The sequence below is a fragment of the Theobroma cacao genome, chromosome 6, assembly GCF_053813885.1.
Source record: "Theobroma cacao isolate CCN51 chromosome 6, ASM5381388v1, whole genome shotgun sequence".
In the NCBI taxonomy this organism is placed as follows: domain Eukaryota; kingdom Viridiplantae; phylum Streptophyta; class Magnoliopsida; order Malvales; family Malvaceae; genus Theobroma; species Theobroma cacao.
The window spans coordinates 6,251,003-6,395,181 of record NC_142644.1 but is presented as its reverse complement, the minus strand read 5'-3'; the positions used below and the strand labels follow the sequence as shown (position 1 = coordinate 6,395,181).

The 144,179-nt window shown below is 33.6% G+C and overlaps 2 protein-coding genes and 3 long non-coding RNA genes across 8 annotated transcripts; 2 read left to right on the top strand and 3 right to left on the bottom strand.

Annotated features, from left to right (window-relative positions):
• Positions 1-16,597: 16,597 nt before the first annotated feature.
• On the bottom strand, positions 16,598-23,471 carry LOC18595540 (protein STRUBBELIG-RECEPTOR FAMILY 5-like). The gene is made up of 16 exons (XM_018129862.2): positions 23,387-23,471; positions 22,740-22,872; positions 22,528-22,599; positions 22,343-22,408; positions 21,797-21,868; positions 21,639-21,710; positions 20,669-20,740; positions 20,508-20,573; positions 20,322-20,387; positions 19,918-20,237; positions 19,199-19,470; positions 18,795-19,066; positions 17,806-17,926; positions 17,098-17,234; positions 16,851-17,007; positions 16,598-16,723 (listed from the first exon to the last, which is right to left on the bottom strand). Exons 1-16 carry the CDS (start codon positions 23,469-23,471, stop codon positions 16,598-16,600), a joined length of 2,109 nt encoding a protein of 702 aa, XP_017985351.2.
• Positions 23,472-47,286: 23,815 nt separating this feature from the next.
• On the bottom strand, positions 47,287-52,009 carry LOC18595539 (uncharacterized). Its single transcript, XM_007023541.3, has 6 exons — positions 51,642-52,009; positions 50,848-50,992; positions 50,065-50,325; positions 48,998-49,079; positions 48,550-48,746; positions 47,287-47,857 (listed from the first exon to the last, which is right to left on the bottom strand). The coding sequence occupies exons 1-6, from the start codon at positions 51,908-51,910 to the stop codon at positions 47,585-47,587; spliced, it is 1,227 nt and encodes a 408-aa protein (XP_007023603.3). The 5' UTR covers positions 51,911-52,009; the 3' UTR covers positions 47,287-47,584.
• Positions 52,010-73,094: 21,085 nt separating this feature from the next.
• Positions 73,095-126,694, bottom strand: LOC148762023 (uncharacterized). 4 transcript variants are annotated; one of them, XR_016027131.1, is made up of 4 exons: positions 85,285-85,467; positions 84,557-84,630; positions 83,623-83,686; positions 73,095-73,385 (listed from the first exon to the last, which is right to left on the bottom strand). It is a non-coding gene; the product is annotated as an uncharacterized LOC148762023 (long non-coding RNA). The 4 variants fall into 4 exon arrangements; XR_016027133.1 differs by lacking the exons at positions 83,623-83,686; positions 84,557-84,630; positions 85,285-85,467 and adding exons at positions 77,364-77,437; positions 78,092-78,274; XR_016027132.1 differs by lacking the exons at positions 73,095-73,385; positions 84,557-84,630; positions 85,285-85,467 and adding exons at positions 125,057-125,140; positions 126,600-126,694 and having other exon boundaries at positions 83,396-83,686.
• On the top strand, positions 74,791-76,679 carry LOC148762024 (uncharacterized). The gene is made up of 3 exons (XR_016027129.1): positions 74,791-74,907; positions 75,562-75,647; positions 76,485-76,679. It is a non-coding gene; the product is annotated as an uncharacterized LOC148762024 (long non-coding RNA).
• Positions 126,695-134,012: 7,318 nt separating the features above from the next.
• Positions 134,013-135,839, top strand: LOC148762022 (uncharacterized). Its single transcript, XR_016026958.1, has 3 exons — positions 134,013-134,129; positions 134,783-134,868; positions 135,699-135,839. It is a non-coding gene; the product is annotated as an uncharacterized LOC148762022 (long non-coding RNA).
• The last annotated feature ends 8,340 nt before the right edge of the window (positions 135,840-144,179 follow it).

Genomic DNA, 144,179 nt, shown 5'->3' with positions numbered 1-144,179 from the left:
GATGGCTGATCAAAATGGGTTAGGAGAGAGAAAGTTGTTAGATTAATTTGATTTTAAGTTATGTTAGTGTTTTTAGTTAGTTTAGCATATTTAAGAACAAAACAACAAGAAAAGAATTTATTTTCCTCCATTACCATTATTGGCCGAATTTTCTAGGAGAATATTGGCTACTGATCTTGATGTTTATTTAAGGAATTATGATAAATAATGATGAATTATGAGCCTAGAAAAATAATGGGAATTTTCGGAGCAAAAATATGAATTTTTACCCATTAGGGGTATTTTCATAATTTGCTATCAAGACTGATAAATTAAATCCCATTCACAGACACTAAGGTAATTTAAGTATAATTGGAGTGTAGAAAGTGAGAAAAATTGATTTGGAGTTAAATTTGAGATAATAGGCCGAATTAGGTCAGCACCGCATTTAAGCGGTAATCGGATAAGTTGTATATCATATCATGCATATATACTGAGCCTGAATTGATTTTACAATGGTCAAGCGTTGATGTGGTGAATTATGTATTATACATTGTGGATAGGTAGTGAGCAAAGTACACTGGTAAAAGTACAGAGATTGTGCTTGGAGATTGGGATTAGGAGTACATTGACTCCTAGAACTATGAGTGAACTTATTATCGTCTTAATTATCTAGAGTAGTTTTATACAATTGTGTGATTTTATGGAAAATGGGTTTAAATGGTAAATTGCTATGTTTAAAGAGAAATTGTGATTTTATAAAATGATTTTATAAATTTTCTAGAAAAATCAAATACTGATTTTGAAAATAGAGTAATTGGAGATTGTTTGCTTGTGTTGTAAAGTTATGGTTTTAAATTTAATGGCTTATGACAATATATGAGCATGAATGGCTAAACTGATTTTTGTGTTAAATTATTTGTACTGAGTATTCATCCTTGAGAGGCTAGGTTGCGATAAATTGCCATGTCATGCTAGAATGAATTTTATTGATTGGTGGAGTATATATTAATTATTCACTACAGAGGGAGTTCCGTGGACCAGCCTATTAGAGGGGCACGGTAAACTCTATTATATTCTTACCTCGAATGGAGAGGCGCGTAGGGTATCTCCTGGGGTAAAGCTTAGGGTTCACTTCACGCCAAACCACCACGTGAAAGGGAACTCAACCAACGCCAAGGAACGACTGTATTTTTCTCAAACTAAAAATATATTTTAAGTGTATACAAAAATTTTAACAGCCTTGGCGGACTCGGTTGGATGCCCTGTGCAAGGTATCACCGAGTATGAGTTTTGGCACGAGCCAAAGTTTTAAGAAATTCATAAGCCAAGTTGATTACTCGATTTATATGGATTGATTTTATTTGGTTGAAATGAGTTGAAAGGTAATGAAATTACAATATGATGACTTATTTTAATTGTCTCCATTTACTCGACTTTAGATAGTTTAGATAGTATCTGTTTACTCACTGAGATTTTATAGTCTCACCGCCCTCATTTCCTCACATTTTAGGCTCGGGGAATTCCATAGTTAGCTGACTTTGACAAAGACCTTCATTTGGACTCGAATCGGTAAAAACTGTAGGTTTCCAGCTTCCGATGCATTTTGGTTAGATGTGGGCCCACGTGTCACTGTAAAAGAAATTTTATGCTTTGGTTATTTGTTTTATAGTATATATGAATATAATTAACTTTTACGCTATAAGAATTTTGTACCAATAGTTTTATGAAAATTATTTTACAAGAAAATAGTTTATTTTATTGAATATTTTTATTATATTCAAATGGTCAAATTTTCACTTCAAATGAACCTTTTAGATACTTAATTTGTTTTTAAATCATTAAATATATATTTTTTGCTTACCTAATTCATTTTTAGCAAGTTTCAAAATTTTTGACAAAAATGACGAAAATGCCCCTGTGAGCCAAAAAACAATATGTTATGTTCTGATTTGGAAATGATTTGTAATCCTTCAAATTTTGATATTTGATAACTATTGCTCACCGGGGAAGTGCGAAAGTTGATACAAGAGCCTTGCGAGGTTTCGATCGACATTCGGGGTGAAGAATGTTTGTCGAGGCCTCGCAGCGGTTGTCACGGGCCCGATAGGGAGTTTCGGGTCGTGACACATGGTTTCCATACGTGCCATAAATTCACTCATGCCTTCCGCCATCACATTTGTCATTTCTTCACGTATTTCCCATGTATTTTCTCACGTATCTTATTCAAGTTTTGTGCAAGATTTTCCACTTTTTCTTCCAATGCATTTGCAGGACTGTTAAAGTTTGAGTTGATAGGGCCACACCCAGACTCAGATGTTGCTACATTGGATTGTGTTGTAGTAAGTAAAGCTATAGCAGGGACACGAGTGCCAAACCGATACACATGAGTCCATCATCACTTTGGTGTTGCGCATGCCACGTCATATGTTCAGCAGTTTTACATGACATATAAAGCCTTTGAAGCCTCGGTATAAGTGGCAAGTAACGCAAAATCTTGTAAGGAATTTTCTTCTGCCTTCTCACACTTGAATTCCTCTATTTATACCGAAGATGTCCACATGCCTGACAATGCTCAAACGTAGCAAATCGCTCATAAAATAACATGCAATTGTTTTTGCAAGCATCAATTTTTATATATCCCAAACCAAGCTTTGCTACCTTCTTCTTCATCCTATAAAAGTAGATAGGTAACTTCTCATCAGATGGCAACATATTCTTTATTATCTCTAATAGTCGATCAAAACATGATTCACTCAAATTGTACTTCGCCTTAACATTTAAAAGTTGTGACACAGCTGAAAGCGTTGTGTGCTTTATGCAACCTACCCACAAAAGTTCATCTGCATTGCTTAATAAAGAGTAAAAGGTAGATGCATTTGGATTGGGATCTTGTTCCACAAAGCTCGACTCATTTTTAGAACCATGGTTGAAAGCAACTTCGATACGCATAGCATCCCTAACCATTCTAGTATATGGATTTTCTATTTCATCTTCATATGTAGGTTCTCGAAAAGTAGCATCTTCCTCAAATCTAAGGGATGGTTCAACTCTAGATCTACTTCTCGATGATTGTCCAACATCATCTTCCCCATGTAAACTCCAAATTGTGTAAGCCCCAATAAAATCCTAGTTTAGTATGTGTTCTGTGACTTTATCTTTATCTAAGAACTTGTTATTACTACATCGTGTGCAAGGACATCTAATTTTATTCTTCCACATAAATGTAGTCTTCGAACATGCAAAATTAATAAATTCAGTAACTCCATTTACAAATTCAGCTGTAATGAATCCATTCTATAATCGACGGTACATCCAAGAGCGATCTCCCGACATTCTGTAATCCTAAGTGTCATAGAATATCATTATCAACACTAATTTGTACTAATGGTAACAAAACAATTTGTTAAACCCTACATTTCAATATGTATTTTATATAAATATATTCAAAATTACATTGTAAGATGCAAAGTAGCCCTTATAGTATAAATTATTGCATACATGAATTATCAAAAAACCTAGGCAGATGGTTTATATTTATTTGCACATTAAATTGCTTTAATTAGAGATTCACACCTGCATCTTAAAATTGGTGACTGTACATTAAGTTTGAATTGAAATTATATATACATGATGTCTACTCTTTCTTTTAAATATCATTAACCCATGTAGTTTCCAATTTATTACAATTTTTAAAAAATATCAAAATTTTCTATTATTTTATACTGTTATGACAATTTTATTTTGAAATTTAAAATTGGGCTACAAAGTCAAGTGTTATATTATAAGACTTAAAGTGGAAATTATAATTAGAGCCTTAATTTTATTTAGGCTTAAGGTAAAATATGTTAATTGCTTTTGATCCCAATCGGCTAATAAGATATTAGGCTAGTCGGCTAGATGATTCAAATTGCATTAAAATATAATAAACATCATATTTATTTATATTTATAAATTATTGATAAAAGTTTTAACTAAATTTAATGCAAATCAAATAATATGTCAAATACCAACATTTAAATATGTCAAACGTTTAGGCTTGTAATAGCAAATCAAATAATTAAAATAGGGGTGGTCAGTTCTCAAATACCAATATTTAATTGCTTATCTATACATCTTAGTCACCTGAAAAAATTAAACCAAAACCCAATCTTGTTTTGAAGCAGACTAAACACTGCTTTTATGCTTCCAAAGCCGACCTTAGCCTTTGACTGAAATTAAAGCAATGAAATGTTTAGGCTTGTAACCCTAAATCAAATAATTAAAACACAATAACATCATTAAAAATACCTAGGGCGCATCAATTGATAAACAAATATTGATAAAAATCAAATAAACAAGATATAAAAAATTAACCCCTAGGGTTGGATTAGAGGAAGGGATCGGACGGCGAGTAAGGCAGCACCAAGGGGACTAAGGCGACGGGGACATATTCATTCGAAGAGTGTTTGGGTCATGACGGCAAAGGTTCAAACCAGAGAATATGGCAGTAGGACGACAGGGCCAAAGGCGACGGAGAAAGACCAATTGCTGTTAAAATAGGACGACGCTGGAACCAGAGTCAGGCCATCGGCAACGGGACAGCACCGGGAACACCGTGGAAGTCGGGCAAAGGTTTTAGAGATAGGGGAGAGTGTCGCGAGTAGAGAGAGAAAATGGCAATTCAAAAGTCGGGTTTGGGGAGAAATTTGTGACTTTATAGCTAGGGTTTTATGGATCAAAACTACGTTGTTTTGACGTAGGGTTAAAGGGACCGAATTTTGGCAGAACGGCGATGTATTGGGCCAAAGGCAACTAATATTCATTTTGGTTTAATACCCAATTAAGTTTGGGAGATAAGTTTTAAGTATGGGCTGGTGGAAGAAATGGTTATCTTTTAACTTTTTTAACTTCTGGGCAAAGGTTCAAGTCTTGACAATATCAGTACTTTTAGATTTATTTTATTTTCGTTCAAAAAGTTTTTTTTTTTAATATTACTCAATATAAGTAATAGTCAAATATGACTAAATTTTTTATATACATATATAATGATCACAACTTATAGGTTATACATTGATATGTATTAACCAAATTTGTATAATTAATTATCAATATGATTTTTATAAAGTATGATTTTTATCCTATTACATTAATAATTATAATCATCTAAATGAAATTTACTATAATCTTACATAAATTATATAGTAATATATATATATATGTAGACCTTTATTTAATATATCTCATATAATAAAATGATATTTTTTAAGCACAAATATTAATAAGTTTATTATAAAACTTCAATCTTAATTTACATATATTAGCTAATTACAATTAAAACGTAAATAATGTAATATATATTTTTTTATATGATTTTTATATCTTATCATGGTTTTTTATAAAATATAAAATTTTACATAGTTATTTTTTAAAATTTTGGAATTATATAACATTACCCTAAGTTGGTACTATATTTCAATATTGTATGATTCATTAAAGTTAAAAAAATTATACAAAATTACTCAAAGGAAAACATATTTAAACTTTAAAAAAAATTTACTTCAATAACTATGTATTTCGTTTTTGTAATATCTAATTTTAAAAAAATAATTAAAAAAATTTATAAAAATTTTAAATTTTATAATTAGAAAAATTATGATTATTTCCAACGGAATTTTCCGTTGGAAAGTTTAAAAAGTTATAAAAGTTTTGATGCATTCAAAAGTTACTTTCCAACGAAAAATTCCGTTGGAAAGTTACTTTTTTCTATGCATCATTGACTCTTTAACTTTTTCAACGGAATTTTCTGTTGAAAAAGTTAAAGATTACATAAGAAATGTTTAGGGTTCCAACAGAAATTTTCAATGAAAAATTTCATTGGAAATCCGTTGGAAATAATTAACAATTAGACATGTGTTCTGAAGATGAAATTTTCAATGGATTTTCAACGAAAAATTTCGTTGGAAACTGTTAAGATTACACCTTTTTTTTTTTTAAGTTTAAAGTTCCAACGGATTTTCAACGAAAAATTCCGTTGAAAATATTAAACATACCATGTGTGTGTTGTACAAGCCAAAATTCCAACAGAAATTTCCACAGAAATCTGTTGGAAATCTGTCGGAACTAGTAGATAAAAATTTTAGTTAAATTCTATTGGAAATCCGTTGCAAATTTCCAACAGAATTTTTTCCGTTGGAAATACAATGATTTTTTGTAGTGTCATAAATATGTAAAAGTAAAAGTTCAAAAAGCATTTCAAATTATATATATATTTTTGAAATTATGAATATTTATTTTTTTAAAATTTCCAACTTTTAAATTTCTTTATTAATGATTAATAACATTTGGTTCACTAATAATGTATAACAATGCGTCAACTATTAATCAATAATCAAATTGATCTTTGCAAGTGAATCTTACCCACCAAGACAAGAGAAGGCATTTCCTAATCTTTGCCTTAAACAAGATTCTTTCGATTTAAATAGACGCTATCATTGACCATGCAGAAAAAGTTTTAGTGCCTTAATCCAATGAGAAACCATAGAATACACTGCTGCACAAAATGGATCATGGATCCAGCTGTTCAAGTAAACGTTAATTGCAAAAATAAACAATATCTATTCCTATTAATTTATTTTGCAAGAAAAGATTATGATTGGCAATAATGAATTAATTAATCATTTATAAAATAAATAAGAGCTCATGACAACACGTATCCAGCTAAACCCAAGATATAGGTTGACAAATTATCTACACCACCAACCAAGAAAGCAACCCTGCATATCTGATACGAATCTAGTATATATATATACCTACAACTGCAATATCTAAATTACCAATGCGGAATAAGACAACCAAATTTTAAATCCCAGCCTAGTCTGTTTTGGGACTTAAGGGTAAAATACTGCTTTTGAATGAGAATCTATGCATACGTGCTTGTGTACATGAATACTCATATAAATATACACCAATTTGATTAAAATTATATAATATATAGTATATGAATGATCGAATTTATTTATTTATTTATTTATGTACTTTTAGATATATCTATATATTTCAGTGTTGTGGCTACCTTTCAGGAAAACAGAAAACAGCGATCATAGAAGGGTTTGTTAATTTCTTTAATTTGCATTGTGATTGCGGCTAAACTATTACTATTCTCATGAGCTAACAAAGTTTTGGGTGCCTTTGTTGATGCCTCTGATCAGGTAATGGGTTTCTTCGGCTGGACATTTTTTGTGAACTTTGCAAGAAGTGGTGATGGGCATGTCGAAGGTGATTTCAAGCTTTTAAGGTCATGTAAATATAAAATATTAACAATTATATAAATAAACATAAATACAACACAATTAATTGATCGTGTTAAGATTTTAAGTACATATATAGATACATTTAATAAATGTGTAACATAACACAATATAAGTAACATGTTTATTAAACATGTCGGGTTAAATTTTATACGACACGGTAAGATTCGTTTACACGATTAAAATTTATATGATTTATAACCTATTTGCACAATCAACACAATTACTATGATTATTTTGATTAAAATGATTCAATTAAAATATAATTCAACTATTTAAATTTACAACAAAAAATTATATAGACCCTAATATTTATCAAATATAATAATATTAAATATTAAATATAATAAAATAAGCAAATAATTCTACTTTTCAAATCTTTAATCATCATAAAAATATTTGTTTTTATATTGATCAATAAATGAGTTTTTTCCATGTCGATACACTTAATAATTGAGTGGCTGAAGATTTAACAAATCCTAAAGGTGAAGAAGCAAAGATTTCGGTTATAGGATTTCTCACTCACTTATTCTCTTTTTCGGGTTTCTTGCTTCATTACATGCCCTTTTGGATTTAATTGGCTTTTGATTACAATATCTAGAGCAAGGTACGTAATACTTAAACTTATAAATGTTCATAATTAATTTGAAAATTACATAAAAATACAAACATTGATCCTATGAGATTCGGTTGTGTCTTTGATTAAATGCATGTTTTATTTTTCTATTTTATTATGTTTTTAATTTCATGTTTGAACATGAAGTCAAATCCCAACAGTGGTTTCATAGCCTTTGTTTGATGTTTTTCATATAATTTGCATGCTTGATTCTTGGTGATAATCAATAGGATTGATTTGTGTGTTGATTTGGTATATATCAGTTTTGAAGGCTTTCTTTAAAATTTGTTTTTCTATTTTAATTCAAATCTAGAGAACATGTTATGAATTCATTAAAACATGTTTTTAAAGGTTTAAAATCATGTTTAGTTGAAGAATTAATGAATGGATTAAAAGGCTTGCAAAGCAAAGTTAAAATTGAATAGTTTTGAGGTGTTTCGAAGACTAATATGCTGATTATTTTTGCTAACATTGGGCAAGGGTTATGAGCAGTTTTAAATTGTTAAAAATTAGTTATATCAAATGAAATTACTGTACGTGTCAGCCAGACTTGATTTAGCATAAAAAGGTTCATAAAAATCATGTTTTCGAGTTCCAAAACAACAATGATTCAATACAGAAAATTTTTGGTAGATATAATCGGTTTTGGTGGCTTAATTCTTCATGAATTTTGTAATTAATTGTTAAACACACTTGCCAAAAATTTCCAGCAGCTTTGTTCATGAGTTTGATTCATGATTTATTGAGTTTAAGAGCATTCAAATGCCATCTATTTTAATTTTGGGTAATTCATAAAGAATAGGAAATTGTTTCCTACTTAAAGTGAATTCCTAAAATTATGGTTATAACATTTTAATTTCTGGTGATTCATAGAGAATAGGAAATTGCTTTCTACTTAAATTGAATTCCTAAAATTATGGTGAGCATTTTAATTTGGGAGATTCATAAGAATTTGTTTCCTACTTTAAAAGAGATTCCTAAAATTATGTGATAGCTTTTCCTAAAATTTTTGGTTTGACTAGAAGTTTTCAAAATTTGTTGAAGTCATCATTTAGGTAACTTAACAAGATACAATTTAGGAAATTAATCTATGTTCTAAATGTTACAAATTAAGATGTTGTCTTAGATATATTTTAGGAAGCTTACCTAAAATAAAGAAGTTTCCAAAATTAATGAAAAGAATTAAAATGGAAAGTTTATTTCAATGGATTTCTACTTAAGCAAAAGGAGTAACAGGTTTCCTTTAAGTGTTTTGAAAATGAGTATTTTTTAAACACTAAATTGAAATAAAGTAATACCAAATATTTTGAGTCTAACACTTTAAGTGAGTTAATTGATGCATTTCGTAAATAACACACAAGATCACCAAGTGATGTTGTGCTTGCATTTATTTCTATGCTTTTGATTGTGATTATAAAGTATGAGAATGATTATGGACTTAGACCTTAGAACATTAGGTCATGGATTGTTAAATTTATTTCTTATGGTATTTATTTTGAAATAAAATCTACACACCTTGCCTTACTCTCATTTTCTCTGGGATTGTAAAATTATTTTCTCACTTAACTCCTCTCAAATGTAACTCGAGGTTTTTTAATTATAGAATGTAATTAGTTAAATCAAAGTGTAAAACTAGGATTAAATAGAAAAACTTTTGTAACTTGAATATGGAGGTCCAAAGGGGCCATGGAGATTCAAGGAGATTACAAGCAAAGCTTAAAGATAATGTTAGCACAATCCCTTAGGAATTTGACCAACTAATTTCCTTAATAGCTCGAGGAAGTTAGAATTAGTAAAGTCCATATTTATTGTCATTGATTTCTCAAGCAAGTGCACGTATCGTTAACAAGTAATATAGTAATGAAGTAGAGTATCGTTCCCACGAAGAATTATTTAATTCCTACTGTTAACTACTAAAATTATAACACCTTAATTTTATTCAAACAATTAAAATAAAAATAAATTAAAACTAATAAATTGAAACTAAATAGTAAATAAACCTCACTTAACTACCAGACCTAAGATTATAATATCCCTCAATACTTCATCTGATTATTGTCTCTCTCTATTAACTCAGTTTAATGGTTTAAATTGCTAACTTAAAGTCCTAAATTATTTACAAGTCTCTGTCAAGTTTCTCATAAAAATACTTCTCTCAATTAATTTACTATATGTCTATGCAAATTAAATTGAAGAAAGATTCATTAAGTTTGTGCACTAATCCTGGCTACGTATGGCTTATAAATGTATGTCTACCCTATATGCAAATCAACCATCTAATCAACTAAGTGTATTCGATCATACGCTATTTTATTCAAGGTCTACCTAAATCTCATTCGTCAAGGTTTTAACCTAGGTTTCCAATTCAATCTAATTGGTGGCCAATCAACTAGAAGCATTAAGAACAGAATAAAATAAATAACTTAAATCTATCAAATATAAGTAAAAGAGAGATAAATAATTCAGACTATTTATTGAGTTCAATTATAATCTTAGATTAAAAATTTATTTCCCCATCAAGTCATACATCATCATCAAATAAAGTTTAAATAATAAAAACAAACTAAGAAAATAAAATAATAAAAGAAAATATAGAAAAACTCAAGAATTGTGTTCTTGATCTTCCAAGTCTTCTTGAATCCTTCAAAATCTTCTCAGCTTCAATGACTTTGTGACTTGACTCTTAACTGTTAATCTAGTGTTTCGTCTTCCCTTAAGTCCTCCGAAAGGTTGTTTTTATAGCCTTTGAAGTTAGGCCAAGTTGGGTGAAGAAAGAAGTCAATTATAGTTGGGATTTCCTTATCAGACTATATAAATCGTAGCTTTGCCAAATTACTTAACAAAAATCGTAATTGCTCTAGAACTGCTACAGTACGTTAATTTTGACAAGATTTTTGACCATCCTACAAGCCGAACTAGGTAAAGTGTAAACATGAAAGTTGTAGATTTTTCTCTTATCTTTCCAAAGGTTAAAGAATCCCTTCATTTGGAGCTCTGTAAAGAAAGTTATGGCCAAAATACCGAAACATATGCAGTGCAAGTCTACACCTCAAAATTGCTCTCCTTCTTTCACTAAAATTCTTCTTCAAACACCTACAAAAGCGCAAATAAATCAATAACAACCTATCTTAACCACATTAACACCAAATTAAGTATAAAATTAATTGAGATTAGATTGACTCACCTAAAATAACTAAATTAAAATAATTAAATAAAATCTACTAATTTTTATGGATTACTACAAAAACTAAGCCAAATTATTATCAAAATTAAGCTCAAATAACTCTATATCATAGAGTTATCAATTATCCTAGTAGTTGGTATGTGATAGATTTATTTTTCAATATATGTATGATATATGTGAAATGTAAATAAATGTTGTACACGTCAACAACGTCAAATTAATGAGATCTTAATTAATGAATTAATAAATAAAATCCCTCCTTAATATATTGAGTCAAAAAGTTGCCTTCCACCATATAACAAGATAATTAAGCTACTCTTTTAATTGGATGCTTGTTATGTCACTCAAGGCCAAACTTTTATACGAGTACGTTTGAGTTATTGGTGGTTCTACTCAACTAGTACTGTGCTGCTCAAATGTGTCACACTTGACTACATAGTATTAGAGGCATAGTTAGGCACAATGTATATGATGCATTTAGAACAAGAGTTGTCACCTAAATGATTTAGGAGTTGTACAAGATACAATTGGTAAGTTAAGTTACCTACCTAATTAGTTTCATTATGGCTTGTTGAGTCACTCAAGATCATGGTGGGATGGAAAATGGTCCTAGTTCAATATGAAGTTTAAATGTTAAATTTCTCGAAATATTTAAGGAAGGCTATTATTTTGATAAAATATTGAGAATAATCATATAAAATTCTACAACCTTGTTTTTATGATTACATAATTTCTGTTAATGACTACTATTTATATATGTTGGTTTGTATAGGATATAAATCAATCATGGTAAACAGTATGTCACTTAAAAGCATACTTGATGCAAACAAGTTAATAGGCCTAAATTTCATTGACTAGCTTCACAATATCAAGATTGTCTTGAAACAAGAGAAAAAGACTTATGTTTTAAATGGTCTCGTTCTTGATGAACCTAGCAATGATGCTACAAATGAGGAAAATAAGGCCTATAGAGTTTATATGGATGATCTTGATCAAGCCACATGTGTGATGTTGGCTAATATGTCTTTAAATCTTCAAAAGCAACATGAAGCTAAATTCCCTGGATATTATCCTAATCCTTAGAGAAATGTTCGATAAGGAAGGTGCACAAAGAGATTCAACATTTCAAAGGAATTGTTTTGATGTAAGATGTTTGAAGGAAGCCCAATAAGGTCTCATGTGCTTAAAATGATAGGATATATCACTTGATTTGAGCAATTCAGTTGGGTTATGGACCATAATTTGAACATAGACCTTGTACTTTCTTTGTTGTCAAAGAACTATTCATAGTTTATGTTGAACTTTAACATGAACAAGACTGAGGTAACCTTATTAGGCTTATTGAATATGCTCACATAGGCTAAGACCACCATTGCGAAGGAGAAGCTTTCAATTCATCTTGTCTCTTCTAAGAAAAATAAAAATAAGAAAAAATATTTTTTAAGAAAGACAAGGGTGAAAACACATCAACTTCAAAAGGTATGAAGCCTATTAGAGGAGTGGAGAAGGACAAGGACAATGACAATTGCCATTTCTACGACAAACTAGGGCACTGGAAGCACAGTTGCAAGGATTATCTTGAATCCATGAAAGGGAAGAAATAGAAGGAAGCTTCCACATTAGGTATGAATCATATGATGATTTATTTTTCACTACTTGGTATATAATACTTTACTCTTTAGTAATGGTTCTAACATGTATAACATATTGAAGGAACTAATGACAAGGAGCAGTTAAGAATAAGACCATGAAGGCGACAACCTTAGTTGACGGTGATCAAGCTTGTTGGCCTAAATTAGATTGTGGAACAATAAATAATTTTAGACGTTGAATGTTTTCATTGCATGATTGCCAAGATGAGATGTTTTGCTTTTGGGCCTATGGGTGAATATTTTTATTTTATGTTTTGGAAACATAGATTTATATTTTGCTAGCATGAGATGCTTAGCTTATATATTTATATTTACATTACATGTCATTTTATTTTGGAATTTGTTCTAAATTATTTATCCTTTAGTATAGCCTTGCATACATAATAATCAATACTAAGTCATAAGATGATTTTTTTTTCTTTTATTATGAATCAAAAGGAAATTAATGAGATGACTTAGATAAAATTGAGTCTTAACTCAATGAATTCATAATAGGATTATGAACACATTTAGTTAAGAGCATTCTTATTGAGATAAAAGATCTAAAATAAGATTGCTTAGAGCTAAATAACAATTAATTATCATACTGAATTCATAAGAGATGAATCACAAAGCAGTCCTAACCAAGTTAATATCATGAACTAACCTTTGAAAGGATTTCATCCCATAACCAATAATGAACGACTTATGATATGTAAGTATACATAAAAGTTATGGATATAATGCCCCAAAAGAAAGTAAATAAGTTTACTTGGTAAGATTTCTATGCATGATAGAAATAGTGGGAGCTAATGACACTTTAAAGGTCAAGGGCCATGAAATTATGAAATCCAATAGATAAGATCTATGCACAAAGATTGATTTAGTAGGATGCAAAGATGCATAATTCATCTGTGAAATACAAACCATAAGTAGGATGCATATTGATGCACTACTCATATAAGATATGTCTACTAAATGATCCAACATGAATAATTGGATAATAATCCCTATTCAATGGAATAAATTCAAAATAGTTGAATACATTGAATAAGATAAAAATATTTTGTGCACGTCATAAGGTTAATGGGAGTAAGATAAGTTATTCATTAAAAGTGTATAAGATACATTTGGCAGTCTAAGAAAAACAAAAAAAGCCTAAAGAGTTAGAGCCTAAAAGGGGACTCAACAAAAGAATTTAGGATGACATGTTAAAGGAGTTTAACATAAAGAGAATCCTAAATGCTAAATTAACAAAAGTAATGCTTAGGCAGTTGTATTGGAATGGTTTTAAAACAAGGGCTAATTGCATGATTATATCTATAATCGGATACAAATTCTTTTGTTTAGACTACAAAAGGAAAGATATTTGGATCATTGGTTTAATAAACCAATAAATGATTTTGAGTTGTTAAAGTAACAACTAGAGCCATTATAAAGGAACCAAGGTCTTGTTGTGATCTAAATGAGTATTTCAATTATAACAATGGAGATTATCAAGCATATAAATTAACATATTCCTAAATATTGCAATTGAGTTGTCCTAGTAGAGACACAATCGCTTAGCGAAAAAGTTCAATATTGGATACATTAGCAATTACTCAAGTACAAGTGGGAGATTGTTGGTATATGACCTTGTGCCAATTGGATTGGTCAAGGAATATATATTGTCATTTAATGCATATTTAATTGCATAACTATATCTGATAAAGGCATTCCTTCATGTTAGTACAATAGTAAGGAGTTATTAAGTATAATTAGATGAAGCCCATGGAACATAAAGGCCTTGCAAGAGAATTATAAAGTTGTTACAATTATAAGATCTCTATGCATTAAAGCCATATTCTTAAAATTGTTCTTGGTCATTGTATTGTCAAGACAGGACATTAACAATGCTTAAAGACTACCACAAATTAAGCCTCCTTACTTAGGAAGTAAGCAATCGATCTCATAGATTGAAGTATATCGGATACTTGAGGATGGCATGTGGGTGCATATTAGAGAATAAGTTTACTGAACATGATTCGTTATAAGAACTCCATTTCATATTTCACTCAAGTGTCTATAAAATATGTTCTCCTGTGATAGTCATGCAACTAGTCCTCGAACTTGAGACACTAGGTCAGTTTGTATGGGGAATGGCATACTTCAATCTCACCTTTACAAGTTTGGAGGCGACCAGATGCCTAAACAAGATGTTTTTAGGTGTGCCATTAAACATGCGAAGGTGGATGAGTTGTTAAGAGAGGATTCATCGTCTCAAGTGATATGAAGGGATGTATCTCACTTGTTGTCAATTCTGAATTAACTTGTATAATGTCTTTAGCCAAAGCATGATGAATTTAAGGAAAGTTAGTTTCCTAAATTCATAAGGTTAGTCATGAATTATAAAAACTAATATAAAATGTCATAAATAGATATTGAGCCATGCTTTATGATATATCCGAGATATTTGATGAAAGGATCGTATTGCATTAAGAGGCTTATCACTAAAAGGCTTTGTCAAATTCTTTAATTGTCTCTCAAACATTTGCATGATCATGATATATTGCTAAATGTCGCTCATGATCCATAAATATAAATAAATTATTAAATTCATATTTGATTATGATTTATATTAATTACCAACATGTTAGAAGCCAAATGAATCACATATATTAAGTGACATGATTGAGATTAAATAAGACTAATCAATTAAGTTGGATTTATTTGAAATAAACCAAAATAAAGTGGGAAAATTAATTAAGTTTACAAGGACTTAATTGAATAAAAATACAAATGTTGTATCTAAGGTCGCAACTTAGTTTGGCTATATAATTACGTTATGTTAGCCAACTAAAATTATGATGAAAAAAAAAACCTTTAGCCACTTTTTAGCCATTTCATGAAAATAAGAAAAGAAAAATAGTTTTCTTTGTCTAATAAAAATAAGATCGGCAAGAATTTTTTATCTATTTTGTTTTAGAAATAAAACTAGCTAGCCCAAAAAAAATCATATATTTGAGTCGGTCTTATCAGTCAATGTGTGGATTGCTGTTAAAAGCCAAATATTTAGGTGGCTAAAGATTTGACAAATCTTAAAAGTAAAGAAGCAAAGATTTCGGCTGTTGGATTTTAGACTGACTTATTCTCTTTTTCGAGTTTCTTGCTTCGCTACAAGCCCTTTTGGATTTAATTGGTTCTTGATTACAATATTTAGAGCAAGGAATGTAATATTTAAACTTATGAATGTTCATAATTAATTTAGAAATTACATGAAAAACATAAACATTGATCCTATGGGACTCGACAATTTCTTTGATTAAATGCATGTTTTGTTTTTCCATTGTGTTTTGTTTTTAATTTCATATTTGGGCATAAGGTCGAATCTCACCAACTTGGATAGCACCACTCAGAATATGGGACAAAGTTCACAAGTTACTTTTACCTTGAAATGTTCTTAAAAGTTTGACGCTCAAATATGGAGGTAGCATATTTCTCTTAACTTTTTCTTGAATTACAAATGTTTCTCCCTCTTTCTATGTTCTCTTGTACCGTTTCTCCCTCTTACCTTTATGTTGTTCTCATTATTCTCTATATGGCATTATGCTGTAAGACAACTCTTAAAGTGAATAAGTAGTAACCAAAATCATGTGTGACAACTAGTAACTACTTAATGATTTTCAACACTGTTTCTAGTTATTTTCCAAAAACTATCCTTCTGAAAATGAAAAGGAATTGCCGACTACATAAAATTGAGGCCCTAAAGATTCTATGTTTCTAACATTTCTACAAGCAGATAATCAAAATTTTTTGCCAAAAAAGAAAAAAGTAATGGATGAAAAAGGGAAAACATTCTTCTGCACTTAAATCTGGTTGAAATTTTATACATGAAAAACGGAAAAGGAGCAAAGAGTTATTAGTCAGAGTCCTCTGTCCGGCGAGAAGCTGAAAGATCCTCCCTCATGTGTATGGTTGATTGTTGAACTAACCTTACCAATGCCTGCACCACCTCAGACATTGGAGGCCGAAGCTTTGGGTCCGACTGGCAAAGATACCGAACAACAGAAGATGTTAGAATTTATTTTAATATGATAAATCAATATGAGTAACATTCTAGGATATTTTGTTGATTGCAACATTGTTGCTCGGCTACAGGAATTGGCTCTCACCTGCACACAGAGGGCGATAATATCAGCAAATGGAGGGAGAGACTTGAGAGGATACAGTCCCCTCAAGGCGGGATCAACCATTCTTGCCAGTGCATCTATGTCATGCAGCTTAGGACTGGCCCATTTCACCAAGCACTCTTCTGATTTTGGTCTTTTACTGAAAAGAAAAGCGATAAAATTAACTCAGATGCAAAAATTCTGTATATAAAGCAAATGATGAGGGATTGAGTGAGTGATTTAGGCTCGCCTGTCGAGAGGCATCCGACCAGTCAATAGCTCTAACATGACCACTCCAATACTGTAAACATCACTCTTCAGTGTGTAGGCTGCAGGCGTTGTACATTCTGGAGCATTGTATCCTAGTCCGAGGTTTTGGCTTGTACGCTGAAAAGGATTGTAAGGAAAACCTTAACTCTTGTTTCGGAGCAAATATCAAATGCAAGAAGCTACAATCATTCTCTTTAAAATATGGTGTTTATGGATGTTTTACCATTGCAGAAATGGCTTCCATACATGCCAATAACAAGAACCTCTACATTTCCTCTATTAACAAGAACTGCATACATTTGCATGCATCACTCATATTTCTACTTCTTTTGGCACCAAAAAGAATATAGTTTTCTATACTTTCTTTTGTCATTTCTTTACTCATAGAAAACAATTATACGGCTACTTGTCAAGTACAAACAACAAACCATCAAAATATGGCTACTTATCAGAAAGGGAAATGAATAATAACTGAAATTTGCCAAACATGTCAGATTCTTGTTGTATCTGGTCATCAGCAGGCCTATTTTGAATTCATATAGTGAAAATTAAGGTTGCGTTCCAGGTACGTTGTGTAATGAAGTAGTATCAGAAATTTGAGCAACTCTTTCAAAATTGAGTGAACGACATATATATCTCCAACCAAATAGAAAAAGGCAATCCATTAGATGTCGAGAAAAATACCAACCTGGTGAAAGTTTGCCATACCGTAGTCAGATAAATGAGGATTGAGTTCAAGATCAAGCAAAATATTAGATGACTTGATGTTCTTATGAACTATAGGCGGAGAACAAGAATCATGGAGATACCTGAACAAAACAATGTTCACCAATGGATTAATAATTTAGAGGAAAAGACCAGCAAAGCTTCTAAATATTGTATCATCACTCACTAGGAAGGAAAAAACTTTGGCAGGACAATTATAGAAGGTAGAAAAACATGGTGTTACTACAATCACTGTAAATATTACACTTAGCTAATTCATGATGCAATTTAGACTCAATAAAGGGCAAATATAACATATACAGATTAAGTATTCAAGTTAGATTTGAAACAGCAAGTTGAAGGGTACATTAACCGTATGTGCTAAAATACGTCGTATAAAAATTAAAAAATTTTTGTAAATTCATCACATATGCTGTGTATAAGTTAGATTCATTTACATTATAATCTCTGCTCATCAAATTACATAAAGTGAGAAATGGAATTCAAGCCATCGGCTGCAATACCACCTTAAAGCAGTTAAAGATAAACATCTGTAAAAGCTTGATTTTATGTCCTTCTAAATCAACTCAATTCTCTTGTTTATATTTTAAGAGCTTGAACATTTTTTGTTGTTTTCAGTTTGAGCTGGCTTGTGTTTTGGTTTTCTGGTTGAAAAGGCCCAGCTCTGTACCGATTGAGACAAGCCATGTAACACAAATATTTAAGAGTTTAAAAGGAGGGCACAGGACGAGCAACTGCAACTAGGCTACTGCCATTACCGTATGCTGTTAAAAATATAGATTTTTTTTTGTAGTGTAACTGCCAAGTTATGCATGAATGTAACCATCTACTACAGTGACATTATGGATTCAAAATCCCAAGGGGATTTGATTATTGTTCAATATAATCAATATCGTAAAGAAGGAAAAGACGATAACCAATTATTGAAAACAAAAGAATGTGTTTACTTACTCAACAGCCCTGGCTGCACCTAAAGCAATTCTGATTCTGGTATTCCAAGTCAGTGGTTTGCTAAAATCATCTGACACATGTAGGAACTCATGGAGTGAGCCATTCCTGAAATAGTCATACACTAACATGTTATGCCCCTGTTCTGAACAGTAGCCAACAAGTTCAGCAATGTTTGGATGGTGAAGCTTTGATATGTTTGTAACAATTTCCGAAAATCCCTCTGGCCTCTCGCCTTGAAATAGTGGGGACTCTATCTTTTTCACTGCTAAAACCTGATAGACATATATATACAGGAGTAAATGGGATGGAATCTTAACATGCAATTAAAAAGAAATGAAGAACAGAAGAGAAACAGAAGAGAGAAAAACAATATGCTAACAAAGTGATGTAGTCCAGTCGTTTACCTTTCCATCCGGATATTTTGCCTTATAAACACGTCCAATGGTACCCTCACCCAGAAGGCGACCTGATGCAAAATTAGCAGTAGCATTCTGTAAATCCGCCAAAGAATAAGGTACAGCATGAACAGAGGTGCTTCTTCTGCCTTTCAGACGGCTTGCAAACTCATTTGCACTGAAGGAAACACGACCAGAAACTGAACGCTTAAGGCCCATTGACGGAGACTTTTGCAAAGACTTCATATCTATGGCAACACTTGAATCCATTGATTTAAATTCTGACACCAGCACACATCATATAATCAGAACAATTTGTCACATGAAAACTATTATTAATTAGTTATCAAGCAAACAAAAGATGGTAAAAAGGCCAAAAATGACACGAAGTAACCAGCCAACATCGATCTTAAACATATAAACCCTATGCACTGCAGAAATCTTGGAGTGGCATGTAACATCTGCTGGAATGCTTGGCAAACCAATTTTTGCAATTCCAACCTCAGAGCTTGTAGCGAAAGTAACTTGCTAAAAGAAACTGAATAACTAATACGCACACACACGCACACGCCTCTTTCATGGGATGTATAGGAGAAAAATAACATACTGCAACAACTTTAAACATGGAAAGAGTCTTGCATGCTCATGCAAAGAGCATGGTTCAAAACAGTTAGAAAGGCAACTCTACTTATGATTGTGACATGCAGAAACCACAAACAAATGAATACCTTTAGGGTCTTTTAAAATGCCAACATATGATTCAGGGCTTAACTCCCGTGATTGAAGGGGAGTAAATCCTTTACGCCCACTGATCATTTCTTCATCAAGAAAATGCGAGGATGGAGGAGGCGACCTTCTCTTTGAGAATACAGCAATAAGAAGAGCAAGCACCACGAGGACACCTAAACATGATACAGCTATAATTACTGCGTTCACAACAGACTTCTCCACATCATTACTTTCCTTCCCTTCTCCATTAGGATGACTGTGTTGTACCCCAGGGGGTGGAGGGGGAGCCGGCCCAGATGACCAAGAATTTCCTCCAGTTCTTCATAAGAGATGATTGCAAAGTCAGGAAACAACTTTTAGAGCACTGCAAGAATAAACAAAGAAAATTTTGTAGCATACTGACTCTAGGTTGTCAATGTCCTTTAACTCATTAGGAATCCATCCAGTAAATTTGTTGTTTTCAACATTCCTGCCAGCAAAAGTGTAAATTGATATTGTAAGGTCTCTCAGGTTTTCATCTGCTTCAATGTGAGAAAAAGAAGAATTGAAAACCATCATTTTCAACAAATTTAATCTTCTGGTCACATACAGATCATTTAGGGGAAGGTCAGCAAGGACATTAATTGAACCAGTGAATTGGTTGTCTTGTAGATGCCTGTAGAAGAGAAAACAAAGGTAAGCAAGAAAGCACTTGAAAGAGAAAAGATTTAAAAAAAAAAAAAGGACCAGGTAAACTTTTTTGCCACTTACAAAGTGTTTATACTTGCAAGATTTGCGAAAGAATTCGGCAGCTTGTCTGACAGTTGGTTGAATGATACATCACTGTATGTCACTCATGTGTTAGTAAGCAATACTACCTATATGTCTAGAGGGGTTCTTGTTTCATTTTATTGAAAATACAGAATATAAGAGAGCAGCGCAAGTGCAAATGGCAAGACCTAACCTTATGTAATTTCTGAAAATCCTCTTGAAGAATAAATAAACAGAAGTTAAGGCTTGCTTTAGTGTTTATTTTCATTTTCGTCAATCTTGAAATCTTGATATCATAATGGTATTTAGTTTCTTGTTCAAATAATACAGAGTCTATTGATGTCTATACTTCATCCCTGTGCCTTTACTTGGTTACTCTTGGTTTGTTCCCTAGTTCATTTAAATTTGACTGCATTTCATCAGATAGTGCAATACTACATCAGGCAGAAAGTCACGTTCTAAGGATTGCGTTCTCATGAATGTCTTAACACTTATCTCCTTTAATGCTCCCATGTCACCACTCTGCATTTGTCTGAAAATTTTCCCATTTGAGAATTTTTCTTTCTGTAACCTAGAAAAAGGCCCCGAGGCTAGTTGAGGCATCAATATCGGAAAATTGAAAATCCATCAAATTCTGTTTTAATATTTTTCTGCAGAACCAGCATATTTGTGCATAAAACAACCTTTCTGAGGGTATTTATGGTCTTACAATTTAAGTTCAGTGGATCTTGCAGGCACTTAAAAGATAAAGGTTTAATGATGTGTCATAGAGAAAAGTTAATCACATCATACTAACGAAATTCAATTCTTCCCATAAAACCTTATCAACTTCAATTGAAAACCTTAGGGCCTGTTTAATTGTAAAAATTGTTTACATTCCCCATTGATAGAGAAAAGTCTTGCATGTAAGTAGAAAATAATGTATGCAAGTAGAAAAAGAAAAAAAGACTTTCTTTTCAGCAATACTTACAATGACTTGAGTTTTTGAAGTTTCCCAAACATATCGCTCAGCTGTCCATTGAGTTGATTATGGCTAAGATTTCTGCAGCCACCAACCAAGTAATTAGACATGGTAATTTCAACTGATGAAATTGTTAAGAAATAGAAACAATCAACTATTTCACTTACATGTCTTCGAGGCTGGTCATCTGAGATATTGAGTAAGGCACAGTACCACTAAACTTATTTTCAGAAAGGTCTCTGCAAATCGAGCTCTTATGATTAGTGTGATATTACAGGGAATCAAACAAATGAAATCAGGATATCGATATGCAACCCTACATCAAGAAGATCAAGGTCATCAAAACCAATTTTTCCCATCCATTTGGAGGTTGTATTTTGTTGCATTAAAACAAATTAACATTTATTTGGATAACTTCATTAAGTAAGCTAGTGTAGTGAGACAAGAGGTGCTAGTCTTAATCATTGAGCAATACCAACAACATACAAGGGAAATTTCTACCTCATCTAGTTAAAAATCTTGTCTTAATAATAATAATACCATTTTCAAAGGCTGTAAGCAACGGAACTTCAAAACAGGTAGACAATGGCCACAAGTTAGACTGGACTCCAATAGCTATGTTCTCAACATTAATTGCTTAGCAAAGATACAAAACCTCTTAAAGAGAGTACAAATGATTTTTCGTGTTCATTAATTCCGTTCAGCTTACTTACATGTGTACAGCATTTGGAGGTAGTTGGTATGGAATATCACCTTCGAGGTTGTTCTTGCTCAAGTCACTGTACTATGACCAAACATGCATTGCCTTCAGGTTATGTTCTCTAACAGGGAAAAACAAATAAAAAGAAACAGAAAATAGAACATAAAAATTTGCCAAATTCTAGAAGCAAATTCTCACAAAGTGGTGACAGAAGTCAAACTTGATAGCTGGTAGCCCAATTGTCCACTGAGTTCATAGTCAGATAACTTTCTGCAAATTTTTAAGCAAAAAAACAGAAGGGGGATAGTTCAGAAATTCGAATTATGTCCTGTTGAATATAGAAGAATGCAAGCACACTTCAGTAGACAGATAATAGGGAAGAATAATAGAAGTAATGGAAAATGACCTACATTTCAGTTACAGATGAGCCTGAGCATTTGATCCCTTCCCAGGAATCGTCACAAGGGTCACCGCCATTCGCTCTCCAACCACTTAATTGTGATGGAGTATTTAAGCTTTTAAACATCACATTAAGTGCAGAAACTACAAAATACGATTAAAAAGCATCAAAACCTTGACGCATAAAGATTTATGTTGATGTAATGCATAGGACACCCGAGTTCCTAAGCCAAAAGGATCGATTCTCACAGTGGGACAGTACAACACAAATTACACATATAATAGTTGAAGATCAGAAGAAATTATAGTGTTGCCACTTTTTCTCACAGGAAATCGGACCTATTTCCAAATTTCACGACTTACACAGCATAGGCCAAACATAAGCAGAAAAGATCTTGCCAAACATAATATGTTTGTTCCTATTCTTTAAAACCTCGGCAAAGATAGAAAGGAAAGTAGAGCAAGAAACTTACATGTATCATTAGCATGCATATTCTTTTATTAATGCATGCATCATTAGAATTTTATTCCCAGAAATGCTTCCAACAAGAATCTAACTATTTGACAAGGAAAAGGGAGTAACTCGTGTGGGTGCATACATATTCAAAATTGAATCATAAATAATCCACAACATTGAAGTTGAATAATAAGTACATACCATCTGGGGAATCTGTTTTGGAGTGGACCAATGAAATGAGGATCCCCAGAGAAAGGATCAAGTATCCTAGAAGAAAATGATGCATGTTCCTATGCCAGAAAAAGCCTTAAGAAAAGCACAGGAATGTGGGGTTCTATTCCTTTCTATGATTTAGCTATATCAAATGCAGGAACCCAAGGAGGTGGAGGTGGAGGAGCTGAAGAAATTATAAACATGAACGATAAACTCCTAAAAAAAAGAAAGCCAGTGTTTGTTTCCCTTATTTTGTATCGTATGGGGGTCTCTAGGCTGTCTTTTTTTTTTTTTTTGAATATCCTCAAGAGGTGGCTTAATGTGGTGAAGAGAAGGGTACAGCTAACAATGTTGAGGAGAAGGGGGAGAGAGGGAGTGGCATTGCCCTCGCAAAGAGCGAAAGCTGAGGAGAAATAGGAGCCTTTCAATGTTTTCCGGATCTTTGTAACACTTATTCCCGCCTTCTCTAACTGTCATCTTTAACACTATAACAAATATTTCATTCCAGGCTTGTCTGGCAGCATTTTAGAAACAAATAAAGGAAGAGCAAACAACAGCACTGTTAACAACTATGGCATAGCTTACAGCTAGTGATATACTCAAGCTATACTTTGAATTCTTTTAACTTTCATATTCAAATTTTATAGCAACAACTTGCCTATAGACATAATCAATTTTTTGATAAAATAATGCATAATACTTCAAAAAATTCTTAAAATTATTTTAAAAAATTCAAATATATTCTAATTCTTCTCTTGTTATAGACTTTGCACATGCAAATATACGTTTCGAATAAATAATACAAACAATAAGTCCAGATTATCGTTCCCATAAAAATCTATTTCTAAAGTTTCACTAAGTGTTAAAGTTATATAACAAACTAATCTTATTTAAGCTAATCGAAAATTGAAAAGCTAATCAAAGATAAAATTAAAAATAAACACTAAATTAACCAGAAAAAATTAAATATGTTGAGAAAGCAATAGATTAAAGACCTAAGATTATGGATTCATTCAACATTTCATTGGATACCAGCTTCTCTTGTTATTTATCTTTTTTGAGTGATTTTACGAACCTAGAATTCAAAGCTATGAACAAGTCTCCGTGAAGATGCTTGCACAAATACTTAACTTAATTAGTTCACTATATATCTATGACAATCAATTAAATTAAGTTCATTAAGCAAGTGATCTAATTTGGCTATGTATGGCAATTGGTAGATGTCTATCTGAATCGAGAATTAGATTACTTAAGTGACGTGAACATACACTATTTAAATCTTAATCCAACCTAAAATCTTTCTATCAAGTTTCAATTAGATTCACAAATAAATTAATTGTTGATCAAACAATTAAAAACATTAAGAACATATTTCAATAAATAAAATCATACACATTCATGATAAATAACAAAAAAAATAAGTATTTAGACTACATGTTGAAATCCACCACAATCTTAAAAAAGCAAATTAGTTCATGATATCTAAATAAAACACTATCTAAAGAAATCTAGCCATGAATTCAAAGCAAAAAATAAGAATAACACAAAAGAGAGAAATAAACTAATGTTGAATCTCGGTAAAACTCGAATCTCTCTCAATTGATCTTGAATTTTTGCTTGATTCTTAACTTCAATTCTCCAAAAAAGTTGTTGTCGTCCTCCTCTTTGAATGCTCTCAAAAAGCCTCCTAAATATGTGCAAGGTGCCCTACTCTCTAATTTTCCATCAGAAGTTTATTTTGGGAATCGAGGTGGTGCCGCGACCTTGACTTCTTAGTGCTACAGTGCTATGACACACCTTAGTGGCATTGCAGCACTACTTTTCTAGCATCACGACAGTTTGCTCTTAGTGATTATATGATGCTCCTCATCAGTTTAGCACCACGGCCACAATCCTCCTAATGCTGCTGTCACAGCCCAATCCCAGGCCATGACCGGCACAAGGACCTAATAGGCACAGTTCACTAGGCTCAAGCAAGCCTTCCTATATGAATCTGTACATTAGTCCATCTATCATTCATATTTCTTTAAGATCTATACTTAATAGTGTTCGAATGCTAATTTCTTCAAAGACAATTCGTAGAACCCAAGTAAATACTCGCACTGGGCATCATAAATTAAAATATACATAGATAGTTTGTCAAATGTATCTTAACAATTCACATTAAACATATATGTGCATATACAAAGACCTTGACCGTCAGCGGAATGACTCTGGGCATGGGTGCTAACATTTAGTGTCAGGGCGACCTACCAAAATATAGATAAAAGGAAGCACCTCGGCCTAGGAATCCAACTACCTTTGAATTTGAAAACTAAAACATGAAGTTGAAAATAATGAGTATAAACTCAATGAGTGAACATAAGAAAGGAACAAGCATCAATACGGGAAGTTTTAGAAAATAAAATGTACTTATGTTGAAAACAATACAATTTTGCCTAATTGCTTGTCACAACGAAAATCCATTTTTGCTGCAATGAAAATCGATTTGAAAGCATTCATCAAATTTTAACATTCAATTTTCAATGCAAACACATAATATTTTCCCTAACCTCTCTATGTATGTGTATACATGTATACAACTCCCATCTCACCAGCTCATGTGCACTTCCACGTTGCACATGGCATATAGCATCAGTGTGTGCACTCACACAGCACACGACTATCGCCATCATGTACACTCCCACATCGCACATGGCATATATCATCAGTTTGTGCACTCACATAGCATACCACTCTCGCCATCATGTACACTCCCACATCGCACATGGCATATATCATCAGTTTGTGCACTCACATAGCATACCACTCTCGCCATCATGTACACTCCCACATCTCACATGGCACATATCATCAGTGTGTGCACTCACACAGCACACCATTATCATCAGCTCATGTGCATTCCTACATCACACATAGCTGAGTCATCATCAGCTCATGTGCACTCCTACAACGCACATAGCTAGGTCATCATTATCACATAATAGTAATATCTAATGCATAACATGCATATCAATACAATGTGGGAACACATGAACTAATCATATTGCACATTTCACAAGATAAAAACATTTCATCAAGGGCTTGTTCCCCATGTATAATTTAAAGCAAAAACAAATAAGATTTTCAAATGATTCATTCAAGCACATATGCATTTCCCAAAACAATTTATATGCAAGTTCACTCACAGCGTCTTTGTTGATGCTTTGATCAACTCTAACTATGTCTAATGCTCCGAATGGAGATGTGGAGTCTCGTTGGAACCTTAGTGGTTTCATAGTGGAATTCTTTTCAAGAGTTCTTCAAGCTATCAAGGAAAGTCTCTCTCTCTCTCTCTCTCTCTCTCAAAATGTTCAACTAGTGAAAGAAAGTGCAAAAGAAGAGCTTTTGAGGGTTCTTGAGGTGTAAAAGTGAAAGAGTATGAAAGACCTTATGAAAAAGTGTACAAAAGCATGAGAATCGGAGTTAATTCAAGAAAGTTATGGAAGCTTTAAGGCTTCTTTTCCATGGAAGGTGGGAAATGTTTAGTGAGGGAAAAGGATGGGAAGAAGAAGAAGAAGCTACTGGAAGTGAGAAGGTGCTGGAAGAAATGAGATATTTATCCTAAAGTCAATCAAAGTTTCACGAAATTTACAAAAATGCCCCTTTTTTGTTCTTCTAGTGCAGTACCTTCACTTTGACAAAGATTTTGACCACTTTTCGATCAGAACTGGGCAAAGTGTAAACATCAAAGTTGTAGCTCTACCTCTTATCTTTCTAATGGTCCAAAAATCATGTCATTTGAACTTCTATAGTGGGAGATATGATTGAACAACCGAAATATATGCAAATAGAACAATAGTTAATTATGCACCTTTCTTCACCAATTGAAATTATTTTTAATCTTACTCCTATAAAAACATAAAATAATTATAAATAACGTAAAACTAGTATCATTAACTCAAAATAAACATTTAAACATAAATTAAACTAAACTAATAAAATAAATAAAAATAATTGTATTCAATCCTGAATCTAGTCCAACTTAGACTAATTAGGTATTTAATCTCCTATTAAATATGTGAATTTGATGCACTCAACAGTCTACCTCTAGTAAGGCATCTGTGGAGGTCGGGGTTTCACAATTAGCCACCATATTAAAGTATGGGGTATTATAGCTGCAGAGGTATCCCTTTCAGTGCCACGGCCTCAATCGCCATGCTACCTTGTGCAAAACTGCATCTGTCTATAATTTTCAGATGTGATTTTCACCTTGATTTAATTTGAATTGGACAAAGTAGAAAACATGAAAGTTGTAGTCCATTCTCTTAGCATTCCAACGGATTAAAAATCACATCAATTGGACTTTTGCAGCTTAAGTTACCTTTAAATTACTATAGCATATATGAGTAAAGCCTTGACAATACTTATGTTATTATGACTTAATTGTACCTTGCTCATCACAAAATCCTGCACAAAACCATGAGAGAAATTGACATTAACTCTGCTTAAAGAAAACTAAAGCAAAATAAAGTAAAATTGAACTAAAATAACTTAATTTAACTATTCAGCATGTAATTTAACTTAAATTAGAAAAACACCTAAAATGATAAAATCCAACCTTAAAAACTCAAAGATCTAACTACTTAAGCCCCCAAAATATGTCAAAATAGCTCTCTATAATAGAGTTACCACACCCTAAATTTAAGATTTTGCTAGTCCTCGAGTAAAACATAGAATAACATGCAATAACGTAAACATGAAAACATTTAACTAGAGTTCAATTGCACCATTTCATTAATCACCTTTAATATCCTCAAAAGTTAATTCATATTCATAACTCTAATCCACATACAAATATTATTCAAGTTCATGTTTCAATTCAAATGCAAGGTTATCATTAAGTGAATTTCCATGTGTGTGTGTGCAATCTTTTCACCTAAAACATTGTACAATCCGGATTAGTTTATATTCATGCAAAATTTAAATTAGTAATTAAATTTCATAAGTTTGCTTTTCATCTCTCTCTCCATTAATGTGGACTAACACTAAATTAAGGATCAGTAGAACTTTAATTAGCTTGTAATGTACGGTAATGGTTAAAGTTAGATATAGGATAATGTATAGCTCAAATCACCTTAAGCACATAGTAAATCTAAGTGTAGACACTAAATTACAAATAAAAAAATGGAGTAAAAAATATATATATAATAAAATTTTAAAAAAATAATAATAATGAAAAAATGAAAAAAGAAAGGAGAGAGGTACGACTGGCAGGGTGCGGACGCACCCTGCCAGGCACCTCTCTCACCTGCCAGACGCGAATTTTTCGGGTCTGGCAGGATAGTGGAATTTGCCCCCGGGTGCCCAGGGACAAGGCAATGGAGCGTGCCCCCTCCAGAACCCGAGAATCGGGTATAAAGGAGAGGGGGCACTGTAGCATGAAAGGGGGAGAACCTGCAACAAAAAATTCCAGCAGCCACACCAAAACAATCCACAAAAAAAATCGGAGATCCGGCAGGCCAAAGCAACAAAGCAACCTGCAAGCAAAAAACCACCAGCTTCCCGGGGGCAGCAACATCGGCAACCGCATCTGCCATGGCTAGAGACGAAGCAGTGAACAGCACCAAAATTCCTAAGCCGCAGGCGTGAGGGAGGGAGAATCTGCAGATTGACGCCAGGATTTACTGCTGACGCAAGGGGAAGAAGCACTGAACGGAGAAATAGAGAGAGAGGAGCGGCGGCTGACGCAAGGGAAAGAAGCACCGAACGGCAAGATCTTGGATCCCACAGCTGACGGAAAAGGGGGGAGAGCTCGATCTGGGTAGTCGACGAGAAGGTAGAGAGAGAGAGAGAGAGGCGGAGCCGCGGCACCAAATCTGGAAATGATGCAGTGCCAGCGACAGTGAGGATCGGGTGAGAAGGAGGAAAGGAGAGGAATGGTGAGTGAAGAAAGAGGGAGGTTCCAAAGGTTAAAGATGGCACCGTTTTGACTTACCCAAAACCCCTTTTGACTACAAAACGACACCGTTTCGGTGCTGGAGGGAGTGGCTATTTATAACAAGGTAAATTCTTCATTTTTATTATAGATATATTGTCTTGATTTTGTGGTGCTAAGTTTGACGTAAAATTTATATATATATATATATAAAAAAAAGGAAGCTAATTAGTTTCGTTAGAGTATTAATTTAGTTAAAGTATATATGATATTTAGCGGATTGTTTGTTTAAAAAAATATATATATAAATATGGGAAAAGATGAAATGTGGAACATATTTATGAGATTCATAGTCATGGAAATTTATGTAGAGATAATAAGAGTGAAAATAAATTAGAATTAAAATATGATGAAACAAAAATGTGGAAAAATCAAATTAGGTAAAAAGGTAGTTCTATATAAATGGAGAAAGAATAAAATAGGAGAAGATAAAGAACTATTTAATATAGATAAGATAACTGCTCAATTGATGCCGATGATGGGATAATCGATCGGGATGCGAGAAGTCGCAATCCCGAGCTTATGTTCCTTAGGCTCGGAATCCGAATCAAGGCCCCACCAGTATGATGGGAGGGTCTCGTTTTCAAGATTCCGAAATCCTTAATAAATAAAGAGCTTGATTATATAAAGAAAATTACTTGATGAAACTACTTGATAAAAAATAAATAATAAGTAATAAAATAATGATAAAGTGATAACAATTCAAAAATATAATAAATAATTAATTTGTGAAAATACAATATATATGACATTAAATAAGTAAATAAATAAATAAATAATAATAAAAAATGACTAATTTAAAAGTAAGCATTGAGTATTAAGTGGCATAATGAAATGTGAAGATAAAGATAAAAAAATAATAATAAATAAGATCTTAGGCGTTAGGTTTGAATAAAAATCGCTTATGAAAAATATAATAATAATAAAATATAAGAATATATAAAAATAGTACAATAAAAATACATATAATTTCTAAAATAACATAAAATTATAAACAATTTGTCTAACTATATGTGAAAAACAAAGAACTTAAGAACAAAAAATGTAAAGTATAAAAAAAAAATAACAATAATAAATAAGAATAGAAAATATGATAATAAAATATATAATAAAAATAAAAATAATTAATAATAACAAAAAATATAGACAATTGCATTAGCATAGCATATGTATTGCATCATACATATCATTGCATATAGATATTTCTGTTTTCGAGTTTAAGCCCCGATGATGGGATCTTTCGGGGATCCTGCGAAGGCGGGTATTTCTTGAAAATTTCCTTAGGTGGAAAGATGTCCTCGGGTTCCACCAGGATGATGGGAGAGCTTGAGAACCATCTTCAATAAAAGGCTTTTTGCCCGAATTAGGTTCATTATGCACAAGAATATTATTTTTAAAAAGAAAACGTACGATGACCCCGAAGATGGGAATTATTCGTCGAATTTGCGAAGGCGAGTTTCTCGGATAATTCCCTAGGTGAGAGAATATCCCGAGTCCCACCGGTATGATGGGCGGATTCGAAAAAATATCCTCGATAAAAGGTCATTTGTCCGGCATTTTTATCTCACGCCATGCATTTCATCTCGCCACCCATTTACACTCCATTTTAGGTTAAATGGGAGATAAAATAAAAAATAATAATAATTAAGGAAATCTAGTGAAATTAAAAATTAAAGCCCAATAGGATAATCTAAAAATGGTACCATTCATGGAATGGGCGTCCGAGGGGTGCTAATCCTTCCCCGGGCGTAACCGTACTCCCGAACCTAGATCCAGAAAATTGTAGACCGGTTTAAGGTTCTTTTCGGTGGGCTTAAAATTAATTTAAGTTTTCATCAATTAGAATCGAGTCAATAGGTGGCCAATCGCACCTAGTAAAAAAAGATTGGTGGCGACTCCTAGTTTAATTTTTAGTGAGTTTTCACATTTACGTCTAGCGGTTGGGTTCCCGGACCCGCACGTTACGACAGCTGGCGACTCCACTGGGGACCAAAGAGAGTCGAGCCATTAAAAAAAATATATAATAGGTTATCCAAGGCTTTAAATAATCCACTGTTTCCTTAATAATTAATGATTTGTACTGCATATTTTGTTTGGTACACTAGTTTATTTCGCATTTATTACTTTATTGCTTCTAATACTTGCGGGGATTTAGGGTAGAGGGATGTGAGATTGTTACTTTGAACTCATGATTTCCTTCACACACACAGCACATTTTACATTCAAGCATAAACCCTCCACCCGGGTTATGTCCTTTTAAGGAGGGAGTTTAGTAGCTACGCTCTCGTGAGGTGATAACCTCCGCACGGGCTAGTGAAGACTCCCACTCAAATCGAACCTAGTCCGTTTGAAGCCTGTAATGGGTGAGGATCGGGGTGCCTTATTAGTCCGTGTGGACGACAGTGAGGAACGATTTGGGAACCTTAGCTCTGTTTATAAACCCCGCTCAGCATATAGAGTACCGAGAGCAGCTTAACCTTAGAAAAGGCCATACCCATGAGAATATACCTTATAAGTAGGTACACATGAAGGAATTTCTTCCACTCCCTCTATTTTAAATTATGCCTCGAGATAATAAAGTATCGTGGAGTAGACAATAATACCCATGATATTGCTTGTTATTCTCTCATTATTTTTAACATTCCATTATTTCTTTTTACCATACTAACTTAAGTTTATTTTGCTTGTCATGCGCATGTTACATGTTCATTTGCATACATCGTAATTGCATATAGGAGAAATATTGGCTACACAACATTCAACCTAAGAGATCCCAGTTATATCCATGGCATCGTCATCAGCAGGCCCGCTCAACATATACAGAAATGACTATGAGATAGAGTTGCAAATGAGGCAGATTCAACAAGAAAAAGGAGACTGTTTGACCCAAGGACATATCTCAATTTTACCCGAAAGAGTTCACTTGGACCTTCAGCAGAATGACTTTACAGAGATGGTAGGAATTTGGGAACAATGGAGACGTGCTCACCGAGACAATTTTCAGAACAAGTATGGACACATTGCTTGGCTCCTATATGTACCAGTCGATGACCAGATGCTCCGAGCCATTGTCCAGTTTTGGGATCCCTCATATCGTTGCTTTGTCTTTAACAAGGTGGACATGACCCCTACCATAGAAGAGTACTCCTCTCTGCTCCGGATAGACCATATGCAGCCTGACAAGATCTATTGGAGGGCCCAGAAGACGGGACACCGACGAAAGTTGGCCAAGTTGTTAGGAATGACTACGGTAGAAGTGGATCAGCATTTGAAGAAGAAAGGAGACACAGAATGCCTTCCGTGGAGTTTCTTGAACGGATATATTAAAAAACACATGGAGGATGAACAAGGTCTCTTGGCTTTTGCGATGGCAATTTACGGCTTAGTGGTCTTCCCGAAGGTTCTAGGTCATGTGGAGGTGTCAGTCATAGACTTCTTTGATCAGGTGACAAGGAGCATCAACCCGGCCCCATCCATCTTAGCTGAAACCTTCAGATCCTTGAATTTCTGTCGACGCAAAGGTGAGGGACGATTCATCGGATGTGCTCAACTCCTAACCATATGGATCAAAAGCCACTTCGAATGCAAAGAGAGCAAATTTCGAAAGCTTTATCTGTCTGCGAGTTGTCCTATCCTTGAGTTCTGCGAAAGTGAATGGCCCGACTACAAAAGGAAAGAAGAGTGGGTCGCAAGGCTCCGGAGGTTAATGAGCATTGAAGTGACTTGGAGAGCTCCATGGATGCCACGAATGTAAGTAATGTATAAATGTGGGGATAAGCCGTGGGTACCACTGATGGGACCTTGGGGAGCCATCAGCTATGCCCCAATAATGGTGCGAAGACAGTTCGGATCTGAGCAGTTCGTGCCCATGACTCACCAGCTCGACCAGTTAGAGTTTACATATGGAGAGCCAGAGACGCTAAAGAGAATTGAGGAAATTGCTCAGGACTGGAAGAAAACTTGTCGAGTAGATCAGGGAAGGGTTACTGATGAAGTCACCACGGGATATCATACTTGGCATGACCAAAGGGTGAAAAATGTCATACATCCCCTGAAGGATCCATCAAAACATCCCGTAAACCCAGAACCTCAAGACGTCCTGCTGGAGAGTGAGTTAACGAGAAAAAGACTTGAGAAGGAGATGATGAATATGAAGCGAAGACATGAGGATGAGCTAGAAGAAGTGAAGAAAGAGACTGCAAGAAAGGTACGGGTGGCTTTGAAAGAGCGGGATGAGTGGCAAAGCAAGTTTAAGGAAGTAAGCGTGGCAAATTCTTCTCTGTTAGCCAGAATACAAGAACTCCAAAGTGCCAACAACGCTTTGCAGCACGAGGTACAAAGAAAAGGACAAACCATCCAAGAGTTGAAAAATGACTGCGACATGTTGGAAACTGCCATGGAGGGCTATAAGGCACAGTATGAAGCAATAAGGCAAGAATATTTCCAAATGAGGGAAAGAAACAATTCATGCACACAAAGCCTTCAAAGGAAAGAAGCTGAAATGCAATGGATACTGAGACAGATGAGAGAAGTGGCATTTAGAGCTCGAGTAATGGCAGACAAGACCGAGGAACTCAGACGAGAGATCCTTCCCAAGGATGAATTGAGTGAGCGGTTGATCAGTCACCTCAAGATGGTTAGGGACCAATATGACAAAGTCGGTTTTTCTTTTTGATAGTTGTGTATGGTTTTAGATAATGATGTAATTGGATATTTAAGTTTTATGGATGCGGATTTTCTTATGGTAAATGTTGGATGGCCAATATTTTTCCTATTCAAATACATTTCATTTGCATCATAATGCATGATTCAGATAAAAATAATAAATAATAATGCACTCAAATATAAAATTCTAACTTATTCCTTGAACTACAAGAACAAAATTCCAGAAAAACAAATTCTCCACAGATACAATACAAGAGCCCGTTCTAAGATCATGGGGGACGAGCATTCAGAGAGGATGGATAAGATTGAGAATAAGCAAGAAGAAATCATGGGTCAGTTATCAAAAATTTTGGAGTTAATATCTACAGATAAAGGAAAGAAAGCGGCAGGGAGTTCTGGTACACCAGAAGACGTTCAACAGACAGAAACCAATACAGACCCCGTGTATCCACCAGGATTTACACCTCCACCTGCAAGGAACGCTTCTATTCCCATGCCATCCGTGGGTCAATATCCATTTTTTGGGATGCCAATAGGACCACCACCGACTTATGCTCAACAAAGGCCAATTGGAGGGGCAAGTCCTTCAGATCCCATCTCTGTACCTGATTTGGATGATCCGAAGGAACAAGAGAAGCTCAAATGTGGATCCGTTGAATCGAAAGATAATCCCGATACTCATCAAAAATTTGACCTTTTTGAGGAAAGATTGCGCATGGTAGAAGGAATGGGAATGTATTGTTCTATGGATGCAATTGAGCTTTGTCTGGTTCCAGATGTGGTTATACCCCCAAAGTTCAAAGTTCCAGACTTTGAGAAGTATGATGGAACCAAGTGCCCGGTCACACATATCACCATGTATTGTAGAAGGATGGCTGCATATGCTCATGATGACAAACTCTTGATACATTGCTTCCAAGATAGCCTTACTGGTGCTGCAGCAAAATGGTACATCCAACTGGACCGCAATCGAATCCACACGTGGAAAGACCTTGCTCGGGCGTTTGTAGCTCAGTATAAGCACGTTACAGATATGGCTCCGGATCGCCTTTCTTTACAAAATATGGAGAAAAAAACCACTGAAAGCTTCAAAGAATACGCTCAAAGATGGAGGAATGTGGCCTCTCAAGTTCAACCACCATTGACTGAGAAAGAAACCACTGTAATGTTTGTTAACACCTTGCGAGCCCCTTACTATGAACGATTGGTTGGTAGTGCCACAAAGAACTTTGCTGATATGGTGATTTCGGGAGAAATGATAGAAACTGCCATTAAGCAAGGGAAGATAGAAGGAGGTGATATGGCAAACACAAAGAAAGGGGGAACTTTCAAGAGGAAAGAGGGAGAAGCCCAAGCCATCACTTCAGGAGAACACCAAGGAGGGACATACAATCCTTACCAGCCATACCTACCATACCCCTATTACCCAGCTGTGAACAACACTTCACAAAGCCCATACCCATACCCCCCTATGCCAAATGTCTTTCCTAACCCGTACCCATATAATCCCATCCAGCGGACACTCTACCCCACAAATATTCACCCACCTACTTCCACAACTGTTACAGCTTCAACCACACAACAAACAACACCTTCAAACAACCATACTACCGGTGAATCAAGAGGATGGCGAAACAAGCAAGAGAAAGTGCAATTTGACCCAATCCCGATCCCTTATGCTGAACTCTTCACTCAGTTAGTTGCAAACCATCTAGTAGCACCCTTATACATAGAGCCATTAAAACCTCCGTTCTCGAGATGGTATGACACTTTCGCCCATTGTGATTATCATTATGGAATAGAAGGTCACTCAATCGAGAATTGCACGGCATTTAAGCATAAGGTGCAAGGGTTGATCAAGGCAGGAATCCTGAACTTTGAAAAAAAGCCAGAACAGAATGTTAACAACAACCCACTGCCAAATCATGCTGGGGCAGGGGTAAATGCAATCGAAAGGGAGGTGTATGTTAAAAGGAACATTCGAGAAGTGGAAACCTCCATGGAGAAAGTATTTGAAGCCTTGGTAAAAGCCGATATGCTCGAGGTGTGGCCTGAATGTCCTAATGTGAATGACTCACGAGATATCCAAAAACTATGTTGCTTGTACCACAAAGGATGTGTGGGACATTCAATCCAGGATTGTAGTTCTTTCCGAAAGGAAGTGCAAAGAATGATGGACGAATCAAAGATCGAGTTTTATACGGAAGCTTCAGAGTCAGCAGTAAACATGATATCCAAGGAGTCCACTCACCCAATGAAGATAAAACCTTTGACCATTTTCTACGAACCAAAAGGAGAGTTTGTGGAGGACAAAAACCGTGCCAAGATGATCATCGAAGTCCCTAAACCCTTCCCCTACAAAGACAACAAAGCTGTCCCATGGAACTACAACTGCAAGGTACAAGTTTCAAAAGCGAAGAAATGGATAGCTGAATCTCAAGATGATGCTGCCAATATAACTGGCGTTGGAGGGATTACCCGCAGCGGACGCTGCTATTCACCGGAAGCATTCGAGAATCTCAAGAATGAGAAGGGAAAGGAAAAAGAGCAAAGTCCTAGAAAAGAAAAGGTACAGCCTCCGGAATCGACAGATGGCTCAAAAAGATCGGTGACAGAAAAAGAAGCTGCCGAGTTCCTCAAGTTCATCAAACATAGTGAGTACAATGTAGTCGAGCAATTGAACCAGTTGCCCGCTCGTATTTCACTACTATCTTTGCTCCTCAGCTCAGAACCACATAGGAACTCTCTGATGAAGATTCTGAACCAAGCATATGTGGATCATGATATCTCAGTTGAAAATTTGGACTACATTGTTGGGAACATTTCGGTGGGTAACATAATATCCTTTAGAGATGAAGAAATCCCTTCTGGAGGTAGAGGAAATTACAAAGCCTTGCACATCACTACCAAGTGTAAAGGTTGTACCGTCGCAAAGGTACTGCTTGACAACGGATCGTCCTTAAATGTGATGCCCATGAGGACCTTGGCCCGTTTACCCATCAACATGTCCTACATGCGAAAGAGTCAGATGATCGTAAGAGCTTTCGATGGGACAAGGAGAGAAGTAGTAGGGGACATTGAGATACCGGTAGAAATTGGCCCATGTACCTTTACCATTGAATTCCAGGTTATGGATATTGCTCCTTCATACAATTATTTGTTGGGAAGACCTTGGATACACATGGCTGGGGCCATACCTTCATCTTCATCAGAAGGTCAAGTTCATCGTGGAAGGGAAGATTGTCTGTGTTAACGGGGAAGAGGACTTGCTCATAAGCAAGCCAGCAGATACGCCTTACGTAGAAGCGGCGGAAGAAGTGCCTGAATGTTCCTTTCGATCCTTCGAGTTCGTTAACACCACGTATGTGGGAGAAGGAACCACACCGCCTATTTCAAGGCTTTCCAAAACCACCAAGATGATTGTCAGTCAGATATTAGGAAAAGGATACCGAGCGGGGGCAGGATTGGGAAAAGAACTACAAGGCATTAGAAGTCCCATACGTACTACCAAAAATGAAGAAAGGTTTGGCTTGGGGTACAAACCAACTAAGAAGGAAAGAGAAGAAATGATAGCCGAAAGAAGAAAGGAAAGGTTGGCTCGCTTTAAGGGGCATGAGTTGGAAATCCGAGGAATGACATATCCTCATCTTTACAAGACATTCCGATCTGGGGGTTGCATCTTTCCTGAATCACTCACCGTTGGGAACCGAGAATCAGTGTCAGCTTTAGGAGGGACCTTTTCTGATTTATCAATATGTGCAACGGAGGAAGGTGAAGAACAGCCAGGAAATGTGGATGAGATTCCTACTACATACCTTGGGCCACCGAATCTAAAGCTGAGCAGCTGGACCACCATGAGTTTACCAGTCACTTGTGATTCAATTTCAAAGTAATGCAAACTAAACATCCATGCTTATGCCCAAAAGCATTGGAATTTTATGTATCGGGCTTTTTATCATTTATCATTTTAATAAATTGACATGCGTAGTGCATTTCTCATATCTCGTCTCATAATTAATCATTTCCATTAGTGTCATTTCATCCCTTTATTTTAACTATTTACCTATACAATAGCTCTACATATTTCAATTCCCCTTTACCTTCCAGGATTCCAAATAATGAATGCAAAGATGATAATGACAGTGGTTTTGAAGTTGATTTTGAAAAGGTACAAGTGTCAATGAACTTGACAATACAGAAAACGTGGAGGATTATGATTTAACTCCGGACTTGTTAAGACTAGTAGAACGGGAGGGGAGACAAATTGTCCCACATCAAGAGACACTTGAAACGATTAATTTGGGAAATGAAGAAAATAAGAAAGAAGTTAGGATTGGTGTGACGTTGGTGTCAATGGAAAAAGAAAAACTAATAAAGCTACTTCATGAATATGTAGATGTGTTCGCATGGTCTTATCAAGATATGCCAGGACTCAATACAGACATCGTAGCCCATAAACTGCCTTTGAAACCTGAATGCAAACCGATTAAGCAAAAGTTGAGAAGAATGAAACCTGAAATGTTGTTGAAAATTAAAGAAGAGGTGAAAAGGCAGTTCGATGCAGGATTCTTGGAAGTAGCTAAGTACCCTGAATGGGTTGCAAATATTGTCCCAGTTCCTAAGAAAGACGGGAAGGTGAGAATGTGTGTGGATTATCGAGACTTGAATAGAGCTAGCCCAAAAGATAATTTTTCTCTTCCCCACATTGACACCCTTGTTGACAATACTGCCCGCCACTCCATGTTTTCCTTTATGGATGGCTTTTCAGGGTATAACCAAATTAAGATGGCACCAGAGGATAGAGAGAAGACTACCTTCATAACTATGTGGGGGACCTTTTGTTATAAGGTAATGCCATTTGGTTTGAAGAATGCCGGGGCAACTTATCAGCGAGCTATGGTGACTCTCTTCCATGATATGATGCACAAAGAGGTTGAGGTGTATGTGGACGATATGATTGTAAAAGCTCGCAAAACAGAGGACCATGCGACCAATCTTGAAAGATTATTTAAGAGGTTACGAAAATTTCAGCTCAGATTAAATCCGGCAAAGTGCACTTTTGGAGTCACTTCAGGAAAGCTACTGGGTTTCATCGTCAGTGAAAGAGGAATAGAAGTTGACCCGGATAAGGTTCAAGCAATCCGTGATTTGCCTCCTCCCAAGACGCAAAAAGAAGTTAGAGGATTTTTGGGGAGATTAAATTATATAGCCCGGTTCATATCACAACTCACACTCAAATGTGACCCGATCTTCAAACTCCTTCGCAAACATAATCCGGGGGCATGGAATGAGGAGTGCCAAGTTGCTTTTAACAAAGTTAAAGAATATTTGTTGAGTCCGCCAGTATTGGCACCACCTGTGGTCGGGAGACCCCTCCTCTTATACTTAACGGTAAATGAAGGATCCATGGGATGTGTGTTAGGACAACATGATGAAACTGGTAGGAAAGAAAGGGCAGTTTACTATTTGAGCAAGAAGTTCACTGAATACGAGTCCAAGTATTCCTCGTTGGAAAAGATGTGTTGTGCTTTAGCATGGACGGCGCATCGACTCAGGCAGTACATGCTATATCATACCACTTGGCTCATTGCAAAGTTGGACCCGATTAAATACATCTTCGAGAAACCTTCCTTATCAGGTAGAGTGGCAAGATGGCAAGTGTTATTGTCTGAATATGATATTGTATATGTGTCCCAGAAAGCTATCAAAGGAAGTGCAATCGCAGATTTTCTTGCAGAAAGGGTGGAAGAAGATTATGAACCAATGGAGTTTGAGTTTCCAGATGAGGACTTGATGTCAATATGTCAAACAAGTGGGGAGGAATCAGAGAAAGAGAATTGGAAGATGTTTTTCGACGGAGCTTCGAATGCCTTGGGGCATGGCATAGGGGTCGTGTTAGTATCACCAGAAGGAGATCATTATCCCGTTATAGCTAAACTCAACTTCTATTGCACCAATAATGTAGCTGAATATGAAGCTTGTGTCATGGGCATTCAAGCAGCAATCGAGAGGAAAATTCACATTTTGGAAGTGTATGGGGACTCTGCTTTGGTTATTTATCAGTTGCGAGGAGAATGGGAGACACGTGACTCAAAGTTAGTTCGGTATCACAAGTATGTATCAAAGCTGATTGAAAATTTTGATGAAATTTGCTTCAATCATTTGCCCCGAGAGGAGAACCAAATGGCCGATGCATTAGCCACGCTAGCGGCAATGTTCAAAGTTGGTACCGATGTCAAGATCCAACCCATCATGATTAATCTTCGAGAGTGCCCCGCACACTGCTCTAGTGTAGAAGAAGAAATAGATGGGAAACCGTGGTACCATGATATTGTGCATTATCTCAAATTTTAGCAGTACCCGGATCAAAGCTCAGAAAATGATAAGAAAACCGTTAGAAGGTTGGCAATGAATTTCTTCTTGGATGGGAACATCTTATACAAGAGAAGTAGGGATCAAACGCTTTTGAGATGCGTGGATTCAACCGAAGCTCGGAGAATAGTTGAGGAAGTTCACGAAGGAGTTTGTGGAGCACATGCAAGTGGACATAAGTTGGCGAGACAGGTCATGAGGGCAGGGTATTACTGGCTCACGTTGGAAAAGGATTGTATAGACTTCGCTCGAAAGTGTCACAAGTGTCAGATATATGCGGACCGAATCCACACCCCTGCTAATTCACTGCATGTATTGCCATCACCATGGCCATTCGCAATGTGGGGCATGGATGTGATTGGGTTGATAACCCCGAAGGCGTCAAATGGGCATCGGTTTATCCTGGTGGCAATTGACTACTTCACTAAGTGGGTAGAAGCAGCATCTTATGCCAATGTGACCCAGAAAGTGGTATGTAAGTTCATCCAAAAGGAAATAATATGCCGCTATGGTCTCCCAGAAAGGATCATCACGGATAACGCTAGTAACCTCAATGGTTCGATGATGAAAGAGGTTTGTGCCAAGTTCAAGATCAAGCATCACAATTCAACACCTTATCGCCCAAAGATGAATGGAGCAGTGGAAGCAACCAACAAGAACATCAAAAGGATAATTGAGAAGATGACAGATATATACAAAGATTGGCATGAGAAGTTACCTTTTGCTTTGCATGCTTATCGCACAACAGTCCGAACTTCCACGGGAGATACACCGTTCTCTTTGGTGTATGGGATGGAAGCAGTTTTGCCAATTGAAGTGGAAATTCCTTCCCTTCGGGTCCTTAAAGAAGTACAGTTGAAAGAAGCCGAATTGGTTAATGCTCGTTATGAGCAATTGAATCTCATAGAAGAAAAAAGGTTGACAGCACTTTGCCATGGGCAGTTATATCAAAAGAGAATGATGAGGGCATATGACAAGAAAGCACACTCTCGACAGTTCCGAGAAGGAGAATTAGTATTGAGAAGAATTCTCCCGAACCAGCATGATCCTCGTGGGAAATGGACACCGAATTGGGAAGGACCATTCGTGGTGAAGAAAGCATTTTCAGGAGGAGCACTAATTTTGGCGGAGATGGATGGAAGGGAGTTTTCCAACCCGGTGAATGCCGATGCTGTCAAGAAATATTTTGCATAGAAAAAAAAAAAAAAAAAAAAAAGGAGAAGAAAATTTTCAAGTTGAAAACCTGAAAAGGCAGCTTGAATTTGGGAAGATATGTTTAGGGCGAAAACCCGAAAGGGCGGTCTAGACACGAAAAAGGTCCAAATACTACAAAAGCTTAACACAAAAGGGGTGAAGATCATGATCCAAGATGTGCATGCAAAAGACAAGGGAGCTGACAAATGTGCCTATTTCAGGATAAAATTTTGAGACTACTGATAATATCTATCGAAGCAGTCATTAAGAAAGGACTGTATCCCTTTTGTGTTAATCAATTTTCCCTTGTTCCTTGTCATTATACTTGATTGTAGAAACTTCACTTTTTTCTAATGAAAAATAGCCTTTCACTCCCAACAATGCCCTCATTTCCATTCTGCCAAAAGAGGAGATATGAGTATATTGCATTGCATTTGCCAAAAAATTAGAATGATACTTAATAAAGAGCATGATAAGGTAAGAAACGTTTGCAATATTTTGAAAAAAGGATCGTAATTGACAGGGAATGAAATGGAGTCTAAGAAGAGAAAGAAAGGAATGGAATTAGCAATAGAATGGAGCACAGTAAAAGGGTGAAGAGTGATTGGACCAGGCATATGATAGAAGAAGAAAACAGTTATGAGCAATGAATTGAGGAAGACGAGAGATCGGAAATGAGATCGATTCACCCCCCATTGATCAAAGAAAAGGCTCTAAAAACACCAAAAAGGGAAACTGATGAAGATGAATTGACATGTTCAAAATTTTAAAACAATTGAAAAAGAGGGAAATTTATCTCTAAAATCATATGAATTTCAGATGAGGAATTGGTTATTTTTCACCATTTCAAAAAAAAAATGAAAAAAAAGTTTCGTTGCCTCAGTTTTGGGGAGTTCATTTTAAAGTTTCGGTGCCTCAGTTTTGAGGAGTTCATTTTAAAGTTTCGGTGCCTCAGTTTTGAGGGGTTCATTTTTAAAGTCTCGTTACCTCATTTTTGAGGAGTTCATTTTTAAAGTCTCGTCGCCTCAATTTTGAGGAGTTCATTTTTAAAGTTGCGTTGCCTCAGTTTTGAGGAGCTCACTTTTAAAAATTCTCGTGGCCTCAGTTTTGAGGAGTTCATTTTAAAAGTCTTGTGGCCTCAGTTTTGAGGAATTTATTAAAATATATATATATATATATAATAATAATAATAAATATATATGTATATATAATAAAAATTTGATAAGAGAATTAAAGAATTTAGTCGAATACAGTGTCTACGTCTTTGCACTATTTCGAATTTTCGAAATGCTCAAAGAGGGGCAGCTGTAGACACTAAATTACAAATAAAAAAATGGAGTAAAAAATATATATATAATAAAATTTTAAAAAAATAATAATAATGAAAAAATGAAAAAAAATGAAAAAAGAAAGGAGAGAGGTACGACTGGCAGGGTGCGGACGCACCCTGCCAGGCACCTCTCTCACCTGCCAGACGCGAATTTTTCGGGTCTGGCAGGATAGTGGAATTTGCCCCCGGGTGCCCAGGGACAAGGCAATGGAGCGTGCCCCCTCCAGAACCCGGGAATCGGGTATAAAGGAGAGGGGGCACTGTAGCATGAAAGGGGGAGAACCTGCAACAAAAAATTCCAGCAGCCACACCAAAACAATCCACAAAAAAAATCGGAGATCCGGCAGGCCAAAGCAACAAAGCAACCTGCAAGCAAAAAACCACCAGCTTCCCGGGGGCAGCAACATCGGCAACCGCATCTGCCATGGCTAGAGACGAAGCAGTGAACAGCACCAAAATTCCTAAGCCGCAGGCGTAAGGGAGGGAGAATCTGCAGATTCACGCCAGGATTTGCTGCTGACGCAAGGGGAAGAAGCACTGAACGGAGAAATAGAGAGAGAGAGGAGCGGCGGCTGGCGCAAGGGAAAGAAGCACCGAACGGCAAGATCCTGGATCCCACAGCCGGCGGAAAAGGGGGGAGAGCTCGATCTAGGGGGGAGAGCTCGATCTGGGTAGTCGACGAGAAGGTAGAGAGAGAGAGAGAAAGAGGCGGAGCCGCGGCACCAAATCTGGAAATGATGCAGTGCCAGCGACAGTGAGGATCGGGTGAGAAGGAGGAAGGGTGAGGAATGGTGAGTGAAGAAAGAGGGAGGTTCCAAAGGTTAAAGATGGCACCGTTTTGACTTACCCAAAACCCCTTTTGACTACAAAACGACACTGTTTCGGTGCTGGAGGGAGTGGCTATTCATAACAAGGTAAATTCTTCATTTTTATTATAGATATATTGTCTTGATTTTGTGGTGCTAAGTTTGACGTAAAATTTATATATATATAAAAAAAAAAGGAAGCTAATTAGTTTCGTTAGAGTATTAATTTAGTTAAAGTATATATGATATTTAGCGGATTGTTTGTTTAAAAACATATATATATATATATAAATATGGGAAAAGATGAAATGTGGAACATATTTATGAGATTCATAGTCATGGAAATTTATGTAGAGATAATAAGAGTGAAAATAAATTAGAATTAAAATATGATGAAACAAAAATGTGGAAAAATCAAATTAGGTAAAAAGGTAGTTCTATATAAATGGAGAAAGAATAAAATAGGAGAAGATAAAGAACTATTTAATATAGATAAGATAACTGCTCAATTTGATGCCGATGATGGGATAATTGATCGGGATGCGAGAAGTCGCAATCCTGAGCTTATGTTCCCTAGGCTCGGAATCCGAATCAAGGCCCCACCAGTATGATGGGAGGGTCTCGTTTTCAAGATTCTGAAATCCTTAATAAATAAAGAGCTTGATTATATAAAGAAAATTACTTGATGAAACTACTTGATAAAAAATAAATAATAAGTAATAAAATAATGATAAAGTGATAACAATTCAAAAATATAATAAATAATTAATTTGTGAAAATACAATATATATGACATTAAATAAGTAAATAAATAAATAAATAATAATAAAAAATGACTAATTTAAAAGTAAGCATTGAGTATTAAGTGGCATAATGAAATGTGAAGATAAAGATAAAAAAATAATAATAAATAAGATCTTAGGCGTTAGGTTTGAATAAAAATCGCTTATGAAAAATATAATAATAATAAAATATAAGAATATATAAAAATAGTACAATAAAAATACATATAATTTCTAAAATAACATAAAATTATAAACAATTTGTCTAACTATATGTGAAAAACAAAGAACTTAAGAACAAAAAATGTAAAGTATAAAAAAAAAAAATAACAATAATAAATAAGAATAGAAAATATGATAATAAAATATATAATAAAAATAAAAATAATTAATAATAACAAAAAATATAGACAATTGCATTAGCATAGCATATGTATTGCATCATACATATCATTGCATATAGATATTTCTGTTTTCGAGTTTAAGCCCCGATGATGGGATCTTTCGGGGATCCTGCGAAGGCGGGTATTTCTTGAAAATTTCCTTAGGTGGAAAGATGTCCTCGGGTTCCACCAGTATGATGGGAGAGCTTGAGAACCATCTTCAATAAAAGGCTTTTTGCCCGAATTAGGTTCATTATGCACAAGAATATTATTTTTAAAAAGAAAACGTACGATGACCCCGAAGATGGGAATTATTCGTCGAATTTGCGAAGGCGAGTTTCTCGGATAATTCCCTAGGTGAGAGAATATCCCGAGTCCCACCGATATGATGGGCGGATTCGAAAAAATATCCTCGATAAAAGGTCATTTGTCCGGCATTTTTATCTCACGCCATGCATTTCATCTCGCCACCCATTTACACTCCATTTTAGGTTAAATGGGAGATAAAATAAAAAAAATAATAATTAAGGAAATCTAGTGAAATTAAAAATTAAAGCCCAATAGGATAATCTAAAAATGGTACCGTTCATGGAATGGGCGTCCGAGGGGTGCTAATCCTTCCCCGGGCGTAACCGTACTCCCGAACCTAGATCCAGAAAATTGTAGACCGGTTTAAGGTTCTTTTCGGTGGGCTTAAAATTAATTTAAGTTTTCATCAATTAGAATCGAGTCAATAGGTGGCCAATCGCACCTAGTAAAAAAAGATTGGTGGCGACTTCTAGTTTAATTTTTAGTGAGTTTTCACATTTACGTCTAGCGATCGGGTTCCCGGACCCGCACGTTACGACACTAAGACCTATTAAGAGCTTTATTTTCCTTCACCTGATATACCCCTTTTTGTCAAGACTTTTCTTCTGTTCATCACTTCATCCTTTTTCTTCTTCTTTCTTTCCCTTCTTTCTTTTTCTCAATTTCACATCCCCAGACTTTTTTCTTTCATTGGGTAGTGAGTGAATACAATCATATTTTGAACTTTTCTTCATTTTTTATCTTCACCACCTTTTTCACTATTTAGCTCATAACATTCCTAAATTGACTTATGTATTTAGGAATGAGGGATGTAAGAATTGTTGGGAATATCTATATGAGGGTCTAGGCTGAAAATTAAGTGTTCAAACAAAGAAAAGATGTCATTAGGCTCAAAGGGGAAAACTAAGGATAAATTATGTAAATGAAGGCTAAAAAGGCTCAATCGGTCTAAAAATGGCCTACATCATCTTTTTAACTAAGTATAGCCTAAGATTTCACCTTGAGAGAGAATCAAACATATTCTAGAACTTAATATATAATTCAAAATTTTCACATTCACATAAACCTTTTCTAAATTTGCACAAAGCTATGAGAGAAATCGACATGAACTCTTTTTAAAATAAATTAAAGCAAAATAAAGTAAAATTGAATTAAAATAATGTAATTTAATTATTGAACATGTAATCTAACTTAAAATAGAAAAACACTTAAAATGTTAAAATCTGACTCCAAAAACTCAAAGATCTAGCTATTCAAGCGCTCAAAATGTGTCTAAATAACTCTATATAACAGAGTTATCAATACAACACATATATTTTTATTTTAAATCAAATAAGTCTTTATAATGATTGACTAATTACCATTATTCAAAATAGCATGTCATTTTTATACCCACCTAATGTTGACATAGAAAGTGAAAATACTACATAATCATATCATGTCAAATCATCTTTCATTAATATGTCAATATATCACATCAATGTCATATGATATATTCAAAATGAAAATATAAACATTTGACTGAACGTGATTAAAAAATAAAAATTTATTTGAATTTTTTTAAATACTTCAAAAATATTTTTTCAAGTAGTACGTTTATAACCGATTAGAACAAAAAGTTGACACTGTATCAATTAGAAAATGACAGGTTAAGTTGACAAATACACACTAAAAAATCATAGATATCAAGAGAATGTTGAGATTAAAAAGAAAGGAGAAACATACTCACACCAGGGCATATGGGTCATGCTATTCTTATAACCGTTTTCCTTGGATATGTTAGATTTATAGTTGCATTAACATGTAATCCCCTAATTAAAGACAACAGATTGTAAGAATGTCACCTAGAAAGTAACATCTAAACAAGCGGAGAAACATTCTGAGTTTCCTCTCAAACGAGGGTCAGCTGTCTCATCTTGCATAACCATGGCCTGACATTTGCTATTATAACTTCTTTGTGCCGTTGTACAAGTGTAGATGGAAGAGTAAGCCACCATGTCACACTCTCCCGCATTTTGAAATATGACCTATAATTACCCCGATTCATCTATCAAGCTCCAAAGAAACAAATTCTACATCAAAACGGACTATCTGATTAAGCTGTAAATGGTATGTAGCTTAAGTTCACAGCTGCAGTGATCAGCATTAGATTGCCAAACGCCGTCTGGTTGATTCTATTTACACACTTGCCAAAACAAATAATTACAGAATAAGAGTTTTGTACACATCACACAACCTCTGCCCTCGTACCATGCTATTTCCCTCCCTCTCCCTAGTTAAACTTCATGCCTCAATTTAATAAATCTATGTAGCAAGCCTTAATAAAACCATCAAAATTAGCTGCAGAGATGCAACAAAGTCAGGTGTCTCAACTTTGCGTGCTTTGGCTTGATGAATCACCACGCTTTCTCAGTTTCGTTAAGATGTATGCCATTGCGACTTTAGCACCCAGGGCAGAGTGACCACGAGACAGACAGATCACACCCCCAAGAACAAGCAAACTTTTTGCTACCAATTTTTTTGATGGTCTTCTTGATAACTTTTTTTCTCTGGATTCACCATTAACTGGTTCACAACTGGCCATTGATGTAGAGGCTGCTGCAGAAGTAACGCCACTTGTTGTATCTAATTCAGGTGGAACCTATATGCACACAACAATGTCACTAATCAATACTTGAGCTGATCCATGATAATAATATCACTAACTTAAAGAACCGGATTTTTTTTTTAATAAGAAGAACCAGATGTTTAATCATGTAATTCCATAATCATAATTTATTTCAAGAAAATATTCAACAACAAAAGGAGCTAAACTAGATATAGCCTCAGTTTAGATGATTAGCCCATGTGGGTAGTGTAGACTATCAGAAACTACACTGCTCAACAGTGCAAAAGGAGACCCTGAATCAAACAAAAAGCCAGAATGATCTGGATATACACATTTTTATCCTACAAATTTGTAAAAGTTCAGATAGTAGTTTATAACATAGGGTTGTAAAAGGTACAGTAAGATTGCTCGAGCCATGGAGCACTCTCCCTAGGCAGCTCCTGCATGTGGTCCTCAGACCCTTTATTTTTACCTCTGCTTCAAAGATTAGATGACCTATCTCATTCATTTCTCAAATACACTAGTCTTCAACTTACTTGAAGGAAACCAAGATAAAGAGGTAGATTCTTCTAGAGGATAATAAATTTGATTAAAATTGTATAATTCTATTTTAACCAACTTTGTAGTGAAATCGAAGAACCAATTAAGCAATGATCATAAGTCAATAGTAAACATGACCACATTTCAGAAACAGCATATTTTTTGTTGAATGTAGTAAGGCATACCTTCTGAATCAGAGTAGCTGCAGAAACAGCTGGACTGGTCAGAGGATGGCTGATCACAGAGTACTTGCGTAGTGCGTTATCCATCTTACAAACATAACTCCATATGCCCTTTGCAAATGCTAGTTTTGCCATTTCCACATTCAGACCAGCATCTTCTTGGTGAAACATTCTGATCTCAGAGGCATCTCTACCAGGTACTGTACATAATAACATTAAAATTTAGAATCATAAAATAGTAAAGAATGAAGAATACATGTTACAACATCCCTTATTCCCTTTTATTCCCCTCTCAAGAAACATTAATGGAAGGAGCACATTGTTCAAGTTCTCAATTTAGTTTTGACAGACAAATTTCTTAACAATTGCACGGCTGCAATGGAAAACCACCAATGCTTTTTGTACGGATTAAGGAAAGTGATATGAGTAAAAAGAATATACTGGCACTTGCCTTTCCTGATTTGCCAACCGGATCTAAAATACCTCACGCGAACATACTTCTTCTGTCGTGGTGCTGAGGGATGTTCACATTCCTAGTCAATTATAGCAAGATTTATGATGAAAAATCTATCATTAGTTGGTAAGCATAGAAAAAGGATAAATACCATAAACAGCAGAAGCATCCAGGGAGCAAATTCTTTATTTTCTTTTTTTTGGGTACAGTAAATTAAGGGGATAAATCCTGGTATTTGCAGGAGCTGGTTTAGAACACAGCCCAGCAGGAGCTCCACCCTTTACCAAGGGTGGGTGAATGAATCATCACAGCCAAGCCCCAGGTTCATATTTCAAAATCATAACATCCTTCCTATTTTCCACTATCATTCTTGAAATCAATAGAGGCTCTTCCAGAAATGATTGCATGAGATATGGGAAGCAAATTGAAAATCATCCTATTTTCTACTACTATTCAACTCAATTGAGGATTTGCGAGAAATAATTGTATGAGATTACAATATTGCATGAGCTATATCAGGCCAATAATTATATATCATTGGGCTGAGAACCATTATCATGAGTTAAATGAGGATGAATTCCATTATTAATAAATTTTAGCATAAAAACAAGTACATCTCTTTCATATGAGAGATACTGCCAATCGTTTCCTTCATCCTTGACATAAGCTATACAGTTTCCACTTTCCAAAAGAGTAGGAAACACCACTCACAAAGCATCCTGGTAAATGGAAGCATGAAACAGGCATATATCTCCTATATGTCATTCATATATTAAGTTTTATTCTAAATAACGTAGAACACTGAGAAAATATAAAAAACAAATAAATATAGCACAGGGTGATACAAGTAAACAGAGGTATTCTTCAGATGTTAAAGATCTCAAATTTCTTGCTCAAGAACCTTCCTAATGTAGTTCCCATATTTTGACCAGATAAATCCAGTCAGAAGATACAACGTAGAGAGAGAGAGAGATATGCATTCAGAAGTGCATGCACAAGTCAATGCAGTAATCATCACCAACAAGGATTCATCATGATAAAGACTAAGTTTCAGTGACAGTCACCTTAATAAAACAGTAGAATGTTCTGTCCTTTCCCTCCCACAATCTCCAAGCCAATACATATTCTCTAGGTGTCAAAAGGGGAAATTTTTTTATTGTGCGGCCAATTTCAATTCCATTTGTTCTGTCCATCTGCAGCTGGATATGATCAAACAGGGTCTTGTCCCACTGCTTTCTATAATCATTGTCCATATAGAAGTCCCTCAGAAGCTCTGGTGAGCAACTCTCAAATACTGTCGTGCTTAGGTATTTCAGTGGTCTATCCTGCAATCAGCGTCAAGGAACATAACTTTCAGTTTGCTAAAGTCTTACAAGACAATGGAGAAACATCTGAACATAATCAGAGATGTCAAACAATGTGTTGCCCAATTCAAACTAACTCATAAATTAACATAGATAAATAAATCAAAAATAAGCCCTAGCAATAGACATTAGATTGAATGTTAAACAATTGCATGGCCACAACAGAAAGATGTAAACGGAAATAAATTAACTTTCCATTTGCTATCAAGCAGTGGTGGTTGATAAAAAGGTATTATACAAGAGTTATCTCACAAAAAAAATTCATAAACTAATGAAAGCCAAAGAGCTGGCCAAGCCCCAAGGCACAAGCCTGGGGTCAGTCAAATGTACACAGTGTCAGTCCTGCTTTATAAAGAGACGGTATTTGTAACTTAAAGCCATGTCCACCAAGTCATATACAATTGAATAATCGAAAATTACTAATTCAGATCACTTCACTACATTGTTATTCTAGATAAACCAAGCAAAGCAAATAAACAGAACCTTAGATTTGCAGCATTTTGCCCTGTAGGATAGAAAGTTGTTTTGTTTATAGATTACATTCGCCCATTTATCATCGTCATTGAGCTTCTCATCCAAATTATCAATCAAAAACTTCAAATCTGAATCAGACACAATCTCTGGGTTTCTACAGATAGCAAACACAAGTTCCAAATCAGTAAAAGGTCACATGCCAATTTGGAACATATCAAAGTAACATTGAAAGCCTTCCCTATTCACAGTTTAATGAAAAAAAAACAGAATCAATATGTGTAGTAGTAACAGATGTTACTATTTCAATGCCGAGAGTTGAGTTTATGTAGATAGCCATAGAGAAAATTTTCCCATTTGGAAGAAGAGAAATCAACCATAGCTATTTTGAAAATAAAAGTTGCAGATAAAAAGACCTAAAGGAAAAGTAGAATCAATTTCATTTCTGAGAAGTAACGAAAAGGAGAAAACAAAACTTTATGACAGTCAAGAAATTTCTAAAACTAAAATTAACCAATAGAAATCCCGACAGAAAACTTTGGAAAGAAACTAATTTAGGACTTGCCAAAGAACGATGTAAAACCCACAAAGATTGAAGCAAAATTTGAAGTGATGGAAAACCCAGATATCAAATTAAAAAAAAAAAATCAATTCAGCGAACAAAATAAGAAGAAAACAACAAATGAAGAAACAGAAGCTCAATTAAAAAAGCAATCCCAATCCAAAAAGAATAAAATTGAGTGACATCAACACCAAACTGAAGGAAAATAAAGGATACCCAGATTAGATAAACCACAAAAAGGTACCTTGCTTGAGAATCTGGAGGAGGAGAAATGGGTGAAGAAGGAGAGTGAAGATGAAAAGTGGATGATTTTGATGGTGATGATGCTGATGCTGATGCTGATGAAGATGTAGTTCGAAGGAATTTAGAGTAAAACTTCTTGGAAAGATGAAATATGAGTATAACAAGAAGAGCTACGAGAGTAGCTCTGAGGTTAAGCCACCACCAAAATCCCATTGAAGAAATACTTTTCATCTTCTCATTCTCCAATTCAACCCATCCCCATATCTTCATCAAGTTGCCCTCTCTCTTCTCCCTCTCTGTCTCTCTCTCCCTCTTCACACCCACATTGTTCTAATAGCGCCCTTTCCTTTCTTTCTTTTTTTTTTTTTTCCAAAGCCTAGACGATAATAAAAAATAATAATAAAAAAATAAATGAAAAAGTGGATTGCGGATAAATTATGGGTGATGAGTTGATTACTTGAATTTATTTTTGGGATCCCAAAGCTAATAACGCGTTCCTTCCTTTTGACACAAAATAAATGGTTTCCGTTTTCAAGCGAATTTTTATTATTACATAATATGAATAAATATACGTAGAACAGATTTAGTTTTATAAAAAAATCATTACCCAACCATATTCTGAGTCTACCCCTTTCAATTTCTTTTGGAGTGAAAATATTATTAAAATCGAATCATTCTTTAAATTTGAAATTTATTAATATTGTGTGTTTGAGAGTTCATTTCGTTTTTCTTACTTACAATAAGTTTATAGTTAATTTTTATGTATAAAGCATTCACCTTTTATATATCTTACCAATATAAAATGTTTAAACTTTTTGGAATACAATATTTTTCAACATAGGTCACCATCTTGTTATCAAGTTAGGGTATTTTTAAATACCAGGTCTCATGCTAGCTTGAAACCATGATAAATCCCCATAACTCAGTTTGATAGATGGAATAGTTGCCTAATGTCATATTAAATTTGTCTAATTATATGTTAATTTATTGATTTATTTGTCTATTTGATCATTTCTTATATCATATATAATGCTTAGATCATAATTGCTACTTATACGTACTCCATTAAACAAGTAAGTAAAAGACTTAGTTTGATATAAAACATATTCCATGGAATATCAATTTTAATTTTTAAGCTCTTTTCTTTTTTTCTTGTTAGATAAGAAAAGATATACAACGGGAATAAATGTGAAATGGTTTTCTATCATTATTAATATCAAACTTATTAAAACATTAATTAAAAAGAATAAGAAAGAACTACTAGATTTTTTAATTATCATATCATAATAATCTTTTTATCATATTTGCATATTCTTATAGTCTTATTGAATTTCACTTATTATTTTCTCAATTTATATTTTTAATAAATGCTAAAACTTATATTTTATAAATTAAAAAAGAGTAAAAAAACACAATATCTAAATCAGAGAAAAATTAAAACCATACATTTTATAATGCATAAAATTAAATATTTTAAACTTGTTCACAATATTATATTGTAGCTAATTTTAATCTTTAAATTTGTTTCCCCCAAAGTAAATAATTAATAACAGATTGAAAATATGGTTTTATTGGTCAGTAACTAGTATTGTTGCATAGAGTGTAAGCAACATAGACTTCTAGGTAGAATATGGTTTTCATGTGACTTGAATTTGTAATAAATCAAAGAAATGAATTATAATTGGAGTGAATAAAGGTAGAAAACGTGAAAGAAACTACAAATAGGAAGATTCTAAATTTGAGGGCCTTGATACGAGCTATTATCCAGAGCCCAGTAATTTCAATTGGTTGAGAATCTTAATGAAACTAATATCCACCACCATCACATCTCCAAGCAAGCCAAGGAAAAAAATGGTTGCTGTCACAATCATAGGTAAGAGGATATGTACATAAAAAAGAAATGGATAAGACAATGTAGTCAAAAGGCAGACAGACTCAGGCTGATCCTATCATTGTTTATCTCGCCTTGTTGTCACCCCACGACTTGTCCATCATGAAGGCTGTTGTTGTTTCCTTCGACTTTAAAAGCTACTGTGCACAGCCAAGGTACCAAAGGCGGCCTTCCAAATCCAACAAAGACCTTATCCTGGATTTTGGATCTACCCCCAATTGGGACCCTTCCTTTTGATAACTCGGAACAATTTGAGAGATGAAAGATAAAAAAAAAAAAAAAGGGAAGAAGAGATTTTTATATGTTAATGTCATGAAATTAGTTGCACCAATACTACTTTCTTTTACAAAAGCAAGCTTATTAATTAACTTGTTTTTTTATATGATTTAATGAACTTTTGAAAAAAAATTATGACATTAAAAATTAAAATTCAACATGTCCCAAATTTACAAAAATGCTCAATCCTAACCGCTTCATTGCCATCTCTATTATCATCCCTAAATCCCTTCACTTAATCTAACAAAAAAAAAATTGTTATGTAATTACATTAATCTTATATTCTTTTCTTTTAATCATTTATTCTTTCTTTTTTTAACTTATATCAATATAAATACAAAATAATTATAAAATTACATCTATGTTTTATACAAAATAATCTTGTGGCAATGCATAAAAATTAGTAAATTTTATTTAATTATTTTAAATTAGTTATTTTAAATGAGTCAATCTAATCTTAGTTAATTTTATACTTAATTTGGTATTAGTGTGGTTAAAATAGGTTATTACTTATTTATTTATTCTTTTGTAGGGATTTGATGAAAGAAGAATTTTAGTGGAACAAGAAAAGCAATTTCAAGATACAGACTTCACTGCATATGTTTTGGTATTTCAACCATAACTCTCTATACAGAGCTCCACATGAGATGATTTTTAGACCGTTGGAAAGATAAGAGAAAAATATACAACTTTCATGCTTCCCACTTCACCCAATTCGACTTGGAATGTGGTCAAAAATCTTGTTGAAGTTGACACATTGCTGTAATCCTAAAGTAATAACAATTTCTTTTAATTAATTGGGCAAGGCTGCGACCCACATAGTCTGATGAGGAAATCTCTGCTGAAATTGACGTTTTTCTTCACCCAACTTGGCCTAACTTCAAAGCCCTATAAAAACAACCTTTCGAAGGACTTCGAGGAAAAAATAAAACACCATATTGACAGTTGAGAGTTAAGGTACAAAGTCATTGACGCTAAGAAGAATTTGAAGGATTCAAGGAGATTTGGAGATCAAGAATACAATTCTTGAGTTTTTCTATCTTTATGTTATTCTCTTATTTTCTTGATTTTGTTTTTAATGTTTAAATTTTATTTGATGATGATGTGTGACTTAATGAGGAACTAAATTATTAATCTAAGATTATGATTGAACTCAATATATAGTCTGATTTATTTATCTCTCTTTTGCTTATATTTGATGGATTTAAGTTGTTTATTTTATTATATTTTTAATGTTTCTAATTGCCTGATTACCAATTAGATTGAATTGGAAACCTAGGTTGAACTTTAACAAAAGAGATTTAGGTAAACCTTGAATAAAATAGCGTATGGTTGAATTCACTTAGTCGATTAGGTGGTTTGATTTACATATAGGGTAGACATACACCTACAAGCTATACATAGCTAAAATTAGAGCACAAACTTAATGAATCTTTCTTCAATTTAATTTAAATAGATATATCGTAAATTAATTGAAATAGGTATTTTTATGAGAAACTCGACAGAGGCTTGTAAATAATTTAGTACTTTAGATTAACAACTTAATCCATTAAACTGAGTTAAGAGAGAAAAACAATATTTAGATGAAGTATTGAGGGGCATCATAATCTTAAGTCTGGTAGTTAAGTGAGATTTACTATTTAATTTTAATTTCAGTTTATTAGTTTAGTTTTTCTTTGCAATAATTTTAAATTTAATTGTTTGAATAAGATTAAGCTGTTATAATTTTAGTAGTTAACAGTATAAAGTAATTCAATTCTTTGTGGGATCGACACTCTACTCATTACTGTATTATCTTTGCAATATGTATACTTGCGTAGGTAGAAAATTAAACAACAATATTACGTATTGTTGTTGAATTTATCATGTAGGGCATGTATCATTAACAAGTAATATAATGAAGAGTAAAATATCTTTCCAGGAGCAATTATTACCAAAATTTTACTAACCACTAAAATTATAACAATTTAATCTTATTCAAACAAACTAATTAAAACTACTAAATAACAAAGGAAATTAAACTAATTACAAGAATACTAATTTAAACTAGATAAATCTTGACGCAAGGCAAAACATAGATACATCCAAGTCAATGATTCAATTCAAGTGTAAGCCTCATTCTCAAATGGATTTCCAATTGTGTGTGTTATCTTTTTACAAAGAACTGTAAACAATCCGGATAAGTTTATGCTTATGCAAAATGTGGTGTGTGTGTGTGTGTGTGTGTGTTATCTTTTTATAAAGAACTGCAAGCAATCTGAATAAGTTTATGCTTATACAAAATGTGGATTAGTACTATAATCCCATAAGTTTGCTTTTCATGTCTTTCTTTACTAATATAACTAACACTAAATCAAGTATCATTGGGACTTTATTAAATTTGTAATGAAAGGCTAGGGTAAAAGTAGGATAAAGGATATTTATGTAATTAAAATCACCCTAAGCACATAAATCATTCTAGGACCTTTGTTAGAGCTCAACTCATGTCCCAAATACAACCCATACTTGACTTCATCTTTTTTTTTCTCACCACTTTATTCTATTTTTTTCTTGTTCTTCTTGCAACACAATTCTACATACCCAAACTTATTTCTTTCTATTGTGGTAGAGGGGTGATCATTAAGCACAATTGAAATTTCTTTTAGTAACTACACCCTTTCTACTTTATTCATTATATAGCTCAATATATCTTCCTAAAATGATCAACATACTTAGGAGTGAGAGATGCAAAATTAGAAATTAATAAGAGGTTAGGCTAAATATGTGTTTAACAAAGAAAAGGTAAAATTAGGCTCAATGGCATATACTAGGTATAAAATAAATCAAGATAGGCTTAAAAGGCTTAAACGGTTCCAAGATGGCCTAATTCATTTTCTTAATTAAGTATTGCCTAATATTTCACTTCTAGAGAGAATCAAACAAATTCTAAAATTTATGACATAACCAAAATTCCCATCAACTCTAAGAAAAAGATCAAGTGCTCAATTAATGGAAATCTCATTCTAACAATAATGCTTGCACAAGAATTTATACAAACTCAAACAATATCTATAATTTTCCAAAAGTCAAAATAACAAGATAACTAAATTCTCATCATTGGATCAGGAAAATCATTAGAAGAGGGCACAAAACAACTCAAGCTATAGATTCTTAGAACTAAATAAATAAATGTTTTTGATTTTATGCACACAAGCATATGTATCGAACAAGTAATATAAAGATAAGAAGATATTGTATCTTATAAGGAATTGTGACTAAGTTCTTGCTAAGTACTAAAATCATGGCATCTTAGCCTTATCTAAACAAACCAAATTTTGAAAATTAATCAAAGACTAAATTTAATTAAGAATGTTAACCTAAGGAATAAAGACTAAAAATTACTAGAAAAGTAGTTGATTGAAAGCCTAGGATCATGGTATCCCTTAACAAATCATTTGGAATTAACCTCTCTCTTTATAATCAAATCAATAGGTTGAATTGCTAGCATAAAGTCCAAATTTATCTGCAAATCTTTGTCGAGATTCTTGTACAAATACCTCTCATAATAAACTCACTACATGTCTATGTGAATCAATTAAGGAAAATTCATTAAAGCTCATGCTCTAAATTTGACATGTGGTACCTAAGTATATTTCTATCTTAAATACTAATCAAATCACTTAGTCTCTAAGTGAAATGAACACATGCTATTCAAATCTTGATATATTCTAAACTCCTTTTGTCAAGTTGCATTTAGATATCTAAATCAATCTAATTGTTGATCAAACAATTAGAAGAACTAAGCATAAATTTGAAATAAACAAGTCAATACCAAATAATAATAAGTAAAAGAGAAACAAAATATTCAAATCACATGTTGAGATTAACCAAAATCTTAGAAAAAAAAATTTAGTTCATAGTTTCTATAGCAAACATCAATATCACAAGAAAATAAACCATTTTTACAACCAAATAAAGAGAAAGAAAGATTAATCTAGTGAGAGAAACAAGTTCTAGCTGTTTTCGAAAGCTCAATTTTCCTTGATTTCTTCTCTTTTCTTTTTTTGTGAAAAGTCTCTTTTTCCTTTGAAAAGCTGCTCTACAAAAGCTCTTTTTTGCCTTTGGAAAAGTCCTATTTATACCCCCTTGGAAGCCCTAAAATCAAAATCTTGTAAATTACAGAATTAAAATTCCATGTGTTAACGTCGTGGCACTATGCTTGCTAGTTGTTGTATGGGAGGTCTTGACCTAAGGGCGCAACAACGTTGGGTGGTTGACACTGTGTCGCCATGCTTGCTAGACCTTGTATGGAAAATGGGGGTATTTCGGTGCCACTGCCACAGCCATTCATAATCGCGACACCAAGCTCTCTTATGCTGACTCTACTACAAACTCTTTTTTTTCAATGTAATTTTCTCCTTTTCCAATGCAGATATGGTAAAATGTAAAATGTAAAAGTTGTAGCTTTGCCTCTTATCTTTCCATTGGCTAAAGATTCAGATTGATTGGATTTCTATAACACACGTTATGTTCGAAATACTGTAGCATGTTCAAGAGATGCCCTTAGCCATACTTGCACGTTTCTTCGCCACTTGACCCCTTTTCTTTTAAAGATCTTCAAGACATAGGAATTAAATCAGTAATAATTAAAAATAGGCATTTTTAGCATACAAATGAACTGAAATAACTTGAATTAACTTAACTCAACATGCTTTAAACTAATTAAAGAAAAAACAATGAAAACTACCTAAAACTCAAGGATTTAGCTATTTTAGTACCCAAAATGTGGTTATCAATGAACTCAGGGAAAAGCCAAATAAATAAATAAATAAATGTAAAGAAAAATGACTAAATAAACTTAAAATATAAAACAAATAAATTTAAAAGACAACTTAAAAGATAACTAAAAAAATAAATCCCTCCCTCGAACTTAAAGTGAACACTGTTCCCAATGTGAAAATAGAAAAACAAAGAGTAAAAGAAAACTCGCCAGTTATTGATAGAAATGCGAAGGGAGCTCTATTCTTTTTCTTTTTCTTCGTCATTATAACCACAACTGGTGGGAGTATCCAATAAGGCCTTGGATTTTTTTTAATATTGATGGGGAATTATGAATAAGAAATAAAAATAAAAATAACTTCAAAGAAAAGAGTAAGAGTTCCAAAAGCTTGGGATGCCTCCTAAGAAACGTTTCTTTGTAGTCACTAGCTTGACTATGGCTAGATCTTCATTGTTGAGGATTTGAAATAAGGTTTGAGGCATTTTCCATTAACCTAGAATGCTCCAATAGCCTTACTATGAATCTCTATTGCATTATAAGGATATACTTTAATCACCTTAAAATGGCCCGATCATCTTGATTTGATTTTTCATGGAAAGAGCTTGAGGCGTGAATTAGAAAGGAACACTTGTTGTCCAACTTTGAAATCTCTTTTATGAATATGCTCATCATGCCATTACTTAGTTTTAAGATGTGGTGGTAATGTATTTAACTCAAGAGTTGGTGCTTGCTCAATTGAACATGGTGGAATAAGTTTACTTTTACACAAGTCAATGAATTGAATTCCTTTTGGATGGGTCACTTGTGGTGTCGATTCCAAAGGATGTGCAACAGCTGCAATTTCTTCATTATCATTTCATATTGTTGCAGCATAAGCCAAATAAACTTCATAGAGTTTTTTAGATATTCCTTGTTAGAAACTTTCTTAGTCAAATCATCAACTATATCTATTCTATAGTAACTATTTGTAAAGGAAAGATACTTAGTCACCTAGAACACATTAAACACTACTTCCTCTGTAACACCCTCTCATTTAAAGAAAAGGTAAGGGCCGGTTATGAAGAGAAAAAGAAAAGGAAAAAGACAAAAGAGAAAGAGAAGTGTCGGTTGGAAGGAAGGCCGACAGCAAGGGGAGAAAGGAAAAAAAAAATAGGAAAGAGAAAGGAAGAAACGGGAAATAAAAAAGGAATAGCTAGATATATGCATGAACCAATAGCGAAGTAGCGTCCCATTATTGTGAGGTGAGTGGGTGCTAAATTTCAAAACTATATCCCTATAACATATTATATATGTTACACTTGATAGTTGATGAAATTGTGGACAGCATGAGTTGGTAGAAAACCTTAGGTTGTTTGTGTTTGTGACAAGGATTTTAAATCCGTTTTTCTTTATAATATATATAAATATATATAACAACATGCTTTTAATTACGGGGAAACAAACCTTTGATTGGCTTTTCAGTTCAAAATCATACATTGCAAGCTTGTGTAATGTTTAAGCCAATGGCCTTGTATTGATTCATAGAATTTGATGATAAATTATCTATTTCACTTAGCATGCTGATTTGATAAATATACCATGCTTTGAGATAAAATATGCACAACATTGATTTATGATTATATTGTTTACAAACTATTATGTTTTGCAAATGCATTAAATTGCAATGATTTTCATTTGAACGTGATTAAGATATGTTGGGTAGGATCGGTTACCACACGAGGTCAAGTGTGGTCTTTGTGCATAAAGTAGTAATTGTCAATTATTGATATACACTTACGCACGTGAATGTTTACTTAATGAATCTGATGAAAATCTCAAATGAGGCTTGTTTAGGACTTAGCGAAAATTTCTCGAAAGTCTCAAAACACCAATAGCGACCTAAAAGGGGTCGTTACAATTTTGGTATCAGAGCTAGGTTTCAATCTTGGGACCTGTGGGTCAAGACCCTTCGCGTGTGAAACAACATGATGCGATACTGTTGGAAGATGCGTTGAAGTACCAAGAGCAGCTTGTAACTATAGTGGATTATCGAGTAAAAAGGCTTCACTCTAAGGACATCGCCTTAGTGAAAGTATTATGGCAAAACCACTCGATATAGGAGGCGACTTGGGAATTAGAAGAGGAAATGCGAGCAGAATATCCATATTTATTTAAATGTTAAATGTACCGTTAAGTGTCTCTATATTGATGTAATTCGAGGACGAATTTATTTTTAAGTGGGGGAGACTGTAACACCCCTCTCATTTAAAGAAAAGGTAGGGGCTGACATGTGAAGAGAAAAAGAGAAGGAAAAAGACAAAAGAGAAGAGAAAAGGAAGAAGAGAAAGAGAAGCACCGACTGGAAGGAAGACCGACAACAAGGGGAGAAAAGAGAAAAAAAATAGGAAAGAGAAAAGAAGAAACAGAGAAAGTAAGAAAGAATAGCTAGATATACGCATGAACCAATAGTAAAGTAGCGTCTCGCTATTGTGAGGTGAGTGGATGCTAAATTTCAAAACTATATCTCTATAACATATTATATATGTTACACTTGATAGTTGACGAAGTTGTGGACAGCATGAGTTGGTAGAAAGCCTTAGGTTGTTTGTGTTTGTGACAAGGATTTTAAATCCGTTTTTCTTTATAATATATATATATATATATATATATATACATATTTACATGCTTTTAATTACGGGGAAACAAGCCTTTGACTGGCTTTTCGCTTCAAAATCATACCTTGCAAGCTTGTGTAATGTTTAGGCCAATGGCCTTGTATTGATTCATAGAATTTGATGATAAATTATCTATTTCACTTAGCATGCTGATTTGGTAAGTATACCATGCTTTGAGATAAAATATGCACAATATTGATTTGTGATTATATTGTTTACACACTATTATGTTTTGCAAATGCATTAAATTGTAATGATTTTCATTTGAACGTGATTGAGATATGCTGGGTAGGACCTGTTATCACACCAAGTCAAGTGTGGTCTTTGTGCACAAAGTAGTAATTGTCAATTATTGATATACACTTACGCACATGAATGTTTGGTTAATGAATCTAACGAAAATCTCAAATGAGGATTGTTCGGGAATTAACGAAAATTTCTCGAAAGTCTTAGACACCGGTAACTACCTAGGAGGGGTCGTTACATCCTCCTCTTTAACTCTAAAGGTTAGCTTACCATTCTTCACATTTTTATTGCTCCTGTTGTAGCCAAAAATGGTCATCTTAAAATAAGAAGAATTTTAACATCCTCATCCATCTTAAGCACAATGAAGTCCACCGGAATGTAAAACTTCCTAACTTTAACCAAAACATTCTCTATAATCCCAACAGGGTACATGATTGATCTGTTTACTAACTGCAAAGAAATTGTAATAGATTTTATCTCCTTGAGTCCAAGTTTCCCAAAAATAAGCAGAGGCATAAGTGAAAGACTAGTACTCAAATCACACAAAGCTTTAGAAAATTCAACATTACCAATAGTACAAGAAATAAAAAAAGTCCCTAGATCCTGAAGCTTTGGTGGAAGCTTATTTTGGATTATAGCACTACACTCCTTAGTAAGTGCAACTGTCTAATAATCTTTCAGTTTTCTTTTTTTGGACATAATCTCTTTAGGGAACTTAGCATAAGAAGTTATTTGTGCCAAAGCATTTGCAAAGGAATGTTAATGAGAAGTTGTTTAAAGACCTTCAAATTTTCAAATTGCTTGTCCATTTTCTTTTACTTTAATGTTAGAGGAAAAGGAATGGGAGGCACATATGGCTTGACTTATGGTGGTGTAGATACTTCCTCCCCTTGCTTAACTCCTTCAACTTGAACTTGCTTGCTAGAAGTGTCTGTCAAACCCTGCTTTGTAAAATAATTATAATGTCATTCACATGCTCGATAGAATGTTTGTATATTTAGGAAGTTTGAGAAATCGTTAAAAGAGGATATTGCCCCTAATGGTACCATTGAGTTGATTAAGCCTCGAACTAGTTCAAATGGAAATTTTAAGGTGAAATTAAGAGTTTCACAGTTCAGAGATGACTCAAAATGGTAATTAGGAGTTCGAGGATCAATTCGGAGTCAAATCGAAATTTTCACTATCTAGGGGCAAAATTGTAATTTTTTCACTCGCGGATAAAATTTGAGATTTTGAGAGAATTTAGATCACATTTGACAAATTGGAGAATGGTATGAGTATAAGGGATGAAAAATATGTTTATCGGCAATTTTTCAGTTTTTGGGGTAAAAATGTAATTTTTCACTTTACGAGGGTAAAAGTGTAATTTTTAAAAATTTACTCCACCAAAACTTTGGAAAAGTCTAGAAATTTCATGGAAGACATGGATAAGTGAAGAGGATTGAGTGGTAGAAAAAGAAAGTCAAAAAGATGGCTAGAAAAAAATAAAATAATAAAATATTCAAAAGGTATATAAAATAATAATATTTTATTAAGCCTATTAAAAGGCTTGAAAATTCCAGAATTCTTCATTGGGATGGTCAGCCAAAACCAGCAGGAGAGAGAGAGAAATAAGAACAAACCCTAGAGTGAGAAAATTCAAAGAAAAAGTGTGATTTTTCAAGGAATCAAGTGTTTAAAGGTATGATTTTTCAAGCTTAGCTTAAGATTTATCATTTCTATGCATTTCCCATCATTTTCCATGGTTGAATCATGTGATTTGAGGATGAATTCAATTCTGAAAAAATGGGTTAGGAGAGAGAAACTTGTTAGATTAATTTGATTCTAAGTTATGTTAGTGTTTTAAGTTAGTTTAGCATATTTAGGAACAAAACAACAAGAAAAGAATTTATTTTCCTCCATTACCATTATTGGCCGAATTTTCTAGGGGAATATTGGCTGCTGATCTTGATGTTTATTTGAGGAATTATGAGGAATAATGATAAATTATGAGCCTAGAAAAATAGTGGGAATTTTCGGAGCAAAAATACAAATTTTTACTCACTAGGGGTATTTTCGTAATTTGCTACCGAGACTGATAATTTGCACCACACTGAGGAACATTAAGTCAATTTGGGTGCAATTGAGGTATAGAAACTGAAAAAAATTAATTTGAGATTAAATTGGACGCGTTAGTAATTTAATCGGGTAATAGGCTGAATTAGGTCAGCACCGCATTTAAGCGGTAGTCGGATAAGTTGCATGTCATATCATGCATATATACCGAGCCTGAATTGATTTTATAATGGTCAAGCATTGATGTGGTGAATTATGTATTGTACATTGTGGTTAGGTGGTGAGCAAATTATACTGGTAAAAGTACAGAAATTGTGCTTGAAGATTGGGATTAGGAGTACATCGACTCCTAGAACTGTGAGTGGACAACTTATCGTCTTAAATATCTAGAGTTATTATACTTGTTTGATACTTTTATTGACTGGTGAGTTTAAATTATAAAATATTATGTTTTCCAATTAAAATATTTTTTTAATAAAAATGAGATTTATACTGGTTTTGAAAACTAATATTGTTTTGGAAAAATTGAGTATATGGAGACTGTGTTGAAATTTATGATTTTATATGTTATTGAAATTTTGGCTTATGACACTATGGTAGCATGATGGCTAAATTTTTTTGGGTTGGCATGAAATATATGAACAGTTTTGGATTGGTCTCGGTAGACTGAATTACATTTTATTTGCCATATTATGCTACTGGAATTTTTATGGGTCTGGTGGTATATTAAATGGTCACTACAGTGGTGAGGGTTTTCGTGGACTGCCTATGAGAGGGGTACGGTAACCTAATTATATATTTACCTCCGAGGGGAGATATTGGATAAAGTATCTCCTGAGATAAGATTTGAATGCACCTCACGGTCACTGCAGTGGTGGGGATTTTCGTGGACTGCCTATGAGAGGGGCACGGTAACTCAATTATATACTTACCTCCGGGGGGAGATGTTGGGTGAAGTATCTCCTGAGGTATGATTTGAGTGCACCTCGCATTTAGGCCACCACGTGAGAGTGAGACTCAGCCAACGCCAAGGAACGACTGTGTGTCAGATGTGAAAACATGTTTATGGGTATGGGTCATTGAACAGCCTTGGCGGTCTTAGTGGGATACCTTGACGAAGGTACCTGCGAGAATGATTCTAGCAGGGGCCAAGTTTAAGAAATTCATAAGCCGGGAAATTTTGATGAAAAGAAATTATTTGGTATAGATTGAAACGAATTTTGTGTTATGAACATTATTGAGATATAATGTTTTTATATTGTCTCCATCTACTCGGCTTTAGATGCTTTTGATGGTAATTGTTTACTCACTGGGATTATTTAATCTCACCCCTATTCCTATCCATTTTTCAGGCTCAGGACAGTTTGTTGATATTTGATTAAGACAAGAATTAATCTCGGAGTTGCATCATAGGAAGTAAGGGTTCGTAGCTTTACACCTTCTTGGTTAGTTGGGGGCCCACGTGTCACTGTAAAAGTAATTTTATTCTTTAGTTATTTGATTTAAAGTATGTATGAATATATTTAGCTTTTACACCATGTTTTTGGCGAGTTTCGGTATTTTTTTAAAAAAATGATGAAAATGCCCCTGTGAGCTAGAAAATAATATTTTATTATTTTGAGTTGGAAACAACTTATGTTTTCTTGAAATGCGAGATTTAATAACTATCGCTCATCGGGGAGATGCGAAAGTTGATGCTAAGCCTTGCGAGGTTTCGATCGGCATTCGGGGTAATGAGTGCTTATCGGGACATCGCGACGGTTGTCACGGGCTCGATGGGAGTTCCAGGTCATGACAGTATCCCTTTGATAAACTCTATCTCCACCATTTACCATGTTCTTACCTTTTGTAACACCCTTGACCTTGATATGAACTATGTGGTGCGAGTTAAGTTAATTAAGGGCTTAGATTAAATTTTTGATGCATGTGTTTAAAGATTTGGGAGTATGCCTATGTGTATAGAGAACGATTTTGAATTTAGTGTGCATTTGAAGATTTTAATGGTATGTTAAATATGCCAAGTGAATGGAAGTTTACACTATGACACTTGGGCACATTTTCTAGATATATTTGATGAATTCTAAAGTTTGATGGTTAGATTGAGACTTAACCTTATATTAAGAGTATAAGTGTGGGAATTTGAGTTAGACGAATGATTTGACGTGTTTTGTTTGAATGGAAATGAATTAGAGGCTTAAAAGAGTGAGTTTGGGGACTTAAAAAAGTGAAAATATAAAATATGGGCATGATCTATCGATAGATGTTTTACATTTATCGATAGATGCAAGATAAAAAGCTTGAAAAGGCAATTTGGATGAACATTTATCAATAGATTCATTTTAACTATAGATAGATGTCCACTTGGGAACCAAATGAAGCGATTTGGATTGAATTTATCGATAGATGGCTAAACGAATTTAATGGAAACCAAATTGAGAAGCATCTATCGATAGATCTATAAAATTTTTCAATAGATAGCTACACAGGAAAAATGTGAAGGAATTCAGTGCACCATCTATCAATAGACTCGACAAATCTATTGATAGATGAAGGTCAACGCCTAAAATTTTTAGAGGGATCCATCGATAGATGCCTCTTATCTATTGATAGATCACCATGAAAATATAAAAATAAAAAGGGCTACGGGTGTCATTTGTTTAAAACAAAAAAGAAAAACACACTCTTTCAAACCTTCCGAAACCTTAACTCTCGAACTAATTTTTGGGCTTGATTGAAGCGAATTAGAGCTTGGGAAACCACTATGGAGGTAAGATTAAATGTTTTTATCGATTGATTTTCGATTTAATAGGTTTATAACTTCGAAATCTAATTTCTCCAGATTTAGTGATTTTTCCTTTTTTGATTTTGCTGGAGATTTAGAGCTTGGATTTGAGTAACCTAGCATCTTAAGGTAAGAATTAAGCTTATTGTTGAAGGATTTGAGCTTATATATTGAATTGCTAAGAATTGGGTTTTTTTGAAAAGCTGAAGTATTTTCAAAAGCTAGGAAATAATTATTGTTTTGATGTTTTCATGTGTTCTAAGGGGGAAATTGGGGCTATTGATGCATTTGTGAGCTAGAGGATGGTTAGAGGCTAGAAGTTGACCTTGGCTGTGGGGGCATCTCTAATTGTTACTGTGATTGCGTTTTATTTGAAATACATGTGATGCATGATGCATTAAATAATGTGTTGCCTTGGTACTAGAATAATTTGTATGTATATAATTCCCTAGATGAATGTGCCTAGGCTAAAGAACAAAATATATATGTAATTATATATGTTGTGTATTGTGCGCCTTAACGCAAGCCACATAATGGCCTATATTGTTGTTGCTGAGCCTAAACTAGGAGGTCTAGTGAATATGATTGATGTCTAAAAGGAGTTAACTCAAGAAACAAAACTTTATGGAGAATTGTGAATATTTAATGCCTTAAAGAGTTAAGGGCATTTAGACAGAATACTGAGCTAGGATATGTCTAAAGCTCATTAAGAGTGATCGCTGATATAAATTATGGTATATGTGATACAAAAGGCCTAATCACCTCATTTGTGGATTTGTATTTCGTCCGATGATGAGAATTCCGAATGTTGATTGGATTTAAGGTTAAGTGGAGTCCTATGCCTTGTTACTATATGTATGCCTACAGGGATGGTTGTAAGTAGGGACTATGGTTTAATCTCGCTTGTGATTCCTGCCTACAATGCTATGATCCATTCGCTGAGACTACTGTTGTTTAATTTTCTATTCATGCAAGTATATGTATTGCAAAGATAGTATAATAGCAAATAGAGTATCGATTCTACAGAGAATTGTTCTAAAAATTTTACCAAGTATTAAAATTAATGCAACTTAATTTTATCCAAATGGTTTAAAAGCAAATAATTATTTAAACTAAAATTAACAAAACTAATTAACAAGAATAAAAATCAAAGTAGAAATAAAATCTTATAAAAAGCAGTAGAAATAAACCTAGGATTACATTATCCCTCACACTTCATCTAAAATTTACCTCTCTTTCTTAACTTATTTCAATGGGTTGAATTGCTAACCTAGAATCCTCAATTATTTATAAGGTTCTCCCAACTTGTCTTCTAAAAACATTTATTTTGACCAAAACACTATATCCCTAAGTGAATTGAAATTAAAACAAACTCATTAAGTTCAGGTTCTAATTCTGGCTACTTATGGCATATGGATATATCATTATCCTATACAAAAATCAATTAATATGATCATATGCTATTTCAATCTTAGCCTACACTAAACTCTCTCATTCGAGTTATGTTTAGGCTTCTAAATCAATTTAATTGGTAGCTAAGCAATTAAAAGCATTAAGAATAATTTGGAATAAACAATGCAATTCCATTGAAAATAAGCAAGAAAGAGATTAAAAATTCAGATTACATGTGAGTTCAATTGCAATCCTAAAAAAATAAAATTAGCTACTCATAATTGCAAAGATAAATAAAAATATGTGAAGTTTAACCATTAAGAGTAACAAGAAAAATAAAAGCTAAGGAAGAAGACAAAACAAATATTTACGGTGTTGCTCTCCAAGTTTCAACCTTAACTTTTAGCTTCTTGAATCTCTTAGGTTTGTGTCTTTAACTTCTCCTAAAGAACTCTTTTTATATTAATAATCTGACCTAAAATTCCCTAAATTAAACATAATTTAACCTAATGGCTCTAACTTTTGGGCTTAGAAGTGTTATGAGACCTAAGCATCAAATATTATACTTCAAATAGCCTTTCCAACATTACACTTAGTCACCTTCCAACTCAATATTCTCTATCTTCAGGCAGACTGTCACGACTCGAAACTCCCCATCGGGCCCGTGACAACCGTCGCGAGGCCTCGACAAACATTCTTCACCCCGAATGTCGATCGAAATCTCGCAAGGCTCTCGTTTCAGCTTTCGCACTTCCTCGGTGAGCAATAGTTATCAAATATCAAAATTCAAGGGATTACAAATCATTTCCAAATCAGAACATAACATTTTGTTTTTTGGCTCACAAGGGCATTTTTGTCTTTTTTTTTGAAAATCTCAAAACTTGCTAAAAATGTACTAGGTAAGCTGAAAATATATATTTAATGATTTAAAAACAAATTAAGTATCTAAAACGTTCATTTGAAGTGAAAATTTGACCATTTGAATATAATAAAAATATTCAATAAAATAAACTATTTTCTTGTAAAATAATTTTCATAAAACTATCGATACATAATTCTTATAGCGTAAAAGTTAATTATATTCATATATACTATAAAGCAAATAACCAAAGCATAAAATTTTTTTTATAGTGACACGTGGGCCCACCTTTAACCAAAATGCATCGGAAGTTGGAAACCTACAGCTTTTACCGATTCGAGTCCAAGTGAAAGTCCTTGTCAAAGTCAGCTAACTATGGAATTCCCCAAGCCTAAAATGTGAGGAAATGAGGGTGGTGAGATTATAAAATCCCAGTGAGTAAACAGATACCATCTAAACTATCTAAAGTCGACTAAATGGAGACAATTAAAATAAGTCATCATACTGTAATTTCATTACCTTTCAACTCATTTCAACCAAATAAAATCAATCCATATAAAATCGAGTAATCAAATTGGCTTATGAATTTCTTAAAACTTGGGCTCGTGCCAAAACTCATACTCAGTGATACCTTGCGCCGGGCATCCAACCGAGTCCGCTAAGGCTGTTAAAATTTTTATATACACTTAAAATATATTTTTAGTTTGAGAAAAATACAGTCGTTCCTTGGCGTTGGCTGAGTTCCCCTTCACGTGGTGGTTTGGCGTGAAGTGAACCCTAAGCTTTACCCCAAGAGATATCCTACGCGCCTCTCCGTTCGAGGTAAGAATATAATTATCGTGCCCCTCTAATAGGCTGGTCCACGGAACCCCCTCTGCAGTGAATAATTAATATATAATCCACCAATCAATAAAATTCATTCTAACATGACATGGCAATTTATCGCAACCTAGCCTTTCAAGGCTGAATACATAGTATAAATAATTCTAACACCAAAATTAGTTTAGCCATTCATGCTCATTTATTGTCATAAGCCATTCAATTCAAAACCATAAATTTGCAACACAAGCAAGCAGTCTCCAATTACTCTATTTTCAAAACCAGTATTCGATTTTCCAGAAAATTTATAAAATCATTTTATAAAATCACAATTTCTCTTAAAACATAGCAATTTACCATTTTAAACCCATTTTCTATAAAATCACACAATTGTATAAAACTATTCTAGATAATTAAGACGATAATAAGTTTACTCATTGTTCTAGGAGTCGATGTACTCCTAATCCTAGTCTCCAAGCACAATTTTTGTACTTTTACCAGTGTACTTTGCTCACCACCTATCCACAATGTACAATACATAATTCATCACATCAATGCTTGACCATTATAAAATCAATTCAGGCTCGGTATATATGCATGATATGATATACAACTTATCAGACTACCGTTTAAATACGATGCTGACCTAATTCGGCCTATTATCTCCAATTTAACTCCAAATCAATTCTTCTCACTTTCTACACTCCAATTATACCTAAATTACCTTAATGACTGTGAATGAGATTCAATTTATCAGTCTCAATAGCAAATTACGAAAATACCCCTAGTGGGTAAAAATTCGTATTTTTGCTCTTAAAATTCCCATTATTTTTCTAGACTCATAATTCATCATTTCTTAACCAATTCTCCTAGCATGAAAATCAAATTCATCCTCACTCAACACATGGTAAATTCGGCCATTAAGGGTTGTGGGAGAAAATAAATTCTTTTCTTGTTGTTTTGTTTCTAAATATGCTAAACTAACTTAAAAAACTAACATAACTTAAAATCAAATTAATCTAACAATTTTCTCTCTCCTAACCCATTTTTCAGAATTAAATTTATCATAATAACTCAATATTCAACCATGAAAATCAAGAACAAAAGCATGGGTAAGCTAGGTATCAAGGAGAACTAAAGAAATTCTAACTTACCTAGCTTGTTTCCTTGATTTCTTCACTTTTTCTTTGAATTTTCACCTAGGTTTTCTTATTTTTCCCTTTGTTCTTCCTCTCTTTCTCTCTCTTCCTTGCTTGGGCGGCCATATGAAGAAAATGGGCTGATTTTATGCCTTTTTATAAAGAAACAATAAAATAATAAAGGTATGACACATGACATTTTCTTATTGGTTTATTTTTAAAATTTTAAAATTTTAATCCTTTTTATCTCCACCACACAATTATTCAATGGTCAAAATAAGGATAAAGGAAGACCATGTGCTGGAAAAATGTCCTGGTGAAGGAAAATTACAAATTTGCCCCTGGGGTGGCAAAATTACCATTTTACCCTTTTACTCCAAATTATACCGAAATTAAAAATTTTCACTTCTAAACCTCAAATCTTACTCCAATAAGTCAAATTATACTCCAATAAGTCAAATGGGGCCAAAAAAATCTTTTCTAAAATTTCCATTTTGTCCCTAGGTGGCAAATGACCATTTTACCCTTGGATAGCGAAAATTTCGATTTGACTCCAAATTGATTCTCGAACGCTGAATCACCATATTAAACCATTCTGGGACTTTAAAATTCTTAATTTCAATGTGAATTCTCTATTTGATCTAGTTCGAGGCTTAAATCAACTTTGTTGTACGTCTAGGTAGAATACCGACTTTTTTTCTAAATTTTTCGAGACTCTCTTAGCATGCAAACATGCTATCCATCACATGTATGTCATGACAAATATTTTTATAGAGTCGGGCTTGTCATCTTCTCCCCCAATTGGATCAACCATATGATCTTTCTTCATGACTGATTTCGATATCCGGCTAAATATTAATATTTTACTATTATTTCATTAATAAAATATTATTTTATTCTAAAAATTTTATCTTGTCTCCTTGGTACCCAAAATACCTTATTATGCCTCACTTGACTTCCGAATCGCCTTTTATCTTACAAATTCTCCTCCGATAAAATTATTATTATTTTATTGTTATTTTTTCACTTGCGAAATATTTTATCCTAAACTACTCCTTTCGTCTTGTATCACTTTTAAACATTTTAATTGACCTCAATTTGCATTCGATCAACTTTATTTATCACCATATCAAAGTATAGGGTATTTCACAAACTTGGTGTCACAACCCGAAACTCTCATCGAGCCCGTGACAACCACCGCGACGTCTCGATCGACATTCATTACGCGGAATATCAACCGGAACCCTGCAAGGTTTTAATATCAGCTTCTCATTTCCCCTTTGGGTAACTGTTGCCAAATACCACATTCTAAAAGATTTTAAATTGTTTCCAACTTAAACAAATAAAATAATAATTTTCGTCTCGCAGGGGTATTTTTGTTATTTATCCCAAAAATCTCAAAATCAATTAAAAATATAGTATGTAAGTGGAAAACACATATTGCATAATCAAAAATAACTTTGGATGTCTAAAACATTCGTTTAAAATGGAATTATGACTGTTAGAATAAAATAAAAGTATTTAATAAAATATTCAATTTTCACATAAAACAATATTTTAAGAACACTGCATAAATAATTTTTATAGTGTAAAAGCAAAATAAATTCCTGCATACCGTAATGCAGATAACCAAAGTATAGAATTAATTTACAGTGACACGTGGGCCCACGAATGACCAAAAGTTTCAAAAGAAATGAACCTACAGTTTTTGGATGTGGCAAGTTCAACTGCAATCCTCGCCGATATCAGTTATCTACAATCTATTCTGAGCCTGAAATGGGTGGAAAGGAGGGTGGTGAGATTATAAAATCCCAGTGAGTAAACAAACATCACTCAAAATATCTAAAGTCGAGTAAAAGGAGACTATAAAAACATTTCATCAAACTGTAATTTATCATCTTTCAACTTATTTCAACCAAATGAAATCAATTTATTTAAAGCAAGTAATCAATATGGCTTATGAATTTCTTAAAAAGCTTGGCTCATGCCAAAAATTATTATCATACTCAGTTATTTGGGTTACCTTGGCCAAGGGCTATCCCAACTGAGTCCGCCAAGGCTATTAGAAAGTCATGTTTTTATTTTGAAAATATAGTCATTTCTTAGCGTTGGCCGAGTTCCCCTTCACGTGGTGGTTTGGCGTGAAGTGAACTCTAAAAGTTATACCTTGGGAGTTACCCTACTCGCCTCTCCAACCGAGGTAAAAATATAACAGGATTCTGTGCCCCTCTAACAAGCTAGTCCACAGAACCTAGCCTGTCACGACCCGGAACTCCCTATCGGGCCCGTGACAACCGCCGCGAGGCCTCGACAGACATTCTTTACCCCGAATGTCGATTGAAACCTCGCAAGGCTTAGCATCAACTTTCGCATCTCCCCGGTGAGCAACAGTTATTAAATCTCGCATTTCAAAAAAATCATAAGTCATTTTTAAATAAGAACAATAAAATATTATTTTCTGGCTCATAGGGATATTTTCGTAATTTTTCGTCAAAAATCTCAAAACTTGCTAAAAATGTAGTAGGTAAGCAGAAAATATATATTTAATGATTTAAAAACAATTAAGTATCTAAAACGTTCGTTTGAAAGCAAATTGTTGACAACTAGTACTATTCAAAAATAATAAATAAAATATTCTATTTTCTCATAAAATAAATTTTTATAGAAATATTCGTAAATAATTTTTCGCACATGAAAGTAAAGTAAAAATTATATGAATAGAAATACAGATAACCAAAATATAAGTTTTGATCTACAATGACACGTGGGCTCCAATTGACCAAGAGGATGTAAGACTGTGAACTCTTACTTTCTATAATGCAGTTCCGAGCTTAGTTCTCGTCTTACTCGACTATCTACAAACTGTCATGAGCCTGAAAAATGTATAGGAAGAAGGGGTGAGATTTTATAATCCCAGTGAGTAAACAGATACCATCTAAAGTATCTAAAGCCGAGTAAATGGAGACAATTAAAATAAGTCATCATACCGTAATTTCATTACCTTTCAGTTAATTTCAACCAAATAAAATCAATCCATATAAATCAAGTAATCAACTTGGCTTATGAATTTCTTAAAACTTTGGCTCGTGCCAAAACTCATACTCAGTGATACCTTGCGCAGGGCATCCAACCGAGTCCGCCAAGGCTGTTAAAATTTCATATACACTTAAAATATATTTTTAGTTTGAGAAAAATACAGCCGTTCCTTGGCGTTGGCTGAGTTCCCCTTCACGTGGTGGTTTAGCATGAAGTGAACCCTAAGCTTTACCTCAGGAGATACCCTACGCGCCTCTCCGTTCGAGGTAATAATATAATGGAGTTTACCGTGCCCCTCTAATAGGCTGGTCCACGGAACCCCCTCTGCAGTAAATAATTAATATATAATCCACCAATCAATAAAATTCATTCTAGCATGACATGGCAATTTATCGCAACCTAGCCTCTCAAGGTTGAATGCACAGTATAAATAATTATAACACCAAAATCAGTTTATGTAAAACCCGACCCTATAAATACATGTCATGACATACATGCATTGAGTAGCATGTTATTACGCTAGAAAAGCACCTAAGAATAAACGAAACCTGATATTGTACCTAACGGTACACTTAAATTTATTTAACCTCGAACTAGTTCAAATAGGAATTGTAGGATGAAATTTAATATTTTATAGTCCATGAATGACTAAAAATGATTGTTCGGAGTTCGAGGGTTCATTTGGGGTAAAATTAGAAATTTTGATATTTAAGGGCAAAATCGTCATTTTGCCACCTAAGATAATAATTTGATCATGGAGTGAAATTTTTGATCAAGATTAACTATTTGGAGTATAATTTAATGATAGGAAGTGAAAAAGTTTAATTCTGGTGATTTTTGGAGTGTAGGGGCAAAATCGTAATTTTGCCACCCATGGACAAAATTTGAGATTTTGAGAGAATTTAGATCAAATTTGACAAATTGGAGAATGGTATGAGTATAAGGGGTGAAAAATATGTCTATGGACAATTTTTCAATTTTTGGGGCAAAAATGTAATTTTTGACTTTTACGGGGGTAAAAGTGTAAATTGTAAAAATTACTCCACCGAGACTTTGGATGAGTCTGAGAATTTTATCTAAGCTATGAATATATGAGACAAGTGTATGGTGAAAATTTGGAAACAAATTGATGAAATTTTAAAAATGGGCCAATGGGAAAGTGACACATGGCATTTTTTAATGAAATAATATTATTTTAATGAAAAGTCAGCCATTTAAACCCAAATTTTGAGTGCTGGCCGGCCATAAGGAAGAAAAACAGAGGAAATAGAGAGGAAAGGAAGAAGAAAAGAAAAACCAAAGAGAAACAAGAAAATTCAAAGAGAAATTCGCGGTTTTCGACCGTTTACGCGTCTAACGGTAAGATTTTTCGATTTTAGCTTGATTCCTACCTTTCCTATGCCTTTATTTCCATTTAGCATGCTTGAGGAGAGAGATCAAAAAGTGATATCAAGGGCTGGACGAAATTCTAGGAGAGAGAAATTGAAATTTTTAGGTTTTGATTTTTAGTTAAATTGATAGTTTTAGTTAGTTAAATGTGTTTAGAAATTAAATTGGGCAAGAAATCATTAAATTTTCACAATACCCACTCTTGGCTGGATGCTCAATGCTGTACAATGATGATGAATTGATTTTATTCTAAGGGAAATGAAGAGAAAATGATGAAAAACGATTAAACGTGATAGAAAAACAAAGTAGAAAATTTACCGAGTTAATGTCCCATTTTTGGCCGAATTTTCCAAGGAAGGGAGTGAGCTGATTTTTGTTGTTTTTAGAAGGTTATTGGCTGATATTTGATGGTTAGAAATGTTGGAGAGAGAATGGGATGATTTAGAGCTAAAATGGAGCGCGTTAGCAATTTATCGGGCAAAGTGCCAAAAATAGGTTAATACCGCATTTAAGCCGTTTTAGGCTATTGCATTTCATACCATGCATTAGTATAGGATTTAAGTTAATTATATAGTGATTTAGCATCAATGTGATGAATTGTGTAAATTTTTGTAATGTGTCTAGGAGGAGAGCCTTCCGAAAAAGGCAAAGAAGTCGTACCCGACGAGTAGTGATCGGGGCGCTTAGAAAGCTTTTATTTTGTACAAACGGTGAGTAAACTTATTATTATTGTAAATTATCTAGAGTTTATTTTAAATGCCCTTTATGTATTTTATGAAATGAGAACGAGATTAAAACGGGATTTTTGATGTTTTAGGAATAAATGTGACAAATAAAAATATATTGTATTGATTATGAAATTGAGTAATTGGAGGCTACAAATTGACTTGAAAAATATATATTTTCCTAGGAATGGCTTATGCGAAATGAGTATATGTGGCTATATTTTGTGAATGCATTGGGAAATTTATGTAAGTTGTTTTACTATGCAGGCTGGATAAATAAATAAAAGCCACGTTATACTGTCGAAATTTTATTAAAATTGGTGGGTTAGTCACTGCAGTGACGGGTTTCCGTGGACTGCCTATTAGAGGGGCACGGTAAACCCAGTTATATAGTTACTCCGGTTGTAGAGGCGAGGAGGGTAACTCCTGGGGTAGTATTAGAGTTCACTTCACGTCGAACCCCCACGTGAATGTGTAACTCGGCCAACGCCAAGGAACGGCTGGTTTTAAAAATAAAAATGTGTTTCACGTGTGAATATTTTAACACCCTTGGCGGACTCGGTTAGATGCCTCGGCCAAGGTATCCCCGAGGATTAGTTTTGGCTTGAGCCTTGTTTTTATAAAAGACATAAGCCTTAACAATTGTTTTGGTAAATTACAAATATTTTATGGTTTAAGAAATAAATTGAAAACATTATGAAATGGGTTGAAATTTATTGTTTAAACTTGCCTCCATTTTACTCGCCTTTAGATATTTATGATAATGTCTGTTTACTCATTGGGATTGCAAAATCTCACCCAACTCCTTTCCACCCATTTCAGGTTCAGTATAAACTGTAGATAGCTGATCTCATCGAGGACTACTATTGGATCTGCATTTTCCAAACCGTAGGTTCACAGTCCTCTTTACTTTTGTTTATTCGGGGGCCCTCTGGTTATTGTAAATTAAATTAAATATTTTGGCTTACTGTATTTCAGTATGTATAAATTTATTTAGCTTTTACGCTATAAAAATTATTCACGTATAACTTTATAAATATTGTTTTATAAGAAAATAGAATATTTCCCTTAATATTTCTTTTATTTTCTTATTTTATTCAAATAATCGTAATTTCGTTTTAAATGAAGATTTTAGACTTTTAAACTCATTTTGAATATGAATTATGTATTTTGTACTTGTATATTACGTTTTAGCCAGTTTTGAAATTTTTGAGAAAAAAATGACCAAAATACCCCTATGTGGCGAAAATTTTATTTTGATTGTTTTTGATCTAAAATAGTATATATTCTCTAAAGACTCGATATCTAACAATGATTGCTCACAAGAAAGGAAAGAAACTGATATGTAAGCCTTGCGGGGTTCCGGTTGGCATTCCGGATAATGAGTGTCAATCGGGACGTCGCGGCGATTGTCATGGGCCTGAGGGAGGTTCCGGGTCGTGACAGTTTAGCCATTCATGCTTATTTATTGTCATAAGCCATTCAATTCAAAACCATAAATTTGCAACACAAACTAGCAGTCTCCAATTACTCTATTTTCAAAACCAATATTCGATTTTTCAGAAAATTTATAAAATCATTTTATAAAATTACAATTTCTCTTAAAACATAACAATTTACCATTTAAACTCATTTTTTTATAAAATCACACAATTGTATAAAACTACTCTAGATAATTAAGACGATAATAAGTTTACTCACAGTATTAGGAGTAGAAATACTCCTATCTTCCGCCCTCGGGTGCAGTCTCTTACCCGAAACAATTGACTCACCACCTATCCATAATCCATGACACAAAATTCAGTAAATTGTGTCAATTTATCATAAATTATTTCAGGCTCTTATCCATGCGTATGCACTAGATAGGATTTGAAATGTCTAGACAATCGCCTAATTGCGATGTCCGACCTAACTCGCCTATACACGGTGTAAATTCCTAAAATCCCCAATTCGACTCCAATTCCATCCATTTCAATTTCAATTATCCAATTATATCCACAATACCTCAATGACTGTGAATTTGGTCCAATTTATCAGTCCGAACTATAAATTACGCTTTTACCCCTAGTGGGTAAAAATTCGTATTTTTGCTCCGAAAATTCCCATTATTTTTCTAGGCTCATAATTCATTGTTCCTTAACCAATTCTCCTAGAATAAAATCAAACTCATCCTCACTCACTACATGGTAAATTCAGCCATTAATGGTTGGGGGAGAAAATAAATTCTTTTCTTGTTGTTTTGTTTCTAAATATGCTAAACTAACTAAAAACACTAACATAAATTAAAATCAAATTTATCTAACAACTTTCTCTCTCTAAACCCATATGACCAGAATTCAAATCATCCACAAATCACATGATTCAACCATGAAAAATGATGGAAAATGCATGGGAAAGGTAAAGCACAAGACAAATTTAAGAAATGTTACCTTTTTTCACTTGATTTTTGAATTTCCACCTATTTTCCCTTTAAATTTCTTAGCTAGGGTTTTATTTTCTCCTTTCTCTCTCTTGTTTCTTGCTTGGCCGAATGTTGAAGAAGAAGAATGGGTGGGCTGATTTTTTTTATGCCTTTTTTATTGTTTAATGAAATAATATTATTTTATTCATATTTTAAATATTTTATTAATTCATTTTTTTTTTCTAGCCATCCATTTGTCCTACTTTTTCCACCATGCATTCCCTTTGACTTATCCAAGTCTTAAGTGAAATTTCCAGATTTTTCCAAAGTTTTGGTGGAGCAAAATTTTCAAAATTACACTTTTGCCCCCGAACTTTTCAAAAATTACATTTTTACCCCAAAAATTGAAAATTTTCCATAATGCATAATTTTCACTCCTCATACTCATTTCACACTCCAAATAATTAAATTTGATCAAAATCCTTTCAAAAAATTAAATTTTCGATTCCGAATGGTAAAATTACCATTTTACCCTTTTACTCCAAATTATACCGAAATTAAAATTTTTCACTTCTAAACCTCAAATCTTACTCCAATAAGTCAAATGGGGCCAAAAATCTTTTCTAAAAATTTCCATTTTGTCCCCAGGTGGCAAATGACCATTTTGCCCCTGGATAGCGAAAATTCCAATTTGACTCCAAATTGATCCTCGAACTCCGAATCACCATATTAACCCATTTTGGGACTTGAAAATTCTTAATTTTATTGTAAATTCTCTATTTGATCTAGTTCGAGGCTTAAATCAACTTTATTGTACCTCTAGGTACAATACCGACTTTTTGTAAATTTTTCAAGACTCTCTTAGCATGTAAACATGCTATCCACCACATGTATGTCATCACAAATATTTCTGTAGAGTCGGGCTTGTCATCTTCTCCCCCACTTGGATCAACCATATGATCCTCCTTCTTGATTGACTTCGACATCCGGCTAAATATTAATATTTTAATATTATTTTATTAATAAAATATTATTTTATTCTAAAAATTTTATCTTGTCTCCTTGGTACCAAAAATACCTTATTATGCCTCACTTGACTTCCAAATCGCCTTTTATCTCACAAATTCTCCTCCGATAAAATTATTATTATTTTCTCACTTGCGAAACATTTTATCCTAAACTACTCCTTTCGTCTTTTATCACTTCTAAACATTTTAATTGACCTCAATTTGCATTCGATCAACTTTATTTATCACCATATCAAAGTATGGGGTATTTCAATCTCCCCCACTTAAATAGAATTCGTCCTCGAATTCCCGTCGATGTTGCGTTATCAATCTCCTTCTATGATCCTACTCCTTGTTCCTTCTATAGGGACATTCAATTTATTTCCCTCGTTCACCTTCAGTTCAATTAAATGCTTTATTTACGGCAATTATCATCCTTTGGAATCGGATCAGTAATACTTTTCACAACCATGATCTCTTATATCTAGACACTAAGCATGCCTTTATCACCATTATTACATTTGAATCATAACTTCATCTCAATTATACCGATTTCGATCACATATCATACTTACTTATGTATACGTATTCATCGTTTTATTAATTTGCTCCATACCAATTTTCTCAACCTTGATTCATCCATCTTATACTGGTCCAAACCCTTCCTTTAATGGAGTTCCATTAAAAACTTAAACAATTCAAGGTTTACTTTCAAAGTCATTCATAACTTTAATCGTTCACTACATGTCTGTTAACACTTTAGCTCACTAACCTCTTTGGACACTATTTCAAAATCTCCCAATTACCAAGAACCATTCTTCACTTCAGTTAGTAAAATTATCAATTTCATATATACATATATACATGCATTTTCAAATGTCAACCTCTCTCTTTATATATAGGAATCCATGTGTTCACATGCCTTGGACTACATTCCCCCATTATTCATCCGTATCCCAATCTTAGTTTCAATATAATAATTCTTATAGTGCATGTCAACCTTCTTATTATACTTGTGTATAACTTCATATCATTCATATCATTTCCAACCATATGTTTGAGTTTCCTTATACTATATATCATTCATCACAATGTCATCTCCATTGAATTATAATCTATTATGCGTGTATGCTTTATAATCCTATTGATGCCTTAAAGATTTATCTCAACTTGATCATTGCATCTCATGCAATACCACAATTCCTAAGAGTCATCCTTTTGTCCTTAATCATCTTTCATGCCTCTATATTACCTTGTATCTTTCTTGCATTACGATATTGATTTGTCACTTAAGACTCGAACCCATTTGAATCATGTATGCCTAAAGCATTTTCGAATTCCAATTTCCATAATATATTAGGAAAGTTTGATTATCTGACTTCATTTTCAAGGTCAACTTCTATCATCCTTTGTTCCACTCCTTCATATGAACATAACGTCATTCTTCCTTAACTAATTTATAAATTGTACTTGAAATTGTAAAACTTAAAACTAGATTCTCCTCAAGTATTTTTCAATATTAATACTAATATCACTCTCAGCTTACAACTTCCTTTTTATAATCACATAACTTAGTGCTTGCTTTAACGAAATCCAGAGTAAAACTTCTCTTGAGTATTTCCTTGGGAATATCTATCTGAAACTTATGTCTCACAACATGTAATCCCTTAACTTGTGATTTAGTTGTTAGGCTTCTCAGCAAGTTTTAAAAATTTTACGTTTCATACTTGCTGTGTATGATTATAATCTCTTCTCAAAGATGTTTATGTATTCCTAAAACACTTAATCTTAAAGATATATAAATACGTACTCATCCGTTCAATCCCTAACTCATCTTCATAGGTTTCTAGGGTGCCACACAATTAGCCTCATGTTGTTACTAACCCTTGTCATTTTACTGAATCAAAACAGATATTACAAATTCTCGTAATGATATTCTATGTAAACTGATTTTCTATACCAGTCTCATAATTCTTCCTTCACACTTTCATTACTTGGTATCTCATCTCAGTATAGTCATCTCAAGAATCTTTCAATTTCTTTTCTTTTAATTATATGCCTCTATACAAGGTAATAAAGAAGTTTTTCAATTCATTTGGGTAAACATTCTCCAGAATATTTAAGACTCCCAGATAACAAAACACAATGACCAACAACCAAAATTCAATTTGTAAGCTCATTATCGTGTCACTCCTATCTTACTCATGCATCATAGGCGTTAGGTATTCGGAGCAGTATAATGTTGAACAGTCAATGTTGAAGTACTGTAGCTATTGGAAATTTTCTCATCAAAGCTATTTGTCTGCATTCAAAGTCACCACATCAATCGTTCTCAACCAGTGGTTTCCCTTCTAGATATATATCATGAGTTCCATAAGTATAGGTACCTTCTATTTTCTTGTCATACACACTAAGCCAGATTAATACTTTCATCTCATGTTATCTTTTAACTTTTATCAACATTCATAAAATTTCACCTTAAAACATCCTTTCCATACAGTGTAATAAATTCATGATACATATACCACTCTACACATAAGTTGCTTACTATCTACAAATTTCCTCAAATTTATTGTCATCCCTATCCAATTATCTTCTTTGTCTTATACTCCAATAATCTTATTGACTTTCGGTGTAATTAACTACGAAAATAGCCCGGCTTCCTCCTCACTTTATTCTCACAATCCTTACTGAATCAAAATTTTATATTCCCCATATTCCATAATTTAACTTCATTAGGTTATATTTGTGCCCAACTATTACCTCATAGTGTCATAACATCACTGAATAATCCCCTTCATGCTTAAATTACAATCATTAACGTAATCACATTATCCGTTCCGAATGTCATTTATAACCTTATTGCTTCTTTCTATAACCTTCCTCAATAATTATATTACCAATTTATCCCTATCATACTAAAGATTCCCATATACCTTCAATTACTTAAACAACCATTTTATAATACATTCTAGTCCTATACTTTAAAAGTCAAACTATTTTTCCTTCTTTGTACAGATAATTATTATCTCTTTTACACAACATCTACTTAGAGTTAAAGTAGTGTAAAATCCTACGAAAATATTACATGTCCTTGGGATCATTATCTTAATCTGATCTTATCGGAAGATTATACTTCGAGTCCTCCTAAAGATCCTCTTCTGGGTTTTCCTCATCCTGAGATTTTTTTCCTTTGCTCCTCAATCCAGGCTTGTTGTATTCTCCTATATTCTTCATCACTCACCGGTGCAGCATTTCTTCCACAACTAGGAGGAAAATGTCGTACACTTGACACTTTTCTAAGGGGTTTACTTGCCACTGTTACTTTCTCCTTATCCTTTTCTGGTTGTCCCCTTACATTTCTCCCACAGCCTGGTGGAAAGTGTCAGACTACTGTCACACTCTTCCTAGAACGAATATATCCCCTTGCAATTTCTTCCCTCGTCCATTCTCTAGGGTGCTCTCCAGGTTGTTCCGAAAGGAAATCTTGTTCAATTTTCGATGTATTGGAGCTACTCTCACTTTCAAAATTCTCGCTACTCTCGAAGCTCCCCTTATTATGAACCCATTCTGATAAGTTCTTAGGAATTCTATTATCAGGAATTCGGGATGGACCACCTTCCGAATAACCTGTATCAGGGTGCCATTTGCTTCTAGCCGTAGAATCTAGAGATCCCTCGCGATCACTATGAGAGGTATCAAGACTACCACCTCTTCTAGACATGGTGTGTATGTCACCAGTGCACCTCAAAACTTATATGCAATCAAATAGTAATTGTTTAATTATTTATGCATATCAAAAGTAGGTAGATTTCTATATGAAGATGCATACATACTATTCAATCTAATCTAACTTAACTTATCTTAACTTAATTAAACTTGGGGCCACGCAATGTCAGTGTAGATTCCTTAAAACAACTTTAAAACCAAAGACTTTAAAATCCAAAGCTTTAAAATCAAAATATCGGATCTTTAAACCATGCTCTGATACCAATAAAATTGTCACGACCCGGAACTCCCTATCGGGCCCGTGACAACCGCCGCGAGGCCTCGACAGACATTCTTTACCCCGAATGTCGATTGAAACCTCGCAAGGCTTAGCATCAACTTTCGCATCTCCCCGGTGAGCAACAGTTATTAAATCTCGCATTTCAAAAAAATCATAAGTCATTTTTAAATAAGAACAATAAAATATTATTTTCTGGCTCATAGGGATATTTTCGTAATTTTTCGTCAAAAATCTCAAAACTTGCTAAAAATGTAGTAGGTAAGCAGAAAATATATATTTAATGATTTAAAAACAATTAAGTATCTAAAACGTTCGTTTGAAAGCAAATTGTTGACAACTAGTACTATTCAAAAATAATAAATAAAATATTCTATTTTCTCATAAAATAAATTTTTATAGAAATATTCGTAAATAATTTTTCGCACATGAAAGTAAAGTAAAAATTATATGAATAGAAATACAGATAACCAAAATATAAGTTTTGATCTACAATGACACGTGGGCTCCAATTGACCAAGAGGATGTAAGACTGTGAACTCTTACTTTCTATAATGCAGTTCCGAGCTTAGTTCTCGTCTTACTCGACTATCTACAAACTGTCATGAGCCTGAAAAATGTATAGGAAGAAGGGGTGAGATTTTATAATCCCAGTGAGTAAACAGATACCATCTAAAGTATCTAAAGCCGAGTAAATGGAGACAATTAAAATAAGTCATCATACCGTAATTTCATTACCTTTCAGTTAATTTCAACCAAATAAAATCAATCCATATAAATCAAGTAATCAACTTGGCTTATGAATTTTTTAAAACTTTGGCTCGTGCCAAAACTCATACTCAGTGATACCTTGCGCAGGGCATCCAACCGAGTCCGCCAAGGCTGTTAAAATTTCATATACACTTAAAATATATTTTTAGTTTGAGAAAAATACAGCCGTTCCTTGGCGTTGGCTGAGTTCCCCTTCACGTGGTGGTTTAGCGTGAAGTGAACCCTAAGCTTTACCTCAGGAGATACCCTACGCGCCTCTCCGTTCGAGGTAATAATATAATGGAGTTTACCGTGCCCCTCTAATAGGCTGGTCCACGGAACCCCCTCTGCAGTAAATAATTAATATATAATCCACCAATCAATAAAATTCATTCTAGCATGACATGGCAATTTATCGCAACCTAGCCTCTCAAGGTTGAATGCACAGTATAAATAATTATAACACCAAAATCAGTTTAGCCATTCATGCTTATTTATTGTCATAAGCCATTCAATTCAAAACCATAAATTTGCAACACAAACTAGCAGTCTCCAATTACTCTATTTTCAAAACCAATATTCGATTTTTCAGAAAATTTATAAAATCATTTTATAAAATTACAATTTCTCTTAAAACATAACAATTTACCATTTAAACTCATTTTTTTATAAAATCACACAATTGTATAAAACTACTCTAGATAATTAAGACGATAATAAGTTTACTCACAGTATTAGGAGTAGAAATACTCCTATCTTCCGCCCTCGGGTGCAGTCTCTTACCCGAAACAATTGACTCACCACCTATCCATAATCCATGACACAAAATTCAGTAAATTGTGTCAATTTATCATAAATTATTTCAGGCTCTTATCCATGCGTATGCACTAGATAGGATTTGAAATGTCTAGACAATCGCCTAATTGCGATGTCCGACCTAACTCGCCTATACACGGTGTAAATTCCTAAAATCCCCAATTCGACTCCAATTCCATCCATTTCAATTTCAATTATCCAATTATATCCACAATACCTCAATGACTGTGAATTTGGTCCAATTTATCAGTCCGAACTATAAATTACGCTTTTACCCCTAGTGGGTAAAAATTCGTATTTTTGCTCCGAAAATTCCCATTATTTTTCTAGGCTCATAATTCATTGTTCCTTAACCAATTCTCCTAGAATAAAATCAAACTCATCCTCACTCACTACATGGTAAATTCAGCCATTAATGGTTGGGGGAGAAAATAAATTCTTTTCTTGTTGTTTTGTTTCTAAATATGCTAAACTAACTAAAAACACTAACATAAATTAAAATCAAATTTATCTAACAACTTTCTCTCTCTAAACCCATATGACCAGAATTCAAATCATCCTCAAATCACATGATTCAACCATGAAAAATGATGGAAAATGCATGGGAAAGGTAAAGCACAAGACAAATTTAAGAAATGTTACCTTTTTTCACTTGATTTTTGAATTTCCACCTATTTTCCCTTTAAATTTCTTAGCTAGGGTTTTATTTTCTCCTTTCTCTCTCTTGTTTCTTGCTTGGCCGAATGTTGAAGAAGAAGAATGGGTGGGCTGATTTTTTTTATGCCTTTTTTATTGTTTAATGAAATAATATTATTTTATTCATATTTTAAATATTTTATTAATTCATTTTTTTTTTCTAGCCATCCATTTGTCCTACTTTTTCCACCATGCATTCCCTTTGACTTATCCAAGTCTTAAGTGAAATTTCCAGATTTTTCCAAAGTTTTGGTGGAGCAAAATTTTCAAAATTACACTTTTGCCCCCGAACTTTTCAAAAATTACATTTTTACCCCAAAAATTGAAAATTTTCCATAATGCATAATTTTCACTCCTCATACTCATTTCACACTCCAAATAATTAAATTTGATCAAAATCCTTTCAAAAAATTAAATTTTCGATTCCGAATGGTAAAATTACCATTTTACCCTTTTACTCCAAATTATACCGAAATTAAAATTTTTCACTTCTAAACCTCAAATCTTACTCCAATAAGTCAAATGGGGCCAAAAATCTTTTCTAAAAATTTCCATTTTGTCCCCAGGTGGCAAATGACCATTTTGCCCCTGGATAGCGAAAATTCCAATTTGACTCCAAATTGATCCTCGAACTCCGAATCACCATATTAACCCATTTTGGGACTTGAAAATTCTTAATTTTATTGTAAATTCTCTATTTGATCTAGTTCGAGGCTTAAATCAACTTTATTGTACCTCTAGGTACAATACCGACTTTTTGTAAATTTTTCAAGACTCTCTTAGCATGTAAACATGCTATCCACCACATGTATGTCATCACAAATATTTCTGTAGAGTCGGGCTTGTCATCTTCTCCCCCACTTGGATCAACCATATGATCCTCCTTCTTGATTGACTTCGACATCCGGCTAAATATTAATATTTTAATATTATTTTATTAATAAAATATTATTTTATTCTAAAAATTTTATCTTGTCTCCTTGGTACCAAAAATACCTTATTATGCCTCACTTGACTTCCAAATCGCCTTTTATCTCACAAATTCTCCTCCGATAAAATTATTATTATTTTCTCACTTGCGAAACATTTTATCCTAAACTACTCCTTTCGTCTTTTATCACTTCTAAACATTTTAATTGACCTCAATTTGCATTCGATCAACTTTATTTATCACCATATCAAAGTATGGGGTATTTCATAGCCCACTACAGCAGGTCAAACCCACCATACAATAAAATTTTGACAGCATGACAGGACTAATATATTACTACCCAGCCTGCAAGGGTAAAATAAAGTAATTCATACAATTCATAAAAAATACAGCCCAACCAGTCATGCCAATACAATAACATAAACCATTAATTCAATTTTAAATTTACAACATATCAGTGGTCTCCAATTACTCTATTTTCAAAACCAGTATTCGATTTTCAGAAAATTTATAAAATCATTTTATAAAATCACAATTTCTCCTAAAACATAGCAATTTACCATTTTAACTCATTTTCATAAAATTCACCAAAACCGAATAAAAACATACTTTAGATAATTAAAGTGATGGTAAGGTTACTCACAGTGTCTAGAGTAGAAATTTTTGAAATACTCAGACTACTGATCCTCGGGTGCAATTCCCTTGCCTTTATCGGAGGACTCACCACCTTGACACAATACAAAATTGAGAAATTCTCCACATTGGTACTAAATTGAAATTAAACTAATTTAGACTACTAATGCTTGATATGGAATGCAAAAATGTCTAAATTTTGCCTAAACGTCGTGTTAGCCTATTTCGATCTTTTATCCGATAAATTGATATACGTGTCTGTTTAAACTCCAAATTAATTTTTTTTTCAGTTTCTATACCTCAATTGCACCCAAATTGACTTAATGTCCCTCAGTGTGGTGCAAATTATCAGTTACGATAACAAATTATGAAAATACCCTTAGTGGGTAAAAATTTGTATTTTTGCTATGAAAATTCCCATTATTTTTCTAGGCTCATAATTCATCATTATTCATCATAATTCCTCAAATAAACATCAAGATCAGCAGCCAATATTCCCCTAGAAAATTCGGCATAAAAGGTTTCAATGGGAGAAAATTATATCTCTAGCTAATTTTTGCTATATTTCAATATAACCTAACTAAAATCATTTAATTCAATTAAAATCAACCAAAACTCAAGTTCAAAACTCATCCATGGAGGTTTGGCTAGCATGGGTGTCCATACTCACTTTCTAATTTTGCATGAAAATGAGAAAAAAATGCATGGATAGTGAAAATCACAAGGAAAATCAATGAAATTTACCTTTTTAATGCTTGATTTCTTGATTTCTCTTGATTTTCTCCAAAATTTTCAGGTACGGTTCTTTTTTCTTTTCCCTCTTTTCTCTACTGGTTTGGACGGCTGAAGAAGATGAGAATTCTCGAATTTTGACCTTTTTAAAGGCTAAAATAATATAATATTATTTATTCATTTTTTTAATGTTTTATTAATTCCTTAAATTCTAGCCATACATTTGTTTCCAAATTTTCACCATACACTTGTCCCACATATCCATAGCTTAGATAAAATTCTCAGACTTATCCAAAGTCTTGGTGGAGTGATTTTTTAAAATTTACACTTTTGCCCCTATAAAAGTCAAAAATTATATTTTTGCCCCAAAAACTGAAAATTTGCCCATAGACATATTTTTGATTCCTTATACTCATACCATTCTCCAATTTGTCAAATTTGATCTAAATTCTCTCAAAATCTCAAATTTTGTCTGCGAGTGGTAAAATTACAATTTTACCCCTACGCTCTAGAAATCATCGAAATTAAACTTTTTCACTGCCAAACCCTCAAATTGTACTCCAATAAGTCAAATGGGGCCAAAAAAATCTTTTCTAAAAATTCCCATTGTGTCCCTAGGTTGCAAATGACCATTTTACCCCTAGATAGTGAAAATTTCGATTTGACTCCAAATTGATCCTCAAACTCCAAATCACTATATTAAACCATTCTGGGACTTTAATATTCTTAATTTCATTTTAAATTCTCTATTTGATCTAGTTCGAGGCTTAAATTAACTTAATTGTATCATTTCGTACATTGTCGTCTTTTAACGATTTTTCTTTCGGGGCTTTCCAAGTATGCAAGCATATTGTCAATCATATGAATGACATGACAAGTATTTTATAAGGTCGGGCTTGACACTTGGGAAAAGTGGTCTTCATGAAAGTTGTAGTTCTATCTCTTAGCTTTCCAATGGCTCAAGAATCGTATCATTTGGACATCCAGAGTGAAAGTTATCGTTAAAATACTAAAGCATATAGGAGCAAGATTCTGAGTCCTGCAAACATCTTTCTTTTCCAAAATTAAGCCTTATTCTTTTAAATCCTACAAAAGCATAAAAACTAATAACTAATAGCCAAATTAAAGTAAATAAACAAAAAATTAAAATAACTTAATAAAAATAAACTAATTAGAAAAACAACTAAAAATAACTAAATTCTAGTTAAAATTTAAGGACTTAGCTAACATTTAGCAACAAAATGAGATTAAAATAATTCTATAAATAGAATTATCACACCACTAAACTTAACATTTTATTAGTCCTCGAGCAAAAGAAAATATAACAAAGAAAACTAAACATTTAAAATGAAAAGACTTTTGCAAGAGATAGAATTACCAAGTCATGATTTCTTAATTTTTTCTTTAGAAATTATGTCACGACCCGGAACTCCCATCGGGCCAGTGACAACCGCCGCGACGTCCCGATAAACACTAATTACCCCGAATGCTAATCGAAACCCCGCAAGGCTCAGCATCAATTTTCGCATTTCCCCGATGAGCGACAGTTATTAAATCTCGCATTTCAAGAAATCATAAGTTGTTTCCAACTCAAAACAATAAAATATTATTTTCTAGCTCACAGGGGTATTTTCGTCATTTTTCATTTTTTTTTGAAATTTCAAAATTCGTAAAAATGTAATATGTAAGTGGAAACACATATTTCATGATTTTAAATTAAATTTTGAAGTCTAAAACATTCGTTTCAAGTAAAATTACAGCTATTTGAATATAATAAAAACATTAAATAAAATATTCTATTTTCTTAAAACACAATATTTTCAAAGTCTTCCTAAAATAATTTTTGTAACGTAAGAGGTAAATAAATTTATTCATATAGTAATAAAGATAATTAAAGTATGAAATTTCGTTTACAGTGGCACGTGGGCCCCAAACTAACCAAGAAGGTGTAGAGCTACGAACCCTTACTTCCTATGATGTAACTCCGAGATTAATTTTCGTCTTAATCAACTATCAACAAACTGTCCTGAGCTTGAAAAATGGATATGAAGAGGGGTGAGATTATGATTACATAATCCCAGTGAGTAAACAATTACCATCAAAAGCATCTAAAGCCGAGTAGATGGAGACAATATAAAAACGTTATATCTCAATAATGTTCATAACACAAAGCTCGTTTCAATCTATACCAAACAATTTCTTTTCATCAAAATTTCTCGACTTATGAATTTCTTAAACTTGGCCCCTGCCAAAATCATTCTCGCGGGAACCTTCGTCAAGGTATCCCACTAAGACCGCCAAGGCTGTTCAATGACCCATACCCATAAACATGTTTTCACATCTAACACACAGTCGTTCCTTGGCGTTGGTTGAGTCTCACTCTCACGTGGTGACCCGAACGTGAGGTGCACTCAAATCATACCTCAGGAGATACTTCACCCAACATCTCCCTTCGGAGGTAATTATATAATTGAGTTACCGTGCTCCTTTCATAGGCAGTCCACGGAAACCCCCACCACTGCAGTGACCGTTTAATATACCACCAGACCCATAAAATTTCCAGTAGCTTAATATGACGAATAAAATTTAATCCATTCTACCGAGACCAATCCAAAACTATTCATATATTTCATGTCAACCCCAAAAATTTAGCCATCATGCTACCATAGTGTCATAGGCCCCAATTTCAAGAACATATAAAATCATAAATTTCAACACAGTCTCCATATACTCAATTTTTCCAAAACAATATTTGATTTTAAAATCAGTATAAATCTCATTTTTATTAAAAACATTTTAATTGGAAAACATAATATTTTATAATTTAACTCACCATTCAATAAAAGCATCAAACAAGTATAATTACTCTAGATATTTAAGATGATAAATTGTCCACTCACTGTTCTAGGAGTCGATGTACTCCTAATCCCAATCTTCAAGCACAATCTCTGTACTTTTACCAGTGTAATTTGCTCACCACCTATCCACAATGTACAATACATAATTCACCACATCAATGCTTGACCATTATAAAATCAATTCAGGCTCGGTATATATACATGATATGATATACAACTTATCCGACTACCGCTTAAATGCGGTGCTGACCTAATTCGACCTATTACCCGATTAAATCAATATACGCGTCCGTTTAAACTCCAAATTAATTTTTTTTTTCAGTTTCTATACCTCAATTGCACCCAAATTGACTTAATATCCCTCAGTGTGGTGCAAATTATCAGTCTCGGTAGCAAATTACGAAAATACCCCTACTGGGTAAAAATTCATATTTTTGCTCCGAAAATTCTCATTATTTTTCTAGACTCATAATTCATCATTATTCATCATAATTCCTCAAATAAACATCAAGATCATCAGCCAATATTTCCCTAGAAAATTCAGCCAATAATGGTAATGGAGGAAAATGAATTCTTTTCTTGTTGTTTTGTTCCTAAATATACTAAACTAACTTAAAACACTAACATAACTTAAAATCAAATTAATCTAACAAGTTTCTCTCTCCTAACCCATTTTTCAGAATTGAATTCATCATAATAACTCAATATTCAACCATGAAAATCAAGAACAAAAGCATGGGTAAGTTAGGTATCAAGGAGAACTAAAGAAATTCTAACTTACTTAGCTTGTTTCCTTGATTTCTTCACTTTTTCTTTGAATTTTCACCTAGGTTTTCTTGTTTTTCCCTTTGTTCTTCCTCTCTTTCTCTCTCTTCCTTGCTTGGGCGGCCATATGAAGAAAATGGGCTGATTTTATACCTTTTTATAAAGAAACAATAAAATAATAAAGGTATGACACATGGCATTTTCTTATTGGTCTATTTTTAAAATTTTAAAATTTTAATCCTTTTTATCTCCACCACACAATTAGTCAATGGTCAAAATGAGGATAAAGGAAGACCATGTGCTGAAAAAATGTCTTGGTGGTGGAAAATTACAATTTTGCCCCTGGGGTGGCAAAATTACCATTTTACCCTTTCACTCTAAATTATACGAAATTAAAATTTTTCACTTCTAAACCTCAAATCTTACTCCAATAAGTCAAATGGGGCCAAAATAATCTTTTCTAAAATTTCCATTTTATCCCCAAGTGGCAAATGACCATTTTGCCCCTAGATGGCGAAAATTTTGGTTTGACTCTAAATTGATCTTCGAACTCCGAATCACCATATTAAACCATTCTGAGACTTTAAAATTCTTAATTTCATCTTAAAATTTCTATTTGAACTAGTTTGAGGCTTAATCGACTTAATGATACCATTAATGGCAATATCGTCTTTCAACGATTTTCTCAAACTTCCTAAATATGTAACCATCCTATTGAGCATGTAAATGACGTCATAATTATTTTATAAAACAGGGTTTGACAACACTACCCCTCTTAAAATAAAATTTTATCCTCAAAATTTCAGTTATCAAGCTCAAAGAAAATGTGGGGTATTATCTTTTTATTCGATGCTTGACTTCTCCTGTTATATCCTTTATAGGGAATCTTAGTTCACTAAAAATCATTCTTCATTTTAGTTGATCACAATATTAACCCCACATATGTGTATACGATGCAGTATCACAATTCCTCATAGTCATCCCTTTGTCCTTAATCATCTTTCATGCCTCTATATTGCTTTGTATCCTTCTTGTATTTCGACATCAATTTATTGCTTAAGATTTAAGTTCATTTGAACTTTGTATACCTCAAGTATTTTTGAGTTCTAATTTCCACAATATAGTAAGAAATTCTTACAACCATATTCCATATGAACTCATTTACTATATTATTCTTGAAACCTTTATTTACACGTCCCTCACTTGGTATTTACATCCCCTATCACTATTTTACACCTTCGTCTAACTTTTCACTCACTTCCTCCAGATCGAACTCGTGCTTCATCTTCCGTTACAGCGAAAACTCTTGTTGAAGAACGAGTCAATGGCCTCAAAGGTGGTTGTGCTGAGGTGTTGCTACCCATTTCAGATCGTACAGCTACCCCCTGCCTCGGGTGTATTCCAGAGGAATCTCTCCTCTGCATATTCGTATGAGCTAATGGGGATGGAGCAACTATCGTAGCCCATCTTAACTGTGGGCAATCACTCCTAATGTGGCCCGACTGGTCACAATGAAAGCATCTTATGTCCCAACACTCCCAAACATCGTATCTCCCACATTTTTCGCATTTATTTGAACTTTCAAAACTCTTATCGGAAGTACTACTCATCCCAGACCCACTAAATCTCGGAGGTCTCCACTGTAACTATGAAAGTGGGGGTCGAGGAGGTATCACCTGTAAAGCTCGACCTTATAAAATACTATTCATGACATACATGTGATGATAGCATGATTGCATGCTAGGAGAGTCCCGAAAAATTTACAAAAGTCGGTATTGTACCTAGAGGTACAGCAAAGTTTATTTAATCCTCGAACTAGATCAAATAAGAATTTTAAGGTGAGATTAAGAGTTTCACAGTTCATGGATGACTTAAAATGGTAATTTGGAGTTTGAGGATCAATTTGGAGTCAAATCTAAATTTTCACTAACTAGGGGAAAAATGGTCATTTGCCACCTGAAGACAAAATGGGAATTTTAGAAAAGAATTTTTTGGCCTTATTTGACTTATTGGAGTATAATTTGATTTATTGGAGTATGATTTGAGGTTTAGAAGTGAAAAATTTTAATTTCGGTATAATTTGGAGTATATGGGTAAAATGGTAATTTTGCCACCTCAGGGGCAAAATTGTAATTTTCCACCACTAGGATATTTTTCCAGCACATGGTCTTCCTTTGTCTTTATCTTTGACCCTTGACTAAACATATGGTGGAGATAAAATGTTTAAATTTTTAAAATTTTAAAAATAGACCAATTAGAAAATGCCATGTGTCAAGCTTAGGATATTTTATTATTTAACTTAAAAATCAGCATAAATCAGCCATTTACTCTCCAAATATTCGGCCAAGCAAGGAAGAGAGAGAAAGAGAGGAAGAACAAACCCTAGGTGAGGAATTTCAATAGAAAAAGTGTGGAAAATCAAGGAAAACAAGTGAAAAAGGTAGGATTTTTCAACTTAAGCTTGAAATCTATTTTCCTTAAGCATTTCTCTTCATTTTCCATGCTTAAATTGCATGTTTTTATGATGAATTATTGGCTAATCAAAATGGGTTAGGAGAGAGAAAGTTGTTGGATTTATTTGATTTTAATTTATGTTAGTGTTTTTAGTTAGTTTAGCATATTTAGAAACAAAACAACAAGAAAAGAATTTATTTTTTCCCACAACCATTAATGGCTGAATTTACCATGTATTGAGTGAGGATGAGTTTGATTTTTATTCTAGTAGAATTGGTTAAGAAATGATGAATTATGAGCCTAGAAAAATAATGAGAATTTTCGGAGCAAAAATATGAATTTTTACCCACTAGGGGTATTTTCATAATTTACTATCGAGACTGATAATTTGCACCACACTGAGGGACATTAAGTTAATTTGGGTGCAATTGAGGTATAGAAACTGAAAAGAATTAAATTGGAGTTTAAACGGACGCGGTAGGAATTTAATTGGGTGATAAGACGAATTAGGCCAATACTGAGTTTAGATAGTTACCAGTGCATTTTTGCATTCCATATCATGCATTGGTAGTCGAAATTAGTTTAATTTTGATTTAGTACTAACTTGGTGAAATTCTCGATTTTGTACTGTGTCAAGGTGGTGAGTCCTCCGATAAAGGCAAGGAAATTGCATCTGAGGACCAGTAGACAGAGTGCTTCAAAAGTCTGCATTCTAGACATTGTGATTAAACTTACTGTCATTTTAATTATCTAGGGTGGTTTTTAGATGCTTTCATGAATTCTATGGAAAAAGGAATTTAAAAAGATAAATTTTCATGTTTTATGAATAAATGAGTTTCAATGAAATTAATTTATAAATTGTTTTGGAATTAATAATGATTTTGAAAAATAGAATACACGGAGACTGTTAATTGTGACAATTTGATTGTTTAAATTGACTGGCTTATGATAAATCGAGCATGATTAGCTAGTTGGCAAATTGTATTGAAATGCGAATTGTTTGGTTGCCTTGAAAAACTGCGAATTACAAAATTGCCATATCATGTTATTGAGTTTTATTATATGGTGGATTATATATTAATTAATCACTGCAGTAGGGGGTTTCTGTGGATCAGCCTTTTAGAGGGGCACGGTAAACCCCATTATATTCTTACCTCGAACGGAGAGGCACGTAGGGTATCTCTTGGGGTAAAGTTTAGGGTTCACTTCACGCTAAACCACCACGTGAGGGGGAACTCAGCCAACGCCAGGGAACGACTATGTTTTCAAAACAAAAACATGATTTATGTGAAATGTGAATTTTAATAGCCTTGGCGATCTCGGTAGGATGCCTCGGCCAAGGTGTCCCCGAGAATGGATTTATGGCACAAGCCTAGATTTTTATGAGATTCATAAGCCTCTTTACATATTTTGAACGAGATGTGTTATAATTGTATAACCCAGTTTATGATGATTTACTTTATTATCTCCATGCACTCAACTCTAGATGTTTATGATGATGTCTGTTTACTCATTGGGATTTTATAATCTCACCACCCTCCTTTCCACCCATTTTAGGTTCAGTATAGACTGTAGATAGCTGATCTCATCGAGGACTACAGTGGGATCTGCATTTTCTAAACCGTAGGTTCACAGTCCTCTTTACTTTTGTTTATTCGGGGGCACTCTTGTTATTGTAAATTAAATTAAATATTTTGGCTTATTGCATTTAAGTATGTATAAATTTATTTAGCTTTTACGCTATAAAAATTATTCACGTATAACTCTATAAATATTGTTTTATAAGAAAATAGAATATTTTACTTAATATTTCTTTTATTTTCTTATTATATTCAAATAACCATAATTTCGTTTTAAATGAAGATTTTAGACTTTTAAACTCATTTTGAATATGAATTATGTGTTTTGTACTTGTATATTACGTTTTAGCCAGTTTCAAAATTTTTGAGAAAAATGACCAAAATACCTTTGTGAGACGAAAAATTAATATTTTATTTGTTTAAAGTTGGAAACAGCTTAAAATTTTTTAGAACACGATATTTGACAATCGTTGCTCACAAGGGAACAGAGAAACTGATAGTAAAGCCTTGCGGGGTTTCAGGTTGACATTCCAAGTAATAAGTGTCTACCGGGACACCGCGGCGGTTGTCACGGGCTCGAGGGGAGTACCGGGTCGTGACAATTCGATTGGTATCAGAGCTTTTGGTTTTAAAGATTAAAGTTTTTAGTTTTAAAGTTGTTTTAAAAATTTATAATATCAGTGTGGCCCCGGATTAAGTTAAGTTAGGTTAAGTTGAATAGAATGCATGCATCTGTATATAGAGCCTAAGGTTACCTAAACTTTCTCGTATTTTTTTATAGATTACAATGCCTCCTCGACGCGGACACCCATCTCTCACTAGATCGGTTGGGAGGGAAAGAGGTCGTTCCCAATGTCATCAGCCAAATACAGTAGAAGAGGAATCAGCTGCATCTACCATTCGGGCACCACCTGCTGCTGAGCAGGCCGATAGTCCTCCACATCCTCCATCTCCTCAGCCACCTATGGGTATTCCCGCCATGCCTGCTGAGGCAGCACAAGCATTGGCAACTTTCTTTGCCGCAATGGCTGGTCAAGCTCAGACTAGTCAAGTTCCACCTGTAGTGCCTCCAGCTACTCCTTTAGTTCCACCACCAGTACAGGATGTATCCATTTCCAAGAAGCTGAAGGAGGCTAGGCAATTAGGTTGTGTATCTTTCACGGGTGAGTTGGATGCCACTGTGGCAAAGGACTGGATTAATCAAGTTTTAGAGACTCTCTCTGATATGGGATTAGACGACGACATGAAGTTGATGGTGGCTACGAGATTATTAGAGAAAAGGGCTCGTACTTGGTGGAATTCGGTGAAGTCCCGTTCCGCTACTCCTCAGACATGGTTCGATTTTCTCAAGGAATTCGATGGTCAATATTTCACTTATTTCCATCAGAAAGAAAAGAAGAGAGAATTTCTGAGTTTGAAATAGGGAAATCTAACTGTAGAGGAGTACGAGACTCGTTTTAACGAGTTGATGTTATATGTGCCAGATCTAGTGAAATTTGAGCAAGATCAGACCAGTTATTTCGAGGAAGGGCTCCGTAATGAGATTAGAGAGCGAATGACAGTGACTGGTAGGGAGCCACATAAGGAGGTGGTACAGATGGCTTTACGGGCTGAGAAGCTCGCGACTAAGAATAGGAGGATTCGGACTGAGTTTGTAAAAAGGAGGAATCCTGGTATGTCTTCTAGTCAGCCAGTAAAAAGAGGCAAGGACTCAACGACTTCAAGGAGCACTACTTCTGTTTCCGTGACATCTCCTCGACCTCCATTTCCACCATCACAGCAGAGACCTTCGAGGTTTAGCAGATCTGCTATGACTGGTTCTGGGAAGAGTTTCAGAGGTTCTAACAGATGCAGAAATTGTGGGAATTATCATAGTGGGCTATGTAGAGGGCCAACAAGATGTTTCCAATGTGGACAGATGGGTCATATTAGGAGTAATTGCCCACAGTTAGGACGAGCCACTGTACCTGCATCATCTCCACAAGCTCGCACTGATATACAAAGGAGAGATTTTTCTAGGTTACCACCGAGACAACGAGTAGCCATACGGTCCGATGTGGAGAGTAATACCCCGCCACATCCACCTTCGAGACCACAGACTCGTACCGCGACAAGAGTTTTTACTGTGACAGAAGATGAGGCACGGGTTCGACCTGGAGCAGTGACAGGTACTATGTCTTTATTTGATAAAGATGCTTATGTTTTGATAGATTCTGGCTCAGATAGATCTTATGTGAGTACGACATTTGCATCAATTGCTGATAGAAACCTATCACCATTAGAGGGAGAAATTGTAGTGCATACCCCTCTAGGAGAACAGTTGATTAGAAATACTTGTTATAGAGATTGTGGGGTAAGGGTAGGTGAGGAAGAATTTAGGGGTGACTTAATTCCTCTAGAGATCTTGGATTTTGATTTAATATTGGGTATGGACTGGTTAACTGCACATCGGGCGAACGTGGATTGTTTCCGAAAAGAAGTTGTTCTTCAAAATTCGGAGGGAGCAGAGATTATGTTTGTAGAGGAACGTCGAGTATTACCATCTTGTGTAATCTCGGCCATCAAAGCTTCGAAATTAGTGCAAAAAGGGTATCCGGCTTATTTGGCATACGTGATCGATACTTCAAAGGGGGAACCTAAGTTAGAGGATGTCCCAATAGTAAGTGAGTTTCATGATGTATTTCTTAATGATTTACCGGGACTACCTCCTGATCGAGAGTTTGAGTTCTCTATTGATTTACTTTCGGGTACTGCACCTATTTCTATTCCTCCATATAGAATGGCACCAGCAGAGTTGAAGGAACTGAAAGTCCAGTTGCAAGATTTGGTGGATAAAAGTTTCATTCGCCCTAGCATTTCTCCTTGGGGAGCACCAGTCCTATTTGTAAAGAAGAAGGATGGCACTCTTCGATTGTGTATCGATTACCGTCAGCTGAACCAAGTGACCATCAAGAATAAATACCCTTTACCCCAGATAGATGATCTTTTTGATCAATTACGAGGTGCTATGGTATTCTCTAAGATTGATTTGAGATCTGGGTATTATCAATTGAGGATTAAGGAGCAGGATGTACCCAAGACTGCCTTCAGGACGCGTTATGGGCATTATGAGTTTCTGGTGATGCCGTTTGGTTTGACTAATGCCCCGACAGTTTTTATGGATCTTATGAACAGGGTGTTCCATCCATACTTGGATAAGTTTGTGGTAGTATTCATCGATGACATCCTCGTTTATTCGAAGAATGATGATGAACATGCTGCCCATTTGCGCATTGTGTTGCAAACTTTGCGCGAGAGACAACTCTATGCCAAGTTCTCTAAATGTGAATTATGGTTGAAGGAAGTGGTTTTCTTGGGACATGTGGTGTTCGGAGCTGGAATTTATGTCAATCCCAAGAAGATAGAGGCAATCTTACAATGGGAGCAACCAATAACGGTTACAGAAATTCATAGTTTTCTTGGCTTAGTCGGTTATTATCGGAGATTTGTTCAGGGATTTTCTTTGATAGCAGCTCCTCTGACTCGTTTGACTCGTAAAAGAGTTAAGTTTGAGTGGGATGATGTTTGTGAGAATCGATTTCAGGAGCTAAAGAACCGGTTAACCTCCGCTCCTGTTTTAACACTTCCTGTTAGTGGAAAAGAATTTGTGGTATATAGCGATGCATCTAAGTTGGGATTAGGGTGTGTGTTGATGCAGGACGAGAAGGTAATAGCTTATGCTTCCCGACAGTTGAAAAAGCACGAGACGAATTACCTTACTCACGACTTGGAGTTGGCAGCAGTAGTCTTTGCATTGAAGATTTGGAGACATTATTTATATGGTGAGCGTTGCCAAATTTTTACTGATCATAAGAGTTTGAAGTATTTGCTCACCCAGAAAGAGCTTAACTTGAGACAGAGACGATGGTTGGAGTTGATTAAGGATTCTAACTTAGTGATTGATTATCATCCGAAAAAAGCAAATGTTGTAGCGGATGCCTTAAGTCGTAAATCCTCATTGTCATTTGCAACACTTCAGAGTTCTTATTTTTCGATGTTACTTGAGATGAAATCTCTAGGGATCCAATTGAATAATGGTGAGGATGGAACCCTACTTGCTAGTTTCGTCGTGAGACCTTCATTGTTGAATCAGATCAGAGAATTGCAAAAATCTGATGATTGGTTGAAGCAGGAAGTTCAAAAGCTGCAAGATGGAGAAGCTAGTGAGTTTAGACTCAGCGATGATGGTACTTTGATACTTAGAGACCGAATTTGTGTCTCTAAGGATGATCAGTTGAGACGAGCTATTTTGGAGGAAGCTCATTCTTCTGCCTACGCTTTACATCCCGGAAGCACCAAGATGTATCGGACTATTAAAGAAAGTTATTGGTGGCTGGGTATGAAACGAGACATAGCAGAGTTTGTAGCAAAATGTCTCACATGCCAACAGATCAAGGCGGAGCATCAAAAACCGTCAGGTACTCTTCAGCCTTTACCGATTCCTGAATGGAAGTGGGAACACGTGACTATGGACTTTGTATTGGGTTTACCGCGGACACAAAGTGGGAAGGATGCTATTTGGGTGATTGTGGATAGATTGACTAAGTCCGCCCATTTCTTGGCTATCCATAGTACGCATTCTATTAAGAGGCTGGCAAGACTTTATATAGATGAGATTGTGAGATTACACGGAGTCCCAGTTTCTATTGTGTCAGATCAAGACCCTCGATTTACTTCTCGATTTTGGCCGAAATTTCAGGAAGCTCTTGGAACTAAATTGAGATTTAGTATTGTCTTTCATCCACAGACAGATGGTCAATCTGAAAGAACTATTCAGACCTTGGAGGATATGTTACGGGCTTGTGTCATTGACTTTATCGGGAGTTAGGACAGACACTTGCCATTGGTGGAGTTTGCTTATAATAATAGTTTTCAGTCTAGTATTGGGATGGCACCATACGAGGCTTTGTATGGAAGGAAATGCCGAACTCCACTCTGTTGGGATGAAGTAGGTGAGAGGAAATTGGTGAATGTGGAATTGATTGATTTGACAAACGATAAGGTCAAAGTTATCCGAGAGCGATTAAAGACAGCTCAAGATAGGCAGAAGAATTATTCGAAAAAACGAAGGAAAGATTTGGAGTTTGAAGTTGACGATAAAGTTTTTCTTAAGGTTTCTCCTTGGAAATGTAATAATTTGAAATTTCCAAGTATTAAATCTTATTTGATTATACTATTGTGATAATTTGTGGTATTTATTGGATGATGAAAGGTGTGATTTGATTCGTGAAGAGAGGAAAGCTCAATCCAAGATACATTGGACCTTTTCGTATCATTGAAAGGATTGGGCCAATGGCTTACAGACTTGAATTACCCCCAGAGTTAGATCGGATTCATAATGTCTTCCACTTCTCGATGTTGAAAAAGTATGTTCCCGATCCCTTTCACATTTTAAAGACACCTCCCATTGAGTTGCATGAGGATTTGAAGTTCGAGGTGCAGCCTGTACGTATTCTAGATCGAAAGGATCGAGTGCTAAGGAACGAGAGCATTCCAATGGTGAAAGTATTGTGGAAGAATGCTCGAATGGAGGAGATGACGTGGGAAGTCGAGAGCTAGATGAGAAACCGATATCCACATCTTTTCTTCGAATCAAGTAAGTGAAATTTTGAGGTCAAAATTTTATTTTAAGGGGGGTAGTGCTGTAAAGCCCGACCTTATAAAATACTATTCATGACATACATGTGATGATAGCATGATTGCATGCTAGGAGAGTCCCGAAAAATTTACAAAAGTCGGTATTGTACCTAGAGGTACAACAGTTTATTTAATCCTCAAACTAGATCAAATAGGAATTTTAAGGTGAGATTAAGAGTTTCAAAGTTCATGGATGACTTAAAATGGTAATTTGGAGTTTGAGGATCAATTTGGAGTCAAATCGGAATTTTCATTAACTAGGGACAAAATGATCATTTGCCACCTGGGGACAAAATGGGAATTTTAGAAAAGAAATTTTTGGCCCCATTTGACTTATTGGAGTATAATTTGATTTATTGGAGTATGATTTGAGGTTTAGAAGTGAAAAATTTTAATTTCGGTATAATTTGGAGTATATGGGTAAAATGGTAATTTTGCCACCTCAAGGGCAAAATTGTAATTTTCCACCACCAGGATATTTTTCCAGCACATGGTCTTCCTTTGTCTTCATCTTTGACCCTTGACTAAACATGTGGTGGAGATAAAATGTTTAAATTTTTAAAATTTTAAAAATGGACCAATTAGAAAATGCCATGTGTCAAGCTTAGGATATTTTATTATTTAACTTAAAAATCAGCATAAATCAGCCATTTACTCTCCAAATATTTGGCCAAGCAAGGAAGAGAGAGAAAGAGAGGAAGAACAAACCCTAGGTGAGGAATTTCAACAGAAAAAGTGTGGAAAATCAAGGAAAACAAGTGAAAAATGTTGGATTTTTCAACTTAAGCTTGAAATCTATTTTCCTTAAGCATTTCTCTTCATTTTCCATGCTTAAATTGCAGGTTTTTATGATGAATTGTTGGCTGATCAAAATGGGTTAGGAGAGAGAAAGTTATTGGATTTATTTGATTTTAATTTATGTTAGTGTTTTTAGTTAGTTTAGCATATTTAGAAACAAAACAACAAGAAAAGAATTTATTTTCTCCCACAACCATTAATGGCTGAATTTACCATGTATTGAGTGAGGATGAGTTTGATTTTTATTCTAGTAGAATTGGTTAAGAAATGATGAATTATGAGCCTAGAAAAATAATGGGAATTTTCGGAGCAAAAATATGAATTTTTACCCACTAGGGGTATTTTCGTAATTTACTATCGAGACTGATAATTTGCACCACACTGAGGGACATTAAGTTAATTGGGTGCAATTGAGGTATAGAAACTGAAAAGAATTAAATTGGAGTTTAAACGGACGCGTTAGGAATTTAATCGGGTGATAAGACGAATTAGGCCAATACTGAGTTTAGATAGTTACCAGTGCATTTTTGCATTCCATATCATGCATTGGTAGTCGAAATTAGTTTAATTTTGATTTAGGACCAACTTGGTGAAATTCTCGATTTTGTACTGTGTCAAGGTGGTGAGTCCTCCGATAAAGGCAAGGAAATTGCATCCGAGGACTAGTAGACAGAGTGCTTCGAAAGTCTACATTCTAGACATTGTGAGTAAACTTACTGTCATTTTAATTATCTAGGGTGGTTTTTAGATGCTTTCATGAATTCTATGGAAAAAGGAATTTAAAAAGATAAATTTTCATGTTTTATGAATAAATGAGTTTCAATGAAATTAATTTATAAATTATTTTGGAATTAATAATGATTTTGAAAAATAGAATACACGGAGACTGTTAATTGTGACAATTTGATTGTTTAAATTGACTGGCTTATGATAAATCGAGCATGATTGGCTAGTTGGCAATTGTATTGAAATGCGAATTATTTGGTTGCCTTGAAAAACTGTGAATTACAAAATTGTCATATCATGTTATTGAGTTTTATTATATGGTGGATTATATATTAATTAATCATTGCAGTAGGGGGTTTCTGTGGACCAGCCTTTTAGAGGGGCACGGTAAACCCCATTATATTCTTACCTCGAACGGAGAGGCACGTAGGGTATCTCCTGGGGTAAAGTTTAGGGTTCACTTCACGCTAAACCACCACGTGAGGGGGAACTCAGCCAACGCCAGGGAACGACTATGTTTTCAAAACAAAAACATGATTTATGTGAAATGTGAATTTTAATAGCCTTGGCGGTCTCGGTAGGATGCCTCGGCCAAGGTGTCCCCGAGAATGGATTTATGGCACAAGCCTAGATTTTTATGAGATTCATAAGCCTCTTTACGTATTTTGAACGAGATGTGTTCTAATTGTATAACTCAGTTTATGATGATTTACTTTATTGTCTCCATGTACTCAACTCTAGATGTTTATGATGATGTCTGTTTACTCATTGGGATTTTATAATCCACCACCCTCCTTTCCACCCATTTCAGGTTCAGTATAGACTGTAGATAGCTAATCTCATCGAGGACTACAGTGGGATCTACATTTTCCAAACCGTAGGTTCACAATCCTCTTTACTTTTGTTTATTCGTGGGCACTCTTGTTATTGTAAATTAAATTAAATATTTTGACTTACTGTATTTAAGTATGTATAAATTTATTTAGCTTTTACGCTATAAAAATTATTCACGTGTAACTCTATAAATATTGTTTTATAAGAAAATAGAATATTTTACTTAATATTTCTTTTATTTTCTTATTATATTCAAATAACCATAATTTCGTTTTAAATAAAGATTTTAGACTTTTAAACTCATTTTGAATATGAATTATGTGTTTTGTACTTGTATATTACGTTTTAGCCAGTTTCAAAATTTTTGAAAAAAATTACCAAAATACCCCTATGAGACGAAAAATTAATATTTTATTTGTTTAAAGTTGGAAACAGCTTAAAATCTTTTAGAACACGATATTTGACAATGGTTGCTCACAAGGGAATAGAGAAACTGATAGTAAAGCCTTGCGGGGTTTCGGGTTGACATTTCGGGCAATATGTGTCTACTGGGACACCGGGGCGGTTGTCACGGGCTCGAGGGGAGTATCGGGTCGTGGCATCACCGAAACAGAAACAGTACTCTCAGAAGCGGATGTGTGCTTACCTCCTTTGGGCAGTTGACTAGAGGATACATTCGAGTTTCTCCTCTTTGCAAACTCAGCTCGCATTCACCGATTTTCATTCGTGAGTTTTTCGACCCTTAAAGCCATCTGTACAACTTCTTTATGAGGCTCCTGGCCTGTCACAGTCATCCTCTCTCTGATCTCGTTACGGAGCCCTTCTTCAAAATAACTAGCTTGATCTTGCTCAGACTTCACCAGGTCTGGCACATATGACATCAGCTCGTTAAAGCGAGCCTCGTACTCTTCTATGGTCAAATTCCCTTGTTGTAAACTTAGGAATTCTCTCTTCTTCTCTTTTTGATGAAAGTAGGTGTAGTATTGATCGTCGAATTCTTGTAGGAAGTCTATCCAAGTCAACGGAGTAATGGAACATGATTTTACCGAGCTCCACCATGTACGAGCCCTCTTCTCTAGTAATCTTGTGGCCACCATTAATTTCATATCATCATCCAATTTCATATCTATAAATGTCTCTGTTACTTGAGTAATCCAATCTTTAGCTGCGGTTGCATCCAAATCACCAACAAAAGAGGTGCAACCTAGTTGCCTAGCTTCCTTAAGCTTTTTGGAAATGGAGACATCTGGCACTGGTGGTGGAACAGGAGGTGGTGGTGGTGGCACTGGAGATACTACTGGGGGAACAGTAGGAAGGACTCGACCAGCTTGAGCTTGACCCATAATGACATTAAGAAAAGCTGCTAATGCGTGGACTGCCTCAAGAGACATGGCAAGAACACTAGGAGTAGCAGTAGGTGGTGGAGGAATCTTAGTAGGCTTAACAGCAGGTGCTGCTCGAAAAGTAGGTGCAGCAGACTCCCCTTCCACGGGATCTGGCTGACTAAGTCTAGCACGGCCCGGAACCTCCCTCAGGCCCATGACAATTGCCGCGACGTCCCGATTGACACTCATTATCCGGAATGCCAACCGGAACCCCGCAAGGCTTACATATCAGTTTCTTTCCTTTCCTGTGAGCAATCATTGTTAAATATCGAGTTTTTAGAGAATATATACTATTTTAGATAAAAAACAATCAAAATAAAATTTTCGCCACACAGGGGTATTTTGGTCATTTTTTTCTCAAAAATTTCAAAATTGGCTAAAACATAATATACAAGTACAAAATACATAATTCATATTCAAAATGAGTTTAAAAGTCAAAAATCTTCATTTAAAACGAAATTACGGTTATTTGAATATAATAAGAAAATAAAAGAAATATTAAGGGAAATATTCTATTTTCTTATAAAACAATATTTATAGAGTTATACGTGAATAATTTTTATAGCGTAAAAGCTAAATAAATTTATACATACTGAAATACAGTAAGCCAAAATATTTAATTTAATTTACAATAACAAGAAGGCCCCCGAATAAACAAAAGTAAAGAGGACTGTGAACCTACGGTTTGGAAAATGCAGATCCAATGGTAGTCATCGATGAGATCAGCTATATACAGTCTATACTGAACCTGAAATGGGTGGAAAGGAGTTGGGTGAGATTTTGCAATCCCAATGAGTAAACAGACATTATCATAAATATCTAAAGGCGAGTAAAATGGAGGCAAGTTTAAACAATAAATTTCAACCCATTTCATAATGTTTTCAATTTATTTCTTAAACCATAAAATATTTGTAATTTACCAAAACAATTGTTAAGGCTTATGTCTTTTATTAAAACAAGGCTCAAGCCAAAACTAATCCTCGGGGATACCTTGGCCGAGACATCTAACCGAGTCCGCCAAGGGTGTTAAAATATTCATACGTGAAACACATTTTTATTTTTAAAAACCAGCCGTTCCTTGGCGTTGGCCGAGTTACACATTCACGTGGGGGTTCGACGTGAAGTGAGCTCTAATACTACCCCAGGAGTTACCCTCCTCGCCTCTACAACCGGAGTAACTATATAACTGGATTTACCGTGCCCCTCTAATAGGCAGTCTACGGAAACCCGTCACTGCAGTGACTAACCCACCAATTTTAATAAAATTTCGACAGTATAACGTGGCTTTTATTTATTTATCCAGCCTGCATAGTAAAACAACTTACATAAATTTCCCAATGCATTCACAAAATATAACCACATATACTCATTTCTCATAAGCCATTCCTAGGAAAATATATATTTTTCAAGTCAATTTGTAGCCTCAAATTACTCAATTTCATAATTAATACAATATATTTTTATTTGTCACATTTATTCCTAAAACATCAAAAATCTCGTTTTAATCTCGTTCTCATTTCATAAAATACATAAAGGGCATTTAAAATAAACTCTAGATAATTTACAATAATAATAAGTTTACTCACCGTTTGTACAAACTAAAAGCTTTCTAAGCGCCCCGATCACTACTTGTCGGGTACGACTTCTTTGCCTTTTCCGGAAGGCTCTCCTCCTAGACACATTACAAAAATTTACACAATTCATCACATTGATGCTAAATCACTATATAGTTAACTTAAATCCTATACTAATGCATGGTATGAAATGCAATAGCCTAAAACGGCTTAAATGCGGTATTAACCTATTTTTGGCACTTTGCCTGATAAATTGCTAACGCGCTCCATTTTAGCTCTAAATCATCCCATTCTCTCTCCAACATTTCTAACCATTAAATATCAGCCAATAACCTTCTAAAAACAACAAAATCAGCTCACTCCCTTCCTTGGAAAATTCAGCCAAAAATGGGACATTAACTCGGTTAATTTTCTACTTTGTTTTTCTATCACGTTTAATCGTTTTTCATCATTTTCTCTTCATTTTCCTTAGAATAAAATCAATTCATCATCATTGTACAGCATTGAGCATCCAGCCAAGAGTGGGTATTGTGAAAATTTACTGATTTCTTGCCCAATTTAATTTCTAAACACATTTAACTAACTAAAACTATCAATTTAACTAAAAATCAAAATCTCAAAATTTCAATTTCTCTCTCCTAAAATTTCGTCCAGCCCTTGATATCACTTTTTGATCTCTCTCCTCAAGCATGCTAAATGGAAATAAAGGCATAGGAAATGTAGAAATCAACCTAAAATCGAAAAATCTTACCGTTAGACGCGTAAACAGTCGAAAACCGCGAATTTCCCTTTGAATTTTCTTGTTTCTCTTTGGTTTTTCTTTTTGTCTTCCTTTCCTCTCTATTTCCTCTCTTGTTCTTCCTTATGGCCGGCCAGCACTAAAAATTTGGGTTTAAATGGCTGACTTTTCATTAAAATAATATTATTTCATTAAAAAATGCCATGTGTCACTTTCCCATTGGCCCATTTTTAAAATTTCATCCATTTGTTTCCAAATTTTCACCATACACTTGTCCCACATATCCATAGCTTAGATAAAATTCTCAGACTTATCCAAAGTCTCGGTGGAGTAATTTTTTGAAATTTACACTTTTGCCCCCGTAAAAGTCAAAAATTACATTTTTGCCCCAAAAATTGAAAAATTGTCCATAGACATATTTTTCATCCCTTATACTCATACGATTCTCCAATTTGTCAAATTTGATCTAAATTCTCTCAAAATCTCAAATTTTGTCCGTGGGTGGCAAAATTACGATTTTGCCCCTACACTCCAAAAATCACCAGAATTAAACTTTTTCACTTCCTATCATTAAATTATACTCCAAATAGTTAATCTTGGTCAAAAATTTCACTCCATGATCAAATTATTATCTTAGGTGGCAAAATGACGATTTTGTCCTTGAATATCAAAATTTTTAATTTTACCCCAAATGAACCCTCGAACTCCGAACAATCATTTTTAGTCATTCCTGGACTATAAAATATTAAATTTCATCCTACAATTCCTATTTGAACTAGTTCGAGGTTAAATCAATTTAAGTGTACCGTTAGGTACAATATCAGGTTTCGTCTATTCTTAGGTGCTTTTCCTAGCATAATAACATACTACTCAGTGCATGTATGTCATGACATGTATTTATAGGGTCGGGTTTTACATTCCGGGTCGTGACATTTAAAGTCTAAAATCTTCATTTAAAATGAAATTGTGATTATTTGGATATAATATGAAAATAAAAGAAATATTAAGTAAAATATTCTATTTTCTTATAAAACAATATTTATAGAGTTATACGTAAATAATTTTTTGTAGCGTAAAAGCTAAATAAATTCATACATACTGTAATGAAGTAAGTCAGAGTATTTAATTTAATTTACAATAACAAGTGGGCTCCCGAATAACCAAAAGTAAAGAGGACTGTGAACCTACAGTTTGAAGGAATGCAAATCCAAGGGTAGTCCTCGATGAACTCAGCTATCTACAGCCTAATCTGAACCTGAAATGGGTGGAAAGGAGAGTGGTGAGATTTTATAATCCTAGTGAGTAAACAAATATCATTCAAAAGATCTAAAGTCGAGTAAAAGGAAACTATTAAAACATTTCATCTAAATATGTTTTTCATAACATAAATACTCATTTCATTTAAATAATCAACATGGCTTATGAATATTTTAAAAGCTTGGCTCCTGCCAAAATCATTCTCGGGAATACCTTGGCCAAGGTATCTAACCGAGTCCGCGAAGGCTGTTAAAAATTTCGTATACACGTAAACAAATTATTAGTTTGAAAAACACAGTCGTTCCTTGGCGTTAGCGGAGTTCATCATCACGAGGTGGTTTGGAATGACGTGAACTGTAAAACCCGACCCTATAAATACATGTCATAACATACATGCACTGAGTAGCATGTTATTATGCTAGAAAAGTCCCTAAGAATAGACGAAACTCGGTATTGTACCTAACGATACACTTGAATTGATTTAACCTCGAACTAGTTCAAATAGGAATTTTAGGATGAAATTTAATATTTTATAGTCAATGAATGACTAAAAATGATTATTCGGAGTTCGAGGGTTCATTTGGGGAAAAATTAAAAATTTTGATGTTTAGGGGTAAAATCGTCATTTTGCCACCTAAGATAATAATTTGATAATGGAGTGAAATACCCACTCTTGGCTGGATGCTCAATGCTGTACAATGATGATGAATTGATTTTATTCTAAGGGAAATGAAGAGAAAATGATGAAAAACGATTAAACGTGATAGAAAAACAAAGTAGAAAATTAACCCAGTTAATGTCCCATTTTTGGCCGAATTTTCCAAGGAAGAGAGTGAGCTGATTTTGGTGATTTTAGAGGAATATTGACTGATAATTAATGGTTAGAAATGTTGGAGAAAGAATGGGATAATTTAGAGCTAAAATGGAGCGCGTTAGCAATTTATCGGGTAAAGTGCAAAAAATAGGTTAATACCGCGCTTAAGCCGTTTTTGGCTATTGCATTTCATACCATGCATTAGTATAGGATTTAAGTCAAATATATAGTGATTTAGCATTAATGTGATTAATTGAGTAAATTTTTGCAATGTGTCTAGGAGGAGAGCCTTCCGGTAAAGGCAAAGAAATCGTACCCGACGAGTAGTTATCGGGGCACCTAGAAAGCTTTTAGTTTGTACAAACGGTGAGTAAACCTATTATTATTGTGAATTATCTAGAGTTTATTTTTAAAATGCTCTTTATGTATTTTATGAAACGAAAATGAGATTAAAACGGGATTTTTGATGTTTTAGAAATAAATGTGACAAAAAAAAATATATTGTGTTGATTATGAAATTAAGTAATTGAAGGATGTTAACTGTTTTGAAAATTTTATATTTTCCTATGAATGGCTTATGAGATATAAGTATATGTGGCTATATTTTGTAAGTGCATTGGGAAATTTATGTAAGTTGTTTTTACTATGCAAGTTGGATAAATAAATAAAAGCCACATTATACTGTCGAAATTTTATTAAAATTGGTGGGTTAGTCACTGCAGTGACGGGTTTTCGTGGACTGCCTATTAGAGAGGCACGGTAAACCCGGTTATATAGTTACTCCAGTTGTAGAGGCGAGGAGGGTAACTCACGGGGTAGTATTAGAGCTCACTTCACGTCGAACCCCCACGTGAATGTGTAACTCGGCCAACACCAAGGAACGGCTTGTTTTAAAAATAAAAATGTGTTTCACATGTAAATGTTATAACAACCTTGGCGGACTCGGTTAGATGCCTCGGCCAAGGTATCCCCGCGGATTAGTTTTGGCTTGAGACTTGTTTTCTTTTATAAAAGACATAAGTCTTAACAACTATTTTGGTAAATTACAAATATTTTATGGTTTAAGAAATAAATTGAAAACATTATGAAATGGTTTGTGATTTGTTGTTTAAACTTGCCTCCCTGTTACTCGCCTTTAGATATTTATGATAATGTCTGTTTACTCATTGGGATTGCAAAATCTCACCCACCTCCTTTCCAAACATTTCAGGTCTGTGGTAGCTTGTAGATATCCTATTTTGTCGAGGATTCTAGTGGACATCTTTACCACACAGACAGTAGGTTTATAGCACCAACACTGGGTGTATTTTGGGCCACTTGTCATTGTAACTATTATTGTACATTATAACTTAGTAAATTTTTGTATGTATGAATTTATTTTACTTACACATTACAAAAGATTTCTTACACGTGTTTCTATAAATATTATTTTATATAAAAATACTATATTTTGAATAGTGATATTTGTCTATAAATCCTTTTAAAAAAAAATTTATCTTTGGATTTATTTGAACCGGAAACGACCGATAATTGTTTAAAATGGAATGTTTAACAACGATTGCTCACACGAAATGAAAGAAACTGATATGTAAGCCTTGCGGGGTTTCGGTTGGCATTTCGGGTAATGAGTGTCAATCGGGACGTCACGGCGGTTGTCATGGGCCCGAGGGAGGTTCCGGGTCGTGACATGAACTCTAACCATACCTCACGAGATACCCTACGCGCCTCTCCGACCGAGGTACATATATATATCCGGATTTCGTGCCCCTCTAATAGGCTGGTCCACAGAATCCGTCTACTGCAGCAAGCTAAACCCACCATATAATAAAATTTTGATACATGACAAGGCTAATATTTTACTACCCAGCCTGCAAGGGTAAAATAAAACAATTCATACAATTCATAAAACACAGCCCAGCCAGTCATGCCAACACAATAACAATATAACATAAGCCATCAATTTCCAATCATAAATTTACAACATACTAGTGGTCTCCAATTGCTCTATTTTCAAAATCATTATTTCGTTTCAAGATAATTTATAAAATCTTTTCATTTAAACACATTTTTGTTTATAAAACCTAAAATTAGCCATTTAACTCATTTTCATAAAATTTCACCAAAATCGAGTTAAAACATGCTTTAGATAATTAAAATGATGATAAGGTTACTCACAATGTCTAGAATGGGGATTTTCGAAATACTCAGATTACTGATCCTCGAGTGCAATTCCCTTGCGTTTATCGGAGGACTCACCACCTTAACACAGTACAAAATCGAGAAATTTACGTCATTGGTACTAAATTGAATTTAAACTAATTTAGACTACTAATGCATGATATGGAATGCAAAATGCACTAGTAACCATCTAATCCCTAGTATTGGCCTAAGTCGTCTTATCACCCAATTAAATTACTAATGCGTCCAATTTAATGCCAAATTACTCCATTTCTTTTCTAATACCTCAATTCACCAAACATTATTCAAATAACACCAATTTCAACATCAAAACCCTCCCATTTCTTCATGGAAAAATTCGGCCATTACAGTGCACTAACACCGTGATTTTTCCTACTTAATTTTTCTCACCATTATTCATCATTTTCTAAGCCATTTCTCTTGAAATAATAACAATCCATCACCCACACACATCAAGGAAGATTCGACCAATGAAGATTCATGGGGAAAATAGATTCTTTTCTTGTTGTTTTGCTTCTAAATATGCTAAACTAACTAAAAACACTAACATATCTTAAAATCAAATCAATCTAACATCTTTCTCTCTCCATACCCATTTTGACCAGCCATGAATTCATCATGAAAACATGTTATTTAACCATGGAAAATAAGGAGAAATGCTTAAGGAAAATAGATTTCAAGTTTAAATTGAAAAATCCTACCTTTTTCATTTGTTTTCCTTGATTTTCCACACTTTTTCTCTTGAAATTCTCCACCTAGGGTTTGTTCTTCCTTTGTTTCTCTCTTTTTCTTGCTTGGCCGAATCTTTGGAGAGATAATAGGCTGATTTATGCTGATTTTTAAGCTAAATAATAAAATATTCTAAGCTTGACACTTGTCATATTCTTATTGGTCTATTTTTAAAACTTTAAAAATTTAAACTTTTTATCTCCATCACATATATTTTCTCACTTATCCATAACATAAAAAGTCAATGAATGAATTCTATGAGCATGACAGGTGTTAGTGGTGTAAAATTACAATTTTGCCACTAGGGTGACAAAATTACCATTTTACCCTTATGCTTTAAAAAATACCGGGATTACAATTTTTTCACTTCTCAACCTCAAATCATACTCCAAGAAGTCAAATATGATCAAAATCTTTCAAAAAAATTCCCATCTTGTCCTTGAGTGGCAAAATTATCATTTTGCCCCTAGATAGTGAAATTTTTGATTTGACTCCAAATTGATCCTCAAACTCCGAATCAGCATATTAAATCATTCTTGAACTTTAAAATTTTCAATTTTACCCTAAAATCTCTATTTGATCTAGTTCGAGACTTAAATCAATTTTGTTGTACCTCTAGGTACAATACCTACTTTTGTAAATTTTTTCGGGATTCTCTTAGCATGCAATCATCTTATCATCACATGTATGTCATAACAAGTATTTTATAAGGTTAGGCTTTACATAATCACTAGCCATCCTCCTAGGCACAAATTGTTCAGATGGCCACTAATAATTATAATAATTCATCACCTTAACCAAAAGTACCTGAAAATAAAAAAAAATTTGAATTAAAACTAAACTGTTTAGTATTAATATTAGCAAAAATTCTAGAAAACAATTTCTTAGCAACGGTGCCAAAAACTTGTTGTTTAATTTTCAATTCATGCAAGTATACGTATCGCAAAGATAATATAATGAAAATAGCGTATCGATCCCACAGAAAATTGTTTTAAAATTTTACCAAGTATTAAAATTAACACTATTTAAATTTATCCAAATTGTCTAAAAGTAAATAATTATTTAAACTAAAATTAACAAAACTAATTAACAAGAATAAAAATCAAAGTAGAAATAAAATCTATTAAAAATCAATAGAAATAAACCTATGATTACAATATCCTTCACACTTCATCTAAAATCTACCTCTTTTTCTTAATGTATTTCAATGGATTGAATTGCTACCCTAGAGTCCTTAATTATTTATAAGGGTCTCTCGACTCCTTTTATAAAAATATCTATTTTAACCAAAACACTATATCCCTATATAAATTGAAATTCAAACAGACTCATTAAGTTCAGGCTCTAATTTTGGCCACATATGGCATATAGGTATATCTCTATCCTATATGCAAATCAATTAATATAATCATATGTTATTCCAATCTTAGCCTACAATAAACTTTCTCACCTGAGTTATGTTTAGGTTTCTAAATCAATTTAATTGGTAGCTAAGCAATTAAAAGCATTAAGAATAAATTGAATAAACAATTCAATTCATTGAAAATAAGCAAAAAAGAGATTAAAAATTCAGATTACATGTGAGTTCCATTGCAAGTCTAAAAAAATAAAATTAGCTACTCATAATTGCAAAGATAAATAAAAATATCTGAAGTTTAACCATTAAGAGTAATAAGAAAATTAAAAGCTAAGGAAGAAGACAAAACAAATATTTGCAACCTTGCTCTACAAGTTTCAACCTCAACTTTTAGCTGCTTGAATCTCTTAAGGTTGTGTCTTTAACTTCTCCTAAAGCACCGTTTTTATATTAATAATCTTGACCTAAAATTCCCTAAATTAAACATAATTTAACCTAATGGCTCTAAGTTTTGGGTTTAGAAGTGTTATGAGGCTCAAACATCAAATATCATCTTTCAAATTGCCTTTCTCGTAGGATTATACTCAGTCATCTTCCAATGTGATTTTCTCCATCTTTGAGGTCGGCTTGGGCAAAGTGATCTTCATGAAAGTTATAACTCTATCTCTTAGTTGTTCAATGGCTTAAGAATCGTATCATTTGGACATCTAGAGTGAGAGTTATGGTTAAAATACTAAAGCATATAGGAGCATGATTTTGAGTCCTTCAAACATCCTTCTTTTCAAAATTAAGCCTTATTCTTTTAAATCCTACAAAAGCATAAAGACTAATAAATAATAGCCAAATTAAATTAAATAAAAAATAAAATAACTTAATAAAAATAAATTAATTAAAAAACAACAAAAAATAACTAAATTCTAGTTAAAATTTAAGGATTTAGCTAACGTTTAAGAACAAAATGAGATTAAAATAATTCTGTAAAATAGAATTATCAACTACTCCAGATGATGATTATGTTTATGATGCAATCAGTTGAGACTACTCTAGAGGATGATTATGTCTACGATGCCATCCATTAGAAGATTACTCTGGGTGATGACTTCGATTCTCCGCCCGTTCCCTCAGCACACGCATGATTTGACTCTATGGTTGGCCACTGTGCGTGATTTGATTATGTCCATAGAGGACTACTCAAAGATTGTGATCCAAACCATGAGTGGTGTAATATAGCCTCGGAGAGGCCTAGATAAATTTGATTTGAACTTGATATGACACTTCAATGACTAAGGTGTATCTATGGAGAATGATGTTGAATGGCTTTGAGGATAAGCCTAGTGATATACACTACTTGTGGAGACTCTTTAGGGATGATTATGCCCTTGACAATGGAGATGCTTGTTAGAATATTTGGTTGCGTTGAGAGTGCAACATATATAAATATGCATATATTGTCAATTATATATACATATATTTGATTTATCTACACCCCTCACTAAGTATTAGTTGACTCACTAATCTGTTGTACCATGTGCAGATAAATAGGCCATAGGATTGCATGGACAGGGTCATCCATTAACAGACCAATTTTGGCATCTGGTAGGTTTCCATTCCAACATGTCCACTTCACTGAGTCTGTCATGAGCTTCTGTATTCGATTTAGCTTATAATGTATGTAGGTACACTGTGCCATTTGAATTTGTATAAAGGTTGTAAAGTATAAACCCATTTGATGGCCAATGTATGACCTTATGAATATTGTGTTAAGATGTATGTATGAACAATGTGCTAGGGATAATTTTATATATACTAAATTTGAATTATATTTACGAATGTCTCTGATGCGAAATCCCTTGATTCCAAACTTTAAAGATTTCTCGAGTCTTGCGAGCTTTGCTTGCTGGACTAGTGCACTGGTCACGACCCCCAAGTTAGGTCGTGACTCCTTTTACGTCATCAAGCTACTTACCACTCCTCAAAGTAATTGCCTTGCATTGCTCCATTACTTCTCTTCTGAGATTGGTTTCAGTGTCACTCGATAAAGTTCCTTGAGGTTGGTTGTTGATGGCATTGGCATGTTGACCCATTTGGGTCTTAAGATTTCAAAATGATGCAGCTTCACTCTGAATGTTGGCATATTGCATGAACATCTTTTCCACGAATGACTTTTTCTCAAGCATAGGAGCTCTAGCTTGTGATGGAAACCTAGGAGAAAAATTTGCCTTTGCTGCTGATAAAGATCCTTGGTTCTTGCTCCAAGAGAAATTAGGGTAATTCCTCAAGCCAAGATTATAATTGTTGGAATATGGATTATTTTGCTATCTATTGAAACTTTAAACAAACTGTACTAATTTAGCAATAATAGGACAACGATCACTAGAATGCCCTTTCCTACAAAGTTCACATGTCACAAAAGGGCTCTAAATGGCATGTACATCCATAGTATCAAATTTCTTAGACAGAACAGTAACTTGTGCAGTAAAAGCATTAATTCCATCTAACTCATGAACACTAGCAACCTTCCTTAGCACCAATTTCTCACATGGCCATTGATAATTATTAAAAGCGATTTCTTTTAACAAATCATAAGCCTCATCAATAGATTTATCCATTAGTGCTCCACTTGTTGTAGCATCAATAGTGGTCCTAATTGAACCCAACAAAACATTATAAAAAGTTTGTATATGTAGCTACTTTGATAATCCATGGTATGGACATCTTTTAAGTAAATCTTTATACCTTTCCCAAGCCTCATATAGTGATTCTGGGTTAAATTGCACAAAAGATGTGATGCCATTCCACATATTTGCTGTTTTAGTTGGTGGAAAGAGTTTAGCCAAAAATTTCTGAGCCAAATCATCCCTAGTAGAGATAAAACTAGCTATGAGTGAATTCAACCAACTCTTTATCTTATCCCTCAACGAAAAAGGAAAGAGCCTCAATCTAATAACATCATTAGTGACCCCATTATGCTTAAACGTATCGCAAATCTCTAAAAAATTCACAATATAAGCATTCAGATCATCATTCGGTGACCTCCCAAACTGTATTGAAGTTTGAATCATTTGAATGATTGGTAGCTTGATCTCAAAATTATTAACTTGAATAGCAAGTCTTCGGATGCTAGAATGAAGGCTTTGCACAAGACGCACAACATATTCTAGCAAGTACTTGGCTTCTTCTTCCTTAGTCATTATTTGGAGGTTAGTTGAAGCTTGTAAATTCTTTTTTTGAAGCCTTCAAAAATTTCTTTCAATTTCTAGATCAAAAGGAACAATTTCCAAATTTTTAACTCTTCGCATACAATGACCAAGAGTAATTGAAAAAAAAAAAAGAAAGTTTGAACTAAGACTAAAATTGCTTGGTATTAATATTAACAAAAATTAAGAAAATAATTCCTTGGCAACGGCGCCAAAAATTTGTTGTTGAATTTATCATGCTAGTGCATGTATCGTTAACAAGTAATATAATAAAGAATAAAGTATCATTCCCATGAGGAATTGTTGCCAAAATTTTGCTAACTACTAAAATTATAACAATTTAATTTTATTCAAACAAACTAATTAAAACTATTGAATAACAGAGGAAATTAAACTAATAACTAGAACACTAATTTAAACTAGATATATCAATTAGAATAAGCCTAGGATTACAATTTTCCCTCATCACTTTATTTAAATCTCTTCTACTTTCTCTAAACTTACTTAAATGGATTGAGTTGCTAACCTAGAGTTCTAATTTATTTTAAGTATCTTCCGAATTGCTTATAAAAATATCTCTCTCAACCAATTCACTATATTTCTATGGAAATTGAATTAAAGAAAACCTCATTAAACTTAGACTCTAATTTTGACTGCATATAACATTTAAGTATATTCCTATCTTACACATGAAATAAATCAATCAACCAACTAATTGAATTTGAACATATGCTATTCCATCCATGGCTTAAACTAAGCTCTCTTTTTCAAGTTGCATTTAAGTTACCCTATCAACCTAATTGGTGGCCTGTCAATCAGACGCATTAATCACAAGATTAAAATAAATAACTCAAATACCATCAATCATAAGCAAAAGAGAGTATAAAAATCTAAACTAGATGTTAGATTCAATTGCAATCCTAGATAAAGAAAATTAGTTCATACAAAGAAGTTTAACCATAAATAATAATTCATTAAAATCAAAGAAAAAACAAAAAAGAAAAGCATACTAAAGCTTGTTATGTTTTCGATCTTCAGTCTTCTAAAGTTTTTCTTTACTTTCTTGAGTGCTTGATGGCTACTTTTTCTTCGGAGAAACCCTAGCTTAATTGTGTCTTTTAATTGCTCCAAAGGTGCCTTTCAATAGCCTCAAAAAACCCTACTTCTTATAAAGTTCAGAAAACACAATGTTCGAGATATCGACATGGCACCATGGCCTCACTTTTCTAGTGCTACGACCTCAATTTCTTAGGCTAAGTATGATGCACCTCTTCTCCTCGACCTTGTGGCCTCAATTCTTTGGTGCTATCGTGTCGAGTTTGCTACCTTTAGTATGGTGCCACCATTCTTCTTCGGTGTCGCAACCTCCAATTTTCCAATGCTGCAATGCTGGACTCTCAAGGATTTTTCTCCTTGATCCCTTTCAAATTGGGCAAAATGGTAAACATAAGAATTGTATCCTTGTTTCTTATTTTTCCAATGCCTCCCAAATCACCTTATTATGCATGGATTATCGAAATACATCTAGACACATAGCTCTTTTTGCAACAAAGGCCGAATCGCCAAAATTTCCTTTATTTGCTAACTTGTCAAACTCAAATCAAAACAAAAGCTAGATTAAATTAAATTTAAGCTAAAAGTTATTAAAATAACTCCAAAACAACTAAATAACTAAAAAGTTAAGTAATTGAAACCCGTAAAATATAAACAAATTATGCGCACATAACGTGTCATACTATATTTATGAAAAATGATAAGAATCAATACGTTATATCATTTTGATTAAGTATCGAACAATTATCGCAAGTTATGTGCACGATATACATTTTTTAAGTTTTATCTTATACAATTACCTAAACCTTATTTATTTATTTATACTTTACAAAAGGATACTGAAAAAAAAATCGAGTTCTTTTTTACTTCAACATGAAAAAAAGCTGCTTAAATCAATTAAAAATCTAGGCAAGATGAAAAGAAGCAAAATTTTCAACGAATGTTTAGTAAAGAGATGGGGTGGTTATGTTAAAAGCTATGTTAGAGTACTTATCAAAAAAGTGTGGAAATGCATTTAATCATTTATAACAATGTTTGCATAGCTTCATGATGGGATTCGACCTCATACTCAAATATTAAAATAATCAATAAATTAAAAATATATCGCAGCGAAATAATAAACTAATATTTAATCAGAGAAATAGTCGAATCCTATAGGATCAATGTTTGTGTTTTTCATGTAACTTTCAAATTAATTATGAGCAGTCATAAGTTTAAGAGTTACATACCTTGCTTTAAATATCGTAATCAAGAGCCAATTAAATTCAAAATATTTGCTTCTTCACCTTTAAGATTGGTCAAATCTTCAGTCACCTAAGTGGTTGGCCTCTAATAGTAATCCACACAGTGACTGAATAAGACCTTCTCAAAGGTAAGATTCTTACTTGTGCTAGCAAGTTTTGTTTCTAAAACAAAAGACCAAAAGTTCTTACCAAATCTTTTTTTTTGTCAGACAAAGAAAACTATTTTTCTTTTCTTATTTTATGAAACGACTGAGAAGTGGTTTGAGGCTTAGAGTTTTAGTTTGCTAACATAACATATTTATATAGTTAAACTAATTTGTAACCCTAAATACAACAGTTGTATTTTAATTTAATGAAGTCTCTGAGAACTTAATTAATTTCCCACTTTATTTGTTCTTTTCAATTCAGTCCACCTTAATTAATTATCCTTATTTAATCATAATCATGTCACTTAATGTTTGTGACCCATTAAGCTTTTGACATGTTGGCAATAAATATAAATCATAATCAAATATCAATTTGATAATTAATTTATATTTATAGATCATGAGCGGCATCTAGCAATATATCAAGATCATCCAAATATTAGAGAGTCAATTAAAGAATTTGACAAAGCCCTTCAGTGATAAGCCTCTCAGTGCAATACGGCCCTTTCATCAAATATGCCAGATATGTCATTAAGTATGGCTCAGTGTCTATTTATGACATTCCATATTAGTTCTCATAATTCATGACTAACCTTATGAATTTAGGAAACTAACTTTCCTCTAATTCATCATGCTTTGGCCAAAGACTTTATACAAGTTAATCAAGAATTGAGAACAAGTGAGATACATCCCCTCATATCACTTGAGGTGATGAATCCTCTCTTGACCACTCATTCACCTTCGCATGCTTCATGACATACCCAAAAATACCTTGTTTAGGCATCTGGTCACCTCTAAACTCGCAAGAGTGAAATCAAAGTATGTCATTCCCTATACAAGATGACCTGGTGTCTCAAGTCCAAGGACTAGTTGCACAACTATCACATGAGAACATTTTTCATAGACACTTGAGTGAAATACCAAATGGAGTTCTCATAGCAGGTCATATTCAGTGAACTTGTTCTTTAACAAGCACCTACATGTTATCCTCAAGTATCCCATATACTTCAATCTATAAGATCGATTGCTTACTTCTTAAGTAAAGAGGCTTAACATGTACCAGTCTTTAAGCATTGTCAATGCCCTGTCTTGACAATACAATTACTAGGAACAATTTTAGGAACATGGCTTTGATGCACAGTGATCTTATGAAATGCCCCATACTTTGATATGGTGATAAATAAAGTTGGTCGGATGCGAATTGAGGCATAATAAGGAACTTTGGGAACCAAAGAGACAAGATAAAATTTTTAGGATAAAATAATATTTTATTAATGAAATAATATTAAAATATTAATATTTAGATAGATGTCGAAATCAGTCATGAAGAAGGATTATATGGTTGATCCAAGTAGGGGAGAAGATGTCAAGCCTAACTCTATAAAATACTTGTCATGACATACATGTGATGGATAGCATGTTTGCATGTTAGGAGAGTCTCGAAAAATTTACAAAAGTCGGTATTGTACCTAGAGGTATAACAAAGTTGATTTAAGCCTCGAACTAAATCAAATAGAGATTTTAAGATGAAATTGAAAATTTTACAGTCAAGGAATGACTTAAAATGGTGATTCGGAGTTCGAGGATTAATTTGGAGTCAAATCGAAATTTTCACTATCTAGGGGCAAAATGATAATTTTGGTCACCTGAGGATAAAATTGGAATATTGGAAGAAGTTTTTTATCAAGATTGATCACATTTGACTCATTGGAGTAAAATTTGAGGTTGATAAGTGAAAAAGTTGTAATTTTGGTATTTTTAGAGCATAAGGGCAAAATGGTAATTTTGTCACCTCAGGGGCAAAACAGTAATTTTCCACCACCAGGACACTTGTCCAGCACATGGTCTTCCCTTATCCTCATTTTGACCTTTGACTAATCATGTGGTGGAGATAAAAGGTTTAAAATTTTTAAAGTTTTAAAAATGGACCAATGGAAACATGCCATATGTCAAGTAAGGATATTTTATTATTTTCTATTAAAATCAGCCCATATTTATCTCATTCTTCTTCTCTATATTCGGCCAAGACAAAAGGAAAGAAAGGAAAAATAAGAACAAAACCTAGGTGGAGGATTTCAAGAGAAAAAGTGTGAAAAATCAAGGAAAACAAGTGAAAAAGGTAAGATTTTTCAATTTAAACTTGAAATCTATTTTCCTTAAGCATTTCTCCTTATTTTCCATGTTTAAATTACATGTTTTTATGGTGAATTCATCGCTGGTCAAAATGGGTATGGAGAGAGAAAGATGTTGGATTGATTTGATTTTAAGTTATGTTAGTGTTTTTAGTTAGTTTAGCATATTTAGAAACAAAACAATAAGAAAATAATTTATTTTCCCCCATCACCATCATTGGCCGAATTTTTGAGCGAGGATATTGTGGCTGAAATTGATGATATTTCATGATATTTGGATGATATTTCATGATATTTGGGTGATATTTGATGTTTGGTGAGGCTAGAAATTAAATGGGAAATTTTGGTGTGAAAATTCAAATTTTTACCTAATGTATAGACATGTGTGATTATTGACTCGGGACTGATAAATTGAATCTCATTCACAGTCACTGAGGTAATTTAGGTACAATTGAAGTGTAGAAAGTGAGAAAAATTGATTTGGAGTTAAATTGGAGATTTTAGCCGATTAGGTCGAGTATAGTGTGACTTAGGTCGAATATCACATTTAAGTGATTAATCAGACATTTTGCATCCCATCGCATGCATTCATTTAGATTTAGAGAGCCTGAAATAGTTTATGATAAATTGACACAATTTATTAAAATTCGTATCACGTATGATGTATATGTGGTGAGCCCTCTAACAAAGGTAAAGAGATTGTGCCCGAAAACCGGGAATTAGAGTATATCGAACTCCTAGTTTGTGAGTAACCTTACCATCATTTTAATTATCTAAAATATGTTTTTAATCGATTTTGGTGAAATTTTATGAAAATGAGTTTAAATGGTAAATTTTTGTATTTTACAAACAAAATGTGTTTACATGAAAAGATTTTATAAATTGTCTTGAAATTGAATAACGATTTTGAAAATAGAGTAATTGGAAACCACTTGTATGTTGTAAATTTATGATTGGAAATTGATGGCTTATGTTATATTATTATTGTGTTGGCATGACTGGCTGGGCTGTGTTTTACGAATTGTATGAATTGTTTTATTTTACCTTTGCAGGTTGGGTAGTAAAATATTAGCCCTGACATGCTGTCAAAATTTTATTGTATGGTGGGTTTAGCTTGCTGCAGTAGGCGGATTCTGTGGACCAGCCTATTAGAAGGGCACGAAATCCGGATATATTTATATGTACCTCGGTCAGAGAGGCGCGTAGGGTATCTCCTGAGGTATGGCCAGAGTTCACGTCACGCCGAACCACCTCGTGATGATGAACTCCGCTAATGCTAAGGAATGGTTGTGTTTTTCAAACTAAAAATATGTTTTACATGTATACAAAATTTTAACAGCTTTGGCGGGCTCGAGTGTACGCCTCGGATCAAGGTGTCATCGAGTACTATTTGATGGCATGAGCCAAATGTTTATGGAAGTCATAAGCCTTAATGAGAAATTAAATGAAATACAACCGTTTGCATGGGTTGGGATAAATTTTCAAATTGTGAAATACTTAAAAATGATGGGATATTTTAATTGTCTCCTTTTACTCGGCTTTAGCTGATTTAAATGATGTTTGTTTACTCACTGAGATTTTATAATCTCACCACCCTCCTTTCCAACCACTTCAAGCTCAAACTAGATTGTAGATAGCTGATTCCATCGAGGGCTTCCATTGGACTTGCGTCCTCCGAACTGTAGGTTTACCGTTTTCCTCACTTCTAATCATTCCTGGGCCCGCTTGATATTGTAAATTAAATTAATTTAAATGCATTGGTTTACTATCTCACAGTATGAATGAAATTATTTTGCTTTTATGTTACAAAAAGTATTTACGTATAACTCTAAAATTACTGTTTATAAAAAAATAAAATATTTTATTGAATATTTTGTTTTTATTGAATATTTTGTTTTATCTTCTCATTATATTTAAATAATTATAATTTTATTTTAAATAAAGGTTTTAGGTGCTTAAACTTATTTTTGATTGTGAATTATGCAATTAGTACTTGCTTACTAAAGTTTAAACTAGTTTCAAAATTTTTTAGTGAAAAATGACCAAAACACCCCTGTGGGATGAAAACTTTTATTTTATCTGTTTTAAGTTGGAAATAGCTCAAAATCCTTTGGAACATAATATTTGGCAACGGTTACTCACCGGGGAAAATGAGAAACTGATATTAAGCCTTGCGGAGTTCCGGTTGGCATTCCGAGAGATGAGTGCCCATAGGGGCACCGCGGCGATTGTCACTGGGTCGAGGGAGTTCCGGGTCGTGACATCTTATAATTGTAACAACTTTACAATTCTCTTGCAAGGCCTTTATGTTCTATGGGCTTCATCCAGTTAGTACTTAATAACTCCTTATTATTGCACTAACATGAAGGAAAACCTCTATCACATATAGTTATGCGATTAAGTATACATTAAATGACAATATATATATATATTTCTTGATCAATCCTGTCACGACCCGGTACTCCCCTCGAGCCCGTGACAACCGCCGCGGTGTCCCGGTAGACACTTATTGCCCGGAATGTCAACCCGAAACCCCGCAAGGCTTTACTATCAGTTTCTCTATTCCCTTGTGAGCAACCATTGTCAAATATCGTGTTCTAAAATATTTTAAGCTGTTTCCAACTTTAAACAAATAAAATATTAATTTTTCGTCTCACAAGGGTATTTTGGTCATTTTTCTCAAAAATTTTAAAACTGGCTAAAACATAATATACAAGTACAAAACACACAATTCATATTCAAAATGAGTTTAAAAGTCTAAAATCTTCATTTAAAACGAAATTATGGTTATTTGAATATAATAAGAAAATAAAAGAAATATTAAGTAAAATATTCTATTTTCTTATAAAACAATATTTATAGAGTTATACGTGAATAATTTTTATAACGTAAAAGTTAAATAAATTTATACATACTTAAATACAGTAAGCCAAAATATTTAATTTAATTTACAATAACAAGAGTGCCCCCGAATAAACAAAAGTAAAGAGGACTGTGAACCTACGGTTTGGAAAATGCAGATCCCACTGTAGTCCTCGATGAGATCAGCTATCTACAGTCTATACTGAACCTGAAATGGGTGGAAAGGAGGGTGGTGAGATTATAAAATCCCAATGAGTAAACAAACATCATCATAAACATCTAGAGTTGAGTACATTGAGACAATAAAGTAAATCATCATAAACTGGGTTATAGCATTAGAACACATTTTGTTCAAAACACGTAAAGAGGCTTATGAATCTCATAAAAATCTAGGCTTGTGCCATAAATCCATTCTCGGGGACACCTTGGCCGAGGCATCCTACCGAGACCGCCGAGGCTATTAAAATTCACATTTCACATAAATCATGTTTTTGTTTTGAAAACATAGCCGTTCCTTGGCGTTGGCTGAGTTCCCCCTCACGTGGTGGTTTAGCGTGAAGTGAACCCTAAACTTTACCCCAGGAGATACCCTACGCGCCTCTCCGTTCGAGGTAAGAATATAATGGGGTTTACCGTGCCCCTCTAAAAGGCTGGTCCACAGAAACCCCCTACTGCAGTGATTAATTAATATATAATCCACCATATAATAAAACTCAATAACACGATATGGCAATTTTGTAATTCGTAGTTTTTCAAGGTAACCAAACAATTCGCATTTCAATACAATTGCCAATTAGCCAATCATGCTCGATTTATCATAAGCCAGTTAATTTAAACAATCAAATTGTCACAATTAACAGTCTCCGTGTACTCTATTTTTCAAAATCACTATTAATTTCAAAACAATTTATAATTTAATTTCATTGAAACTCATTTATTCATAAAACATGAAAATTTATCTTTTTAAATTCCTTTTTCCATAGAATTCATGAAAGCATCTAAAAACCACCCTAGATAATTAAAATGACAGTAAGTTTACTCACAATGTCTAGAATGCAGACTTTCGAAGCACTCTGTCTACTGGTCCTCGGATGCAATTTCCTTGCCTTTATCGGAGGACTCACCACCTTGACACAGTACAAAATCGAGAGTTTCACCAAGTTGGTACTAAATCAAAATTAAACTAATTTAGACTACCAATGCATGATATGGAATGCAAAAATCCACTGGTAACTATCTAAACCCGGTATTGGCCTAATTCGTCTTATCACCCGATTAAATTCCTAACGGGTCTGTTTAAACTCCAATTTAATTCTTTTCAGTTTTTATACCTCAATTGCACCCAAATTAACTTAATGTCCCTCAGTGTGGTGCAAATTATCAGTCCCAATAAAAAATTACGAAAATACCCCTAGTGGGTAAAAATTCGTATTTTTGCTCCGAAAATTCCCATTATTTTTCTAGGCTCATAATTCATCATTCCTTAACCAATTCTCCTAGAATAAAATCAAACTCATCCTCACTCACTACATGGTAAATTCAGCCATTAATGGTTGGGGGAGAAAATAAATTCTTTTCTTGTTGTTTTGTTTCTAAATATGCTAAACTAACTAAAAACACTAACATAAATTAAAATCAAATAAATCCAACAACTTTCTCTCTCCTAACCCATTTTTTCAGAATTGAATTCATCATGAAAACATGTAATTTAATCATGGAAAATAAAGAGAAATGCTTGAGAATAAGAAAACTCAAGCTTAATAGAAAAAACTCACCTTTTTCACTTAATTTCCTTGAAAATTCACACTTTTTCTTTGATTTTCTCTCTCTAGGGTTTTGTTTTTGTTTTCTCTCTCTTCTTGCTGGTTTGGCCGGCCATGGGGTGGAAGATGGGCTGATTTTGTGCCTTTTAAAAAGGAAAATAATAAATTAATAAAGGCATGACACATGGCATCATGTCATTGGCCCGTTTTTAAAATTTTAAAAATTTAAACATTTTATCTCCACCACATGTTTAGTCAAGGGTCAAAGATGAAGACAAAGGAAGACCATGTGCTGGAAAAAATATCCTGGTGGTGGAACATTACAATTTTGCCCCTGAGGTGGCAAAATTACCATTTTACCCCTATACTCCAAATTATACCGAAATTAAAATTTTTCACTTCTAAACCTCAAATCATACTTCAATAAGTCAAATTATACTCTAATAAGTCAAATGGGGTCAAAAAAATCTTTTTTAAAATTCCCATTTTGTCCCCAGGTGGCAAATGACCATTTTGCCCCTAGTTAGTGAAAATTCCGATTTGACTCCAAATTGATCCTCAAACTCCAAATTACCATTTTAAGTCATCCATGAACTGTGAAACTCTTAATCTCACCTTAAAATTCCTATTTGATCTAGTTCAAGGATTAAATAAACTTTGTTGTACCTCTAGGTACAATACCGACTTTTGTAAATTTTTCGGGACTCTCCTAGCATGCGATCATGCTATCATCACATGTATGTCATGAATAGTATTTTATAAGGTCGGGCTTTACAGCACTACCCCCCTTAAAATAAAATTTTGACCTCAAAATTTCACTTACCTGATTCGAATAAAAGATGTGGATATTGGTTTCTCATCTGGCTCTCGACTTCCCACGTCATCTCCTCCATTCGAGCATTCTTCCACAATACTTTCACCATTGGAATGCTCTTGTTCCGTAGCACTCGATCCTTTCGATCTAGAATACGTACAGGCTGCACCTCGAACTTCAAATCCTCATGCAACTCAATGGGAGGTGTCTCTAAAATGTGAGAGGGATCGGGAACATACTTTTTCAACATTGAGACATGGAAGACATTATGAATTCGATCTAACTCTGGGGGTAATTCAAGTCTGTAAGCCAATGGCCCAATCCTTTCAATGATACGAAAAGGTCCAATGTATCTTGGATTGAGCTTTCCCCTCTTCGCGAATCGAATCACACCTTTCATCATCCAATAAATACCACAAATTATCACAATAGTATAATCAAATAAGATTTAATACTTGGAAATTTCAAATTATTACCTTTCCAAGGAGAAACCTTAAGAAAAACTTTATCGTCGACTTCAAACTCCAAATCTTTCCTTCGTTTATCCGAATAATTCTTCTGTCTATCTTGAGCTGCCTTTAATCGCTCTCGGATAACTTTGACCTTATCGTTTGTCAAATCAATCAATTCCACATTCACCAATTTCCTCTCACCTACTTCATCCCAACAGAGCGGAGTTCGGAATTTCCTTCCATACAAAGCCTCGTATGGTGCCATCCCAATACTAGACTGAAAACTGTTATTATAAGCAAACTCCACCAATGGCAAGTGTCTGTCCCAACTCCCGATAAAGTCAATGACACAAGCCCGTAACATATCCTCCAAGGTCTGAATAGTTCTCTCAGATTGACCATCTGTCTGTGGATGAAAGGCAGTACTAAATCTCAATTTAGTTCCAAGAGCTTCCTGAAATTTCAGCCAAAATCGAGAAGTAAATCGAGGGTCTCGATCTGACACAATAGAAACTGAGACTCCGTGTAATCTCACAATCTCATCTATATAAAGTCTTGCCAGCCTCTCAATAGAATACGTGCTATGGATAGCCAAGAAATGGGCGGACTTAGTCAATCTATCCACAATCACCCAAATAGCATCCTTCCCACTTTGTGTCCGCGGCAAACCCAATACAAAGTCCATAGTCACATGTTCCCACTTCCATTCAGGAATCGGTAAAGATTGAAGAGTACCTGACGGTTTTTGATGCTCCGCCTTGATCTGTTGGCATGTGAGACATTTCGCTACAAACTCTGCTATGTCTCGTTTCATACCCGGCCACCAATAACTTTCTTTAATAGTCCGATACATCTTGGTGCTTCCAGGATGTAAAGCGTAGGCGGAAGAATGAGCTTCCTCCAAAATAGCTCGTCTCAACTGATCATCCTTAGGGACACAAATTCGGTCTCTAAGCATCAAAGTACCATCATCGCTGAGTCTAAACTCACTAGCTTTTCCATCTTGCAGCTTTTGAACTTTCTGTTTCAACCAATCATCAGATTTCTGTAATTTCGTTTTAAATGAAGATTTTAGACTTTTAAACTCATTTTGAATATGAATTGTGTGTTTTGTACTTGTATATTACGTCATTGGCCCGTTTTTAAAATTTTAAAAATTTAAACATTTTATCTCCACCACATGTTTAGTCAAGGGTCAAAGATGAAGACAAAGGAAGACCATGTGCTGGAAAAAATATCCTGGTGGTGGAAAATTACAATTTTGCCCCTGAGGTGGCAAAATTACCATTTTACCCCTATACTCCAAATTATACCGAAATTAAAATTTTTCACTTCTAAACCTCAAATCATACTTCAATAAGTCAAATTATACTCTAATAAGTCAAATGGGGTCAAAAAAATCTTTTCTAAAATTCCCATTTTGTCCCCAGGTGGCAAATGACCATTTTGCCCCTAGTTAGTGAAAATTCCGATTTGACTCCAAATTGATCCTCAAACTCCAAATTACCATTTTAAGTCATCCATGAACTGTGAAACTCTTAATCTCACCTTAAAATTCCTATTTGATCTAGTTCGAGGATTAAATAAACTTTGTTGTACCTCTAGGTACAATACCGACTTTTGTAAATTTTTCGGGACTCTCCTAGCATGCAATCATGTTATCATCACATGTATGTCATGAATAGTATTTTATAAGGTCGGGCTTTACAAATCCAATTGGCTCAAGGGCATATACCAACACTTCACTCATAAAACATCTCAAAATAAATGCTTGTCCACTTTGTATTGCCCAATTAGGCTCTCGAGCCATCATAACACTTTGTCTGTTTAAAACATGTATGGTATAAATGTCAACTCTTAGCTACATAAACAGGACAATGTTCAATTGTATGTAAACATAAACATCAAGGCTAACTTGAAAGCGGAACATGACCCAACCCTTTAAGCTTCGAGTTAGCTTCTAAAAACACTTACCAAGAATGATTAGAAGCTCTTTTCCATAATATGGGTAGTAAGCAAATCACTAATTTGCAAAGAAAATTCATCTTACAGTATGAGTCATAAAGACTTTGTGAGCATATACGAAAGGGGATAAGCCAAAAAGGAAGAGCTATTGCACAATTCTCAATTTAAATAATCATGAAAGTAATGAAATTCATACATTTTTCTTCAAATCCTTGGAAATAATGTTGTTCAAGACTAATTTATATGCTTTTAGTTGAAACTAGAGTTGCATTAAAGTTTAGATTGAAATGAAAACTAAAAACAATGAAAACCTTGTGAAAAAGGTGAGTAAAAAGACTATTCTATGCTTAAAGTGTCGATACCATTTTATGGGGTATCGATACTTTTGTTCCAGAAAGCTCTTTGGACTTTAAGTATTAATACTTTTTAAGAAAGTATCAATACTTATTCTTCAAGTATCAATACTTTACTCATAAAACTCAGATTTTTAGGCAATTTTCTGCAATTTCAATTCTACTTAACTTCCTATACTAAAGGGCAATGAAAGTAGCTTGAGATTTCACTTGGATCCAGCCATATAATACCATTCATCAACTTCTTAACACATAAATGACATTCATAACTTAAAACTTAGTCTTTCTATCAATCTAACATACTATTCATACTAATTCATCTTAAAACCTACCAAGAACAATGGTACAAACCCCACTGTCTAGGATAAGCGAAGATAATGGTACAATTCCCACTATCTAGGATAATACTATTTGTCTCTTTTATCTAGGACAACCGAGGAAAATGATGCAATCCCCACTATCTAAGACATAGTTTGAGTGGTATTCCACCCAACTCATGGCTATGTAAATAGCTATGTGTAGTACTTGCCCCATATCAAGGTCTTGATAATAATATAGGATTTAACTTACCCATATCATGTAACATCATAAACTTATCATCATATTTACTACTTCACATACCAAACTCCTGATCATTCTTTACATACTCATGTGCATATAAGTCATATTTATCTCATTATCATACAGGTGGGAATGCATACATTTAGTCATACATGAATTTTTGACTCAACATACCAACATAGATTCATTTTGAAGGAAACCATTTGAAATGTTTTGACCCCCTTTGTTAAAACTAATACGTAGTGTGTGTGTGTGTGTGTGTGTGTATGTATATGTATATTTATATTCAAAATCCTTTTTCTAGAACATTGGATTAAAATTTAAAGATTTACAATCATAAGGATAACGTTTATCTCTTGCAAGTTAAGGGATACAATAAAAATCATGCTTATCTTTACATATTAAAATACCTTAAAATAGTGAATCTACTTATCTTGAAGTTATGTTTGTTAGCCTCCGTACTTGATTAAAATTCAGGGACAAATTTGTATAAGTGGGGGAGATTGTAACATCTCGATTTTCGATGTATAAGCACAATTGAAGAACGTGCTTAGTAAACGGGGGTGATAACAAATTTCAAGCCAAGTATATAGGTGTTTAAACTCTATTGGCTTAGTAAATAGAAAGGAAAAGTATCCATAAGGATCAAATTGCAAGAATAAAAAAGTAGAAAATATAAGAATGGAGATGGAATGGAAGGGGGAATAATGTGATTGCAAGAGTGAGGATGCAATTGCATGGAATAACAATGTGATTCAATGGAAGAAGGACCAAATTGAAAAAAAAAATATTGGAGGACTAAGTTTGAAAAGAGAAAAATGTTGAAAGATTAAATTGAACAAGATAAAAAAAAAATTAGACTAACTTGAAAAAGAGAAAAAATGTTAGAGGACTAAATTGAAAAAGAGAAAAAAGTTAGAGGATTAAATTGAAAAAGAGAAAAAAGTTAGAAGACTAAATTGAAAAACAAAAAATTGAGAATCTAATTAAAAACAAGGAAAGTTCAAAGAAAGAAAGGAAAAGGTGGGTGGCCTAATACCATGGTTTGTCTGCCCATGGTATCAAGCCCATGGAAAACCCCATATTTTCTCATGCACATTAGGCTATCCACCCATTTCTTTTGGTTAAAGACAAATCTCCATTTCTTTTGCCAGTGCACTCCAAGGCCTTTCCTCTTATCTTTCAACTTTCTCAATAGCATATTGGAGCTAGGAAATTGGTACCCAAGGTGAGGTAAAGCTTCCTAACAGCTTAAGTTAAAATTAACCTGTCATAACATGTGAGTTTGTAAACTCTCGTTCAACATGAAGATGAGTCACCACCAATATTTTTTATTTACGTGTGATTGGCCACCTTGGTGAATCTATCTTTCCTAATGGGTCACTTAACTTAAGTTTATTTAAAAAGATAGTCTGGTCTATGAAACAAACTAGTACAATTACTAGGGATGTCAATGGGTACCCGGAGGTACTCGACCTAGTTATACCGAGTTAGGGTACTCAATAAACAGTTCAAAACAGATTCGGGTAGTGATTTTACTACTCGAATCAGGTTCGGGTAGGGTTCGAGTATCACTTTTTGGGTACCCGTTACTCGAACCCGATTATTTTATATTCAGGTTCCGCGGATACCCGCCCTGAACTTGATTATAATACCCATTTAAATAATTAAATAAAATTGGTCCACTTTGTTGCTGATGTGATTCGAATCCAAGTAAGAAAGAAAAGCACCCAAAGCCTGTACCATATTGACAAACAATTTCTTTTGTTGAATGTTGACAAATATATTAAAAATATAGTTAGCCAAATTATTAATGTGATGACATTAATATATATAAATAAAAAAATTATTAGATTATTAATTATGTTTAAATAATATGAATATCATATCATATTACAAAGGAATATAATTACTATTATATACATTTGTAATATAAATGTATTTACTTTTTATTTTGTATTAAGATTAAAAAAATTATAACTTATAATATATATACTTAAAGAAAGTCTCTGAGTTTAGAATAGTTTTGGAATCTAACTATTTTTTTAATTTCATATAATTAAAACAAACTCATATAGTTAATTAAATTAATTCATTAAACTATGATTATTAATTAACTTGGAATGTTTTTAAATATATATTGAGTTCATTTATAAGAAATATAATTACTATATTATATATATATATACTAATACTTTTAGTATATATATACTTTAAATATAATATATTTATTTTTTATTTTATGTTAACATTATAAAAATTATAACTTATAAAATTATTAATTGTAATATATATCTATATATATATATATATACACTTTATAGTATATAACTTGTAATGTCTTTTAACGCATACACTTTATATTATATATTATGTTCATTTATAAAGAATATAATTACTATCATATAAATTAATTACTAAATAATATATATACCTTTGTTTATATAAATTTATAATATATAAACTTAATTATCTAAAAAGAAGTTTGGAGATTAGAATAGTTTTGAAACTTAGCTATTTTTTTTAAATTTCTTGTAACTAAGGACCAATTCATATAATTAATTAAATTAATTAATGAAATTATGATTATTAATTAAATTGTAATGTCTTTTAATATCTATACTTTATATACATCAGGTTCATTTATAAAGAGTATAATTACTATTTTGTATATATACTATAATACTTTTAGTATATATACTTTAAATATAAATATATTTATTTTTTATTTTGTGCTAACATTATAAAATTATAACTTATAAAAATTATAATTTTGGTTATTTAAATTTATGTTATTTGTTTGGATCTTTATGTTTAGTTATTTAAGTTTATGTTGTTATTTAGATATTTATGTATAGTTATTTAAGTTTATATCGTTGTATAGATATTTATTTTTAGTTATTTAAGTTTATGTTTAAGATATTTGTTTTTGATTATTTAATTTATTATTATTTTTTATTAATTTAATTAGTAGTTAATTTTATGAAATACATTGTAAAACCCGACCCTATAAATACATGTCATGACATACATGCATTGAGTAGCATGTTATTACGCTAGAAAAGCACCTAAGAATAAATGAAACCTGATATTGTACCTAACGGTACACTTAAATTGATTTAACCTCGAACTAGTTCAAATAGGAATTGTAGGATGAAATTTAATATTTTATAGTCCAGGAATGACTAAAAATGATTGTTCGGAGTTCGAGGGTTCATTTGGGGTAAAATTAGAAATTTTGATATTCAAGGGCAAAATCGTCATTTTGCCACCTAAGATAACAATTTGATCATGGAGTGAAATTGTAAAACCCGACCCTATAAATACATGTCATGACATACATGCATTGAGTAGCATGTTATTACGCTAGAAAAGCACCTAAGAATAGACGAAACCTGATATTGTACCTAACGGTACACTTAAATTGATTTAACCTCAAACTAGTTCAAATAGGAATTGTAGGATGAAATTTAATATTTTATAGTCCAAGAATGACTAAAAATGATTGTTTGGAGTTCGAGGGTTCATTTGGGGTAAAATTAGAAATTTTGATATTCAATGGCAAAATCGTCATTTTGCCACCTAAGATAATAATTTGATCATGGAGTGAAATTTTTGACCAAGATTAACTATTTGGAGTATAATTTAATGATAGGAAGTGAAAAAGTTTAATTCTGGTGATTTTTAGAGTGTAGGGGTAAAATCGTAATGTTGCCACCCACGGACAAAATTTGAGATTTTGAGAGAATTTAGATCAAATTTGACAAATTGGAGAATGGTATGAGTATAAGGGGTGAAAAATATGTCTATGGACAATTTTTCAATTTTTGGGGTAAAAATGTAATTTTTAACTTTTACGGGGGCAAAAGTGTAAATTGCAAAAATTACTCCACCGAGACTTTGGATGAGTCTGAGAATTTTATCTAAGCTATGAATATATGAGACAAGTGTATGGTGAAAATTTGGAAACAAATGGATGAAATTTTAAAAATGGACCAATGGGAAAGTGACACGTGGCATTTTTTTTAATGAAATAATATTATTTTAATGAAAAGTCAGCCATTTAAACCCAAATTTTGAGTGCTGGCCGGCCATAAGGAAGAAAAAGAGAGGAAATAGAGAGGAAAGGAAGAAAAAAAGAAAAACCAAAGAGAAACAAGAAAATTCAAAGGGAAATTCACGGTTTTCGACCGTTTACGCGTCTAACGGTAAGATTTTTCGATTTTAGCTTGATTTCTACCTTTCCTATGCCTTTATTTCCATTTAGCATGCTTGAGGAGAGAGATCAAAAAGTGATATCAAGGTCTGGACGAAATTCTAGGGGAGAGAAATTGAAATTTTTAGGTTTTGATTTTTAGTTAAATTGATAGTTTTAGTTAGTTAAATGTGTTTAGAAATTAAATTGGGCAAGAAATCATTAAATTTTCACAATACCCACTCTTGGCTGGATGCTCAATGCTGTACAATGATGATGAATTGATTTTATTCTAAGGGAAATGAAGAGAAAATGATGAAAAACGATTAAACGTGATAGAAAAACAAAGTAGAAAATTAACCGAGTTAATGTCCCATTTTTGGCCGAATTTTCCAAGGAAGGGAGTGAGCTGATTTTGTTGTTTTTAGAAGGTTATTGGCTGATATTTAATGGTTAGAAATATTGGAGAGAGAATGGGATGATTTAGAGCTAAAATGGAACGCGTTAGCAATTTATCGGGCAAAGTGCCAAAAATAGGTTAATACCGCGTTTAAGCCGTTTTAGGCTATTGCATTTCATACCATGCATTAGTATAGGATTTAAGTTAATTATATAGTGATTTAGCATCAATGTGATGAATTGTGTAAATTTTTGTAATGTGTCTAGGAGGAGAGCCTTCCGGAAAAGGCAAAGAATTCGTACCCGACGAGTAGTGATCGGAGCGCTTAGAAAGCTTTTAGTTTGTACAAACAGTGAGTAAACTTATTATTATTGTAAATTATCTAGAGTTTATTTTTAAATGCCCTTTATGTATTTTATGAAATGAAAACGAGATTTTTGATGTTTTAGGAATAAATGTGATAAATAAAAATATATTGTATTGATTATGAAATTGAGTAATTGGAGGCTGCAAACTGACTTGAAAAATATATATTTTCCTAGGAATGGCTTATGAGAAATGAGTATATGTGGCTATATTTTGTGAGTGCATTTGGGAAAGTTATGTAAGTTGATTTTACTATGCAGGCTGGACAAATAAATAAAAGCCACGTTATACTGTCGAAATTTTATTAAAATTGGTGGGTTAGTCACTGCAGTGACGGGTTTCCGTGGACTGCCTATTAGAGGGGCACGGTAAACCCAGTTATATAGTTACTCCGGTTGTAGAGGCGAGGAGGGTAACTCCTGGGGTAGTATTAGAGCTCACTTCACGTCGAACCCCCACGTGAATGTGTAACTCGGCCAACGCCAAGGAACGGCTGGTTTTTAAAAATAAAAATGTGTTTCACGTATGAATATTTTAACACCCTTGGCGGACTCGGTTAGATGCCTCGGCCAAGGTATCCCCAAGGATTAGTTTTGGCTTGAGCCTTGTTTTAATAAAAGACATAAGCCTTAACAATTGTTTTGGTAAATTACAAATATTTTATGGTTTAAGAAATAAATTGAAAACATTATGAAATGGGTTGAAATTTGTTGTTTAAACTTGCCTCCTTTTTACTCGCCTTTAGATATTTATGATAATGTCTGTTTACTCATTGGGATTGCAAAATCTCACCCAACTCCTTTCCACCCATTTCAGGTTCAGTATAGACTGTAGATAGCTGATCTCATCGAGGACTACCATTGGATCTGCATTTTCCAAATCGTAGGTTCACAGTCCTCTTTACTTTTGTTTATTCGGGGGCCCTCTTGTTATTGTAAATTAAATTAAATATTTTGGCTTACTGTATTTCAATATGTATAAATTTATTTAGCTTTTACGCTATAAAAATTATTCACGTATAACTCTATAAATATTGTTTTATAAGAAAATAGAATATTTTCCTTAATATTTCTTTTATTTTCTTATTATATTCAAATAACCGTAATTTCGTTTTAAATGAAGATTTTAGACTTTTAAACTCATTTTGAACATGAATTATGTGTTTTGTACTTGTATATTACGTTTTAGCCAGTTTCGAAATTTTTGAGAAAAAAATGACCAAAATACCCCTATGTGGCGAAAAATTTATTTTAATTGTTTTTGATCTAAAATAGTGTATATTCTCTAAAAACTAGATATTTAACAACGATTGCTAACAGGAAAGAAAAGAAACTGATATGTAAGCCTTGCGGGATTCTGGTTGGCATTCTGGATAATGAGTGTCAATCAGGGACGTTGCGGCGATTGTCATGGGCCTGAGGGAGGTTCCTGGTCGTGACAGAAATTTTTGACCAAGATTAACTATTTGGAGTATAATTTAATGATAAGAAGTGAAAAAGTTTAATTCTGGTGATTTTTGGAATGTAGGGGCAAAATCGTAATGTTGCCACCCACGGACAAAATTTGAGATTTTGAGAGAATTTAGATCAAATTTGACAAATTGGAGAATGGTATGAGTATAAGGGATGAAAAATATGTCTATGGGCAATTTTTCAGTTTTTTGGGCAAAAATGTAATTTTTCACTTTTACGGGGGCAAAAGTGTAAATTTCAAAAATTACTCCATCGAGACTTTGGATGAGTCTGAGAATTTTATCTAAGCTATGAATATATGAGACAAGTGTATGGTGAAAATTTGGAAACAAATGGATGAAATTTTAAAAATGGGCCAATGGGAAAGTGACATGTGGCATTTTTTAATGAAATAATATTATTTTAATGAAAAGTCAGCCCATTTAAACCCAAATTTTGAGTGCTGGCCGGCCATAAGGAAGAACAAGAGAGGAAATAGAGAGGAAAGGAAGAAAAGAAGAAAAACCAAAGAGAAACAAGAAAATTCAAAGGGAAATTCGCGGTTTTCGACCGTTTACGCGTCTAACGGTAAGATTTTTCGATTTTAACTTGATTTCTACCTTTCCTATGCCTTTATTTCCATTTAGCATGCTTGAGGAGAGAGATCAAAAAGTGATATCAAGGTCTGGACGAAATTTTAGGGGAGAGAAATTGAAATTTTTAGGTTTTGATTTTTAGTTAAATTGATAGTTTTAGTTAGTTAAATGTGTTTAGAAATTAAATTGGGCAAGAAATCTTTAAAGTTTCACAATACCCACTCTTGGCTGGATGCTCAATGCTGTACAATGATGATGAATTGATTTTATTCTAAGGGAAATGAAGAGAAAATGATGAAAAACGATTAAAAGTGATAGAAAAACAAAGTAGAAAATTAACCGAGTTAATGTCCCATTTTTGGCCGAATTTTTCAAGGAAGGGAGTGAGCTGATTTTGTTGTTTTTAGAAGGTTATTGGCTGATATTTAATGGTTAGAAATGTTGGAGAGAGAATGGGATGATTTAGAGCTAAAATGGAGCGCGTTAGCAATTTATCGGGCAAAGTGCCAAAAATAGGTTAATACCGCGTTTAAGCCGGTTTAGGCTATTGCATTTCATACCATGCATTAGTATAGGATTTAAGTTAATTATATAGTGATTTAGCATCAATGTGATGAATTGTGTAAATTTTTGTAATGTGTCTAGGAGGAGAGCCTTCCGGAAAAGGCAAAGAAGTCGTACCCGACGAGTAGTGATCAGGGCGCTTAGAAAGCTTTTAGTTTGTACAAACGATGAGTAAACTTATTATTATTGTAAATTATCTAGAGTTTATTTTTAAATGCCCTTTATGTATTTTATGAAATGAAAACGAGATTTTTGATGTTTTAGGAATAAATGTGATAAATAAAAATATATTGTATTGATTATGAAATTGAGTAATTGGAGGCTGCAAACTGACTTGAAAAATATATATTTTCCTAGGAATGGCTTATGAGAAATGAGTATATGTGGCTATATTTTGTGAGTGCATTTGGAAAATTTATGTAAGTTGATTTTACTATGCAGGCTGGATAAATAAATAAAAGCCACGTTATACTGTCGAAATTTTATTAAAATTGGTGGGTTAGTCACTGCAGTGACGGGTTTCCGTGGACTGCCTATTAGAGGGGCACGGTAAACCCAGTTATATAGTTACTCCGGTTGTAGAGGCGAGGAGGGTAACTCCTGGGGTAGTATTAGAGCTCACTTCACGTCGAACCCCCACGTGAATGTGTAACTCGGCCAACGCCAAGGAACGGCTGATTTTTAAAAATAAAAATGTGTTTCACGTGTGAATATTTTAACACCCTTGGCGGACTCAGTTAGATGCCTTGGCCAAGGAATCCCCGAGGATTAGTTTTGGCTTAAGCCTTGTTTTAATAAAAGACATAAGCCTTAACAATTGTTTTGGTAAATTACAAATATTTTATGGTTTAAGAAATAAATTGAAAACATTATGAAATGGGTTGAAATTTATTGTTTAAACTTGCCTCCATTTTACTCGCCTTTAGATATTTATGATAATGTCTGTTTACTCATTGGGATTGCAAAATCTCACCCAACTCCTTTCCACCCATTTCAGGTTCAGTATAGACTGTAGATAGCTGATCTCATCGAGGACTACCATTGGATCTGCATTTTTCAAATCGTAGGTTCACAGTCCTCTTTACTTTTGTTTATTCGGGGGCCCTCTTGTTATTGTAAATTAAATTAAATATTTTGGCTTACTGTATTTTAATATGTATAAATTTATTTAGCTTTTACGTTATAAAAATTATTCACGTATAACTATATAAATATTGTTTTATAAGAAAATAGAATATTTTCCTTAATATTTCTTTTATTTTCTTATTATATTCAAATAACCGTAATTTCGTTTTAAATGAAGATTTTAGACTTTTAAACTCATTTTGAATTTGAATTATGTGTTTTGTACTTGTATATTACGTTTTAGCCAGTTTCGAAATTTTTGAGAAAAAATGACCAAAATACCCCTGTGTGGCAAAAATTCTATTTTGATTGTTTTTGATCTAAAATAGTATATATTCTCTTAAAACTCGATATTTAACAATGATTGCTCACAGAAAAGGAAAGAAACTGATATGTAAGCCTTGCAGGGTTCCGGTTAGCATTCCGGATAATGAGTGTCAATCGGGACGTCGCGGCGATTGTCATGGGCCTGAGGGAGGTTCTGGGTCGTGACATACATAGAGAAATATTATTGTATATGTATATAGGTTTAGGTAATTGGGTACCTATGAAGAAGATTTTAATAATTTTTTAATCTAATCAGAGTTTTAAACGGATTGGGGTAATTATAGGGTAGTAAAAATGTAATAAAGTTAGGGTTAGAGTAGTAATTTTTTAAATTATTTGGGTAATTAATAGGGTTAGGGTAGTTGATTTTTTAAAGGGTTAAGGTTCGGGAACTTCGAAATTAACGGGTACCCTACCCATTGACATCCTTAACAATTACGTGTGAGAAAAGTATTAGCATCCTCACAACGCGCATTCAAATAATGGTACCAAATTAATTATACGTTATCTTTTTAGCCTTTGGTGAACTTTTTGATATGTAATTTTATTTCGCCCAATTATTCTTCCAATATTCTAAAATAAATACAAACCTTTTGATATTGAAATTTCTCCTAAATTCCCCAACCCTTTTGGTAAAATTTAGGAAAATTTTCTCACCTAGAAATTTTCAAGAAAATTATCCCTTAAAATGTTCTTGAAATTCCATCATCGGAGGACTTCCATTTATATAAATTAACCATTCATTATGACATTATGTTTACAAAATTTTTATTTTTTATTTGTAATAATCATTTATAAATAAATCTTTTTTATAAAAATAATTTATAGGATTATCCCCCAACACTTATGGTAAGGTCCTACAATCATTTTTACTATGAAAAATTTAAGAAAAACTACCCCTTGTAACTTTGCTTAAAATTCCATTTAAAAGATTTATTTTAAACTTATTATCATTCTATTATTTATTAATACAAAAAGTAAAATAGTAAACAAGAAAAAGAAAAAAAAATGAAAACAAAATAAATAACAAAGTAAAACTATTCATAAAGATCAAGCCCGTATCTTTTATGTAGATTGGGCTTACCCTTTTAAAGAGAGCTATGGGCTAAAAGTTAAGTCCCCATTATAAATAAGCTATGGACTAAAAGTTAAGTTAACATCAGCCTGATCAAAGTTGGTGAAAGTAAGGTCAATGGTCAACTACAATCAGTGATCGGTCAACGTCGATCAAAGGTTGGTCAACATCAACCAACTATTGTCAACACTAGTAAACAATAAAAAAAAAATCCAAAAGTATGTCAAAATCCCTCTTGGTCCTCTATCAACTTAGTTTCATCAAAATCCTCACTATTTCTCCCAGATATAAAGAAAACCAAAAAATGAAAATGAAAAAATTTTAGAATTTTTTAGTTTTTTCTTGTGCTTGCCTTGAGTTTCCTTTCTATTTGGCTCCATGTTGATTTCTTTTTTAATTGGAATCGTTTTCCTCAAAAACATATCTAATATCCCAAAATCAAAATCCAAAAATTTCAAAATCCAAAAAATCCAAAAACACTCTTTCTACTTACTTTTCTTGTGTGATTATTTTGCTTCCTCTGACTGTGTGTTCTTTTTGGATTTATATAAGTGTTTTTAAAATCTTTACTTAAATTACAAATCTTTGATTTGATTTTATTATTGTGAGTGATTTTCATGATTCTAAAGAGATCTTGTAAAAATTGGAAGAAGGAAGATTCTTTAAGGATTTGGCAAAAAGGAAAAGGAAGAATTTTCCTTTTTTGTTTTTTTTTTGTTTTATTTAATTTGATTTATATGGGTGGACATGTTAGTCTAAAACCCAAGTGGTTTTTATTGTGAATTGAATTTTTGGCGCGATTGGTGAATTGAGTCATAAACCCATTAATATTTTAAGCCCTAAAAATCAAGTCTCGACAAAATGAGGTGTCTACAACTGCCCCTTTTTGTACATTTTTCTAGAATCAAGAATTACGCAGACAAAGACAACCATTTTTGGTTGAGACAAGCAATTTGGAACGGTTGTACTCCTCATCTTTAAATAAGGTTATGCAACTTAAATGAAATTTAAAATCGTTGCTCGAAGGTTTTGCAAATTGTCTTACTCAAATATTTCAAAGATAGTTACCTAGACGATTTGAAAATTGTACCTTGAGTTTTGAAAATGGTTACCCGAAAGATTCAAAGATTGTACCCAAAGGATTTGAAAATTATAGCAGAGGATTTAAAAATTGCTTACTTGGAGGTTTTGAAGATTGTACTTGAAGGATTTGAAAATTGCATACACGGAGATTTTAAAGATTGCTTACGCGGAGGTTTGAAAATGGTTACCTGCAAGATTTGAAGATTGTACTTAGAGGATTTAAAAATTGCTTACTCGGAGGTTTGAAAATGATACTTGAAAGATTTAAAGATTGTACCCAACGAGTTTGAGGATTATACCCGAAGGATTTGAAAATTGTACTCGAAAGATTTGAAAATTGCTTACCCGAAAGTTTTTTTTTTTTTTTTAAAAAAAGCACTTACCTGAAAGTTTAAAAATGGTTACCTAGAGGATTTGATTATTGTACTTGGATGATTTGAAAATTACATCAAGAGGATTTACAAATTGCTTACTTGGAGGTTTGAAAATGGTTACTCGAAGGATTTAAAGATTATATTGAAGGATTTGAAAATTACTTATCTAGAGGTTTTTAATATTATACTTGGAGGATTTTAAGATTGTACCCTAAGGATTTGAAAATATTAATTCTTCTCAATTTAATCAAAACTTGATGTCTTGGATAAAATTCTGAGTTAGATGGGCTTTTATTTCCAAAAACCCAAAAAAAATGTATTACTTGACTTTGCATGAAAATTCTCAATTGTGACAATGCATGATCATGTGCAATGAATGTACATGTATGCATGATTGCATGGTGGACAGGGATTAAATACTCGTTGATTTGTCCTTGCTTGGCTCATTTCATCAACATTCTCTTGTGTTTGTTGTGGTGATCTTGTGCTTTTGACATTCTTTTTGCACTAGAAAATCTTTGCATCAACCTTGTCATCTTGATTTGGATCATCCCTTCCTCGTCTACATGTAATGAACATATTAACAAATGAATAGAATTCATACATGTATCAATTCAAATTTAGACTTTCAATGATTTCATGACTTTTGATCTTAAAAACTATTATTGAAAAACAATTTTTTCTTTTTCTGAGAAATGATATCAAAAATGCTCATTACGACATTGAAAACTTTTTATCTTTATGACTACAATAAATGCCCCATTATGATAATAAGAATTCTCCATATTGAAATACATTATTCCCTTTTTGGTTTTTCATGAAAACAAACACTCATCTTTGGCCCCACATAACTATTCACCATGATCAAGGACAGTTAAATCATGGAACAAAAATGTATTAATTCTACATAGAAAATTTGTGACATTTGATATCTTGAAAAATAGTGGTTACCATTTAAAATGTCTTTAAATGGAAGGAATGGCAATTGGGTATTTTTGAATGGGTTGGATGGTTTAACACATCAAAGTGTTGGTAATTAGGGAAGGCTTCACCAGTTGATCGAAAAAGGGATTAAAATTTCCTTATTTAGGCTCATAATGAAACATAAATTCTTTAAAAACCATTAATTCCTTACACATCAACCATTTAGAGAGCATAATCAATTTGGCACTCTTATGAACTCTTTTGTGATATTTTGATAAATGTCAAGATAAACTATTTCAAGGAAAAGATATTACGAAGTTATTTTGAAAAGGCAGAAGGTTCAAATTTCAAAATTGAGCTTTTAAAGGACTTCGCATTTTGAGTGGTATTTAACTAACTTTGGCCTCTTAAAGGCCTTTAGTGCTCATCGGTTGCTTCAAAATGGCCTCCCTTGAATGCTTCTAGTTGTAGCCTTGGTAAAATCTACCTAAGATACTTTTGTGGTTTGCAAAAGTCCTCATTTTTTCCTTTACTCTAAATTGCCCTTTCAGGTTTTCATCCTATAGCTTCATTTTTCCCTTTTCATCTTCTCTCATTATCTTTTTTTTTTTATTGCTCCATCACGCACTTGAAGAATTCGCAATCTTTTCCAAAATATAATGTTTGATTCAGAGGACATGTTTGAAAAGAGGAGAAAGCCTCAATGGCAATGTGACGATTTTCTAAGAGAAAGCTTTTCAATATAAACATCTATATTTGATCGAAATGGATTTTTCTAAGCACATAATGTAAACTGAGGTTAGGGGGTTCTAAAAGAATGGATAAATAGGCTTAAAATATGTATTTAAATGTATTAAAACTAAGGATTATTTATTGTCATATGAAGGATTCTTTTCTGGACGTCAATCATTTTTATTTCTCAAAGCACGCTCTTTCATCATCTTGTTTCTTTTTCCACCTTTTTTTTCGTCACATTCCTTTCTCTTTTCCGTTGCATCTTCCATTTTAATGGATTGGGTTCAATTTTTTTTTGAACTCAAATCACTTTGCTTTTACCCCTTTCACAAAGGGCGTTCTTTCTTTACCTTTGATGTAGAACTCCATTATTCAGGCTTCTTGAAAAAGATCATCCTTTATAATTGCCCCTTTATGCAAAGAGTGATCCTTGGTTAAGGTTCATTTAGAAAGAAATCAATAGGCTTAAAAGGGGTAACAAATGAATAATTTATCATTTATAAAGAAAAAATGAAAAATGCCCATTTCTTATCTCAAACATAGTTACGTACATTGAGGAGTGATCTCTAAAGGAGATAAATCTGGAACAAAGGATTTTTTTTTGTTCAAAATCATTTGAATTACCTAAGTAATGTTACTATCAACTTTCCCTCACCATTCTCTCACTTTTCTTTCTTTCTTTCTTTCTTTTTCATGTTCCCACAATTCATGGTTAAAGCAACTTTTGCCAAAATAACAAGATTTATGTAACTCAAGCGAAGGCTCATATAACAAAAGGGCGTTGCACAAATTTAGTTATCTTGGGATAGTGGGCAATCTTACTTTTTTGGTCAATTTGCCTCGAGATGTAAAAATAGTGGCAGAACGATGAGTTTGTTGGGTCCATTTAAAGAGATGTGTGTAAGGCTCTAGCACAGTCTTGACCCAAATCAAGTTACCAATATTCATATTCTTTAAAAAGTGCTTGATATGCTTGAATTTTTAAAGAATACAAACAAAGAATTTTGCAAACAACTATTTCATTAATCATTGCCCAAACAAAG

Coding starts and splice junctions, on each gene's coding strand:
- LOC18595540 (XM_018129862.2), bottom strand. CDS start 23,471: ATGCATCATTTTCTTCTAGGATACTTGATCCTTTCTCTGGGGATCCTC. Junction 22,409..22,527: donor TTGACTTCTGTCACCACTTT/GTGAGAATTTGC, acceptor GTCATAGTACAG/TGACTTGAGCAAGAACAACC. Junction 16,724..16,850: donor TTATCGCCCTCTGTGTGCAG/GTGAGAGCCAAT, acceptor TATCTTTGCCAG/TCGGACCCAAAGCTTCGGCC.
- LOC18595539 (XM_007023541.3), bottom strand. CDS start 51,910: ATGAAGATATGGGGATGGGTTGAATTGGAGAATGAGAAGATGAAAAGT. Junction 50,993..51,641: donor CCTCCAGATTCTCAAGCAAG/GTACCTTTTTGT, acceptor TGCTATCTGTAG/AAACCCAGAGATTGTGTCTG. Junction 47,858..48,549: donor CAGCTACTCTGATTCAGAAG/GTATGCCTTACT, acceptor GTGTGCATATAG/GTTCCACCTGAATTAGATAC.